The 144,179-nt window shown below is 43.6% G+C and overlaps 2 protein-coding genes across 2 annotated transcripts in view; one reads left to right on the top strand and one right to left on the bottom strand.

Moving 5' to 3' along the window:
* Nucleotides 1-36,024: 36,024 nt before the first annotated feature.
* LOC129346373 (hornerin-like) lies at nucleotides 36,025-83,286 on the bottom strand. Its single transcript, XM_055003721.1, has 9 exons — nucleotides 82,828-83,286; nucleotides 68,503-68,717; nucleotides 56,003-56,063; nucleotides 53,200-53,295; nucleotides 46,446-46,613; nucleotides 44,667-44,792; nucleotides 43,878-44,098; nucleotides 41,964-42,019; nucleotides 36,025-41,432 (listed from the first exon to the last, which is right to left on the bottom strand). The coding sequence occupies exons 1-9, from the start codon at nucleotides 83,164-83,166 to the stop codon at nucleotides 39,496-39,498; spliced, it is 3,219 nt and encodes a 1,072-aa protein (XP_054859696.1). The 5' UTR covers nucleotides 83,167-83,286; the 3' UTR covers nucleotides 36,025-39,495.
* Nucleotides 83,287-120,255: 36,969 nt separating this feature from the next.
* Nucleotides 120,256-144,179, top strand: part of LOC129346054 (keratin, type II cytoskeletal cochleal-like) — a 25,932-nt gene continuing 2,008 nt past the window's right edge. The window contains exons 1-9 of the mRNA XM_055003315.1: nucleotides 120,256-120,786; nucleotides 122,303-122,511; nucleotides 131,794-131,854; nucleotides 134,840-134,935; nucleotides 138,007-138,171; nucleotides 139,563-139,688; nucleotides 141,976-142,196; nucleotides 142,600-142,634; nucleotides 143,764-144,179. The exon at nucleotides 143,764-144,179 is cut by the window's right edge and continues 2,008 nt beyond it. Of these exons, the coding sequence (XP_054859290.1) occupies nucleotides 120,376-120,786; nucleotides 122,303-122,511; nucleotides 131,794-131,854; nucleotides 134,840-134,935; nucleotides 138,007-138,171; nucleotides 139,563-139,688; nucleotides 141,976-142,196; nucleotides 142,600-142,634; nucleotides 143,764-143,930 (1,491 nt within the window). The 5' untranslated portion in view covers nucleotides 120,256-120,375 and the 3' untranslated portion in view covers nucleotides 143,931-144,179. The remainder of the gene's footprint in view (nucleotides 120,787-122,302; nucleotides 122,512-131,793; nucleotides 131,855-134,839; nucleotides 134,936-138,006; nucleotides 138,172-139,562; nucleotides 139,689-141,975; nucleotides 142,197-142,599; nucleotides 142,635-143,763) is intronic.

Raw genomic sequence — 144,179 nt, 5'->3', positions numbered from 1 at the left:
CTCCTGCCAACCCCGTCTGCCACAAATTATCCACCTTTTGGCCTGCTAGTAGTAACCTGGGACACTCCGTATTTCTCCGTTTCCCCTGACCACCAGCAAGTGTCTTCGATGTGTTGCATCCTGCTGACCCACTTGCCAGGGTATAGCCATTGTCTACATTTTTTATGTCCTTAAAACTTACCATAAATGATAAACATAATAACAGAATGCCTGTAAGAAGATAAACGTCCTTCTTGGGCGGAAGTAGGCTTTCTGTTTCTGTCATGATGGGACCTAGATAACTGATAGAACGATTGGTGGGATGTAAGATACAAAAGGTTGTCTACCCAGTCACTGACAATCAGCACCAGCAATAGCCTTAGGTAGCTGGCTTTTGTTCCAAGTTCATGTTTGCTGTAATAAGGACTAGAGGAGTGTTTTTTTTAAAAAATGGTAAAATCCCCAGTTTGCCAATTACCAAATTCTGTACTTAGGCATAATTGCAGAACACCAATATCCCTGAACCGTTTGTTCTGGTGGTGTGAGGCAGACTCCCCCAAGTTCTCAGAGAAGACTTCTTTATCCCTGTTTACATTGGTTTATCCTTAGGAATATTCCAAATTCATCTCCACCGAAACGTTTGAATGGAATCCTTTGTAACCGTTTGGTATTTGCTTTGCATTGAGCAGAACAGGATTCTAGCATCTCGCTAGAAGGCATCTTCACATGTTCATATGGGACCACGGTGATATGGATTGGTCGCATGCAGTTTAATTCTCTAGAAGCCTCTCTTGCATTAACTTTCATACAGTCGGAGGGAAAGCACCTCGACCAATGATCTTTCAAGTTTCTGCCTCCAGGGAGCGTTTTCATATTAATTTATCGGCTGGTGAAACTCTTGAGTGTCTGCTATATGTTGCAAAGTCTGGATTGTTTTCTAGGTTGCACATTGTGCATTTGGGGTCCTGGTTAGGAGGGCTGAATTTCAGGGTCGCCCTATATCACAATCACACCATGCAAGCTCAGAAAAGCAAAGGTATGGTTTTGTAAGCCACCGACCAGGCCCACACTATATCACACGCTGCCTGGCAAGGGAGGAATACAGTTGCCATCTCCTGGGCAGGAGACTGTAAAAGTGCTGAGGTGGGAAAGGTAGGCTAACAGCCTCACAGCCCCCTGGAGTTTGTGCAAAATCTACAGATCAAAGTGGTGAGCTTTCAGAGTTTGTGAGTCCTCTGATCTTCCCCATCATCTCTTCCCTAGTTAATGGCACTCGGATATCTGAGAGCTCTTCCTGTCTCATGCTCAGCGAGCTATCAGTCAGCCCTTTCGGTTGCGATTGTTTGCTCAGGTGCGCTTGATCAAACCTCCTCTGGTTTTATCGCCTTACAATGCTGGAGACAACCTGGTGAATTAGTCTTTTAAGCAGTAGTCTTCATCCTGCTCCAAAGGACGGATTTTTCCTATAAAAGGGGTGGCTTCCTAGCAGCTCAGACTTCGGTCTGAGTTCTCTCCTTCTCCATGCCATCAAGTACGGGTCACTCAAGGCTGCTGTCGTACAGGATGTCTTGCCTTCTCCTCGTCTAGATTGGTAACTTCTTTGGAACTGCTTTCCCACTTCCTTTACTGTCTTCTAGTTAGATCTGTGTGTGAGTGCTGTGTATATTCTGGGCAATTGTTCTTATACTGCTTCTTTAATTAAAAAAACACTCCTGTTGAACATCTTGCCTGTTTATTAAAGTGTGCTCCAGAAACAAGCGATCCCGGCATACATTGGTTAAAAGATCCTGTAGTTACCCTCCCCTTGCAATCTATCCTTGCTGCTAATTCCCAGCCAAACTAGAAAGGAGAGGACAGCACCACTTAGGGTAACAGTTTTCTCTCTGCTGTCTGTGCAGATTAGATCCCATGGGCTTCCAGCTGCTCTTGTATAGTGCTTTGCTCTACAGACATACATATACCTTGCCCTCATACGCAAACTACGTCTACAAGGTGCATAACGCCTCTTGGCACACGCCCCTGGGTGTTCTGTAGTCTGCACGACGTGTCTTCTAACATTTCAGAGGCAGCAATACTTCCTTATAATATACTATGAAGCAAATAAGACCAGATTTACTATTAATAGAAGGATGTCTGATAGTTGTTCTGGAAGAGACCTCTCTCTGACACCTTGAAGAGTTGCTGCCAGAGTAAACAATATTGGGCTAGGTGGACTTAAAAGTTTTGTGTAAGGCAGCTTTGTACGAAGACAAAAAAAGGGGGAAGTGTACTTTAGTTCCTCCTCTGTCAGTCTGATCTCATATTTAATGACATTGACTTACAGTGTCAGATAAAATCCTGTGTTGTATCCAATATCACACCTTTTTTGCTGTCAAATCACAGTCAACTTAGGGCAACTCATAAGGTTTTCCAAGGCAGGAACAGAGGTGGTTTGCCATTGCCTGCCTCTGCGTAGCAACTCTAGACTTCCTTGATGGTCTCCCATCCAAGTACTAAACAGGGTGACCTGCTTAGCCTCCAAGATCTAACAAGAACAGGCTAGCCGGGGCTTTAATAGCTAGTCGCTTAATATTCGTTCCTACCCCAGTTGCCCACTTGGTGGTAGTAGTGTACTACAGAACACAGGCTGACGAGCAAGTTTTCCATTTAATTTTATTTCAAATACAGGCTGCTGCATGTATCTCTGTATTGTCTAAAGCTTTACCGAAGAGGAATTGGACAATCATATCAAAGGATAAGACAGGAGCCATTTCCCTTTCTTCACTTCCTTTTCTGGAAACTACCCAATATGGCTTGCAGTGCGGTGTGATGAGATTCTTGCCCGAGAAGAAATACATAAAGACAGAGTGGAAAGCACCCGAGTTTCTTTTCTTGGTAGGATGGAAGAATCAGTGCTGGGATTTTAAGAGAATGCAAGCAAGATATTCTCAGGGAAGGAGGGGCCACAAACCAAGAATTCTCTCGTGCTGCTGTTCACATTTATTCATTTACATCCGAAGCAGTTTACACCTTTCCCCTCTCCTCCATTTTATCTATTTGAGAGCCAGTTTGGTGTAGTGGTTAAGAGCGCGGGACTCTAATCTGGAGAGCCGGGTTTGATTCCCCACTCCTCCACTTGAAGCCAGCTGGGTGACCTTGGGCCAGTCACAGCTCCCTCAGAGCTCTCTCAGCCCCACCCACCTCACAGGGTGTTTTGTTGTGGGGATAATAATGACATACTTTGTAAAACGCTCTGAGTGGGCGTTAAGTTGCCCTGAAGGGCAGTATATAAATCTATTATTATTATTATCATCATCATCATCCTCACAAAAGGTCTGAAAGGATAGGTTGACAGAGAGTGACTGGCCCAAGGTCACCTAGCAAGCTTCCATGGCAAAGTGGGTGTTTAAACTTGGGTTTCTCAGATACTAATCTGAAACTCTAATCGCTACACCACACTGGCTTTCGTAGGGTGGCAGCTGTTGAACAATAACAAGAATCTGGGCCTTGGTAAGTCAGGGAACCCAGTTGGCCCAACATTACCCATATGGTTACCAGCGGTTGTTTAGGATATTCTGGGATAAGTGCCCACTAGGCACTTATCTTATGCCCCCGACAAAGTATTTCTCTTTACCCAGGAGTTCTGTCTTTTAAACCTGTTTTTATTATCTTATTCCCGCTTGAATGTTGGTTTACACTGTTTTATGCCATTCACTGGTTTTTATGGCTTATTTGATTGCAGTTTTTATGTTTTTTTAATTATATTTTCACTCTTTTACTTATTTTATTTTTACTTTATTTTACTTTACTTTGTGAGCCACCTTGAGCAGGTCTGTGGAGTGGTGGCATAACATTTTTCTAGAGACAAAAATGTGTAATAAATTCCATGGTCACTATAACTGAAAATTTGTAAAGGTGAAAATATCAAAGAGAGCGCTTCGAGATGTTTTGCATTTATGTAGATCTTGTGTTTGCTGCAGATCTACTGCTGATACCCTGCAGTCAATAACTAACAATGTGAAGATTAGACATGGATAGGGTTGCCAACTTCCATGTGGGACTTGGTGATCTCCTGGAATTACAGTTGATCCTCAGACTGCAAAGATAAATTCCCTGGGAGACAATAGTTGTTTAGGAGGGTGAATTTTGTAGCCTGACATCTCTGCACAGCTCTTTCTCCTCTTCACCACATCCCCGAATCTCCACGAATTTTGCAAGTGGGGGGTTGTTAACGCTAGATGTGCAACTTAGGGCGAAGCTACAAGTGACGAATGACACTTGAACGGCAAGTGTATTTCTCCCTGTTCACTTGCTCGCCACTCAATCCACTTGCCGTTCAAGTGTCATTCGTCACTTGTAGCTTGGCCCTTAAACACTCTTGAGATATATGCTACAGAGGTCTGATCAGCTGTCTTTTTTTTGAGATATGCCCACTGTGTGTTTGAGAACATAAGAAGAGCCCTTGCAACCTATCTCATACAGTGGCCAACCATAGATCCAGAGGAGTTAGCCATGTTAGTCTGTTGCTGCAAAATATTAAAAAGTCCAGTAGCACCTTTAAGACTAACCCACTTTATTGTAGCATAAGCTTTCGAGAGCCACAGCTCTCTTCGTCAGATGCATGGAGGGTATGAAGAAACTGGCTAGAGAGATATAGGTGGGGAGGGAAGGGGGAAGAGGGTGCAGGGAGTGAGGGCCATGTAAATGCAAATCAGTTGCAAAAGTCATGAAGGAGGTGGAGTGCGCCATCCAGGCTGGGCGTGACCCCTTCCCTCCATTGCCGAATCTGAATGGAATGCCTGAAAGGCAGTTACTTCTGGTAATGAGAAAACCATCCAGAGTTACTATTCAATCCAAGTCTGACTGAGTCAAGCTACCAGTTACTCTGGAAGACCAACAACAGGTCATAGAGGCTGAGGCCTTCCTCATAAAACAAAGCAAGGATTCCCCCCTCATGAAGATCTTTGGTTCTGTAGACTGGCTATAATGCGATGTTAGGCCTTTGTTTTTTCCATGTCACTGAGAAAAGAAAATTTACATCTGGTTGAGGGTGAGATCTGCCCTGGCCGGAGGCATTTCTGATGTCAGCATTGTTCCCAGAAAAGGCCCCACCCAATGCTTTCCCTTCAGCGTCCGCAGTACCTCAGGATGAGGAATTATCAAAATGGGAGTGGGGTGGATCCAACTAGCCTGCATCTGTGAGCAGAACCACAAGTGACAAAAGGCACAGATTGGACACTTGTCAGCTTCCCTCAAGTTTTGGTGGGAAATGTAGGCAGCTTGGCGGAATGTTGGACAAGTGACAGTTGAAAAGTCCGTTGGGCAGCAGTCGGAGAGCCAGGCTGCAAGACCAGGACGCCTACATTTCCCATCAAAACTTGAGGGAAGCTGACAAGTGTCCAATCTGTGCCTTTTGTCACTTGTGGTTCTGCTCTATATCTCTCACATTTTCCTGAGGGTTTACAGGCCAAACCCTTTCAGGGTTTCCAGAAGAAAGTGGAGGCTATCACCAAGCTGTTTTTCTCTGAATACAAGAGCCCTCTCTGTCCCTGTTTCACAGAGACTATTCGATCCACAACAACCATCGTTCTCTGGCCGTGAAAGCCTTGGACAGGATTGTCAACCTCCAAGTGAAGCCTGCAGAGCTCCAGGAATTATAACTGATCTCCAGACTACAAAGATCAGTTCCCCTGGAGAAAACAGCTGCTTCGGACGGGGGATTCGATGGCAATATCCCCTGCAGATGTCCCTCTCCTTCCCAAACCCTGCCCTCCCCAGCCTCCATCCCCAAATCCCCTGGGATTTCCCAACACAGAGTTGGCAACTCTACTTATTAGAGCAAGCAACTAGGTTTAGGGTTGCTACCTTCAAAGCTCTGAAATAAAGAACGTTCTGCACGTCTAAGAAAAGAACATCTTCCACGTGTCAAAATTAGGTTTGCCAACCTGCAAGGCTGGACTTGGAGATCTCCCGGAATTACAACTGATCTCCGGACAACTGAGATCAGGTCCCCTGGGGAAAATGGCTGCTTTGGAGAGCAGACTCCATTATATACTGCCGAGGACTCTCCCCTCCCCAAAACCTGCCTTCCCCAAGTTGCAGCCCCAAATCTGTACTGCAAAGTTTGCTGAAATAAATAAATAATGTGCCTAGGTTTGGGGGCAATCTTCCTTCACCTCCAAATGGCCACACTTGAAGACAATTTGCAATGACCCAGAAAATGGGCTGAAATTCAATGTGACCTGAGAGCAGGACCACAAGTGACGCCTGACACAGGTTGGACACTTGCCAGCTTCCCTCAAGTTTTGATGGGAAATGTAGGCAGCTTGGCGGAATGTTGGACAAGTGACAGTTGAAAAGTCCGTTGGACAGCCGTCGGAGAGCCAAGCTGCAAGACCAGGACGCCTACATTTCCCATCAGAACTTGAGGGAAGCTGACTAGTGTCCAGCCTGTGTCAGGTGTCACTTGTGGTCCCGCTCTGAGTTTAGTTCCATGATGGAGTCCTGCGGTGGCTGCACTGAGCATCCAACTTGCAGCTTTTCCCAAGGGTTGGAGCTGATCTTTTGGCTAATTCCTGTAAGCCTTTTGCGTTTTGCGGTTAAAGATTCAGCCAGCACGGAAGTGAAAAAATAGATGAAGCAATCACCTTAAAATAATAGCAATTTATGCAATGTGCGAGACCTTTTTCTTCCAAAACCTCTTGCTACATCCCAGGGAGCCCTTTTGACATTTCTCTACCAAAGAATCCTTTAGGAAAGGCTTGCCAACTCTTGTTTGGGAAAATCCGGGTGGTTTGCAGGTGGTGTCTGCGGAGGGCAAGTTTGGGGAAGAGAGGGAGCTTAACAGAGATGTGATACTATAGAGTCTCCCTTCCAAATCTGCCGTTTCCTCCGGGGGAACTGTTCTTGATAGCCTGGAGATCTCTTTTTAACTATGAGACATGGAAACCTTGCTTTTGGATACATTCTAGGGCAAGCTCAGTTTCCGCAGGGCATCAGAAAGGCCCAAGGGGGCTCTGCCATCGCCCCAATCTCTTATGACTGTGCAGTGCAGATGAGATGTGGATGCTGATCTTGCCGACTTTAAGGAAGCTAGCATGTCCTTTAAGGTTGCCAGCCTCCAGGTAGTGGCTGGAGATATCCCAGAATTACAACTGGTTTCCAGGCCACAGAGATCAGTTCACCTGGAGAACATGGCTACTTTTTGGGGTGGACTCTATGTAATTATGCCATGCCAAGGCCCTTTCCCTCCCCAAACCCCACTTTCTCCAGGTTTCCCCAGGTTTCACCCTCCAGATCTCCAGGAATTTCCCACCTTGGAGCTGGCAACCCTACTGCCCTTTCTGATCTCCAAGGCTAGTCCAAAGTATTTTATCACACCCATTGCCTGAATCTGCACTACAACCGGGTATGCTTGGATCTAGCTGGTGGTAGTGCAGGTTCAAGAGGCGATGCCCAGCACCACCCACGCCACCCACATCCCTTAACCAAGTTCACCGCAGAGGTGATGTTGGAGCTGGAGGCCTCCGCAGGCTGCAGCATCTATGTTGTATGATTTGCCATTATGCTCACATTGCCACATCGCTTAAGAAGCTGGTCACGTAACCGATTTTGGCCAGGTCAGCCACAAGGAAAGCCGAGCCTTAGGGCAATTTCGTGGCTGCATCAGACCACAAAGGAGGCAGCATTTTCTTGCACCACATGAGGTTTAGCAATTTTTTGCAAAAAGCTGAGTGCTAGAGATGTGTAGCATCACATCCAGTAACAAGGTCAGCTTTCCCCGCAGTTTCCAAAAACTGCAGTGATCAAATCAGTAGGAATTCGTGGAATCCATCTCGTATTCACTCAGCCCCTATTTCTTCCCCCTTTCAGGCAAGACCTTTTTTCCTCAGAGGGCTTCTTCTGTTCCTTTAAATTCCACACAGACACCAGAAAAGTGTCCGAGGAGGTTTTTCTCAAGACTTTGTTTCTAAGCTGGGAAAAAGTGTATCTTCCTGGCATGCCGCTTTTAAAGAACAAAAGCCCTGTTTAAAAAAAATTCTGGAGCTTATTCTCAGGAGCTTGTGAGTAGATGTTCAAGGGATGAATTGGCACTCTTTTCTTCCTCCAAGGACCTTCAACTGGTGTATATAGTAAACCATTTTATCCTTCCATGAGGTAGGTAGGTTGAGAGTGAGACAGAGTGGCTGGTCCAAGGACAGCCAGTAAGCTTTATGACAGAGTGGGGAATTGACTCTGTATATTTCCAGTCCCAATGCAATGTAAAGGTTTTGTCTTTGTCTTGAAAACAGTGATACTATCGATCCACAATATTAAACAATTATGTTAACCTTCTCCTATAATACTGGAATTTGGGACCACTTGAAACTGGTGGGCAATAGATTCAAGGTGCACAAAAGGAAATGCTTCTTTACACAATGACTAACTAAATTGCAGAATCCACTGCCAGCAGACATAGCAAAGGCCGAAAGCACAAATGGCTTCTAAAAAGGGGACAAGACAGATGCATGGAGGGGAGGCCCATCCGTGGCTCCTAGCTATCGTCACTAAGAGGAACCTCCATGTTCCGAGGCAGTAAGCCTTTGTGCCGGGAGGCAATTTAAGGGGAAGCCTTCAGGGCAATTGGTTGGCCTCTGTATGTGACAGGATGCTGGACTAGATGTCCCCCTGGTGTGATCCAGTAGGGCTCTGTCTTGATATGCTCTCATTTGTTCCCACAATCTTGTGTGCACTGAGACAGACAGAACTTCTCTGAACAGTTCCACCCAAATAAATGCATGGAAGACCTGTCTGGCCTTATTCCCATAACTATTGGATTAAGTAGTTAATTTCCGTAAGCCACGAAAGGCAGCCTGCGTGTTTACACCCATTTTTAACATCACTGGGAGGTGTCTTGTTGCTTTTGGGTCCCCAAAATGCACTGCCTCTTGGCCTAATAGAAGTATCTGAGATAAACTTCACACAAGCTTCTGTCTCTCTTCTCTGCTTCGCCCTTTAAAGCGCATTTACTTTCTGCTTTTTTTTGGTTTTTTTAATCAAGAAGAGTAAGGAGAAATCTTTGCAAAAGTTTCCTTTAGTAACCTCCCGTTTGTCTGCTTGTTAGCCATCTCTCCACCCATCTCTCTGGAGCAGTTGAAGTCAGCATATCTTCCAGACTAGCCAAAGCAAGTCTTTGCCTCTTGGGAAAAAAAAAATCGTGAACATGCACACAAAGCAGGGAGCAGCGACCAGCCAGGGCCTGCCGCCTTGGCATGGAACGTATCACCTTCCCCAGTGACAGCATTGCTCAGATATTCCAAGCAAGAGGGAACAGCCGTGGCTTGCCTTCACCCCAAGGCAAAGCCCGTATGTATCCAGGCCACTCATTTCAGACCTAGGCAGAAAACTGGGCAAGCTCACCCCTTCTAACCTCCTGACCACAGCCCAATGGTTTTTGAAGCAGTACTTTTCAAGAGCAGAATAGCTAGATCAAACCCAAGTTGTTCGCAAGAGCTCAGTTTCTCTGCTGATTAATGAAGACAAGCAGATAAAGCTTTGCAAAGCTTCAGGTGTAAAACAAACCAGTTAACGTTAACTGAGTGCTGCTATTCAAAGTGTCCTCGGATGGCCATGATTTATTCAAAAATCTCCAAATGAGTGTTGGGTGAAGCATTACACACCATGCTCAAAGACACGTGTAATGTACAAGTGTGGAATATTTCTCTCATGCACAATCTTTTTTTAACGATAGTTTCAAGTGGGTAGCTGTGTTGGTCTGTAGTAGAAGAGTAAGATTTGAATTTTGCTAATCTTTTTAATGAGTGACACAAAGGGTTGTTTTTTTAAACCACGTTTGTTTGTATTTAAATTGTGGTACTTCTAAAGGTCTATAAAATTGTTTTATGGGCTTTTAAGCTGCTTGTTGGCTATGTTCTATGGGATTCTTACTGCCTTGCTATTTCCTTCCCAGGCCCCATTGTTTAGTGACAGGGTTTATAGTAAGTGAGAGAAATGGATTCCTCCTTGATCCACACTGACTGTCCCTCCTGGAACCATGTTTCATTCCTGACGTTCATGCATGCCCCCTTGTCTCTGCTCACAGCCTTAATTCTGGTTGGCAGTCAGACATGACAACCCTACTTGTCGGCTGTCTTACATACCTGGTTGCCATTGTTTATATTTGGCTCCGTATTATTCAGCCCTTAGTTAAGACAGACCCTCTTTATTTATTGAATAGGTTGTCAACATGAAATCACACTCTCCTACTGTCCCTGTTTAATAGTGACGATAACTGTTTTCTGGTACCTGTCCCTGAAATATACTGTCCCTATTTTTCCATTTATGAGAAATTGCTGTTGTTTCTCCTTGAATGTGCATTTTGAGTTGGGGAGGCTCTAGTTCAAATCTTACCACTGTTATAAACAAACCCCTATTCTCTCCAGTTTACAGTATGGGAACAATAATAACGGCTTTCCTTTCAGGGGTTTGTATAAAGAATATTCAGATGCAAAAAGCAATGAAGACTTTGGTAATTCTGCACCAATGCTAACATCTGTATTTTACTGTATACCTCTGCTTTACAGAATTCTGCTCTAAATTGCATATGTGAGCATCCCTGATACAAAGGACCAAAGAAATTTATTTTCAAACTTATCCAAACTCTTTCTCACACACTCTTTTCCCTTTCACACCAACCCTACTTTTTAAAAAGGTCAGAAATAACTCCTCTGTCCTTTCAATTAAGAGAGAGGATTTCTTCAGTCCTAGGCATCTTATGTAGTTTTTCATAATTCCTTTCACTCTCTGCAGTTGTGTGTTTGCGTTTCTTAAGCCCTTGCTGTGTTAGACTTACGCTCCCTGATGCTATCAAGAGCGAAAGTCCTTAGAACAGCATTAAAGTATTCGGTGGGGTGAGGACCTCTAAACTGTCTAAGCCGTTGTGTCACAGTTTCCCCACACCCCATTCCTTCCATGACCCGGATAGATGGGAGAAGCACATTCCAGAATGCTCAATATGAAGATTGCACAGTGTGCAATATGTATGCAAACAGCCTTGGCTCCTCACAGTAGCCTTATGAAGCAGGCTTGAGTGGTGTGTGCATTCAAACTTGGGTCTCTTATGGTCTTAAACAACACTTACTCCATTCCATCAACATGAAGCCCAGCTGTGAGTCACTTAAGTGACGCCTGACACAGGTTGGACACTTGTCAGCTTCCCTCAAGTTTTGATGGGAAATGTAGGCATCCTGGTCTTGCAGCTGTAATGGAGAGCCAAGCTGTAAGACCAGGACGCCTACATTTCCCATCAAAACTTGAGGGAAGCTGACAAGTGTCCAACCTGTGTCAGGCGTCACTTGTATCTTGGCTCTTAGGGCCAAACTACAAGTGACGAATGACACTTGAATGGCAAGTGTATTCTTACCTGTTCACTTGCTCTCCACTCAATCCACTTGCCGTTCAAGTGTCATTCGTCACTTGTAGCTTGGCCCTTAGTCTGCAATCCTTAAAAACTTTCCTGTGTTTAAACCCCATTGAATAAAGTAGAACTTACTTTTGAGTAGACCTGCTTAGGGACGCTTTCTCCTTTAGTGTTCCATTGTCATTTGAGGGGTCATGTACGTGAACCAACCCCAGAACTTTTCCAAACTGCTGATAATGGAGACATGCTATTATTTTGAATTAAAACTAGATGTACTTTTTAGTCATCAGAACAGTCTTGGCAAGGCTCAGCCCAGATGGGGCAGAATTAGAGAGCCAGTTTGGTGTAGTGGTTAAGAGCGCGAGACTCTAATCTGGAGAACCGGGTTTGATTCCCCACTCCTCCGCTTGAAGCCAGCTGGGTGACCTTGGGTCAGTCACAGCTCTCTCAGAGCTCTCTCAGCCCCACCCACCTCACAGGGTGTTTTGTTGTGGGGATAATAATAACATACTTTGTAGACCACTGTGAGTGGGTGTTCCTGAAGGGCGGTATATAAATCGAATGTTGTTGTTATTCAGAGGAGGTCTCTTGCATAGTCTCCGGCCATTTCCACATAGGGTACCAGAAACCAAACAGCCTGCAACCGCTTTGCAAAGGGAGACATCTGGAATCCTGGGGAAGAGCCACCAGCATTCTGAGAGGGGACCATCCATATCAGGAAGTGTGGAAATGGCCTATGTACGGATCGTGCCTCAGGGTATATCAGTTGGAGAAAGGATGCCCAGAGCCGCGATTCATGCAGAGATTCATGACTTCCTCCGAGGAAGAGCAGCAATTTATGCAGAGACAAAGCATACGGCTTCCTCCAAGGATGGGTAATTCGAACATACCTCTGCATAGGATGTGATCGGAGCATCCCATTATTCCTGATGCAGAGGTACATGCAGCAGAATTACTATCCCTCTAAGGAGGCAAAATTAGAAGGAAGCATTCTGAGAGTAGGGCTCCATGCAGAGACACAGCAGGCCATTTCTTTTGATGGAAGGTAATTCTGACATACAGGAGACATTAGTTTCTTGTTTTATCCATCACCTCACATTAGCAGTTTTCTTCCAGCAGGCTAGTTTCTCTCTCTGCACATTGTTCGGGGAATGACTGCCTTAGAAGATTTTCCATGCCGTTTGCGTCTAATAGAGTGAACTCTGACTCTCAAATGCTTACGTGGGAATACACTTTGTTAGTCTTTAAGGTTCCATTAGACTTTTGATTTATTTTGCTGCAGTAGACTAATATGGTTCCCCCTCTGGAATTACCTTATTTGAGATGTACCCATGTCCATTTAATTTGGGGACACAGGGCCAAGCTACACATGACGAATGACACTTGAACGGCAAGTGGATTGAGTGGAGGGCAAGTGAACAGGGAGAAATACACTTGCTGTTCAAGTGTCATTCGTCATGTGTAGCTTGGCCCACAGTTTCAAGTTGTCAGCTCAAGACATCTGATTTAGCAACCTAAGCAGGTATGGATTTGATTATCACAGAGATGGGAGATCTCCTGGGAAGTTGATATGGACCAGCATGTAAGAATTAAATGTCAAAACATCTTTGTTCAGGCATATGTTACTATTTGAAGACTCTTTTTAATGGTCTTTTAAATAGCTGGAACTGTATTATTTTGATTTGCTTTTATTGCAAGCTACCTAGAGCTTATCTAGATATATAAAAAGGCAGTTCCCATCACTGGATCCCACACCCTCCCTCCTCCAGTCACACATGACCCAGAAACAGAACCCAGGATGTGGCTATGTAGATGAAGGTGGAGCTATGCAGATAGGGTTCTGTCCCACTTAGGGCTCCCAAGTATACTGAGTTGGTTTAGAGCCATTATATGATGTGAGATCCAAGTTATTTCCAACTGTAACTTTTTACTTTCTGCCCAATATGTGCCAGAAGAATATACTGCATTTGGAAACTCCATTGCAGGTGAAGACAAGTCTTATCCTCCATCTGTGGTCCTGGACCAAACATTAGCAGCAAACACATGTAAAGAGGGGCGTTCTCCCAAGACGTGCACACCCACTCCTTCATTATCATGCATGTATTGCTACTGTTATATTCAGATCGTATATAAACAGACAGGAAATGAGTTGATGGGCAGAAGAGTCAATATAATCTTTACAATACAGTTTCTCTGAGAGCCAAGCTACAAGTGATGCCTTACGCAGGTTGGACACTTGTCAGCTTCCCTCAAGTTTTGATGGGAAATGTAGGCGTCCTGGTCTTACAGCTTGGCTCTCCATTACAGCTGCAAGACCAGGACGCCTACATTTCCCATCAAAACTTGAGGGAAGCTGACACGTGTCCAACCTGTGTCAGGTGTCACTTGTAGCTTGGCTCTGAGCTTCCATGAAAAGGCAAGCTTCTCATTTGCCAGATCCTTACAGGAGTGTGAGCCTGGTAGGGTATTTGGATGCAACTCCACGCAGGTGTCCTACCTAGCTGTCAGAATGTCAGTTCTCAAGCCAAAGCTACGCCATGTTCTCCTGTTATAATCTGTAGTTATTTAGTTCTCTCCCTCCAGGCCCAGGTGCTGCCCAGGCCGCCTATATCCGTGGGAATGAAGAATTCTTATCAGCCCGGCCGACCTTGATGTCCTCGCTTTCCCAGGCCTTCTAGACAGGACTAAGGGGGGAGGCTGGGAAGGGGTGTTTGAAATGTTGTTACTTTCATTTTATGTGTCATTCTCAACAAAGCTTTGGTTCAGCCAAGGGCCTCAAGTCCTTGGATCATGGACCCCTGTATCCTGAGCATAATCTTCCAATAAACCTTTTGAAACCAAGAGACCTTGTGCTTCTTGCAGAAGGGGGGAGACAAACTCTAGATAACTGGGATTCCATAGTCTGACACTAGCTAGCAAAGTTGTGCAACCTGGAATTCAGCTCTATGTGGGAGAGAATTAGAGAATTCTCTCCTCGGGTTCAGACATGCTCCGTAGTGCTTCGATGTCATGAGAGCGCGTGAGGCATGCATAGGCAATTGGTGTTTGTGGCGCTTTCCAGCTCTGGTGTTCCTCTTCCAAGAAAGAAACCCCCACCCACTGGGTGCCTTTTGAAAGGTGACACAGTAAAACGCAAGCAGATAGCAGAAGGCACATGTTGTGAGTTGATGAAAACGTCAGAGCTGATACATTTAAAAACAAGAATGTTAAAGTGGGATGTTAAATCCCATTCCAGTCATTGCAGGCGTCTGTTCAATGGTTAAATTTGGAAAGTTTATAAAGCTGGTTACCGTTATATAAAAAGATCATGGAATAAGGGGAGAGACATAAAAAAGAAACAAGTTTCTGGTTGTAGAATAATTCCTTGCATTTATACTTGCCTTGCACATTCTCTGTGGTAGATAGATAGTCTAGGAACCATTCCACATCTATAATAGGGGAAGAAATGATCCAAATAGTTATCTGGTGATTTGTTTACTCTCTATCTTAAGTCAGCTATATGCTTCATACCTGCACTTTAAATGGGATAAATGAATTTAGGAATCTCAGATTTGGGGCCCAGAGCAGATAAGCTTTAGGAAAAGGAGTTCTACCTTACACCATGCTACCACATCTGGCTGAGAAATATAAGTCACCTAAACATGGGAAACTTTATGCTACGTTTATCCATCTATAGGCAGCTTGTGATTCGTTTTCTAGACCTTGTTTATGGAGGAAGCGCGAATTCACCTCAAAACCAGAGAGATAACTATTTTTAAATTAGAAATTATATATATTCCTTCACAGTTGAAAAGTTGTTATAACTGTCAGGGCAGCTTATCCAATCCATTCACAGTTCCAGTTCCTAACCTCTTGTTGTCACTCCCTGTAGTATGGAGCATGTTGTAAATACATTTTCTGATTACTGTAATTGCAAATCTTTGTGTATCATTTTCTCTAAGACTAAGATAATGGTAGTCTCTAGATCCAAATTAATGCGCTGAACTGACACGCAATGCACCTTGCCCATACACTATTTCTAAGTTTCTCTTTTTTGGTGGTGGTGGGGAGGCATTTGAATTTCACTGCCTTGTAGAAGGAGAGGGAAGTGATGTCTTTGTGCAGGCGTGCGAGGGTGTCGGGTGTCTGCCTTAGCTGGGATTAAGTTTATCAGATATGCAACATCAGCAAATAAGTTTATTAGTGCAGTCTGTCATAATCAGATACGGGAGAGTGTAGGAACATGCCCCGTATTTGTGAAAGGAAAAGACTTTTTGGATTTTCCACTTTAGGTACTAATATATGTCAGCCTCCAGAATAGACTTTTCCCCCCACAAAAGCGCTAGTGCTTCATTTAATGTAAGAACAGAAGGAGTTCATTGCCCTTTGTGTAAACTGGCTTTTCTGGTACTACAGCTAATGATGTTTGCACAAACAAGGGAAGACACCCCATTACCATTGTCTTTGGAATAATACAGAGGATGCATGGTGCTTGTGATCACAGTCTAGGGCTACCAACCTGAAGGTCGGGACCTGGAGTTCTGGAATTACAGAACAGCAGAGATCAGTGCCCTTGGAGGAAATGGCAGCATTCGGGAATGGACTCTGAGAGCCAAGCTACAAGTGACGCCTGACACAGGTTGGACACTTGTCAGCTTCCCTCAAGTTTTGATGGGAAACGTAGGCATCCTGGTCTTGCAGCTTGGCTCTCCGACTGCTGTCCAATAGACTTATCAACTGTCACTTGTCCGACATTCCGCCAAGCTGCCTACATTTCCCATCAAAACTGGAGGGAAGCTGGCAAGTGTCCAACCTGTGTCAGGTGTCACTTGTAGCTTGGCTCTTCAGCATCATATCCCTGTAGGGCCATGGAGTCCCTCCCTCTACAGTTGCCAACTTCCAGGTGAGGCCAGGAGATCTTCTAGAATGTCAACTGATTTCCAGATTTTCCCTTGGAGAAAATAGCTACTTTGGACAGTCAAATGAAATTACACCTTGTTGAGGTCCCTCCCGTCCCCTCCCCAAACTCGACCCTTCCTATGCTCCACACCCAAATCTAAAGAAATTTCTCCCAACTGGATTTGAAAACTCTCTCAAGTCCTCGCTGATTTGGACACGAAACAGCTTCATAGTGTACTGAGTTGAACCACTAGTTCGTCTCTCACAGCATCGCTTTGCCTGATTGACAGAGGCTTTCCCAGACCTCAGGTGGAGGCCTCCTCAGCCTTCCAGCCTATATGCAAAGTGTATGGCCTACCACTGAGCTTTGGCCCCGGAGATCTTTTAAAATGGAGATCTGAAGAATCAAACCTCAAGTATTCAAAGCATGTGCTCTACCTGTGAGATGTAGAGGAGATGAAGGAGCAAATGACTTCAGATAAAACATATACTCTTAATTATAGGATGTTGCTTGGCTGTAGGGCTACCAACCTCCAAGTGGGGCATGGGAGATCTCCCAGAATTACAACTGGTCTCCAGACATCAGAGGTTACTTCCCCTGGAGAAAATGGCTGCTTTGGAGGGGGGGGGGCACTATGTCATACCCTGCTGAGGTCTCTCCCCTCCTCAAACTTCACTGCCCCAGGCTCCACATCCAAATCTCAAGAAATTTCCCCAAACTGGAGGCAACCTTATCACTGGGTGATTTTTGGCCCACTTGAGTGCTCTCTCTCTCTCTCTCTCTCTCTCTCTCTTGTCTCTCTGCCCCTCTCTCTCTCTACCTACCTCATAGGGCTGTTGTGAGAATAAAAACACAGGAATAGGTATGTCAAGTGCTCAGAACTCCTTGGAAGAAGAGCAGGATCAGATTGCTATAGACAGAAGGATCCATGAAGAACAGAAGATGCACCTAGCTGCAAAAAACCCCCAACAGCTTATGAAAGCACTGTTAATATTATAACACTCACAGGACAAGAGTTTTTAAATGGCCTCACAACATATTCCTTATTTCGGAGATCTTCTGGTTACAGCTCAGACTACCATCTTCCCTTTGTACAGGGGTGCAAAAGAGTTCTTATTGGCACGAGAACAAGGGTTGCCAACAAAATATCCTGTTCCTTTAGCAGCAGCTTAATTTGATGTGATTTACCTCCAGGCCATGAAAGGTTCTCAAAAGCTTATGCTACAATAAAGTTGGTTAGTCTTAAAGGTGTTACTGGACTCTTTACTATTTTGCAACTATAGACATCTGGACATTTTTCTCCGGGTCTGTTGGCAACCGAACTGGAACAGGTTCCCTACTCCTCTTTTCCAGTAGTTTTTCGATCCCAGCTCCAGCAGGCAACACCCCGCCCTGAGATTCCTCAGCTCTGAGGTGGTTCCTTTCTTCCTTTTCAAAGTCCTGAATCAAAGGGTGTGTCTGCCAACCTCACACAGGCCCCAGCAGGAAGAGAGGAGAGTCTTTTTTTCTCACTGGCCCACAAGCTGCTTATACCTGGCCTCCCGCCATGTGGGTTCTGCCAGAGAAAACAGCCAACTCTGAAGCACTGAGGCTTTGTTCCACCCGTTTGGGTAGCATTCTTTTAATCCTCTCTCGAAACAACAGTTTCACTCAGTGGCAGCCTTATTTCCCACACCAGTTGCACCAAGGGAGGGAACAGAGACTTTCACGGGTAGCGTCCTGTTTCTCCCCCTGTGATGACTCACTGTTTTAGCTCTCCCTCAGTCCTTAAGAGGCCTCCATCATATGAAATCCTACATCTGTGCTCACAAATGGCCCAATATTTGACAACGGAGAAAGAAAAACATAAGAGCCCCTGTATCCTGTTTCTAGCAATGGCAGGTGCCACAGAGAAACTCACAGGCAGGGCCTGCTGGCAAGAACCCTTTCCTGCTTTCCAGCACCTGACAATCAGAGAAACAACAGCAGCAGCAACAACAACATGCATCCGACGAAGAGAGCTGTGGTTCTCAAAAGCTTATGCTACAATAAAGTTGGTTAGTCTTAAAGGTGCTACTGGAGTCTTTACTATTTAACAACAACAAAGTGTGCTTATATACCACTCTTCTAGACAGATTAGTGCCCCACTCAGTGTGTGTGTGTGTGTGTGTTATGTCAAGTCACCTCTGACCTATGGCAACCGTATGAATGAAAGACCTCCAAAATGTTCTATCATTAGCAGACTTGCTCAGATCCTGCAAACTGAGGACGTGGCTCACTTAGAGTGGTGACCAAAATCAGTGTTATCTATCCTTACAATACAACTGGGGAGCTGGGGCTGAGAGGAGTGGCTTACTCAACGCCACCTGCTGAGTGAGATTTGAACCAGCAGAGTGCTGATTTACAACCCAACCACTTATCCACTATGCTACAACAGGAAGAACTCCAGGGTTTCCTTCCGTTGAATGACTGATAGCCAGCCCAGCAACAAAGCGATCACCCATAAACTGGTCCAACCTCTTTTAAAATCGATCTAAGTCAAGGGCCATCACTACATCTTGAGGGAGCGAGTTCCACATATCTATTCATTTTGTAAAGCAGTACTTTGCTTTGTCTGTCTTGGATCTACTGCCAATCAATTTCATAGGGAGAGCTCAAGTTCTAATATTATGTGAAAGGAAGGAAAATTTCTCCCTACCTACGTTCTCTACACCTTGCATAATTTTGTAGACCCCTGCCATATCACCCCCTCAGATGCCTGGCTTCTAGACTAAAAAACCTTGGACGCTTTACCCTTGCAAGAGGTACTCGAGGAAAAGTGTTGGTCTTGGCTGCCCTTTTCCTAGCTTTTCAGTACCCTTCTGGAGATTCAGCAACCACAACTGTGTACAGTATTCTTTTAGGCAAAGTGAGTCACGGACTCAGTTTCAGAAACAATGTGGGAAGAGTTTTCTGTGTCCTCTCCCCGAACTTGTTTGAAATGTTTAAAACCTCCCTAGGAGAGAAAGAAGCCCAAGCTGTTCTTAGCCTAAAATCCTAGGTACATTCACAGGAATGAGATATTTTTTAAATTAAAGAATTAATACAAGAAACGATAAAACCATAAAATACAAACAAGAAAAGAATTAAAATTAAACCATAAAAGAAATGATCAAAACAACTCTTGGCAAATTGTTAAAAACCCAAGAATTACAATAAACAGGCATTTAAACTTCGTTGCATTGAGGGGATTACATCTTTGGCATTTAAAACATCTAAAACTGGTTTCCATATTTCATCATATTCAAATAAAGGGACTACCTTATGCAAGTTCCCAAAAAACGGATTGTGCATAATCCTACCCATCAAATATTGCTCCCAGATTTTCTGACACCTTTTTTTTTTAGCAATGGGCCTACAAGGGGTTTCCAATTCCTAGCAATGACCAGATGTGCAGAGGCAACATTGGTTGCCACAGGAATGAGATATGGTTATAAATTAGTAGATCCAGAGAAGTTAGCCGTGTTAGTCTGTAGTTGCAACATAGCAAAGAGCACCTTTAAGACTAACCACAGCTCTCTTTGTCAATAAAGTTGTTTAGTCTTAAAGGTGCTACTGGACTCTTTACTAGATTATAAATTAAGCTTCCTGTGTCACCACCAATCATTTCCCAAACCTGATTTCTGAGCATAAAAAAAAAAGTTTTTCTGTCAGAAACCGAATACTTGTGCATTTATGTTTGGCTTTCCTAAAAGCATTACAACAGCCAAAGGGGAAGGGGAATTAAACACACTTTAGATTGCATGTGTGAATTTGGGCTGAATTGCTCATGAAATTGCATGTCTTCAAGCACAGGACAACACTAGTCTTCCGTCCATGTGCTGGAATCTTAAGGTGGCTTTTGGAGTCCCATGTATCTGAAGAAGTGACCTGTGGCTCATGAAAGCTCCTATCCTACCACCAATGTTGTTAGCCTTATAGGTGCTACTAGACTCTTTGCTCTTTTCTAGAGTCCCATGTATTGGCTTTGGAAGTCTCTTTAAAATCACCTTTGGGGGAACTACCTTTTTGATCTTTTGCTGATGACAGCAAGAGCACCAGAGGCACTCCACAATAGAGAGGATTTCGCTATGCCGTTGACCTTTTGCTTACGCTTCACTACACTACAGTTCCTGCTGCTCGGCTCGTGTTTCCTGCCCCTGGCGTTCTTGGTGGGCTACCCACAGTCCTGGCAATTTGCAGCGTTGGCACCTCTCTTCCAGATCTGGAAAGGTTTAACTGCTGCAACTTATGACTAACAAAAACTGGCCAGTTTTGGAGGAGCGCCACAAGGTTCTCATCACACTGTAAACACTTTATGCCTGTTGCTTAGCAGAATGTTGAAAGGTTCAATTTGATTCTGCCCTTTGGTACTCTTCGCTGTGAAGGCAAGTGGCTAGTTCAGCAGGTTAGACACCCGAAGGCACCCTTTAGGTCCAGCCCTTAAATGCAGCAAAATGAGGTGGTGGGATCTGGAAACGGTAAAATGCAGTCTGCAGAGAGGGACTCTTATTTTTATTGCTCCCTTATATAAAAACTTTCTGCAAAGAAAAGAAATAACACATCACGGAGAGGGGTCTGATTTAGCCTTGAACACGCTGTGCTAGCTTCCCTGTGTACAAAGAATTAAATAATATAGGGAAACCTTGAGATTGTAATTCCCCCACCTACAGCCTGAAGTGGTATAGTTCATCCTCATTCTCATTTCATTCTGCATGGCGTAGATTAGAGCTTTCTTGCCTCTCTGGGTGTAGTGGTTCTAATAATAAATTTGGCATGTAGGGGACTAGATTTTCTTGGAGGATAGGGACTGAAAGTGAACTTCTTTTTTTGCTTTGAACGGCCAAAGCTTCTAAGGGCCAAGCTACACATGACGACTTGAACAGCAAGTGTATTTCTCCCTGTTCACTTGCCCTCCACACAATCCACTTGCCGTTCAAGTGTCATTCGTCATGTGTAGCTTGGCCCTTAGTAGACTACCAAAGTTCATTCCTGCTCATACATCTCCCAGCAATGAATGGCTCAAAATAACATTAAGCGACAGATTTTTCTTTCCATTCCAGGCATGTTCAAAGGTATAGGATTCTGCCAATAATATGCCACAAAAGAGTTTCTCTCTGTTTAGGTTGCCCTGACTTGCAGAGGAGACTGTGTACATCCCTCTCTAATAACACTTGAACCTAGGAAGTGTGTGTGTGGGGTGGGGAAGGTCACCATAAACTCAGGACACAGCAAAATTCGTCATATGTCGCAAAATCATCTTCTGGAAACACAATGGTTTGCCCACCAACTTAGACAGCTTTTAAAAAAGCCCCCCCACCCCAGTCATGGAGAGTAATATGTTGTTAGCTGGGCAGTTAGGGTTAAGATGAGACTTCAGCTCTTACCAGTATCAGAAAGTACAACAGGACTTTATTAAACAGACTAGTTTAACTAACTGAACACTTCAGTTTTCCCCTCTTGTCTGCCCTAGAAGCCCTCCAGTCTCCCTTTGTACCAGGAACTTTTTCAACAGGTAGCTGCTTGCCATAGGGTTGCCAGCTCCAAGTTGGGAAATTCCTGGAGATCTGGAGAAACCTGGAGAAAGTGGGGTTTGGGGATGGAAAGGACCTTGGCATGGCATAATTCCATAGAGTCCACTCCTCAAAGTAGCCATTTTCTCCAGGTGAACTAATCTCTGTGGCCTGGAGACCAGTTGTAATTCCAGGAGATCTCCAGCCGCTACTTGGAGGCTGGCAACCCTAGCTTGCCATGATAGCTTAATAGAGCCTCCATGTTCAGTGAATAAATAATAAAGGGCAACTGCAGCCTTCATGCTCTGTTTGTAAGTTTCCCAAAGGCATTTGTGTAGAATCATGTGGCTGAACGAAGTGGACCTGGGCTTGGATCCTGCAAGCCCATTCTTATGTCTGGTACACCCATGCCTTCATGATATTCATTGGTAGTTTTTTGTCTTGTAGACGGTTCCCCTCTACAAAGGCATATTTATTGATGACTGTTTCTCATGGACTCAGTGCACCTTCTGGTTATGGATGCCGCTGAAGTGCTCCAAAATGAAGAACACTCAGTGAGGCTGGTAGGAAAATAGCCTGTTCTGTGTGTCAGAATATTCCTGTAATGTATTGAATTAAATCTGCTTTTTAGAATTCATCTGTATTTCTGAAATAAAGGGACTTGAAATAAGGAACTAGGTGGGAAGCCTGCTTCTTGTGCAGCCTACTTACCCCGCTCCTGTTCTGTTTCCTCCTCTCTCTATTTGGAGCTGTTTTATCTGTTATACCAAACTAAATGCAGTGGGCGCATCAAAAGACCTCGTATTCTGAAATGCCAGCCTTCTGTCCAGAATGGGCAAAGTCGTAAAACAGATGTCAATGAGCTTATTTTGCACAAACCTGCAGAAATTCAAACATGGCTTTATTTGACACCACCTGAACCCTGGATTTTTGAACAGATTAGACATTTTCCTCAAAGGCAGAATGGCACCAGGAAGAGGGAGAGAACAGAAGGTCACGGGAAGCATTTTTGCAGTCACTGTCTCTGTGTTTCTGCAGAGCCCTGAGATGTTGCTCTTAAAGAGCCAAGCCACAAGTGACGCCTGACACAGGTTGGACACTTGTCAGCTTCCCTCAAGTTTTGATGGGAAATGTAGGCATCCTGGTCTTGCAGCTGTAATGGAGAGCCAAGCTGTAAAACCAGGACGCCTACATTTCCCATCAAAACTTGAGGGAAGCTGACAAGTGTCCAACCTGTGTCAGGCGTCACTTGTAGCTTGGCTCAAAGTCTCATGAGTTTGTGGCAATAGAGAAACAGACGGTAGTCAGGCAGTTTTTCTTGGTGCGGATCTTTTTGCTGCCTGTTCTTCAAGAGGCCACTTGGGGGAGCTCTTGTCTTGCTTCATCCCAACTGATAGCACTCCTTAAGTATGCAATAATTTTAAAAAAAAGCCTCCACCCTTTGCGGGAATAGGTTTCCAGCCTATTTTACTGTTGCATGTAGAGAAATGAAACCTATAGTGCAATCCTAAACAGGGTTACACCCTTCTGAGCCCATTGGCTTCAATGGTGCAACTCTTGCTTAGGACTGCATTGTTTGCCACCCACACAAGCATGTTCAAAATTGGGCTGCTGCCGGTGAGCTTTGATTACTAGGAGACGAGCACCATTGATCAGTATAGACTAACCTGATTTTAAAAGGGGGGAGGCAGAAATGTTCCCGGGACTGTAAAGGTTGTATAGAAGTGGGGATTTCAGGAGGTGCGTTTTCTCCTACCCCTGGTCTGCTAAAATCCCTTGTTCTGTTAAAGGAGCTATTTCCACCTTTGCATGTGGACACCCTAAGTAGGACTACTTCCATTTATTGTTGGAGACAAAGTTCTTTATGCCTTTTGGAAATTTGTTGTGCATAAGACAAGACAGCTGCCTTGTGCATGAGAGTCAACATTCTTGTACCACTTTCTTAAAAAAGAAGTCTCTCTCCTTCCTTCCTTCCTTCCTTCCTTCCTTCCTTCCTTCCTTCCTTCCTTCCTTCCTTCCTTCCTTCCTAAGAAAAAAGAAGGCTAGGAATGTTGGGCAGATACTATGGCTGCCCTGAAACCCACCCGAGTTCCAACTAAAGTATTTTGCCATGGATATACCTTGGCGCTACAACAAGGGATGAAATGTTAGGAGCTGCTTGGTAATCTCAAGTCATGTTCAGTCAGGATCTTGACAAGCTCAGTCAAGGCAGTTAATCTCAAATCTTACCACTGCCTGTTCAGAGTTAGATTACAATAAATAGTTTCTCTGGTTGTGGCAAACATCTCCCAGTTCCCGGTCTGTGCAGAGTTGTCAACCTCATTCTCAAATTGGAGATGCCTCTCAATCAAGGCTCCAGGACAGCTGGTGTGAGTCAAGAGGTGGACATAGATTTGGCAGACCTGAGTTCAAATCCCAGTTCTGTCATCTCTGTGGTTTAGTGTCCTCAAAGGTCCTCAGCCAGTAAGACTGGTCAGTGGCTCCTTTTGTTTCCCGTGGCTAAGTACATTGGCAGTGTTTGGGGAAAGTGGTAGAACTGGCGGCTATAACCTCAAAGCATTTGTAAGAGGGCGAACACAGGAAAGACTGCAAAACACCTTTAAAAAAGAGATGCATAAGCAATAAATGTAAAAGGGGATCAATCTCTCTCAAGAATTATATTCTATAAATGACTCTTGGAAAGCATGGAACCTTTGGAAGAGGTAGGGTTGCCAGACCCTGTGAATGTAGGGGATCTATCCCCCCAGTTCCCATTTCCTGCCACTGCTCTGAGTGACAATGAGAGAAAAATAAAATAAAATTAAAAGGGCCACCGCATCTACGGTGTGATGTCATTTCTGGGGAAAACCTGGAAGTAACATCACACAGTGCTAGGAATCAGTGGAAACTCTATGGTAAAACCACAGCAATTCCTCCAGAGGGCCGTCAGTGAAAGCCACTTCCATGCCTCTGCTTCCTCCATTCTCCTGCTGGAAAGCCTAAAGAGAGCAGAAATTAATTGCATGGGTTTATAACTGATTTAGGACAGCCGCCTGTAGGGTTTGCCCCCTACTCCTTGGTCCTTTTCTTCACTGTCTACGCTGTGGATTAGCAGCAACAGCAGGACTATTGAAGCACTCCTCTGGGGTATTTCAAAGGAAGGATCACGTTCCCGTTCTTGCAGTTTAGTATTAAACTGGTCGATGGAGCCCAGAAGTATCTTCCATCTGGAGACATTTATATAATGAATTCCTCTCCCCTGTGTTTCAGTGCTTCACGGACAGCCATTACAGGCCCAATAAGAAAGTCATGTTTTGTGGGGGAGGTGAAAAATTCACAAATTTAAAAGTCCAGCAGGAAAACAAGTTTGTACACAGTCTGTGCTATTTTCTATCGCAGCATGACCCCCCTTGCTTCCAAAATAGCCTTTTGACAATTCTTTTTGCCATCCAGCTTTCTAACTAAACTCTGCTTCTCTTCTCCTGCCCCCATACGTACATCTCAGGAGAACACCATCTGAATCCCTAACTTGGAATATAGACTTGATCATTGTAGGCTTCCCATTTATCTGTTTTGGGTATGGAGTTTCCCACTACCAGCCCTAATTTCTGGCCCCTGAGATATGGAAGAGCTGGAGAAAAAAATGGCCTCCATGTACTGATACTCTAGGAAATTCCCCTACTGTCTGTGTTGAAGACCATAGAGACTAGGGGAGAAGCCTAGAATATCAACCCGAAGTGACATCAGATCCTCCCCAAATTCCTCCCTCCCTAGGTACTGCCCCCCACCCCATTGGAACTCCAGAGGTTTCCTAGCTGAGTTCAATTGTCCACTAATAAGCTTTCATTTGTATTGGCCACATAAATTACTACGCAAATTATGTAGGAAAACATATGCTTAAAAAAGTAAGAAGACAAAAAGCTCAGATTAGTTTATTCTTTTGCATTGGGATCGCCGTATACTCCACACGAGGTTTTTTCTTAGGCGGTGGTGCACACAAGACACGGCTTTCTCAATGCTGCCGTTACATCTAAAAAATCTGGACCGAGCCATCTATGTGATGAGGTGCTACCCACCTTGCAGTTAATATCTGGAGCAATTTAAAAAGCAGCCTTCTTTTGTGGCTGAAATATGAACCCTTCTATGTAAGCGATAGTTTGTCTTGGCCACCAGACAAAGGCGCTCAGTTCTTACACTGCCCAGAGGAAAACTTTAATGTCTGGAATCCCAAAATATGACCTTGAAGGGAACTGAAAATAAGGGAAAGGCCTTCTGGTGACCAAAGCGGAATTTCTATCTTGCTTAAAAGACAGAACAAGACCACATACCGAGTGCCTTTGGCTAACTACACCATTGCTGCCCAGTCTGTACACGGCTGCCAGTACACCTGGTGAGCCAAAAAGCAGGCTTTAAAAAATGCTGGCAGATGTTGAAAGCCTCAGTTCGGGCTGGAATGTTTGCATTCCATTCCTGATAGGCCAGCCCATGCGGCAGAAGAGCTGCAGGTGGCCTTATAAGGTAACACTTGCCTAGCCTTCCACGCCTAGGTAAGAGACTGGACTTGTCTGGAAAGATGTTGATCATTTGCTCAGTTGGGTGGAGTTGCTTTCTCTGCCTTCTCTCAAAGAAGCTTTCTTTCTTTCTTTCTTTCTTTCTTTCTTTCTTTCTTTCTTTCTTTCTTTCTTTCTTTCTTTCTTTCTTTCTTTCTTTCTTTCTTTCTTTCTTTCTTTCTTTCTTTCTTTCTTTCTTTCTTTCTTTCTTTCTGAAACTCTTGAGTCTCTTACCTGTTCATAGAAATTATAAATGAAATGACATGTCAACTTTCTGGGACTCTGAGCCCCTTAACACTGCAGGATATGTCCTTTTTTTGCCTGCTCTGACTGCTACAGTGCTACCCCTCAAAAAGCGTTTATGTCAGAAAATGCATACCATGTGCGAGTAATACGTATGTGAGGAATGAAGAGTGTCCTCAAGTCATAGCTGGGTTATGGCAACCGCTGGTGGAGTTTTCATGGCAGTAGACTAAGAGAGGTGGTTTGCCATTGCCTGCCTTCATAGCTCTGGTCTTCATTGGAGGTCTTCCATCCAATTACTAACCAAGGCTGACCTAGCTTCTGAGATCTAACAAGATCTGGCTCACCTGTCTTTCCAGGTCAGGGCAATACATAAGTGTACCTGGAGATATCTACATATACATATATCCACATATACTTGCCTGGGAAACCTAGCTAGGCCAACTCCCCAGACATACATATGTGAGAATTTAAAAGTGCATGCCATGGGCTTAGAGAACAAGTGTGTTCAAAGGTTTAGAGTGTCGGACTAGGCTTGAGGAGTCGCAACTTCAACTCCTTCCTCAGCTGTGAAACTCACTTGGAGTCCTCGGGCCAGTCACAGAGTGGAACCACAAGTGACAAAATGCACAGGTTGGACACTTGTCAGCTTCCCTCAAGTTTTGATGGGAAATGTAGGCGTCCTGGTCTTGCAGCTTGGCTCTCCGATTGTTGTCCAACGGACTTTTCAACTGTCACTTGTCCAACATTCTGCCAAGCTGCCTACATTTCCCATCAAAACTTGAGGCAAGCTGACAAGTGTCCAACCTGTGCCTTTTGTCACTTGTGGTTCCGCTCACACTCTCTCAATTGAACCCACATCACAGAGCTAGTGTGAGGATAAAATGAGGGAGGGGAAACCCCTGTATGCTAACCTGAGTTCCTTGGAGGAAGGGCGGGATAAAAAAGTAACAACTATCGTGAAAGATTTATTCCCACAATTAATATGTAATACTGCAGGAAAGACCTGTGCATGCCTTCCTAACCTGGGCCACAGGGTTGTTGCTTGTGAAACTATTCTTGCAATGTATATAAGCCACTGATCAGGTACCAAACGGTGGAAAAGAGCAAGAGTCCAGTAGCACCTATCAGAATAACAAAATTAGTGGTAGGGTATGAACTTTCGTGAGCTGTGGCTCACAAAATACACTTGAATTACACTCGAATTACACTCGAATACACTCGGATTACAAAATACACTTGAATTACCTGTATAATTTGAGTGTATTTTGTCTTGTGTGGTGTAGGGTTGCCTGCTCCAAGTTGGGAAATTCCTGGAGATCTTGGGGGGAGGGGGGTGAAACCCAGAGAAACCTGGAGAAGGTGGGGTTTGGGGAAGGAAAGGACCTTGTCATGGCATAATTCCATAGAGTCCACCCCGCAAAGTAGCCATTTTCTCCAGGTGAACTGATCACAGTGGCCTGGAGACCAGCTGTAATTCCAGGAGATCTCCAGCCACTACCTGGAGGCTGGTAACCCTAGTGTGGTGAGACCCATAGAGAGGGAGCCCATTTTTAAGTGTTTGGGATACTTTAATCATTTCTCGAAGACGAGTCCTGTAAAGTAGGTCAGTATTAGTATTCCCCCCATCTCTCATTGCAGAGAAAGAGACTTTAAGACTGAAAGAGAGAGTGGCTTGCCAAAGGCCCCCTGAGGAATTTCTGCCTGGCTGAGGTGAGATTTGACCCCGGGACTTCCCTGCTCTCATAGCTCACCAGAGAACACTAGCTCCTTTGACAGGCAGAGCAAACTGTAGCATAGTAAGGGTAAGGGATGCTATTTCAATATTTTTAAAGTGGTTCTCAGTGCCTGGTGATTCAGCCTCTCCGTCCATTGTGTCCCCAGCTCCTCAAGCTACAAGCTTTTGTCACGTCTGTTTCACCCAGAAAGACCGTTGCCAGAAGAGGGGAAAAAATCCTTATTTACTCATTCAGAAGTACAATCAAGAGCCAACCGCAGCCTCTTGAGTCACCAATCAGTAAAAATCAGCAAAATATTGATGGTAAAGCTTTGCCCTGGATTGTATGACCTCAGTCTGCAGGAGGGGATGTTTGGATATGTCAGTTTGTCTAGCTATTCGTTTTATATTGCCCTTTTTACAAGGAGTTCAGGGTGGCTTATGTGGTTCTCCATTTTATCCTTTCCAAGGGTTATAGGGCTGGAGAAAATGTTCCTTAATGTGGATATGGACAGTTGAAGCTTTTTATGGCATGGAGGTAAATAACATGTCCTAGTAAAGAACATCCTGTTAAGCTTCAGGGAAAGGGACAGGACATTTCCCCCCAGGCCTAGCCTCACAACAGCCATGACAGAGAATGGCTGGTTCCTTCCCCCCACCTTCACTTTTCTCACTGGAAAGAGCTGCCCCTGAGCTGTCTTTGAATATGGGTACCTGTAAATTTTTCCCAACAGGAGAACAGCTCAGGTGTGGCTTTTTACCTGCAAGAAAATGGCAAGGGAGGTAAGTTCCCTTCTTTCCCAGAGTCTCCATTTGCAAAAGGGGGGAAATGTGTAGTTGAGCCCTGACTGAGATTTGAACCTAGAAGTCTCTATATTTAATATAACTAACAAGACAGGGTGCCCTGGCCTGGATAGCCCAGGTGAGCCTGATCTCATCAGATCTCAGAAGCGAAGCAAGGTGGGCCTTGGTCAGTAATTGGATAGGAGACCTCCAATGAAGACCAGGGCTGCTGAGGCAGGCAATGGCAAACCACCTCTGTTAGTCTCCTGCCATGAAAACCATGATGAGGCTATGTATCAGCTACTGATTGTAATTTTTCTCTTTGATCAGAAGCAAACTGATCCCATTATCAGAAGCTACTGATTGCATCTACTCCCCCTCCCCTCTCCACCTATATCTCTGACCAGTTTCTTCTTACCCTCCATGCATCTGAAGAAGAGAGCTGTGATTCTCGAAAGCTTATGCTACAGTAAAATTGGTTAGTCTTAAAGGGGCTACTGGACTCTTTTCTATTTTCCCCACGTAATTGGGTCTCTAGCTGCTCAGGGGATTTCCTAGGTATGTTACTTTGTAAAGTAGCCAAAAGGAAAACCCCTCAAAAGCCAGCCTAGCGAGGGCTGAAAATGCTCCAGAAGGGATCAAGTGTCAAGAATTGGGGGGAAAGAGGGAAGAGGGAACAAGAAATGGGCATTCTTAAATGCCTGAAAGTTCATTGGCATCTGCTTGGGGAAATGTTGACGATGGAGAGGGATTTTCAATTTTTTCTCTCCCCCTGGAGATTCTTTCCAAGTCCCAAGCTTATATACAACAATATGGAAAGACAACTTTTGTCGAAGCCTTAAGTGCGTTTGAATCTTAGAAAAGAGTTAGTGGTATGTTTGTGTATTTGTGTATGAGAGAGAATTGCCAGGCATAGTACGTGAGTATTATCCATGTGCCTTGTTTGCCAGGATGGCAAGCAAACGAAGCGGACACGGAAATTCCACATTCTTGAGAGCTCTTCAACACACTGTAAAAGGGAATCCACTAGAGGGCCTGTAGAATTCATCAAACGTGCTGCACAGATCTTCAGTTTATGGGTTGGAAGGAACCTACAACTTATGAGTTGGAACCTACAACCTAGGAGTAGAACATACAAGTGTATCGCACTGTGATTTAAGCTGTGTTACTCCTACAGAGCACTGTGATTTCTATGTTTGTTTGCAGTTTACAAAGGAGAAATGAGATGTTGCAAATGTTAAAAGAGAGAAGGAGAAAGGCAGTTACTTAGTAAATAAATTAAAATATCTTGTAAAAAATATACAGTGGGTTTCGTATGGCAGATTGAGATAGACGGAGGATACCACTGAATCCTTTAGTGAAGTCTGTAGCAATATCTACATAAAGTGTATGTTTGGGCTTGTTTGTTTGGCTGAAAGCCTTCTCTACTCTTTAGGCAACAGATACTTAATAATGCAGTCGAGACTTCTGTTTCCAGTTAGCCATCTGCAAGCCAAGCTTGCACCCAGTGCAATGACGGTGGCTGGCTCTAGATGGTGCTGGAAGTACATACTTGGAAGCATGAAGAGGCAGCGCATGGCCCAATCTGGAATTTGAGCATATGCAATTAAAATGGCGTGAGGTCCTGTGGTTGCACGATTGCCAAGCCCTGGTTGGGAAATTCCTGGAGATTTTGGGGGTGGAGCCTGGGGAGGGTGGGGTTTGGGGGGGAGGGACCTCAGCAGGGTATAATGCTGTAAAGCCCACCCTCCACTGCAGCCATTTTCTCCAGGGGAAACGAGGGTTGCCAGGTCCCCTTACCCTCCCAGTGGGGAACACGGCTTACCTTTTTGTCATTCCCAGCATGCTCCTTGTGGGTGTGCGCTCTTAGGGCCAGTATTATCACGCAAGGCAGGGGAGCACACACATGCTTTGCAGTGAGCTGATTTGGGCCTCAAACGGGCTCAATTCGGCCTTTTTGCAGCCCAAATCAGCCCGCTGCAAAGCGCAGGAGCACTCTTGGGGTGGCACAATGACATCAGTGATGTTGTTGCACCTCCCTAGGAGCACATCTGGGAGGCCTCTTCCCCACCTTTCCCCCCTGCCAGCCAGGTAAGCGGGTACAGGGTTGCAGACACTCAGATCAGCACTTCCTAGCGCTGTATCTTCATAGCCCCTCTCCCAAGCCACATGTTTAGGTACTGATCAGCAATGATCACTACAATATTAGTGTTGTAGGGTTATCACCAAATTGGGGACCCTGTGGGTGCTTCAGGTTGCAATGTGCCATAAGCACATTTTCCAGAATTGTCGCCCCTTTGGGTGACAAACACAAGATAACAACTGAATCGCAGCTCAGCCCCAAAGGACAAAGGAACAATGAAGGCACATAACCTTGATTCTTTTCCATGTAGTAACGGCTCCAACAACTCATGCAGGCCGGCTAGAATCTGGGCTAAGGGGAACCCACCTAAGCTGTCAGCAATAGGAGTAACTAGCCTGTTGTCCTATACTGTCCAGTATTGCCACATAGAGACCCAGTATAGTTTAACCGTCAAGAGCATTGGACTACGACGAACAAGCCCTGGGTACAAATCCCATTTGCCCATCACACTCAGTGGGTGAACCTGGGCCACTTATCTCTCAGCATAACCTACCTCACAAGATTGTTGTGAGATTCGTGGAGGGGGAGAACCATGCAAGCCACCCTAACCTCCGTGGAGGAAGGGGAGGATAAGAATGTGACATAAAATTTAAATTTCAGATTGATCTGAATTCTGCAGGTTTGAACACGGGGGGCAGAATTAGGACATGCCCCCCTTCCATGCCCTCAGCCAAGCCCTCCCTTCCCAACCAATTCAAAAGCATTCACTGTTCCTTTGAGTGCTGAAAAATGAGTCCTCCCACCCCTTCCCCTCTGCAGTCTACAGACCTTTAATTCAGAGCTTAGTTGCTAATCCTCCGGGTTTCATACACCTTTCTTTCAGCGCACAGCACATAAAGCCTACATTGTTCTCTGCTCATAGACACTGCCCATTCTCTGGGCTAGAGGGCACTGTGTACACAGGAAGAAACTCATAGGTGTCTGTGTGCTTTGGAAGGGGGTGCAGACTGTCACACCTTATGTATTGAGAAGAACATGCCTGTAGTAAATGTGGAGGAAGGCTGTTGCTGGAAAGGAGCGCTGATTTCCCCTCCTGTATATTGTGGATTTGAGTGAGTTGATCTTAACAGAACCGTGGAGCACAATTCTCCGCTCCATGTCCTCTCATCACTATTATGGGTAGGATGAAAGGTGCCTTTGTTAATATGCCTGACTGGTTCACATCTAAAGAAGAAGAGGTACATGTGTGTTTTTGGCCTTGCTTCTAGTACTGACTCGTTTCCGCTATCAGAGCTGGGCTGGTAAGAAAAGGGTTTAAAACAAGAAAATACAGCGAGAGGTCATCTTCTCAATTTCTGGTAGGGTCGCCAACAACTTTGAGGGAGAAAAAAATGTTTTGCCCTTTAAACAGAGGCTTAATGTGTGGAAATGGGCAATTGAAGTTTATTTCGTTATTAGCAGAGGGAAATGGCATCACCTGTTATCTGACAGCCCTTATTAAATCTGGTAAAGGGACAAGACTTTTTTTCCTCAGAAGTGTTGGCCACTCTATTTCCTGGCCATGTCAAAACCAGGCTCTCCCTTTTTTAAAAGTAAACCAAGCACATCTGTGAATAAATACATGTGGCTGCTCTTATCATCATCACTCATTTTGAAGCATAGTGCAAGCGAGGCATCTGAGTAGATTTTGGCCCTCTACAGCAGTGGTCCCCAACGTGGAGCCCATGGGCACCACGATGCCCGCTGGCTCCTTTCTTGGTGCTCATTTCGTGTTTTTAGAAAGTGGGTGGAGCTCCTGCCCAGCATGGCTTCTGATTAGCCATTGGAAATCTGATTGGCTGTGCAGATTTTTAGCAGCAACTGCCATGACAGTATTTGATTTATTCTCTCTCAGTGTATTTTAAAAATTACTCCTCTTGTCCCCTGAGCTTGTGCTTTCTCTCTCACGGTGGCCATTTTGAGGTTGGGCCCACCACCCTGTGTCAGAATTCCAAATGTACCACAGGCTCAAAAAGGTTGGGGACCCCTGCTCTAGGATGATCAGAAGCAAAAGAGAAGAGTTTCCTTTATGGGCTGAGTTGCATAGAAGAGGAAATTTTTTCTAACACTGCTTTTCATACTGGATTGAGAAGAGGCCATAACTACCACAAAAATCTTTAAAAGCCAGGAGCTCCTTTCCCTCTTTGCTTCTGGCACTCGAGGGTCCACGTCAGTTAGGTTTTGAGTGTCAGGGAACCCATGCTAATTTCATGAAGTATTTTGCTCAGACTGGTCCCCAGTCAAATAATGGTCCCATGGATTTATGAGCTCCAGAAGGAAACCATGAAACCACAAGACCACGGAGAAGTAACTAACCCATGGCAGGCTAAATTACTTTTCTGTTAGGAGGTGGTGGACTATGTGAGGAAATAAGAGAATTAGGAACACTGGTGTCATTTTAACATTTTCCTGATACCCTCAGGGTTTGGGGAGGTTTTGCCTTCTGGAGCTCATAAATCCATGAGACCATTCTCTTATGAAGAAGAGAATAAGGGCCACGGGCTGTGTGTGTTTTCTTCATCTGCACATCCAAGCATCCATTTGGGACTATTTTTTTCAGTGACTTTTGAAATACTGTCGCTTTTTCATTGAGAGAAATCTTGATTCTTTAGGTCTATCCACAGTAAGAATTCTGATACTTTCTACAAAAGGAATTTTCACCACAATTTCCCACCTCTGTTCTGTGGGGAAAAGCAGATACCCCAAATTCCAAACAAAAGCTGGAAATGAAAGACCTTGTGTTTTTTCCCCTCCTTTCTATAGTATATATCAATTATCACCCTATGCCTTCTTGAGAAAGAGGGCTTAAAGATCTGTTATCCTTTTGCTTCACACATTCCACAACTTGGAATGCGATCCATCTAGCGCTGGCTGTCCTTATTTGCTCAAGCCGTTCCCAACAGTGGCCAAATATTGAGAGAGATGGAAGCCCATGTTGTTGCAGCAACTGCTTCTTTTGTTTGAATATATTTTGAAATTCCATCAAATAGGATGTCAACCTGAGTACAGCAGCACAAGGTTATTTTGGGTGTGTGTTGGGGGGGGGGGTCAATCACTTGCAGAGAACTTCTTTTGATTGCTGTGTTGATATAAACATTTCTGTCTCCTTGAACTTAATCACATTGTTTCCATTGGGAAATATTCTTGTGTTTGACTACTGGCAGTTTCTTCACTTAATTGTCCTAGGGAAAGCATGGGAGAGGCATGTTTTACTAGTAGCCGTTGTTATTAAATTGAGAATGCATACTGTAGTTGGGCAGCTAAAGCCAGAGTTCCTGATAAGAATGATTGCTTTTTAAAGGCAGGCAAAGAGTCTTTCCCCAGTTCACGTAGTATCAGCCAGAAGTGAAGTACCAAGATGTTTTAGAGCAGTTACCGGGCCTGGAATAACAAATTAAAATTTCAAGTGTTGGCAGGGGTGGTGATCTTCAAATGTAGCACTTTATTTTGTCATAGTGACTGGCATGAGTTTATGTAGATGGGAGGGCATAAGGGACTTAACTTGGAAATGGGGACCTACGGTGACCTCCAGCTACTGAGAATGAAGGTTGCTTCTTAGCTGTATAGTGGATCGATGCGGGTCTGTCTACCTGAATTTATTGAAATTTTGCAGCCTCGTGTTTTTACATAATGCACATTTTACTGTGCATTGTCCTATGCAGTATATGCATCTGTCAGGCATCTGCTTTTTCTTTCCCTCTTAAAAACTGGAAAATAAGATTACATGTGTCAGTTCTATAAATATGGTTTTGCTGCAGTAGCCAATGCTGAAGCGGCTTAGGAAAACAACATAAGACTGTGGGAATTCAGTAAAAGCTTTTGTTATTCAGCACTCTTGCATAATGGGGATTGCCAATACATCAGTTAGTAGAGCTTTTCTCAACTGCTCAGTGTCTATCCTTTACTTGTTGATCATTTATTGCTAGCCTTATTTTGCAAAGCTGCCCAGAGGAGGGTGTGTGTGTTGGAAAGCACCCTTGGTCTGCCTCCCCTCTTTCCCCCTTAGGCTGAAGATGCTGGGGGGGGCAGGGGGGGTTGATCATCTTGTCTGATCTTTGAAGCTTGTCTTGGGCTGGCTGGACTGCTGTCTCAGTGGTCCTGCCATGCTCTGGGGCATCCTAAAAGACACCAGGTTTGCAGTCCCCCTCGCTGCAGGTCAGGGTAACTACAAAAGGACCATCTCTGAGCTCACCTTTGCCACAAGCTGACCGGCACCAGTGAGCTGTGGGTCTTCCTCTCCTTTAGGGTGCAAACACTGTTTGAGAGTGACCTTCGGGCTCATTCTTAGCTGGTTTGGCTGCTTCCCAGCCAGTTATGCCACATTCAGCCAGTGCTGGAGCAAATTAGTAGCAGCGATCAGTAGCAGGTCTTCCTCCCTCTTGCCCATAGTGACTGTTAAGTGCCTTCCATCCTCAGATGTATAGCCATCCATGACAGGTGCCCGTTGACAGAGTTGTCTGCATAACACAGTGCCGGATGACACAACTTTGATTTAGTCACATAATGAGAAGACAAGATTCTCTGAAAAAGTCCATAATGCTTGGAAAAGTGGAAGGCAGTAGGAAAAGAGGAAGACCTAAAACGAGATGGCTGGACTCAATCAAAGAAGCCCCGTCCTCCAGTTTGCAGGATCTGAGCAAGTTTGTTAATGAGAGGACATTTTGGAGGTCTTTCATTCATAGGATTGCCATAAGTCAGAGGCCATTTGACAGCACATAACACACACACTGTAGTTAAAGCTGACTTGCTCCGTGCCAAATGAAATGGTTTAAACCTCCATGGCACTATGACTAGCATAAACTTTTATGCAATTGAATTGTAACAAAAGAAGTGTTTGGCAGGTATTTTCAGAGAAATGAATGGCACACCCGTCATTATCTTTTTCTCATTATATACCTCAACACTTTTATTAATATATCCAATAAAACTGAAGAGGAAAGCATATTTTAGTACAATTCAGTGGAAGTATACAAAGACGTTCTTGCCATAAAATGTGCCGTGCAATCCTGTTGGGGAAGTTTTCTTATGGCACTACCATTTTAACCATACAGAGTCGGCTCTGTGAGAGGACGGGACACAGAATTGTAAAGCTTAGCCTGTCACAGTGAAATCATCCATAGACTGTGATGACTTTTAATCTTTATGAGCCTGAAGACTCAATTAAAAACCTCTATTCAATAAATTTATTGTGAAAATTAAAATCTAGCTGTTGGGTGAAAAACCCAGTGGTTGTAAAATCTGATCTTGCCAACATTTGTCAACAAGAAAATACAAAAAAACAGCCCAAATTGAAGGTTCATCCAATGTGCTTTTCAAAATATTATCAACATTGAGGCCTGCTGTCTTTTAGTAACCTGTTCCATGTCTTCAGTCGAAAAGGCATATCGCATGTATTTTTTTTTACAACACAAGTGAAAATTTCCATTGGGGAAATGGAAATTCAGACATGTGAGCCCATTCTGGGATTTACAAGTAGCCACAAAATATGTTGAACATCTTTGCCCACAGTCCCAATAAGGTTGCACGAATGTAAGCCAATGGCAGAAGTATTTTCATCCTAGTACATAGAACTGCTACCATGTGGTATATATTTTAATTAGAAGAAACTAAGTATTAAGTTAGAAGTTCCAAAATAAGTTACGCAAATATATAGGCAACACTTAACATATTATCTTCGTAAATACCAATAAATATCCTAAAAGAAATAACAACTAAGCTCACAGTGGATGCTTGTCTTATTTACTGTAACGTCTGCCTTTCATATGCAATCTAGTGGTGAAATCCTTAGCTTAAAAATTGTTTAATATTTAAGTCTTCCTTAATTTTTGAGGAAAAGAAACTTCAAACTTCTCCCTCTTTATTTTTTTCTTTGAAGTAGATCTCAGTTGTAATCATTTCACATTCCAGAGTCATCCTCTCTCCTCTCTTCTCTTGTAATTTTCCACAGCATTGCCGGTTTTCTTGATATTCTGGTCTCCTAATGGTGTCTTCTAATGATCTCTTTGAAGCCAGTAATTCCTTTTTAAATATTTTTCCTCCTTCCTATATTTAAAGCATGTCAGTGCATTCTTTGTCCAATTTTCAACCCTATTCGGTCCTACCATCTTCTAGGTCTTTGCTACACGTGTATTTACAGTTTTCCCCCAAAGATATAACAACATATAAGTTATACAGCAGACTGTTAACACATATTGAGACACAGTGCTAATTCACAATGCAAGTATGTACACAACTCATGGAACTGTAACCTTGAGGAACTCTCGAAACTAATTTTTCTATGTGCTCATTATTATTTACTATTTATACTGAGCTAGTGAGAACATAAAGGCCCTAATCCAAACTAAGGTAATTGCCTCATGGTTGAGATGAAAGAACCCACTTTTTCATTCAAATGACCAAACTGTAGGCACTGCTGTTTAACTGCAGTTTAAAACGTTGACCTGCTCACTTGTATTGCCTACTCTTTCACTGACCTCAATTCACTTACCCTCAACAACATCAACAAATATCTAAATCTGACAGGCTTCCTATTGCGATGGATGGAGCCATCCATGTGTCTGATATTGACAAAGAACTGACTTCACTTGCCCTCACTTTCAGTTATCCTCATTTGCCCTCAGTTATATCATCATGTGGTCCAAAGCGGGCATGCAGAATGGAGCTCTCTGCATACATCCAAATGGGTTTGCTTATAGATTCCATCAGGTTTTTTTTTTTCTTTTCTGGGAAAAGAGGTGGTGAAACTCTCAAGAGGGAAATGAGGGAGAAACACACGGGATTCTTTGAAATAATATTATTTTTATGTGCTATTGCCAAGTATTTTCAAGCGGTGCTGGAATTCCGTTCCACCGCATTCCCGCTGAAAAAAGGCCCTGGATTCCATGCTGTTAAAAAGCAGCTGTGAAGCTGCTTTTCAGTGGAGTGTATCTATTCCTGTCAGGGATTTCAGTGGCTGGCTGGGATTTAGGCTGGCGAGCTGCCCCAGACTCAGGCTTCTTCTGACATTGTACGGAATAAGTGTGTGCAATACTTGCTCCTGTAGGCAGTATGAAGTCTGTGGATTGGATGGTCCTTGTATTAATGTAAAGGAGCCTAGACTTCTTGCACTTCAAGCCAGGCTTGGTCCCAGCCCTTGTCCTGGTGCAAACCCTTAGCTCCAGAAACTCATATTAGGTTTCCTGTGTTGGAAAACTCGACTCTAAATAGTGCAATCCAAAGCAGAGCATTGAAGTCAACGGGCTTCAAAGAGGGTAACTCTGCTTAGGACATGACTGTAAGTCTGGCAGTTTATTATCTCTGGCAGTGGCATGGAATGACCTTTGGGGGACATATGCCTGTATGTACCTGAAGCCACTATGTGATACTGGCCCTATAGTTTAAAACAAACAAACAAACATTGGTTTATTACAAACAATCAAACATTGGTTTGGGAGCCAGTTTGGTGTAGTGGTTAAGAGTGTGGGACTTTAATCTGGAGAACTGGGTTTGATTCCCCGCTCCTCCACTTGAAGCCAGCTGGGTGACCTTGGGCTAGTCACAGCTCTCTGGAGCTCTCTCAGCCCCACCCACCTTACAGAGTGTTTTGTTGTGGGGATAATAATGACATACTTTGTAAACCACTCTGAGTGGGCATTAAGTTGTCCTGAAGGGCGATATATAAATCGAATGTTATTATTATTATTATTATACATTTAGTAAAACTGGAAGCATTCAAGAACTAATGATCTTTAAGCTTCTTTAAATTTCAGAGCCCTCTGCCCAAGTGAAAAAGAAATCTCTCTTAAGAATTCAGCAGATAAACTTGGGTCCTTAAAAGCAGCCAGAAAATCAGCAGTGAAAGGACTCCACTGATAAAATTCCTTGTGCAGCATCATGCAACTTGCCTTGAATTATTAAAAAGTTTGAAGAAATTAAACAAGAAAAGGGGGAGAGGAAGGAGAAACTGCAGTGCTTATAATACTGGACAAAAGACTATACTTGTGTATGGTTCCCTGAGGTTATTGCCTGGTTTATAACTGCATCTTGTATATTGCTTTTCCCTCCTAAAGAAGAGACATTATGCTACGATCTTGTCCTCGCAATGTCCTCTTAAGTCCAATTTCTGACTGTTAACCTTGACAATGGAAAACTTAATATGAATTCCCATCTGTGGTCCAATAGATGGAATGGGACTTGGAGGATAAAGTATCTGAATCTTACTCCTGTGCTTGTGGGACACCTATTCTTCGGAGCTGAATTCACTATAATAGCTTATTTCCTTGACTGGAAAGTGGTGGTGGTTATCAGAGCGAACCTCATCAACTAAGTAGGCAGAACTTGGACTTGCTGACTCACTGCTTGGGATTTGGGACAAGACTTACTTGTGCCTGTGGCTTCCACCAAGGCCCCTCTGTGGAATGGTTTCATTCCCATCCCCAGGGCTACTCACTGGAGCTTCTACTCCACCGCTGGGGCTGCTACAAAGGTTATCTTCAGCCTCACTGCTGTAGGTTCTAGAAACTCCAGGGTGTGAAACTGCAGTCAGATAACTATCATTTCTAGAAAGTTTACCCTCTGAAATAGAATCAGTTTCTTTGCTGCAGTTTCTGGAGAGGCCGCTTCGGCTTGCCCCACTGGGGCTTCTATGAGAGTCAGCCGTTCGGAAGCTCCCACTTTCTCCACTGTGGCTTCTAGAGAGGCCACGTTCCATGGCCTCATCGTTTCGGCTGCTGTAGCAGATTGGAGTGGATGTCTCTACAGGACCTTCGCTACCACCGCTCCGACTTCTGGAAAGACCAGCCTCGGGGACATTTTCCGTTGTCCCACTGTGAACTCTCGAAAGCATGTCCTCATGAACATCTTCACCTGCACTGCAGGGAGTTGCAAGAAAGACGCTGTCCGTTAAGGCCGCACTTGTGACGCTTGGAGTTCTAAAACCGCTCGCCCCAGGGGTGCCTCTGGCTCCGTCACTCTGACTTCTAGAAACACCACTTTGATCTCTTAGGCTTCTAGAAAGGCTGCCAGTTCTATAAACAGTAGGCTCAGCATACGCTTCCCTTTTATGGGTACTGCGGGCATCGTCTTCACCACTATGGCATTTAGGAAGGCTACGATCCGGGTTGTACCTGCTTACATCACTCTGACTTCTAGGAATGACACCCACTGGGACCCCGCCATCTTCAGCACTGTTGGTTCTAGAAATGGTGGGCTCAACAGACCCTCCTCTTCTCTTGCTGCTCTGGGATTCGGCTTTTTCGCTCTGGCTTCTAGAAAAGCTATCCTCTGATGTGTATCTGCTTGCCACATTATGACTTCTAGAAATGCCACCCACTGGGACTCCGCCGTCTTCAGCAGAATTAGTTTTGGAAATGGTGGCCTCAGCATAGCTTTCACTTCCATGGCTGTGGGGGCTTTCATTTTTATCACTCTGGCTTCTGGAAAGCCTGCCTTCTGAGCTGCCCCTGCTCGCCCTGCTATGACTTCTAGGAATACCACCCACTGGGACACCACCGTCTTCAGCCGTGTTGGTTCTTAAAACATTCGGCTCAGCAAATTCTTCATTCTTATCACTCTGGCTTCTAGAAAGGCTGCCCTCTGAAACTCCTTTACTTTCACCACTCTGAGTTCTCACAAAACCGCTCTCAGTTCTGTCCCTTTGGCTTCTAAAAGAGGTACCCTCTGGGGTGCTGCTGCTTCCACGGCTGGCATCTCTAGAAAAAGCACTTTCTGGAGTGCCCTCCCCACTTTGGGTTTGGATAAAGCTGGATGGTGAAAATCCTACACTTCTATGACTTTGATTTCTAGAACGGCTGTCCCCTTCAGAACCTTCACTCGCACCGCTGGTGGTTCTAGCAAATACACTATCAGTCAAAGCACCACTTCTGTTGCTTTGGCTCCTAGAAAGGCTGCCTTCCGAAGTGCCTCCGCTGGCGCTTCTAGAAAGACCACCTTCTACATTATCCCTCCTGGAAATGCCAGGCTGTGAAAAGCTCCCACTCCCATGGCTTCTAGATACGCTGCTTTCTGTGGTGTTTTCGATGTCGGCAAGGTTTCCACTTCTGCTGCTAGGACTTCTAGAAAGACTGCTCTCCAAAGTACCTCTGCTTGTACTGCTGTGATTTTTTAAAGCTTTTGGGGCTCCTCCACTCACATTACTGTGGCTTCTAGAGAAGTCACCACCACTAGTACTACCGCTCTGGCTTCTAGAGAGTCCACTTTCCAGAGCGCCTCCCCTATGGCTCATTCTTTCTGCTGAATCTTCTCTTGCTCTGGACGCTGTATTTGACGTGGTCATGACACTGGAGTGTGATGAAGCTGCAAAAACAAAAAGGAGGGTTGTGATTTGGAATGGGTTTTATTGTATGTTTTGTTTATGTATCTATGCTTCTTAAGTGTTCCATCATTTGAAGGTCATAGATCCCAGGGGAGTTAGCCGTGTTACATCTGTAGTTGCAAAATAGTAAAAATTCCAGTAGCGCCTTTGAGACTAACCAACTGTATTGCAGCATAAGCTTTCGAGAACCACAGCTCTCTTCGTCATGATGCAGAGAGCTGTGGTTCTTGAAAGCTTATGCTACAATAAAGTGGGTTAATCTTAAACGGGCTACTGGACTCTTTATCATTTTGAAGGATACTCCAAAAGGAGTATTTAGTTCTGAGAGTTCTCTCCTGCTTTGCCAACTAGACTTGCTTGCTCCGGTGCTCCTGCCTCTCAGCTCATTCACCGGCACCGGGAGAATGTAGGAGGTCAAACTCAGATGTCCTTCAAAATGATGAGTATATGAGAGAAGCTATGAGATGGCAGGAAAGGGAACTTCCATCAAACAATTTAAAAAATAAACTTACAGAATTTTGGGCCAGAGTAGATCCTGCTAATGAAAGCAAATGCCGGGGACTCCATGCTGTGAGAAGGAAAAGAAAAATGTAAACTTTACAAGTCAAAATTAATTGTAAGGAGAAAGATACTTCAATGATTGGGTAGTGGTATAACTGAGAATTGGCTTATGTAAGTATCTGGTGTATAGGTCCTATATGCACTGCGGCACAGGATAATTCCAGATGGGCAGCCAGTATTAGCTGGGTGGCTTATTCCAGGACAAGCTTTTGTGAGTTAGAGCTCACTTCATCAGAGGCACACAGTCTACCTTGGATTTCATGAACCTTCATCCCATCTTGAACACATGTACAGCTCTATGCATGTACAGTTCAAGCCTGCATGTAATATTCTGCCTGTTGTGAGGATGTTTTCGAGGCAGGCTTTTGTGTCATTTGGTCCCAAACTGAACAGACAAAGTGATAAGATCATATCTGATTACCACAGTCAAACACAGTAAGTTTGACTGTTGAACACGTTCACCGCAAAATTCACAGCATCCCTAATAAAAATATTACAATGAACAAATAAAGAACGCATGTACATTTTCTGACATTTGGATAAGAACTTGGTCTATCCTCTGCTACTGCTGAAAATAATATTCATGAAGTGCTGAATTGTACCAGAATTTCAGACCTGGCCTTCAAAATTTTACATGAGACTTTGTATTTAAAATAGCATTTTGAATGTAACCTTGTTCCTCAGAATTTGAAATCTGAGAATTTTTAAGAGCAGTTGGCTTGGAGTCCTTTCATTGTTTTGATACTGACGAACACCAAGTATGGAATGTCATAAACTGTCTCAAGGTCATAGATCCAGAGGAGTCAGCCGTGTTAGTCTGTAGTAGCAAAGATAGAAAAGAGTCCAGTAGCACCTTTAAGACTCGTAGCCAACTTTACTGTGGCATAAGCTTTCGAGAACCACAGCTCTCTTCGTCAGATGCATAGATGCATCTGACGAAGAGAGCTGTGGTTCTTGAAAGTTTATGCTATAATAAAGTTGGTTAGCCGTAATGGTGCTACTGGACTCTTTTCTATAAACTGTCTTATGAACATTCAAGGGATATTCAAAATTCACATTTAAGAGAGTTTTTGGAACCCAATTCGTTTTGGCTCCGCCCTCTTCAGAGGGCCAAGCTACACGTGATGAAAGACACTTGAAGGGCAAGTGGATTGAGTGGAGGGCAAGTGAACAGGGAGAAATACACTTGCCGTTCAAGTGTCATTCGTCATGTGTAGCTCGGCCCTGAGAGAGCTCTGAGAGAGCTCTGAGAGCTCTGAAATGGTCCTATTCACTTGCCATTCCTCACTTGTAGCTTGGCCCTCACTTGCACTCCACTTGATGAAGTGGAGTGCAAGTGAATGGCAAGTGAATAGGGAGGAATATGCTTGAGGGCCAAGCTACACATGACGAAAGACACTTGCCTGGCAAGTGGATTGAGTGGAGGGCAAGTGAACAGGGAGAAATACACTTGCCATTCAAGTGTCATTTGTCACTTGTAGCTTGGCCCTGAGTCTGTTCACTTGCCAGGCAAGTGTCATTCATCACTTGTAGCTTGGCCCTCAGGGCCAAGCTACACATGACGAATGACACTTGAACGGCAAGTGGATTGAGTGGAGGGCAAGTGAACAGGGAGAAATACACTTGCTGTTCAAGTGTCATTCGTCATGTGTAGCTTGGCCCTCAGTCTGCTGGCTCTCTGCTATTCACCATGGTAAGATCTCTCTTTCTATGGGCCAAGCTACACATGACGAATGACACTTGAACGGCAAGTGGATTGAGTGGAGGGCAAGTGAACAGGGAGAAATACACTTGCCGTTCAAGTGTCATTCGTCATGTGTAGCTTGGCCCTTAGTTTGCACCTGTGCCCGCTCTGGACCACTCACCTGATCTCTTCCCCTTCCATCAGCTCCCTGTAGGTAAGAATCTCTATATCTAAGGCCAGCTTAATATTCATCAGCTCTTGGTACTCCTTAACCAGGTGAGCCAGGTCCTGCCTGAGATTCTGAAGGGCTTCCTCCAAGCTAGCCAGTTTGGCTTTGGCATCATTAAGTGCCGCTTCGCCCTGTGATCCAACTTCTTTGATGGTCCCTTCTAGACGGAGGCACTGGAGTGAGGAGACAAATGACAAGAAAGACGACTGAGGGCAGGGTAGAAAAAGGCTTTGATAGTTTCCTACCCTCTGCTGCTCTTTGCTGATTCCTATTTGACTCTGATAATGAGCTAAAGATATTTGAGCTTAAGCAGGTCAGTGTCAACGAACTATTACAGTGTAGCTTGCTTGGATGCATATTTTGGACTACAATGAAGTGCTCAGTGTCCACTGACAATCAAGGTATATTGCATATGTGATAATATCTGACAATCAAGGTATATTGTACATGTGATAATAAAGCAACTAGTGCTTGTTCATTTAAAGTGACAATGCCTCATTACAAGATAGTAAATATTTGAAGTACAAAAATATGCCAAGTACACACATTTTATTAGGAACAATGTCCATAAATCCAGAGGGGATATTACTCCAACTTGTTCTGCTGTGTAACTGCAACGGGTGTGCTAGTGTCCTGTCCAGATTTGCAGTGTGGGCAACACAGAATATTTGCAACATCCTGGTTGCAAATACTGTATCTTTCTCATACTCATTCCCCAGTCTTCCACCAACCACACTTTACCTGGCTTTTCAATGACAGGATGCAAGATCTCATTTTCTGGATCTGTATATTCAGCTCAGCAATAATTCTCCGGTTATGAAGAAGATGATCTCCATATTTGGCAGATTGTAACTCTCCTTCACTCAGCTAGAGGGAACATTTAAGGGGACATTTTAACTCTTCTGTTAGCGAAAGCAGCACGTGGCACCAGGAATGAAAATCAAACCATGCAGGGCCCAAGGGAAAAAAAAATCTCTGAGGTGGCAGTCATGATTGTGCTCAGTAACGTTGTGACTTTACAAAGCTCTTTCTCACTAATACCTCTTGAGCACCAGGGCCGTTTCCACACGGCTTACCTGAAGCCGGGCCATGGCGCAATGGTGCAGATCATGCCGGGGAAAACGCGGTATTTGGAAACGGCCTGGGACTCAGCACAAAGGCCACACAGAAGTAAATTTTTGATTTTTAAAAATAGCACACAACCCAGTTCTTCCCAACTTACTGTTGATCTGTTTCTCCCCACTAACCATTCGTATTCTTTTTTTGCCTTTCCCTCTGTGCATTCTTTGCTAGTTTGGTCTGGGGATACCCTTTTGCACTGAATCGCGGAACTTTAGTACTTTCTTGCTACTTGAATGGATATTAAAAGCTGACCCACAGTCTGAACATATATCTTAGTCATATGCAATTGTTTCAGCATGTAGGAATCGACTTCAAAAATAGGCGCAAGCAAGCCAAATTTCAGCATGTAAGTTAACACGGTCCAGCCTAATTTATTTCAATGGTCTTAAATACCTGTGGGCAGGTAGCTCCTCCACTTCACTGGCTCCTTCAATGGAGGAAAAGGCACTGAAGTTGGAAGAAGGCTTTTTAGTCTCCCATTCCACTTTTCTCAGTGGAACGGGAGGATACAAGGCATGAATTTCAGCCATATATAAATAAAATTGCCTTCTGTCAGTCATTTGGCCTAATTGGTTAAATTTCACAGCATTTTATTGATTAAGGATTCACCTCCAAAAATTGGGAGCAATTTATAACGCACTCAGTGAGCTCTCTCATCTGCAGATTTTCACAGCAATTTGGAATTCTGAAGGAAGAGGACTTTGAAAAAATGCATCTGTCCTTAAGCCATCTGGTATTTCCTCTCAATAATTGCCATGGCATTGTCTTAGAGTGGAAACACACGAGACGAATTTCACATGAAGAGCACTTGATTGGTCCCACAAACTTCCCTGGGAATGGTAGTCTTACCCCCTCCCTTCCTCCGCCAAAGCAACTGGAGGAAAACCGAGCAAAGTGGATTTTCTTCCAAAGAACAGCCACTCGACTGAAGAGATTCTCTTTCAAAGATTCTCTTTCAAAAATCCAATCGGCTGGTTTTCCTTCAGAGATGGGGCGGGGCGAGGTGATGTAACAGGACCCTGCTGGGAGAAGAAGAATGGGAGAGACTGGGTTTCTCTCTTGCTCGCAAAACTCCTCGGCTTTTTTCCTGCCTCTTGTTAAGTCGTTCACAAACTCCCCCCCCCCCCGAGTTCCTGGAGGATTTTTGAAAGAGAGAGAGTGTGTGTGAAAGGCCCTCCGGTTGCCATTCTCCCTGGCTGAGCTGAGATTCTCATTGAGCGAGTGTTTTTTTTTTTAACTACAATTCCCAGGGGATCCTTGCGGGATCTAACACTTGCCCATACGTCTCGTGTGTTTTGACCTTTACAAGTTTACTCCCTTTTTCCTAGCACTCCATAGGACTTGATATTTGCACACAGAGGGTTGGGACAGCTCTCCTGGAGGCATGAAGGTACATACCTTGCTTCTTGTGAGTGCCTCTAACTCCTCCCAGCTCCTGATAGCCAGGGCTTCATACTGAGACCTCACATCCTCTACAATCCTGTGTGGGTCGATATAGATTCTGTTGTTGTCAATCCCCAGAACGACTGAGATATCCTTGATTTGTGACATTGCCTCCTCAAGTTCCTAGAGAATCAGAAAGAAGACAGGGTTTGAGATGCCGTGCATAAACCCAAGGTTACAACGATTTGAAGAAGCGACTAAATAGTGGCAGCAGGGCTGTGTAGCAAAAAATAGGTAACTTCCCCCCAAATGTTTTGCATGCATTATTCCAGTTCTCCCAGGACAAAGTCTCAGATGATGACCTTAGAGAGCAGGCAGTGTTTATAACTTCACCACCTCTGCTACCCACAAGGGACAGCATAGTTATGACTTATGAGATTACACACTGAGGGGGAAGGGACACCCTTAATGATTTAATTCTGTCAATTGGTTAATGCTAGTTCAGGTATTTCTTTTCTGATTAATGCTAGACCATTTCCACACTTCTTACTGGCCTTTGGAACGCTGCGCAGAACACCTGGAAGACAGCATCTTCTCGCGCGAAATTGCGCCAGGAAGATGCAATGTCGCGCAAAACTTGTGGATGATAGCGTCTTTCTCTTCAGCGAGAAGACGCTGTCTTCTGGGTGTTTTGCACAGCGTTCCAGAGGCTGGTAAGAAGTGTGGAAACGGCCCTAATTCTGATTATTTCCCTTCTTGTTAGAGGATTCTAAGATACAATCCAAGTGTTGTTAAATGTCCATTCTCTCTCCTCATTTTTCTCTAAGCTAAACATAACTAGGAAAAGTCACTTGTAAAAGTTGCAAGCGGTAGAAAAAGAGGAAGGCCCAGCATGAGATGGACCAGCTCAGTTACGGAAGCCTCAGCCTGCAGTTTGCAAGACCTGAGCAAGGCTATTTAAGATAGGGTGTTTTGGAGATGGTTAATTCATAGGGTAGCCATAAATCAGTAGCTACTTGATGGCACATAAGACATACAAACATAACCCAGAACCTCTTGAGGCTCATTCCTAAACTTCTGATTCTGTCTGAATGAAATTTAGAGGCATCATTAATTATATTCCTAAAAGTTCACTTTTCAAATGTAAGAATTAGCCATCTGCAGGGAAGCCTATATTTGGATAAGCCACCATCACTAGACATGCCAACTGATTAGGAGGAGGCGCAGCTGGAACAGTGACTCATAAAGAGATGCAACTATTGAGAATCCTACCATGTCTCCACATTCGGTATGACCGAATGATCCGATACAACCTGATGCAGAAATAGGGCAGAATTGATTTGTCCATCCTGGAGGATGATTGAAAGAAGGTAGAACAGTAAATCACAAAGAGATGCAATGGGTAGACTCTCCTGTGGGCTGTGAGCTTGCAGGGGCATTTAATTAATGCGTCTCTCATGGCATGGGTAGTGTGTGCCTTGCTGTAGCCTGTTTCGTCAGCCATCCTGAATCGTTTCTAACCTTTTCTGCCTGCTGCCGAGGTAGATGTGTTGCCTTTTTCTACCGGGCTCAAACTTCCGTTGCCCCTTATTTTCTGCTTTTAGGACCTCTGCCAAGTTCTGAGAAGAACAAACTGAGTTTGCACAGCAGTGGGCTGTTCTTTTCATTATTTGCCCTTCTGTTTTCTGCCCTCATAAATCATATTTTTAAACATTTTTTTGTAACAGGCTACTGTTCTTGACCTCTGGCATATACTTACTGGATGACTGATGTTGTTAAGATACAGAGGAAGGGTTCCCTGGCAGTCTAAAACCAGCTTCAGTTCAGTAACCTTCTAAAGGATCGTAATCCCAGTGAGTAAAACCACACATACTTGTGTGGTTTGGGTGCAGGCAAGATCTAACCTGAAGGAGTCTGAAGTGTTTATTTGGCCCCTCTACTTCTTCCGCGTATGCCCTTCTTCACCCCTGCTCCATTATCTTCACTGGCTTTATTCACTGAAGTTATTTCCACTGGTCTCAGAAAAGGAAGGAATCAGGCTGTTTTATTTCCTGATTTTCATTTATTGGTTTATAGAAAGTTTAAACTTTTTTTGGGGGGGGGGAGTTTTAAAACTATTTCCATAAGAAGCATTACCAATCTCCTTTGTGCTGCCTCCCCCCTCCTGCAGTGGCAAAGAACAAAGGCTGAGGTTTGCGAAAAGTTTCCAAGCAAAGTTTGCTACTTCTTTCCCCATACATACACTTAATTCCTGGGTAAATAGGCAGGGCCACCTCATTTTTAAAAAAAGAAAATAAGAATTGAAGTTCTCAGGGAAAATGCAGAGGGAGCGTGAATAGATTTCATACATTTGCACAATATTGGTTCAAGGGATATGTTAACAGCTATGCAATTTTAGGGTTGCCAGATTTAAATTTTTTAAAAAATTACCGTCTATCAGGGAGTGGCCCAAAGGAGCTGGGGGAAGTATAACCTAGTGGATCAGAAGGAAATCCAGTTTAGGAACTGGAAGGCCATGGCAGGAGTCTGGCAGAATGGTTTCCTAGCTTTTCAGACTGCAATAGCGGTAATTGTGCAATAGAGCAATAGTGTAACTCTTCCATTGTGACCAGTGAAATTCTGGCTAGTTGGCTACTCTTAACAGCAATTTGTTCAGTCGCTCCATTTGCTAAAATTTGGAAAGGGGGGGGGAGTCAGTTCCTGCTTCCCTATATCCCCTGTGAGTGTGCAGCAGAAAAACTGTCGGCTATCTGTGATAAAAGTGATAGACAAATATTTCCAAATTCTGCACTATAGACAACTTTTTGCTCAAAACCCCTCAAATGCTGTGCTGTGCTCAGAGTATATTGGTGTAAATCCATAATGGTTCTGTACAACTCTTCCCATAAAGAAAGGGAACCTCAGGGCCAAGCTACAAGTGACAAATGACACTGGAACAGCAAGTGGATCGAGTGGAGGGCAAGTGAACAGGGCGAAATACACTTGCTGTTCAAGTGTCATTCGTCACATGTAGCTTGGCCCTCAGACAGAATCACAGATGGAGCCATGATTACAGCTGCCAACTTTTGAACTGGTTACTCTGGCTGCCCTTTTAAAAATGTCCATTTTAACTGCAAGGTGAATGTTATTTATCTCCATGCAGTGAAAACCTGCAACTGCCTGTTTGAAACGGCGGTCAAAGGGACAGGATATCTTTTCCCCTGTACAACTGGCAACCTTTGCTATGCTTCCCCCGGATCACATGACCCTTCGGTCTCCCATAACAGGCAGCAGCACCTCACATTCAAATTGCCACAAGCATCACCTGGCAGTTGCAACTAACGCTACTGGTTGTTCTGTTTCAAGCACCAGCTTTTCAAAACAATGGCTGTCAAACCTTTCCTCACTACCCTAATACTTCTTTTAAAATAAGAGCCAAGCTAGACGTGCAGGTTTTTAAAGGGTTCCCCAGAACCAATTCCAGTTCCCTGCAGCTACACAGCAGCTTTGGGAAATAACTGTTAAAAATAAAGGAGACTCTAAATGGCCTCAGAATGCCTCCGCGTGAGGAGGAAGGGTTCCTTTCTCACCCCTTAAGCCATTTCCCTATGTCAAAATAGCAGGGGAGGGAGTTTCCCCCCTGGTTTTTTTGTTCCACATGGAATATTATGTGAACAAGAAGCAGTAAAAACGGGGGGGGGGAATCCCCCCCCATTGTGCTATAGTAACATGGGGAATGCTTTGAGGGTGGAGGGAGGAGCCCCTCCTCATTTTTTAACAGCCATTTAAGTTTTAACTGCTGTATGGCTGCAGAAACCTGACTTGGGTCTGGGGAAGCCAGACCCAGCTCTTTAAAACCCTGCCCATCTAGGTTGGCCCTAAGAAGTTTTAAAACGGCAGAGTAGGGGTTGAAACATGACAGGACAACTGACCCCTTTACAGAAGGAAAATAAACACAGTATGAGGAGGCATAGGGTAGGTAAAATAGAGTTTTTACATATTTTATACTTCCTTGTGATTATTAAACAAAATCAGCCATTCAAGTAGCAATTCTGAAGAAATGACTTCCTAGCAAGTTATTTGACACCAAGTGGGTACAAAATACAATTCTTTGTTTAAGAAATGGTGTACAATGTTTCAAGTAGCAATTCTGAGAAAATGAATAATCTTGCAAGCCCTTGCCCTTGAAACTGTGTGTGCGCACCCCCTCATATTTTTCTAGAGAAGGGCTGCATTTAAAGGCTGGGGGGGAGGGGGGGTCTGCTTTCACATTAGGTTGCCAATCTTTACACTGGTCCCTCTAATTTGAGTTTGATCTGTAATAACAATAATAATGACATTTGATTTATATACTGCCCTTCAGGATGACTTAACAGCCACTCAGAGTGGTTTACAAAGTATGTTATTATTATCCCCACAACAATAATCACCCTGTGAGGTGGGTGGGGCTGAGAGAGCTCTGGAAGAGCTGTGACTGACCCAAGGTCACCCAGCTGGCTTCAAGTGGAGGAGTGGGGAATCAAACCCGGCTCTCCAGATTACAGTCCCGCGCTCTTAACCACTACACCAAACTGCAATCAATTATAAGGTGCCGCTATTGACCTTCATGCCATGAAAATCTTCAACCACCCCCTTTTCACTCTATAAAAGGGATAGGACACCCCTCCTCTTCCTCATCCAGTTAGCAACCTTAACATCACATGTAGTTTGGCCTTTTTTCTTTAAGATTTATGTTTTGCTAAAAATATACTAGATCCTGTACAGAACTCAGGGGTGGTACAGACCCTGCTCAGAGGGATTTACACGGAGAGTAGCAAGGATTGATCATGTTGTAGTGGAGGAACAAGTTGTTAGGAATCAAGACGGATATGGACGGGGCTATGGATCGGGGGGAAGAGAATTATGGCCAGGAAAACTCAAATCCAGGAATGGTCAGGCAAGGGGACTGAGCAGCATTCAAAGCAAAGAATAGGCATGGGGTGCTGCTATGTAGGAATTTTCTCCTTGAACAACAGGACACCCTCCTTGTAGTAAAGTGGAGTGGCCTGGAAGATGTCATACTCAATAGAGGCATGGCTTGTGTGGTTTCTATTTTTTCCTCTTTGGAGAAATCATGGAGCCCATTTTCTGTGAAATAGAGAGGATATTCTGGGATGGTTCCAGGTGGAGCCTCTATCTGAATGTTCTGCATATGCACCGTGGGGGTGGTGGGTAGGGCTGACAACTTGTAGGTGGGGTCTGGAGATCTGCTGGAATTACAGCTGATCCCCAGGCTACAGAGACCAGATCTCCTGGAGAAAATGGAAGCTTCAGATGGTGGATTCTATGGCATGATATCCCTGCTGAGCCCCCTCCCCTAATCTCTGCCCTCTCCAGGTTCCTGTTCACCAGGAGTTGGCTGTTTACGGAGAGAGGATTACAGGCATGGGGAGGCAGGGGAGGGAAAGAGCTGGTGGCTCATCTCTCCGTTGAGATTGCAAGAAAACAATCGCAAAGTTCCTCTCCCCCAGCAATCTCGTGCGGCTCTGTCTTTGAAAACTATCTTTGGAAAGCTCTTCCCTTCCCCTCTCCCCTGGTTCATAATGCTGTTTTTAAGTACAACTCCCAGATAAAATTACCTCCCCAACAAGTCAAAAAACACGTGTCCGGCATCATGTGTAGCTTAGCTCTCAGTAGCCTGTCTAGAAGAGCAGCATATAAACACAGTTATTGTTATCAAAGGGATTGGTAAGATTGGGCAAATCTCTGTAAGTGAAAGGAATGTCATGTTAGTTTCAGCCAATGATTCTGATAACCTGAGGATGGCATATTTTGAATTTCTAAGGAAAGATCACAGTCTGAGTATGTACCTAGACCAAATACCATGAGAGTGATGAGGGTCAAGTGGGTGCTGGGGAATTCCTTCCTGAACCAGGTGGAGAGGTTTGCGTTTCAAAACAGCATGTTTGCAATAGCACCATGGTTGCAGATAAGAGCTGCAGTTACTGGGTCTGATCATCACTACCTGTCTTTTTGGGGCAGGTGGATAATAATACCATGTAACTTCCATTACAGCATTTTATGTAGGGGAACTGGTATGTATTTTGAAATTACCCCCCCCAAAAGAGTATAAAAATGTATATTTTACAATTTCAGATTTAAGCTCTGAATAATTCAGCACCGGCAATTCTTGAAGATAGTCTGCTGTTCTAAAAGAAGAGGTTGACTCTACCTTGCATGGCTGCTCTGAAGGACAGCATATACATTGGATATTATTATTATTATTCTACTATGAACGAATATGGGAAGGAAACAAACAGTCACAAAAAGAACACGTGCAATATGATCAATAAAAAAAACTAATCAAGGTGTTTGAAACAAAAACGAAAGAAAAAAAAAAAGAAATGCTCAGCCATAACTTATAACTATCTCAAGCTCCTTGTGACGTAATGTTGAACCTGAAGGCACAAAAGGATCTGGGAGAACATGTAATATTAGGCATTAGGGAATTGTGCACACCTTCTGCACACCTCTTTTGTGTCACACATCAATCACCCATGAACAGCCAAGTAGTCCCTTCATCTGGTAATACAAATCAACAGTAAATCAATGGAGGCTCTGCATGAATGCTTTGTAACTCAGGCACATTAGACACAGTGAATGAATGCAAGCAAGATCTGTTTCAATATATCCGGATGAGCTCCAAAATAGGACCTTCATTAACTTATAACCTGAATGCTCTTGGAATTTATCCTCGCTGGGAAAGACCGTTTTTCTCCCCTCAGAAATATCCCTCACTTTATTATTTTACCTGCTCGTGGATAGTTTTCATTAACTCTGCCATAGCATGAAGTCCATTCAGTTTCGCTTCCAGTTCAGTTTTGTGCAGGAATCCGTTGTCCAGGTCCTGTGAAGTACAGAGAAAGAAAGGTTTGTGCTTGAAAGTTGTGGTGACCTGTTTCTTAACATCCAGTAAAGAGTTCAGTAGCACCCTTAAGACTAGCCAATTTTATTGTAGCATAAGCTTTCAAGAACCACAGCTCTCTTCGTCAGATGCAAGAGAGCTGTGGTTCTCTAAAGCTTATGCTACAATAAAGTTGGTTAGACTCTTTACTATTTTGCAGCTCCAAACTAACATGGCTAACTCCTCTGGATCTATGTTTCTTGACATGTAAAGAAGGTGGGGAAGCAGTGGAACCTGGTGGAAGCCCTAGCGTGACTGCAGTATTGGGAGAGGTGGCTTCTGCATTGGAATCAGATAACTTTTGAGTTGGTTGCAAGAGTGGCACTCGACCAAGTGCTCAGATTTTATTTATTCATTTAGATAATTTACGCCCTGCCCTTCTTTTCTGCGGCTTACAATAAACATAAATACAACATGCAATCAGGCTAGAACTCATAATCAATACTGAAGCAAACCAAACAAACTCATTACTAAAAAAAGTCAGATCTCTCTCCTAGGCATTTTCACAAAAGTTGATCTCTGGTGCTCAGCTTGCCCCAAGGAGCTCCACAACCACCATGTTTTAGAGGCAAAAATGGTCTGATTCAGATGTACGTCTTCTATGTTCATAGGCACCTTTTTGAAGTGAGAGTTGTTTTAAAAATGTATTGGACTGGGTTCCACTGGAGTGTTTCCATGAACAGAAGGACTTCCGCCTGCGTAGCATGACTTTTAGTCTTTGCCCTTCTGCTCCAGCCCCAAATGCTGTTCTCAGGGACCAGATTTGGGGTGGGTATTTGGGGCTGTAATGGGAGAGGGGGAAGGAATTCCTATTCTGCAGGTGGTATGCAGAAACATGTTGGTGGATCCAAGCCATTATTGCTCAGTGACTTTAAGCCCTGATCTGGATAGCCCAGGCGAGCCTGATCTCCTCAGAAGCTAAGCAGGGTCGGCCTTGGCTAGTAATTGGAGACCTCTAACGAAGCCCAGGGCTGCAGAGGCAAGCAATGGCAACCTATTAGTCTCTTGCCACAAAACCCCCACTAGGGGTTGCCATAAGTCACTTATGACTTGAGGGCACTCTCCACCACCAGTGACTTTGAAATGTTCTGCTTTCAGGAAACTCTTCCCATTGATTTGTTTGCTATTAAACTCCTGCAAATTGGTCATAGAATTCCAACACATTTCAAAGGATTCTGGGCATGTCTTCTAAGGTGCACGATCAGTTCTTTGCAAGCCAGGCCTGTTTGAGATCTGATCAGGAAACACTCCATACAGTTCTACAGCTATGTATTTCTGGGGAGGATCAACAGGACTGATGGCTAATTTGCTTGTCAGGGAAGCTGCTCCAGCATTGCTAATGGTCTCATTGAGAAATCTCTGAGATGTTTCTGAGGAATGCCATAATTCTGAAGAACTATTTGAAAACCATTTCCTTGATGTAGGGAGTGTGTTTTACATGTATCCTTTAGAGGTTCGGGGCACACACCTCCCTTCCCCTCCATTTTGCAATGTATCGGTCTGATTTTATAATAACTTTAATTCTGCTGGGCATTAGGCGGAGTGAAGAAGGAAGTAAACTGGGCTGGCCCACGGAGTCATCTTTTTAATTATAAGAAAAGAGGAATTGCTGGATAACACTAGAAGAGTAAACAGAAAGGCATCTGTAAACAGGTTTCAAAAGGGGGATGAACCCATTTAAACGGAAATTATAATTCATAAGACCAACGAATCATAGAGAAGCTTTCTGTACTGTAATGACACGTGACTTGTTTTGTCCCCAAACAGTCCCCATAGAAATTGCCTTCAACTAACACTCAAGAACCATCCCTCCAGAGGTGGAACAAGGAGATTTCATAGTGGCACAAGAGTGTTGTTATAGCTGTAAGAACAAGAAAAGCAGGAAAAATCTGTTTGCAGATGAAAATCCTGAAGAAATCTTTAATGGGCTCATTATAATTCAACAGATTTAATTCAGACATTGTCACAGAAGTTACTGCCAATTATAGGTTGTCTCGATTCCATTTTGTTGTTCATTGGCCTTTCAGAAAAGAGTTGGTATAACAAAATTCAGAGGCCAAAAGCAGACATTATGGAAGATGTACACTTGCTGCCAAAAACAATAACTCTGTCTCCCTCACAAAAACACTCTGTCCCTGGTAACATCTAGTCATATAAATGGCAGGATGTGATATTTCCCTGCCCCTGACAATGTCAGCCACTGGAGGGGAGGTAAAGGAAGGATTCAATATGTGGAGCTGGACATATAACCCAAATTCTGAAAGCCTGAAATATATATGTCAATGATTAAAAATCCAGTAAATATTTTCCTGTCATACTTTTCAGGGAAGTGAATACATTTTAAAATGATAATTGTCAAGCATATTAATTGTTATGCATATTAAAGTCTGTCTGCCATATAGATATCTATCTGAGGCCTGGCTCCCATTTTATAAGTAAACTTTTTTATTTAAAGATGATGGCATTTAATTATTTATTCCAAAAACCTGAAGGCTCTCACCAAGTCAAAATCTGCCTGAAATTAGCAACCTAATACTTGGAGGGCCTCCTAGTCCATCTTAGATTTGACCTAAAGTGATTGGTGGTTCACCCATCTTGGTGGCTGTCAAGGGAGAGTCATCCCATTGTATGGAAAAGCATGTTTACCTACCTTTTTGAGTGTCGTGAAGGTAAATTCCATTGCACTGCGTTTGTTTATTTCATCCTCGTATCTAAGGGGAAAGATTGATGACTGGTATGAATGAAATGCCAGAACACACGAAATAGTTTCTATAATTTAGTTTCTTTACGGTTATTTCCTTTATCTGCTTAAAGAAACAAAACCAACGCTCGAGTCTCCACCCACTGCAAAAGAGTTGCACGTATCCAACTACTCCTTAATATGTGTCTTAGCATAATGTCTAGAAGCACCAGGTCAATTTATTTCCCCACCGGTACAAAAGCCTGTATCATATATGCCCATCTTCCTGATTTCAGTTTCAGTTTATTCAGCTTAACAGCCCATAGGCCGTACACTCTACAAAAGTTTAAGAATTAAAAATAACAGTTAAAGAAAAGGTCACCACGCCTGCAGTGCAGCTTTTACAAAGGCAGTAATAGCCTTGATTTTGAGAAGTCAGGAATGTTTGAATGCCTCAGTAGTCATTTTTTTAAAACAATCTCTCTCTCTGGCTAGTTCATGCTTTGGGCAGTGAAAGAAGAAGGTATGGGACAGCGAGTCAACTTTCGCCAAAGGGCAGTCACAGGAGCGTTGATCCAATGGTATCCTGAGGAAGTGGCCCTCGATGTGGGCCGTCAGCAATGCATTGCAATGCGCGACCATGTCTGACTGCCTCAGTTTTGGGACTACCAGCATACTGACCTAATGAGGCTGATTGAACTGGGTAGGATATTTAATTCCCACGTAGAGCGGGGAGCATTTTTGTGCCGTGTCCCTCCTGATTTGTCTTTAGGATGATGAGATAAAATGGTGGACTTTGCTTTTAATGGATGTCCGGAAGAGGCAACGTTAGCAGCTGTGTCAAGCCTCACCCTTGCATAAAAACTGCACCTGCTAAGATCCCCCCTTCTGCACAGTTATTAAAAAATACAGGTTCTTTGACCTCCGTTGCACCTGATCATCTTCCTAAGCAAGAAAAACAACAACAACAAAAAGATGGCGATGCCATTACGATAATACTAGGTCCCAAAACACGAACAGTATCTTTAACAGGAGTGAGGAAGAGGAAAAGGGAGTTTCAAGTGGGCAGCCATTTTAGTCTGTAGTAGCAGAACAAAATTCTGAGAGCAATAAATTTCCCAGGGTATAAGCTTTCATGTGCCAAAGCTTACTTCATCACTTTGTAGAAGAGAGAGATTCTCATTTTGGCTTGTATAGCCCTCAAGTCCTCTGAGGTAAGAAATGGTATTTTGCCAAAATCTCCTTTGCTACACAATAGTAAAAGTAGCGTATCAAAGCCATAACTAAAGCAATTCACAACTTTTCAATGGCTGATATTAAAGCAACTCTCCGTCCTTTTTATTTTCCTCCTTAATCTTGTCTTTAAGTGTGACTGTAATCCTGCAGGCAGGGCTTATTTTATTTTGAATTTTTTTTACAGTGTCTAGCGATAATAACTAATAATAACAATGCCACAGCCTTGTCCTCGGTTGCATCACCTCACCCCAAAAAAAGCCTTAGGGAGGCACGATAAAATGAGCCAAACTAGCTGGGAGAAAACGATGCCAGCAATTCCAAGGCTAACGCAACTGGACGGACAAGGCGATGCCCTGTGCATTCCGGTTCCTGGAAAAGGCTAGATCCCTGTGGGTGTTCTCAAACAGGTTTGTTAAGATGCTGATGGGATGGCAGGGAGGCAGCTCCATTTTTTGATGCTGGCAGCCTGCAGTTAGAAGCATGCAGGAGATCTCAGTGGAGAAGAGATAGGGTGTAGCCTTTGGGTGTTATGCAGATCCCACAGGGGCCCCTGAGGCACAGTTAGAACACAACGGAAGGCATTAATTGCCCAGTTCGAGGGCTGTGAATTCTCTTCTGCAGGGCTTTTTTTCAGGGGGAACACAGGGGAACAGAGTTCCGGAACCTCTTGAAAATGGTCACATGGCTGGTGGCCCCGCCCCCTGATCTCCAGACAGAGGGGAGTTTAGATTGACCTCCATGCCGGGCAATCTCAGCTCCCCTCTGTCTGGGGATCAGGGGGCGGGGCCACCAGCCATGTGACCATTTTCTCCGAGGACAACCCACTGAGTTCCACCACCTCTTTCCCCAGAAAAAAAGCCCTGCTCTTCTATAATGCACAATCTTTATAGCGTTGAAGCAACAGCAAGTATGGTGTGTGTGTGTGGTGGTGGTGGGGGTGACCATCTTGATGAATTCAAAGGTTAGTGAAGGCTGTGTGGTGGCTGGATGGCTGCTCTGAAGGTGCTGTTGTTGATGTGTTGATTTTATTATCATTCTAGCAAGGTAGCCAACGACGTTAGTCTGGTTGCAAAAATAAATCGGAGCTTTTTGTATTGACAATATAGTGTTGTTATTTACAATATGAGTTTGATACATTTTACACACACACACACACACTCCTTTGATCCTATGGCATTGTTTATGGAAATATCCTTGCAATTGAGAGTAATGGTCTCACACTGTATAATCCACCTTGGACCTCAGTAGTAAAGGTGGACTATAAATAAATAAATAAATAAATAAATACTGTGTCCACGGTGGGGACAGAAGCAGGAAGCTTCACTCGTTTCTGCTGAAGCTACGAACAAAGTGCCCCAGATTATCTCCGGATGTTGCTTTCAGCGCAAACCTTGTCCTTCCCCAGTGCTCTGCATTGGAGCTGTCAGTCCACAACCCCCAAGTCCTCTTTATGGGTACATTTAAAGGTAAGCCGTTGTTCTCTGACGTGCAACCTGACAGTCTTCCTTGGCTTTGTGGCTTTAAATAGGAATTAGCCCAAATGACTCTGTGATTTTCCCCCTTACTTTTTTTCTCTCGAGTAAGAAATAAGCTTTCCCTCCCAATTCTTTTTTTTCTGTCTCTTTACATAACACATCAAGCTGCCTTATACTGAATCAGAATGTGGGTCCCTCCTGCTTAGCATGGTCTCTTTTGATTAGCAGCTGTTCACCCCTGAGATCTTAAGTAGGGGTCTTTCCCAGCACCTCACCAGCAACCGTTCTCCACACCTGTTGGCACCAGGGGCTTCTGCCTGTCAAGTGAGTGCTCTGCCATTGATATTTGGCTCCTTTTTGTGTTCTGAATTTTGATTGGTGACCAAATTTTAGCCCTAGGTACCTTCTCTGAACTTTGTTGTTGGAGCTGTGGGCAGAGTAGACAAGGCCAGGTACCCAGTACTTTTTTTGCAGGGCTGACCAAACCAGAACTTCTATACTACCTGCCAGTTGTAGACACTGATGTTGCCTCCCTGCTGTTCTTTTCTGTGCCTCGAGAAGGGACAGACCCAGATAGCTCACTAGCCAAAGTCCCAAACGTGGGCCTTGTTCAAGCATTGACTCCCTCTAGAGTTGCCAGGTCCAGGTTGGGAGATTCCTGGAGATTTGGGGTGGGGGCTAGAGAGGGCGGGATTTGGAGAGAGGAGGAGCCTCAGGGCCAAGCTACACATGACGAATGACACTTGAACAGCAAGTGTATTTCTCCCTGTTCACTTGCCCTCCACTCAATCCACTTGCCAGGCAAGTGTCATTCGTCATGTGTAGCTTGGCTCTCAGTGGGGTATAATGCCATAGAGTTCACCCTTGAGAGCAGCCATTTTCTCCAGGGGAAGTGGTCTCTGTTGCCTGGAGCTCCGTTGTAATTCTGGGAGATCTCCAGCTACCACCTGGAGACTGGCAACCCTACTCTCTATACACAGCCCCAAATGGCTATAAGTGAATGAGCATGCACCGACAGAAACAGCCCCGAGGCTTAGAGAAGAGGTGGTTCTTCCAAATGCCAAATGGGTGGTGGCAGAACCTCCTCTCCACCCTGGGAGCTACCTATTTCATAAGCCCCATTACAAGGAGAGTGGCAGAAATGTTGGTTCTTCTGGTTTTTCTGCCCTTTAGCAGCAATATTTGACTTGCCGCCAAGGCACGTATGTCAAGCTTTAATTACACCTTACTTCATCCATCCCCATCCTCTTTTGAACCTCATTCCAATACCAACTGGCTGCTCAGACCACCCAAAGAGAGATGTACTCAGTGCATTGCAAAGTTCTGACATAATTTTTCACGGGGGTGGGGAGGGAGGAGTCGATATCAGGCCTCTCCATTTTGATTGGATTGCAGAGCTCTCTCTGAGCAAAAGATGCCCACACACCCACCTGCTCTTAAGCAGTAGTGGTTGCAGAGAAATCTCAGGTATCCAGGAGTTGTATTTAGGAGGTGACTCACATGGAACATAAACATTCCTGCCAGATCTCAGCAGATGAATCCCCCCCCTTTCTCTGTCTGTGTGTATAGAGAGCAAATTGAGCAGGTGGGAAGAGAGTTAGTAGGTGGAGAGAGAAGGCAATATGCCATCATGTGCCAGTGGGCACATGATAATTGATGAATGTTATTGCAGGAAGCTGTGTGCTGGGCTGAGTTTAAAGGCAAGCAATCCAGGTGAGTACCTGGGGCAGAGGTATTGGGGATTTCCAACCTCAGTGTGCCCCTGTCATGGGCTACATATGCAACAACCCGAACAATATTTGAAGTTGATCACTTGCTCTAATGCTACGGAAGTGTTTTCCATATGGGGATAGGCCTTGTGTAGTTTCCCCACTGCTGCTGCAGCTGCCAATACAGTGTAGCGGCAATGGAGCTTCCACAGGTCGCCATTCCCCGCACCCCGTGCCACCATTTTCCTTTCATTTTTAAAAAATCTACAATTGCATATCATTAGACTGTTATAATCATCTGTTTACCCCATTCTCTGAATTCTCAGTTTTCAGCTTTAAAAAGTTTCTAGGTTGTTTCCTTTTGGGGAATTAAAGGCAAAGGCATATCTCTACAATAAAAGGGGCTAGAGAGTTTTTAAAAATAAAAGCCAGGAAATCAGGGCCAAGCTATATGGTACAACATGTGTGAGTGTGCCGTGGGAATTTGCAACCATAGTGCAGCTGTGATTTCTTGGTGGGGACTCCCTTTATAAGTGCTGAAAGGACGCAATTTGGTTTGACTCCATGTCGTGGAGTGAGGAGGGGCTCCTGCCTCCCCCCTGTTTCATCTTCCTGAGCTGAAACAGCATGGGGGGGGAATGTTTTTTTGCCTCATTGGGTCCCCAGCTGCAATATGGCTGCATGTCCCTGTGGCAGAATCATGTATGTTATGTACGTATACAGCTGCTGTAGTACAGTGGTTAAGTGGTTCGGCTGCGAATCAGCACTCTGCTGGTTCGAATTCCACGACTGCCGTGAGCTCAATAGGTGGCCTTGGCTAAGCCCCTCCTCTCAGCCTCAGCTCCCCCGCTGTATTGTGGGGGTAATAATAACACTAAGTTGTTCACCGCTCTGGGAGAGGCACTAATCTGTCCAGAAGAGCGGTATATAAGCGCAGTTATTATTATTATTATAAAATGTAATTTGGCCCTCAGAGAAGCTGATATACAGTTTATTATAATGTTATACGTTTGCTGATTTTTTAAAAAAACCCTTCCTTTCCCTGTAACTTAACAGTTTACAAGCCATACATCAAAGTATTTTAAAAGTAATGTATAGCTCCATAGATTAATATGGCTAGTTCACATGTACACTTTTTAAAAAAACCTTGCCTCATAGCAAAAGCAAAATTTTTAGTTTCTGTAAGGCCCCTTCCAAATCTATGGTTCTATGAATCTATGGAGCAGGAGCCTGACTTTTCTTTCTCTAAAAAGCGATGGTGTTGTGGTATTGGTAAGAGAGTAAAAATATTAATATTGGAATGTGCATACGGTGATTTTATTTATTTATGGCATTTATAGTCCGCCTTTCTCACTGAGACTCAAGGCGGATTACACAGTGTGAGATTAGCACAGTCGATTTCAAGGATATTTCCGTAAATAATGCCATACAGTAAATAAACACAATTTTACCAAGACATGGCATTAGCAAAAATCCAATACAGAGTTGAAGAAATGCGGAAACAGAACATAAGTAATTCTAGGGCTGACATTAGACCATGTGAAGCACAGGTAGCTCATAGGAGCACATATGTAAGACAACAGGTAGTACGTAAGGCAACATAGTGGTGAAGTCTACGGCCCTTAATATTCTTGCCATGCATGCCATTCCCCCTCGCCTATATTTCAGAACATCTGTGTCTTCGCATCTACATACTGAATTACTATTATTATATACAATTAAATGGGCTTTGTGTGCTGTGTACTAGGTGTCCTACCAAAGACACACATCTCCTTTGCTTCCAGAAAAAAAAGGTTGACACTGAACTACACTGATATCATTACGAGTTATTATGAAATACAAAGAAGAAAAATAATCATAATAAATGTTTCTAAAATGCTGTGCTTTTCCATAGCATAGTTGTCTTCAGACATCACAAAAAACAATGGTTTATAAACCACGGTTTGGACAAACTCTGATTAGGTATGATGCATGAATACAGCCAATCTAGTGACTCTCACCCTGGGGATAGCGCCAAACCTGAATTTCAAACTAGGGCTTATAGATGGTTTGTTAACCGCAATTTGTACTAAATTGTGTTTGTTGTGACATCTGAATTCACAAACTACACTTTGTTGAGTAGCATCACCCTTGCCATTGCCTGGACACAGAGATGGTAGCGTAAGGAGGATGCTATTGGCTGGAAGATGGAAGGGAAGAAGGCAAAGTGAGTTTTATACACAAACTGGAACTTGTTATTTATGTTTGATGAACTAAACAGAGTTTGTTGCATAAACCACAGTTTATCCTGATGACCAAATACAATCTAAATACATACTGAATGTATTTAAGAGTGGCCAGAGACTGAGGAATACTGAAATCTCTTGTCCTCCATTGATAAATTCTAAAATGGTATTCTTACGTATCATACAGATCCAAAATAGAAAACTTTTTTTTAAGTGGCAATTTAAGAAGTTCTTGTGACAGCAATACTTCTTCAGTAAAAGGTCTGGCTTTCAGAGGCAGCCTAGAGTAGTACAAGCCCCTTTAACATTCATAACATTTCTTTAAAACCAAGACTTTCCTTTGAAGCAATTGCATACCATCAGGGAATACACAAGCAATGTGATAACGTCACTTTGCTACACAATCAGTCCAATTTGATTGCATGATGATGTTACAAAGCCAAGTCAAAGTGAGGGCAATGCTATTGCCCTCACTCTAAATGGGTGAACATTTTTACCCCATTTCACACACACCTCAAACACTGATTATAACAAACCTGTTCCATTTCAGCCAGTTGGTCCAGAAAAGCGTGAAATCGGAAACTGATGCCAAATTGGAGGGAAACAATTAACTCATTCATTTTGTGTTCAAGAGCAACAAATGGAAACCAGGAAGTTTCACACATTTTAATTTTGCCGTTAAACTTCTTGCTGGCACCTTCAGCTTTTTCTCCTGAGCTGTTGCTTTGTTTTCCCTTGGGAAAAGTTGTCATTGTGTAATAACAAAAGCCCCATTACCTAGCTTGATGACTGATGTTGTCTAAGACTCCTTTCTAAGGTTCCCAAACTGTCTTCTTAGCATGAGTTAAATTAAAAACAATTTGAACCTCTACAAATTCAATGAATATAAAGCCCAGATCTGGAGCTGCAAATCTAAAGGAAAGGCTCTTATTTTAACCTAGGTTTTTTAAAATCTAGGTATGGCCAGAAACAAATCCCAGTGCCTACGGTCCAGATATTCAGGGTGTTTTCAGCTGGCAGTTTGTCACTCCCAATTCAAACAGGTCTCAGGAATTAGTATGAAACCTGTACAGCCTGCCCAGCTAGTTCATTCTTGTGCCAACAGCAGGGATGTCCCCAAGGGAAGAAGGGTGTCTGCCTGTCCCCAGAATTAGAAAAGACTATAGACTTATATCCCGCCCTCCCCACGAATGGGCTCAGGGCAGCTCACATCATCATTAAAACACAATAAATTAATAGTCAACTTTAAAAACAGATTTAAAAACTTGTATTAAAATACTCCGACTAACTGGAAAGAGGCCAAATCCAGGGGGTATCTGCAACTGAAAAGTAGACAAAGACCCCCTATGTAGAGTTAAACCATAAACCATGGTTTATTGCCATGCAATTGTATTCTGGAACCAAAAAACACAAACAGACTCTAGTCTTAATGGGAAATGCTGTCTATGCGAGGATTGACTGGCTCTTCTTTCAGCCAAGGTTGAAGTGCTTGGAAATTATGGCCATTTCCTCTATTCACTCAACAAAGGCAACAAGAAAAAGTATGATGCAGACTCCTTAAATTTATGCAGCATTGCCCAGTATTGCTATTACTATGAAATTCAGACTGAGTACGGTTCATGGTTTGTCAAATTTCACGAACCACGAACCATGAACTTTCATGAACCTGCCCCTGGTTCACAAACCGGTTCATTTGATTCGTGAAAATGGCACATCCGGGTCAGAAAATAATCACTTCCGGTCCAGCAGAAGGTCACTTCCGGGCCAGGAGAAGCTCACTTCCGGGTCAGCAGAAGGTCTGCAGAAAGTCCATCCCATGTCGCCTAGGAAACGGCTTGATTGGCACCAGGATGTCTGCAGTCATGAACCAAAAAATGAACCAAACGAACCAGCCTAAAGTTCGTGGCGGTTCGTCAGAAATGGGATCTGACGAACCACAGTTCACAAACCACAAACCTGCCTGGTTCGTGCTTAATTTTGGTTCGAATTTCAGTTCATGCCCATCTCTACTCTCAACACAGGCAAGAACTGGGCTCAGGGAAAGACTGAACGCTTACATTCCCCACAACTGCATATAATTTTTTAAACAAGACCTTTTGAGGACCATGGGTCTAAGGGAAATTTGACATATTGGGCAAAGAGAAGCCCAGGTGAGTGTCTAATTTGGATCAACAGCAGCAAAAAACACTGCTATGTTTTTCTGATGCTACATGCAAGGCAAACAAAGATCTCACTTAGAAAAGTACAGACATTTTGGATTAATCCCTGAAGATGCGTGGGTGTCCATAATAGCCCAATGACAGATGAGGGATTTATTTGTCAGCCCTTGTCCTCAATCTGTCACCCATGTGTATGTTTTATACTCAGGGAAAAGAGGACAGCAGTTTTGGGAAAGGGCATTAGTGGTTTTCTGGTAAACGGGATGCACTTTACTGGAGTTAGGGGTGGTGGAAATGTGAATACCAAAAATTATGTTGTAATGAATCTACTTTTTGTCAGAACAGCCCAATGGTATGCTTCCAGAATTCTACTCATCCAAATTTCTCCATGGATTTTGGAAGTCCAAATAATGTCTTCAGTCTTCCAAACATAAATTGATGCATTAGGACTGTTCTATTGTTGTGTTCTTTCTATTTCTGATTTTTCTAGAGAGAGCTTTGTATGCACAATTTTCCAGCGCTTTCATTTCCTTCGGTTTAGTTATTTAAAATATGTATACACTGCTTTTCTGTTATAAACCCAAAGCGGTTTCCACAAACTATGCAAAATGGAATTATTCAGGAGGACTTGTTTACAAGACTGAACTGTAAGGAAATGGTTCACAGAGATGCATTCGTAAAGGGAAAGGGACTTTAGACTATACTACTGTGTACTGTCTGATGTTGTAGTATGTTCCTACTGGATAATTTCTGCATTGCTTAATGTGTCATGTTTAACTGTTTACGATTGTTCCAACATTGTTTTCAGCTCTGTGTTGGATTTCTGCACATGCATAACATATTGTGTTGTTTATTTAATATTCCTACTTTTGATTGTATTGACTTAAACAGTATAATGAGCCTTGAGTCCCAGTGAGAAAGGTGGACTATAAATAACATAAATAATTAAAAAACCCACTTCCTCTTTTATTTAGTTTGTGAACCAAGTCATATATTTCATTGTTACGATACATATGTCTGGCATCTTTGTACCCGTCCCTCTCTTTTATCAGGAATGTTTATAGCTGGGATATCATTATTGCTTATAATATATAAAGTTCCTAAAAACTGCTAGATGCTGTGAAAATGAGGCATGCTCTGTCTTCAGGTTTATACTTCAGTGAAAACAGGACACACAAAATCAAGAAGCAAGAACAAGGAGATGTGTATTAGGAAGCAATTTGAATGTGGCATTAGAGGAGGAAAATCAAATGATACTTGGAAGGGAATTCTAGTGGAAGCAAGCTGCCAAAATGAAGACAACAGAGGAGGAGAATAGAGATGGTAATCTTAGACTTCTCTAGGAGATTGGCATCAGAAGAGAGAAAGGTATGAGGAGGAACATGCAGAAAGATACGGAAGAGCAAGACCGTAGAGGTTGGTATACTATGTTAACACGTAATTACACATTGAATTCCTCTTGCTCCTCATATTTCTCTTCCGTTTGGCTGCACACCCGCAATGCTTTGTGTACTGGCTTTTCAAACAACATGAAGAACCAATTCATTATCCACTAGTCAAGCCCACAGGATGCTAGAACATTATTCACTAGACAAGACTAAAATTAGGAGGGGGTCAATTTGTTTCTCAAAGGTCTTCATACAACTACTTTAATGTCAAAAATGCACGTATTTGCAATCTGATCTCTGCTTGAACAGCTGAATGTTGGATCCAAGAAAAAAAAAATCCCATAACTGGCAGAAGAGTCCCCAACCACTCCTCTAGTGCTGGCACATTAATGACAGCTGGAGCAGCTCAACTTGTACAACCAAATTGTAGAAGAGAGTATTTTGCGGCTGGCTGAAGGTTAGGGTTGGAGCAGGCTGCCCCTCGTCTCTTGTCTAGCAGCCAAGTTCCATTGGAGAATCTCAGCCAGTCTCTGTAAATTCCAGGGTCCCATGTGCATACATATGAATTGCACATAGGCTCCTACATGTACAGTTTGGTACTTTAGAAAATGGAAGGCTTGAGATATAAATATATATCCTATTAAATTTTCTTTCTGTTCAATTTCAAAGTGTCCAAATCCACTGATCTCTTTTATGGCTGTTTTGTTTTTATGTTATGTAAAAAACTGTGGTGGTGCCATCAAGTCACAGCCAAAGAGACAAACGGAGGTGGTTTGCCATTGCCTGCCTCTGTGTAGCAATCCTGGACTTCCTTGGTGGGCTCCCATTCAGGTACTAACCAGGGCTGACCCTGCTTAGCTGAGGTCTGACACCATCAGCCTAGCCTGTACCATCCAGGTCCAGTCAAATTGTATGCATTACAGTGGTCTATTATCTATTTTTATGTCTGCTTTTATGACATGCATGTGTGTGTGTGTTGCATATGTGTGTTTAGGGATGCCTGGTGTCTGGTTTTCACCTGGACAGTTTGGTATTTTCCTGAACTGTCCAGGGGAAATGTAATTAAAAAAAACTCCAGTCATTTGGCAGGCCTCCCCCCACCCCCACTTCGAGCAGCACAGCCAGCTGGAAAGCGCAGGCCCTCGGGCTCATGCTCCGCCTCTGAGCACTGGTCAGATGATGTGAAGCTTGCCCAGTTGAGGATGAGCGGGTGGTTGTAGGTCCAGCCAGCCAGCCCCTTTCTCTTCTCTGCTGCTCCTGCCCCATCAGCTGGAACAGCCTGGTGCCGCTGACAGCAGGCCATCTTGTAGTGGTTGTGCGATGCAAGCAATGGCTCTTGGGACATGTAGTGTGCGGTGCCTCCCCCCGAGTAGAACATGGCAGGCTCATAGCGAGAGCAGAGAGGCCTTTCAGTCCTCCATTTTCCTTGCCTCGCTTCACTGCCTTAGGGCCAAGCTACACATGACGAATGACACTTGAACGGCAAGTGGATTGAGTGGAGGGCAAGTGAACAGGGAGAAATACACTTGCTGTTCAAGAGTCATACGTCATGTGTAGCTTGGCCCTGAGGCAGCGAGGGTGGGGGTGGGGCAGCAGCAGATGACATCACTTCCAGGCCCCCACACACGAAAAACTTTGAGTCTAGTTTTATTTCCCATACAATCAGGCAACCTTGTGTGTGTGTGTGTGTGTGTGTGTGTGTGTGTGTGTGTGTTGGGGGGGAGGTTACAAGATTGTTCTGTAAAGATTGATCTCTTTTTGATTGACAAGCGATGTGAGATTTACCTCTCCATCTGCTCCATTGTTCTTATCCGATTACTTCTTACTACTCGTATTGTTCAAATATCTGAGTCAGTCGGGAGAGGTTACATCTCCACTGGATACTTAACAAAATTATTATGGGGCAATTAGCACTCATTAAGGAAACATCTCCTAAGCCTTCTGAATCATCTACCTAACAAAGGACTGGTCAGATAAACTTATTATTTACTAGTACCAAGTACTATCTGCAGGGGATGAAGATACATAGTTCATAAAATACAAATTGGGAGCCTGTAAGGAATTGGTGGGTGGAGGGACAAATTGGATACTTTGACCCCTATGCCCCAAATCTCCCCCTCCAAGATTTTATAAGTTCACAGGCGTTTTCAGAACAGGAGAGTATATTTGTATGTGTGCGCGCAACTATTTCCAGAGAGATACAGGATAAAGTTTGCAAGGTTAGAGAGGTTTAATCATGTGCCCACCAAGTTTTGAAAGAGACAGAAGAGAGACGTACTTGCTCCGGAAGCTGTCCATGGCATCCAATACTTCATCAAGTTCCAAGTCCAGCTGCTCTTTCTCGACATCAATAGATCGTATCTGCTGCCTCAGTTTGTTCATGTACTGGTCGTAGAGAAGTTTGATATCCAAGTCAGAAAGGGAGTTGTCTTGCTCTCTCAAGAAACTCCACCTCGTAAGCAAGATTTGGTTGTGTTGTTCCAGGCTCTGGACCTGTGGGTGATTAATATTTAATTGTTTAATTCTAATTTTACTTCATTTATATCGCATCTTTCTCCTCAATGGGGACCTAAAACAGTTTACATCATTCTCCTCTCCTCCACTCCCCCCCTTACAACAAACTTATGAGGTAGGTTAGGCTAAGAATATGTGACTGGTCCACTCAGCAAATTTCCATGTTAGAACGGGGCATCGAACCTGGGTCAGCTAGATCCTAGTTCATCACTCCAGCCACTATACCACACTGGCTCCTATGAAGAGTTGAAGAAGCCTCAAGGGTTCTCATTTACCAGTCTGCCTTGACTATCTAAAATATGCCTGCCAGATTGTTATCTAGCCCCCTCCTTAACCTGCCCCAAATTACACCCGAATCATAGACTAAACACTGTCCCAAGCTATATTAACACCAAACTTTAAGAAAATTGCTATCCTTTGTGAGGGTGTGTGAGCATGCTTTAAAAAAACACACGAATGGATGCTGTTATATCATTTAATTCCCACCTGCTTTTGTTTTCCTTTGGGAATTTTCAATGTTGAATGTGACTGTTTCATTTGAGAACCTTGTGTTGTACACTACATTCTAAGGACAGAACGTGCGCGACTACTCCCTCTTAAATAAAGCCATGAGTGTTAAGTAACTTGTGTGTAACTTGTGTTGTTTGTGAAGTGCTCCTACACTTAAGGAAATTCTCCTTATTAGATAGTTTATCGTCTTTTACAAAGGACTATAATTAGACAGGATCGAAAGGACTGTACAACTAGTTCTGTGCGTCAAAGGAGGATCTGGGGTTGAGCTTCTCAAACAGTCGTCTTACACAGCGTGCAGCTTTTGAAACTGAAGAGATTTTCAAAAAGCACTTTGTGATATGCCATGTGGGCCTGCTATTTAAAGGGGGGGGGAGGCAATTAAGCCAACTTGGCCGCACCTAAAATAGTTGCTTGGATTAGTGTTACAAATCTAATTGACTTTTAATTTAACTTTAATTGGTATTTTAATTGAAAAAGGTGTTCCCCAACATCCTGTTTGTCCTTAAACATCCTCCAAAAGTGGATCATTATTATGAATAATAATAAATGAAGATGACAAACGGTGACTGGCTCAAGGCCACGCCAACAGAAGGGATCTCCTCCTGACCATGTACACTGAACATCAGACCCCATGGGACTCCGCTTTTACTATCCTCCTTTTTACTGTTTTAGCATGCCAAAATCCTTTTATCCATTCCTTCTGTCACAAGTTTTCTAAAATCTTCATCATCCAGTCATACAAATATCAGTCACATTCATCTGGAAATAAAATATATTATAATAATATTCATTATAATTTAATTATTTATATATAGCAATATTGCAGCCTGATTCTGTGCCTGTTTAAGTCCTACTGATTCTAATCAGAGTTATTGATTATCTCTTCTTGCTATTTATCTACTACACCTTTCTTCATTAGGGCACCACATATTGTAGGTAGAGTTGCCAACTCTAGGCTAGGAAATTCCTGGTGTATAACAACAACAACAACATTCTATTCAACTTATATACCACCCTTCAGGACAACTTAATGCCCACTCAGAGTTGTTTACAAAGTATGTTATTATTATTCCCACAACAAAACACCCTGTGAGGTGGATGGAGCTGAGAGAGCTCCGAGAGAGCTGTGACTGACCCAAGTTCACTCAGCTGGTTTCAAGCAGAGGAGTGGGGAATCACAAACCTGGTTATCAATATTAGAGTCCTGGTGCTCTTACTACACCAGACTGGCTCTCCCAGTATAGACCGGGGGACAGGGTTTGGGGAAGTGAATAATGCTATAGAGTCCACCCTCTAAAGGAGCCATTTTCTCCAGGGGAACTGATCTTTGTAGGTTGGAGATCAGTTGTAATTCTGTGAGATCCCCAGGTAGCACCTGGATGTTAGTAGCCCTAATTGTAGGGCTTAGTATTCAGAGGAAATTAAAGGACTGATTGGACTCTGGAATATTTGCACTAAAACATTTTTATTATTTCTTAAAGAATGCATTGGAATCTATTGTTATGTTATATGGTAAGGCAGTTGCCCAGGAAATGAATTTGAAATTACAATGGTGTATTGCACATGTTTCTTATGTATTTATATCAAGCTCTTATTATTTTATGAATCAGTTGTATTTTTTCACATTAAAGAACTGACTAGACCTGACTCACATTAATCCTATTTTGTATTTAATAGCTTTGATAAAGGTTATACAGTTTATGTCTTTTTCTATTAAAAAATAATGCTACCATGTAGTATGTTGATGTCGTAAGCATGCACACACTTCTAACTAGTGGTGGAAGTTTCACTCCTCCACGTATTTCCAAACAGCTCCCGCTGAGGTCAATGAAACTTATTCTCAAGTAAGTACATGGAAGACTGCTATCGCAACGACCGCATGGTGCAAATGAGAATCAGCGGCGGACAAGATTCTGTCGTGCCAAGTATTAAGAAAACAAGTAAGCTGCCATCCCAGCCCGTCAAGAACTCCCAGCTTTAGAACCGCAACTGATACAGCATGGGTGGTGAAAAAGTTGATAACTCTGTCTGATGTTTATCATGTGTTTTGTAATTCCATGCCCTTTCTCAAACTTAAAATAGTTCCACTTGATTAAAACTTTTAAATAAATAAGGAACGACTCCAAAGCTGTTAAATCAACACCTGCGAAAAGACAGCTTGGAGTTCACGTTCAGCCAATTTTGTAGAAGCGAATGATATAAATGGAGTCCTCACAAAACTGGGAGGGGGCACAAAAACAGACTGGAGTTAGAAGCCCTCTAAAAGATTTATCATTAGTTATTTTAATCATTTCTGTAGCATGTTCTGTGTAAAGAATGTATACAGTTCTTACTGCGTTTATGCTCATAAAAAGCTGAGAGCCAATTGCTTCTGATGAAAAGCAGCCTCCTTTATCACTGTTCTTCCTGGATAGCCCAGGAGAGCCAAATCTTGTTTGATCTCAGAAGTTAAGCAAGGTCAGCCTTGGTTTGTAATTGGATGGGAGACCTCCAATGAAAACCCGGGTTGCTATGCAGCAGCAGGCAATGGCAAACAATGGCAAACCATCTCTTGCCATGAAAACCCCACATAGGGTAGCCATAAGTCAACTATGGCTTGAGGGCAGGATTTCATTTTCACTACAAGTATGCATGCTCCCTGTTCTCTGCAGATTAGGGATATATGTCCACTCAGTCCTCCCCAGGCTCAACTCCCAAATCGCCAGGAATTTCCCTGGAGTTGACAATCCTACTTTCACCCACTTGCAGCGCTGAGAAGAACAGATCTCTTTTAGCTGGGCTCTTCTCCCATGCACAAACAGAGACAAATTCATAGTTAAAACATGTATGGGATGGGGGAGGAGGACAGAATAATGTCGGCTGGCCCCACAGCATTCAGTATAACTTGTGAATAAATGGAAATGTCTACATGTATAAGCAATGTATGCATGATGAGGATTCTGTAATTTCTAGGGTTTCTGATCACTTATGTAAAGCCTTCATGTAGCTGCTAGGTTTTTGTTCACAGGTTATACCAAAGCATACAGTGAGGCCAGCATTCTCAAGACAACTTTTCCTATGTACTTTCATTTCCACAAGAGCATAATGTGCAAGGTATGTGTTTCCAGCGGTGGAGGATAGATATCCTGTTAATTCTTTCTTCCGTTTTTATGTCTTTTTTTTTTTTGCATCAAAATGACAATTATCCATAATTTAAAATTAGTAGCAATATGCTTTAACATTTTTGAAACATTTGCTAAAAAAAAACCCTTTGAAGCATTCCTGCACCCCACACCAAGACATTTATCTCATCAACTGACCGCACCTCCTTCAATAGATAATGCAAGACAAATAGCTTGTCCATGACTGAGAGGGGCAAAAAGATTCATCGGTAAGGTTTCATGAATGGTGATACAAATCTTACTTCAAAGGGTGATAGTACAAGTGTCTCTGCAAGACTTTGGAATCCAGTATGTTTGAGACTGTGTGGACCTCCTTTTCCATATGACTATAGAATATAGTCATGCCAGTGAACCAATCCTTATTTATTTATTTACTTACATGGTGGTGGTGGAGAGTGCCCTTAAGTCAAAACTGATTTATAGCGACCCCTGGCGGGATGTTCATGGCAAGAGACTAGCAGAGGTGGTTTGCCATTGCCTGCCTCTGCAACCCTGGTCTTCATTGGAGGTCTCCCATCCAATTACTAACCAAGGCCAACCCTGCTTAGCTTCCGAGATCTGACAAGATCAGGCTCACCTGCACTATCCAGGTCAGGGCATTTACTTATGTACTTCATTTATATCCTTCCTTAGTCAACGGTGGGGATCAAAAGTGACGTACATCATTCTTCTTGATTTTATCTGGACAACAACTCTTGTAAAGTAAGCGAGGCTGATAGTTTGTGACTGGTCACCGAGCAACTTGACTCTCCTGGCTGACTCCTAATATTCTAACCACTGCACCACACTGGCATACTGGTGAAGGCTTTGAACAGCTTTTATTAATCTCATCATTGAATTATAGAGATTAAAAACCAAGCAGAAAAGAATATGCACCAAAGGTCAGTTCAGAAAACCATCTGTGAGTGAGAGGCAGTCATCTTTGGCCAAAGCATGATATGAGTATTAGTGCACTGTGCAACCATGGTCATTTTTGCATGTCTTTACCCTCATGCAAAATCATGCAAAACTCATGGAATGAGGGTGTCTTCATGGCACATCATCACGCCACGAAATGGAATCCTGACTGGGTGATGTTCTGTGAGTTTTGTGCAATTTCACGTGAGGGTAAAGACGTGTGAAAATGACCCATATGGAAACGTGTGGCAATTGCGGTTGCATGATAAAGCATGCATCCTGATGCAGATGAGTCTTAGAGATGACCGCAGTCAATATGCAATGAGTTATTATAAGTGGCTGCCCTACCACTAATAACCATCTTCATGAAGCCCAAGTTGCATTATGATATGGAATAATTCTTTCTTGAAATCTGAAACGACAGCTAGTTCAACCAAAACAATTGGGAAAACTCTGTCATTTGAACCTCCTATGATTTTAAACTTTACAAATGGAAGAACCAAGCAGGGGAGCAAGGATTTACACCTGTTACTAATCCACTGGATTCTTCCATTCTTAAAAGCCAACTATATCATTGGTAAATTGACAAACATTGTAGTGAACTGATAAATTTTTATGGACTCTGGTTGTTGTGGATTTTCCGGGCTGTATAGCCGTGGTCTTGGCATTGTAGTTCCTGATGTTTCGCCAGCAGCTGTGACTGGCATCTTCAGAGGGGTAGCGCCAAAAGACAGAGATCTCTCAGTGTCACACACTGAAGATGCCAGTCACAGCTGCTGGCAAAACGTCCGGAACTACGATGCCAAGACCACGGCTATACAGCCCGGAAAATCCACAACAGCCATTGTTCTCCGGCCGTGAAACCCTTCGACAATACATTTTATGGACTTGTTTAAAGATCTTGGATTGGATCTTGGATTGGATCAGATCTTGTGATGTGTGAACAGAAATGCAAACTCATTTAGAGCAGTTCTGTTTACACAACAGTGCTAGATATTGAACTGATAAGAATAGATATTACTACTAGCATATCTATCAATCCCTTTCCTCAAGTAATTGCAGAATGTCTTGCCTGAGTGGAAATGTAATTTCGGATACAATAAATTAGCTTAACAGTGAAAACTGTCAGCGTGGAATTTGTTTTCAGTTGTGCAAGTGTTCTAGCAAATGTGGAAATCTTCTGCTGGATCTAGCCCACTGCTGGAGTCAGGCTTTTTTTGTAATTCCACACTGACTAAGCCTGTGGTGAAGCAGCTGCAAGATGCTTCAATCATATCGTAAATCCAGTCTGGATTTGTTTTTTTAATCAACTACAAACCACATTCGTGGCATGAGAAAAGTGGCACCCATGCTCAATTTAGTATTGTCACTGATTTCTCATAACCATCTCACCACAAGCTTGAAAGACAGGAAACCAGTGTGGCTTGCTTGAAATTAGAGAGGCCATGTTTTCATCATGCAGCCAAACGGAAAAGGTGGCCCTTGTCAAGAGAACTAGGCTTTGGTTACATCAAAACCCATCCACCAAATATGCCCCAAAGGAAATATTATTAGGGTGCAATTCTAATCTACCCCAAATTCTACCTCTATTTTCTCCTAGTTCCTCTAATGCTGCGAAGGATCAGAAATGAACCAAGATACTGAACCGCAAACTTATCAGTATGCATTATTCAGGCCCCCAAAGTTGGTAGCAATACTGCTTTCAGTACAAAGTGCTTCACATACATCGGCTGATTCCGCACACGTTGGATAATGCACTTTCAATGCACTTTAGCTATTGTTTGGAAGTGGATTTTTTGTTTCACACTCGAAAAATTCAGTTCCAAATGATCTCTAAAGAGGATTGGAAGTGCATTAGCCAACGTGTGCGGAATCAGCCAATCATCTTGTTGTAACCCTTACAATAGCCCTGAAAAGTAGGCCAGTATTATTATCCAGCCAGCATGGTGTGGTATCAGACTAGGATCTGGAGATCCAAGTTCAAATTCCCACTTTGTCATGCAAGTTCAGTGGGTGACTTCGATCAGTCAGCCTAACCTATCTCACAGGGTTGTTGTAAGGATAAAACGGAGGACATGAGGACTATGGTGTAAGATGCTTTGGGCATCTGTTAGGGGAAAAAACAGGACACACATATCTAAATAAATAAATATCTCCAGATTATAAACAGGGGCTAAGGCAGAGTGGCTTACTTAAAGCCACCTAGTGATTTCGTGGCAGAGGCAAGATCTGAACAAGTCACAGCTCATTCTCTTAGCCACTATGTTATACCAGATCTCAGTATAGGAAGACTGCTTGTGCCCGAAAGCACACAGACTCACTGAGTAATAAAAAAAACTGGCAATCGCCACCTATACCTTCAATGCAAACTTTGCAAGTTTTCATTAAAGTTCTTTACATTCCTGAGGGTCACCTTATTCAGCATAGCTCCTATGATAACAAGCCTGCTAACCTATATTCAAACTTAAATATTATCTCTGCTGTCTATCCAAAGACTGCACATGAGGGAGAATTCACCCACTCTTTTGGCAACCTTCGCTTAATTACTATAATCAGCTCTTGCTTCCAATGTTTTGCTTGGCTAGGAACTACCACAGAGAGATCTTTTGCTAGGCTCCTTCCTAGTAATCCTATTATATAGCACCTAGAGGGTTCAGGTTTGATCATTATCAGGTTGGGCAAGGTGCTGAACAAGCGCAGAAAGTACACAGGCTTAAAGCATTGCCAGTTAAAGGCAGAAACTTGGAGACAGCCGAGACTGCTCCAAAGCCATGCATGATCAACAGGAAGAAACAGGAGGTTGTAGGCTCCTGGGATTATAACTAGAGGTGGGCATGAACCAGGAAAATGGTGGCTTGTTGCGGTTTGTGGCTCGTTGTGTTTCATGAACCACAAACCGCCATGAACTTGCCCGGTTCGCAAACCGGTTCATTTGGTTTGTCGGTTTGTCACTTTAGGGCTGCAGAAGGTCTGCAGAAAGCCCATCCCACCCACCCCCTGTTGACTAGGTAACAGATTGATCAGCAACAGGCTGCCTGCAGTGATGAATTGAAAAACGAAACATACAAATCACTCCCAAAATCATAGTGGTTCATCATGGTTCATCAGAAATGAGCTCCAACGAACTGCCGGTTCGCAAACCAAAAAATGGCCCAGTTCATAATGAACCGGTTCGTATTTCAGTCCATGCCCACCTCTAATTATAATTCATCTCCACTCTAGGGATACCGGTTTCCCTGAAGAAAATGGCTGCTCTGGAAGATGGATTCTATGGCATTATACCCTACTGAGTCCCCTCCCCTCTTCTTCCCCAACCCCACCCCTTCCAGGCTCTACCCCAAATCTCCAGGAATTTCCAATCCAGAGCTGGCAACCCTATGCCTCTCTTTCAGCACGTCTTCCTCTAACAGACAAAGATATCTGTAGTGTGGCTTGATGCAGGCAAGGAGACTAAACAAGGCAGGATTGCTAATACAAGGTTTTATCCTTCTGTCTTTCAACGGACGATAGTTTTCCTAATGGAACAAACTTCTAAGCATCAACCATGAAACAAATTACAGCTATTAAAACACCACAACTTCCTTTGATAATGATTTTTCTCCATCAAAAAGTCATTCTCCGTTGCAGGAAGAGTTAGAAAAAAACAGTCATAGGATCCAACTAAGGTTGCCAGCAGTGGGGGTACAACTGCAGGGGGAGACTTACCACCTGCTGCATGCTCTCTCTGGTGATATAATGATATCATTTTCAGAAGCGATGTCTTCACGTTGTTGGCCTGCTGGTTTGGGGGCAAAAACTCAGGGGGGGGGGGGTTGCCCTCAAATCATGGCTTCACTGTGATTTGTTGACATCAGTTCTGGGTGCTGAGGAAGTGATGTCAGTGCATCTGTTGCCGATGTCATTACATCACTGGCAAGAGTGCATGCAAAGCTGGCAAGAGTGCATGCAAAGCTTCTCCTGTTTCCCTTGTTATCCCTCCCCATCAGCTAGGGGAGTGCTGGCGAGGGGTGGCAAGTAGTGGCGGGGAATTCCCAGCCTCCGGAGGAGGAATGGAAACCCTAAAACCAACCCCAAAGTTCTCGACTCTCAGATTTCCATATTCATCCATTGTGGCTTCACTGAAGCCAGTGGTATTCTTTCCCTTTCATTGGCACCTCAATAGGACCCTTTTGCCTGCGGGCTTGGGGATTCACGGTGACATATAAAGTGGGGAAAAGGATCAACTTGGACCAAAAACTGAACATGTGATTGAATGGAACTGAACCACTGCCTTTTCTCCTAACATGCTTCAATGCACTTTATTGCTTTAAACATTTTTCTTACAGCTCAGCTCTCTTCCGATATTGGTGATGGGGTAGGAGTAAAATGCTTCAAATAACAGAGCATGGTGAAGCGTATAGTTCCAGCCTGCTTCACACATTTTAGTACGTGATTCAGGCTGGGACTGCGGATTGCATAGAGACGAAACTTCAGCTGCACTGCCTTGTGCGACTTTCCTCGCCTAAAATGATTCCAGGGTGCTATCGGGCCCATTGGAGAAACGCTCATGTATCTCTTCATGAAAAAAGCCCTTCTAGAAAGTTCCATCTTACACCTTCTGGGAGATGACAATCAGGGCTCATTTCAAGGAGGAACACGCAGGAACGCAGTTCCGGCAGTTCCCCAAAGAGGTCACATGTCAGGTGGCCCTGCCCACCTGACTCTCAGCAATTTTAGGCCTGTTTCGTCCTGGATTGGGGCTGAAACAGCCCAGATCGGGCCTCTGACAGGTGTTGAATCACTCTCCTGCTCAGCAGCAGCCCGATCCAGACCACTTTGGGCCCCTTTTCGGCCATTTTCAGCCCCTTTTTGCCATTTTGGGCCCAATTTTGGCCCTGAATGGCCAGGATTGGGTCCAAAACAGCCAGAATAGGTGATGCCAGGGGGTGTGGCATATGTAAATCAGTTATGCCAATGAAACATTTCTGGTGATATCAAGGGGTGAGGCATATGCGGATGAGTTATGCTAATGAGTTATGCTAATGAGTTCCTCCCGCTCTTTTTCTACGAAATGACCTCTGATGACAATAATGTGGGAGCCTTCTCGACCTTATCAGGTAGGTTAATCTGCAAGTGCGAGGCACCAGAGAGTACACATGTATGCGCACCCAGTGATCTTACTGACTTGCAGGGTGGGATCTTCAAAAAGATTGTCAGATTGTGGCACTGGATTGTAGCTGAGGCACTAAACTCTGAGTCTTTCTACATGAGACCTCTTAACACAAGGACACTCAAGTGTAGGGAGATGCAATGTTAGCCGGGATGCATAGTTTTAAAAGACAGAGCTGGCAGAGATTGCTCCTCAGAGGGTTTGTTAATTTCATCTTTGCTTCTCAGAAGGCTCTGTCAATTTCACCTCCCCTTTGGAGAGGGGAAGATGAAATTAACAAAGCTTCTGAGGAACAATCTCAGCAGGCTCCCACCTTCCTGTGGAGAGGTTAAATTGACAGAGCCTTTGCTTCTGTCTTTTTAAACTATGCTTCCTGGCTAACATTGCATCTTCCTACACTTGAGCATTCTCGTGTAAGAGATCTCGTGTAAAGAGATTCGCTGTTTTGCTAGTTTAGCTAGTGCAGACCCTTAAATCGTTGCATTAGGTTTAATAGTTTCTATAGTTTCCTAGGCAATGGGGGATGAGCTTTTTGCAGACCTTCTGCTGACCCAGAAGTGACAATTTGCTGACCCGGAAATGACATTTTCATGAACCAAACAAACCAGTTTACGAACTGGGGCAGGTTCGTGAAAGTTCATGGTTCATGAAATGCGACGAACCACGAACAGCACAGTTCAGTTTTTCCCCAGTTTGTGCCCATCTCTACTTAAGGCTCAAACAATATGTTGTGAGGCATATGTGCCTAACTGCAAGTCTCTTCTCTTCAATTCCTGAGTAACATTTATTTCAATTACCTTTATGACTTATTGTCATAGTGCTCGCTTTTCTCAAATCACCCACAAATGAATTGCAGTGAGGGGACCAGGAAAACTCTAATGGCATATCATGCATTTTCTTTAACCAAATGTTAGCAGAGAAATGAAGAAAGGAGAAGTGGATTGGTGGCACATTCCTTGTTATCATGGACTTTGAGCCTTTCAGTAGGGTTGCCACGTGCCCACTTATGGAGGACAATCTCTCACTGATCATCTCGATTGCCCGCCCTGGAGCAGTGGCTGAAAAAACTAAAACAAAAATGCTAGCATCTTTCATGCTAGCATGCCACTTCCAAGTATAACCTGGAAGTGGCAGTGGGTAGCTCTAGGAAGCACCGGAAACTCTATGGTAAAACTGATCTCCAGACTACAGAGATCAGTTCCGCCTCCAAAACTCCAGGAATTTTTGAACCAGTAGCTGGCAACCTGAAGTCTGTCCTCCATTACTGACTTTGTTAGTGAGGATGGAACCCTTGATAAGTTTCTAGGGATCTGGTGAGCACAGAACACTGCTTGAAAACCACTGAGGAGGCCACCTTGTGGCTCCCCAAATGTGGCATCTGTTCAAATGCATTTGAAAAGTACACTTCCACATTCCCAAAATTAGTATGTCAAAAGATTGACTCAAATATGTATGAATAGCTGGCTTTGTATTCCATGTCTGTGTTGTAATGCACAAACCAGGTAGCAAGCTTGTACATATTCTTATTTGCATGTTATAAACATTGGGAGTAGTATTTGCATAGATGAGGAATAAAAAAATGTCTCTTTAAAATTAAATCAGACTCAGAACAATACAAATGTGAACATGTGTACAATTTCCCCCCTCTTTTTTTAAAGGTTGGCTCACAGCCTACATTAGACACATCAGTGAAGCAATCCTTCAGATTATCATCTGTTTATGGAACACAAGGGCTTTGCAGGAACCTGCCTTAGGTAGTCAAACTGTTTTACTTTGAAAACAACCCTCTGCCTTCCTTGTGGGTTTTTAATACACAAAAAGCTTCCTCACAGGACCTGGAGAGGAAAAAAGTTGTTTACTATGGCATTTCTTCACCAAACTCCTAAATTCTTTCCCTCCATTTGAAACTCAATAGGTCTCTTCTTCACAATCATGAAGTCATTCCTATCTCTCTGTATAAAATATTAAACTCAACAGGAATATAACTTGTCTGTGTGAGACCATGTATGCTGTCTGTCATAAGACCTTTCTACCAAGTGGCCAAGCCTACGCTGAATGCTATGATGCCCTGAGGTGATAGCATTCTGGACTGTACTATGTCAGACTGCAGAGAAACGTCATTTTTTTTATATCTTCCTGGTTAAAAAAGAATATCAGAGAGAGCTAAAAAAATTGTCCATGATGGATTAGTTTACTACATTTAGGATCCTGCTTTTGCATGGGGAAAGTTAAAAATATTAGGTCACCCAACTGCAGTCTTAAGTGATACAGTCCAGAAAGAATTGCATTAACTTGGCCTATCTCCTTTTCTGTATTCTGCGTATAATTACATTTATTTCCTCAGTTACAGTGACGATAAAGGAATGCTGGAACAGGAGGCATCATCTATTCAGAATCCTCCTCTTCCTTCTTTTCGGACCAATATAATCATGTGCAAAAACCAAAAGCCGAGAAGAATCAGCTAAGAGTAATTCAAAAGGAAGACCAGCAATTTAAAATAAGGAAGAAAAAGGCATGCCCTCACAGAACTATTATGCTTTGACATGGCTCATGTTTTGATTGCGGTTTTGTTGTATAGCATCCTTAGCAAAAAAAATTTAAACTAACAGTAGTCCTCCAAAGGGTAGGCCTAGCCAGGTCAGGAGTCAGTAGGAGTCTCATTCCCCTGATGGAGTGAGGAATCCACTACTCCCAGCCTCCACCCCTGCCACCATTTACCAGGCTGGTGTGTGGGGGGGGAAAGGTGTAGGGAACGGGCCCAGGAGCTACGGAACGCACTCCTGCATATTCCAGAGGACTTCGTGGTTATTTTAGAAATGACGTCGTTCCCAGTGTGATAAGGGAATGAAAGCTCCCATGAGGGGCCTATTTAATAAAAATTACCCCCCCCCCCAAACAACTGCTCCTGGTGCAACAAGGAAGTCCTCTGGAGCACATAAGATCCTCCCATGCACCGTGCAGGATGCTTGCCCCCCCACCACAACCCCCCTCAGTTTGGGCCCTGGAGGGGGGCCCTAGGAGTCAGCATTACACAAAACAATAGAAAAAGTACTATTGTTTGAGGGAAGGGCTTAATTCCCTAAATCACCATAATATTTATTCCCTAATATTTAGGGTGTAGCTTCGCTATACAACTTGTTTAACTGTTATTTCCTTCCCTAGGGAACACTGGGATTTGTAGCTTTGTGAGGTAGAAATAAGATCGACAATACTGAGCAGCAACCTCCTCAAACTACAGTTCCCAGAACTCATTGAGGCAAGCTATAAACATGAAACTTGCACACAATTAACATAAATTTGAAGTGTAGATTTGACATTAATGTCAAAGGTCCGCTACTCAGAGGCCTTAACTTGCATTTTATGTCCCTCAAGTCCTTTCCACATGGTAGTAAGTTTACTGTATTAAAAAAAAAAACAAAGACGTCATTTGTCACATAAGACCTAGTTATTTGCCATTAAGGAACAGCTCTGTCCAGGTAATATCCCATTTTCCTTGCATTAAAATCCCAGTAATTTGTCAATGGGAGATGCATTTCTTCTCTCAGCATGTTCACTTGCTTTTGTGAGTACTGTCTGGAATATGGGGGAGGAAGATTAGTTTCACATTTTTTCATCATGTTTCTCTGTCATACCACAACTCTTGACTCTTTCACAAAACTTTTCCTTATTATTTCATAGCTATACACCTCTCTCCAGAGCTAGGAGAATGCACATCTGTTGTAATTTCATTTTTAAAAGGTCTACCCCCCCCTTCCCACAATACAGAGCAAAACTGCTGATTATGTGATGGCCGGATATTACACTGTTTTCATTGAAATGGGACTAATATGAGCACAGCACTAATTCAAATAAAATACAGGATGAATATTTCAGTAAAGTGTTACAAAGCAAGCCCCTGGCCCATCATCATCATCATCATCATCATCATCATCATCATCATCATCATCATCAACTGACTACTCCTGCGCTGCTTTTTTGTACCTTTTAAAATATTTATTTTGCATTGGTTTATATGGTTGTTTTAAAATTGTAAAATGTGCGTTTTTAGTGTGTTGTTTGCAGAGTGTAATCCGCCCTGAGCCTGCTAGTCAGGGAGGGCGGAATAGAAATCAAAAGTAAATAAGTAAGTAAATAAATAAATCATCATCATCATAATCAGTCTGTTTTTCTCACTGAGATCCAAGGCTTGAACATCACAAATGGCACATGCAGCCTAATCTCTAAAAAAATAGTAATAAAATACATTAATGACAGTTTGGCATCCTTTTCTGGAAGAAATTTGCCACCTGAAGCGGCTGCCTCCCACTTCTGCCTAACAACGCAGGCCCCTGGCCTGCACTTTGGTCCAGAGAGGGGAGCGTTGTCTTACCTTTCCAATTAAGGCAGCAAACTGGTTATTGAGCGTCTTGATTTCATCTTTCTCTTTGGCCCGTATCGCCTGCAAGGAGGGGTCGATATCCAGGTTCAGGGGAGTCAACAGCCGCTTGTTGTAGGAGACCTTGGGATAAGCAGAACTTCCATATCCAGTGAGGCTCGAGGAGCTGAAACTGTTCCTGCCGGCGGTGACACCTCTAGTAGGGCTGCTGCAGGCCCCATATCTTGAAGATGGGGAGTACGACCGTTCTCTCCTCCTGCTGAAAGAGGCTCCCGGTGTAGTAGGGGAGCTGCTACTGAGGCTACTGAACTCCCTGGAACGGTAGCTAGTCATAGTGGCTGTGAGGGAGCCAAAAGAAACACTTGGCCAGCTGGCTGCTGCTCCTGACTGAGACAGACAGACAGACAGACAAGACGCACGTTGGAGAGAAGCGTAGATTTAATTCCTGCCTGTGCTGAGCTCAGTTTAGCTAATGAATTACAAACACCTGTTCAGCTATGTTCATAAAGTAGAGAGGGTGTGACTGTTGAGGTAATCCAGATCAACCTGTTGGCTTTCTCTCTCTCTCTCTCTCTCTCTCCCTTCCTCCTTCCCTCCTGCCTTTTGTAGTTTGTTTGTGAGGTAAACGCACAGGCTTAGGCATTTGCAGAGGAAGCGAGGGGGGGCGGAGGAGGCGATGGAACCGAAAAATTATTACTCACCGGCATCCATCTACACTGTACCCTTGGAGGGGGGAAAAAGGGCTATCTCAGCCTTAAATGTCAAAACAAAGGTTTGAAAAGAGAAATGAATTGACGCTGTGTCGGTAAACACAAAATCACACCAGAGCAGGCAGCGTAGCGTAAAACCTGTTGGGAAAGCTTGGCTCAGTGCCCCGCTTCTTCAGTAGTGACCAGTCCTAAATAATCCAAAAGAAATGTATGATATAAACCCTATGACAATTCATTTTCTTGTTGAGTACACCAGGATACCACAAACGCCTTCTGTAAGCCTTGGTGAACAGCTGAACAAGGTAGTTGTGGTTCATGATTATAGCCATAGTATAAAAGATATGGAAGGTCACCTTGTTTGTTTTATGGATATACTTTATTGTGTGGGTGGTCCAACAGCTGGTGGCTTGGCAGTGGTTGAAAACTACTCTTGGAGTTTAGTGGTTTATTTGACTACTGTCTATCATTAATGGTTGATTTTATGGTAGGACAGAGTAAAAATGTTTTAAATTTGCAGCATGGGTTGAGTGCCATGAGGCTCTTGAAGAAATATGCCGAGGATTTACTGTACTTAGTGGTATATTCTGGTCTTAAACTGCACTGCTCTGATACCTGCTCTCAGAGGCAAAACTTTGCGAAAGCACACCAAGGCATGAAGAGCTGTCTAACTTTTGTAGCACCTTTTAGACTAACCAGCTTTATTGTAGCATTTTGAGAACCTCAGCTCTCTTCATCAGATGCATCTGACAAAGAGACCTGTGATTCTCGAAAGCTTATGCTACAATAAAGTTGGTTAGTCTTAAAGGTGCTACTGGACTCTTTACTATTTTGCAGCTACAGACTAACATGGCTATTTCTTCTGAATCTAGTTTTGTAGGGCACACTTACAGCCACAGAACTGCGCAAAAGACTTGCCACCACCAGTGGCAGAGAGTGCTAGTTTTTCTGGATTAAAAGGGGTCACCATGAGTATTCACATGTAATCAATTGGCCTTAAATAGGCATAACTCTGGTGCCTTATCTACAGATGGGGAAGCTAAATGGTGTTACATTGTAAGGAACTACAATGGAAAGAGAAGTGCCGGTATTGTTAAAGGGAACACTTGATTGCATGGAAGTAAAACTGAATTTAAAGTGTATGTTGTAAGAGAACATAAATATTGGCATGCCCCCTTTTAAATAATACCCCCCTCTCTGTTTTCATCATCATAAATATCATCATTCCTCTACTGTGGAATGAATAATTTGGAGAAGAATGTCGGCCAAGGATTCTGAACTGTCTAACAAGTATTCAAAAGTCATTCGATTTCCCATTTGCCCCCCCATTCGGAATGAAGAGATAGACACAAGGCTTGGGTATAAATTTGGGCCATTTATTGACCAACATTAAACTTAATAACGGCAAGGGTATAACTAGCGGTACAGGTCAAGACAAGGGGTCAATTGGACCAACTCCTCGACCTGCTTGGGCGAGCACCCCCTGCCCCAGGTGCGAGCCTGCCACCCCAAACCACCCCAAAAGACTGCAGAATCAAATCAGCCCTTTGCAGTTCCACCCATATAACTAGCTGGCCTGCCTGCCATTACAGCATCCAGTGGGCACTCTCAGAATACTGCAGAAAGAAATCCTCGGCACAGAGTGGAAAACAGTCCCCTTCCAGGTTGAGCCCCCCCCCCAATCAATGTCATATTTTAGTGAAAAACCATTTTTTTAAAATAATGATTTAAAAAGTGTGTTTTCCTGTCTTTCACTGTTGGCAATACCGAGGAAGAGGAGCAACCAACAGATGCATGTACACGATGGTAACTGCAGGCATGCCATTGAGTCAGGCTCAGGCTTGTTTACTAGGGAAGGAAAAACATGGATGACTGGAGAGAGGGGCGGGCAAAGAAAGCAGAGCCTGCGGCTGGAGAAGCAGCAGCAGGGGCTGACCAACGGTTTGAGGTTGCAGCTGCTGCAAGACCTTTCCTCCCAGGGGAGCTTGCAAGGACCAGATTGGCAGAGAGACTTGTGTGCATTGTGCACATACTCTCTTCCCACCAATGGAGTTAATTAGGTGGTAGAACGTAACTTAAGGGCTCTCTGTCCTTGGGATCTGATTGGTAGACAATACTGATAAGGAAAACAAGATGCTGCGAGCCCAGTGCCTATCTTCCTTCTTCTTCTTCTTCTTCTTCTTCTTCTTCTTCTTCTTCTTCTTCTTCTTCTTCTAACAACAACAACAACAACAACAACAATAACAATTCAATTTATATACCGCCCTTCAGGACAACTTAACGCCCACTCAGCACGGTTTACAAAGTATGTTGTTATTATCCTTACAACAATAATCACCCTGTGAGATGGGTGGGGCTGAGAGAGCTCTGGGAGAGCTGTGACTGAGGGCCAAGCTACACATGACGAATGACACTTGAACGGCAAGTGGATTGAGTGGAGGGCAAGTGAACAGGGAGAAATACACTTGCCATTCAAGTGTCATTCGTCATGTGTAGCTTGGCCCTGACCCAAGGTCACCCAGCTGGCTTCAACTAGAGGAGTGGGGAATCAAACCTGGTACTCCAGATTAGAGTCCCATGCTCTTAACCACTATACCAAACTGGATCTTCAGTGGGTGTTGCGATAGCTTCATTCTCTGGATTTGGTTCATTGTTCCAGAAGCTGCTTTAATGAAATGAAACAGGAATTTCCATGTGTATTTCCAGTTCATTTGTTTTGTTTTGCACACCCCTAATGGTGACCCCCCACACACACACACACTGGACTTTTCAAGGCAAAGAGTTAACAGACGTGGTTTGCCATTGCCTGCTTCTGATAGCAACCTTGGTTTTCCCTGGAAGTCTCTCATCCAATCATTAATCAAAGCCGACCCTTCTCAGCTTCCAAGATCAGAAGAGATCTGGCTTGCCTGGGCTATCCAGGGCAGGGCACGATGTTACTTACCTCCAAATAATTGATCTTATTTATAGTGGTGTTATCTTAATTCTCTTCTCAAAACTGACCAGAAACTATTTGTACAAGGCAGTAACATGCCACTTTGACACCAGTCTGTCTTTTCTTCTCAAGTATCTGAAGAAGGGATCTCTGACTCTTCCCCCAAATTCTCTTTCCTCTTTAGCTTCCTTTGGCTTCTTCCCTCCAAGAGTCTTTCTTGTGGAACCACCAGGGGCTATATTTACAAGGTTCACTTCTCTGTCTTTCATCTTCTGCCAAAAAACTTTCTAGTTTTCCCTTTTGCTTTATTTACTGTCAAGTATATCGCTTTGCTCCACCCTTCCCCTGCTACACAGATTTCATCAATGTTGTACAGTAGGGTTTTCTCCCAGTCTCCCTCTCTGAGGGGGCAGTGAATATACTCTGCCTGCCCCTATTCATTCCAAGTAGGCTCAAATATTCTCCTCTTGGCCATAATGCATACCACTCTGAGCTTATTGGAGAAATGGCAGAAGAAAAATGTGATAAATATATAATGTGGAGAGAGGGCTGTTACTCTCTGTGTATACTTTTCCAATAATAATGCTAGGATCTCAGAATAGTAATCAAATGATAATGGACCTGCTTCATTCATGCCAAACTTTGCATTATTGTAGAGTTGCTAACAATGGGCTGGGAAATTCCTAGAGATTTGATGATAGTTTGGAGAGGGTGAAGTGTGGAGAGGGGACGGTCCTCAATAGGGTAGAATGCCATCCTACCCACACTTCTGTACACTGGTCATCTTCTGACTTGCTTCTGAGTAGACATGCATAGAATTTTGTTGAAGTCCCAGATGTTGATCATATGGTCTTATACTGTGTAATCGGCCTTCCATCTCACTGAGAAAGGTGGACTATAATAAGTAAATAAATAAGTAAATAAATAAATGAATTCTTAGCTTTATAGAACTGCCACTGCATTAACTTAAATTCCCTTCCAATCTTCTGACCTTTTTTCCCTCTAAGGCTTTCTGTCACACTATATTCAGAATTTCACAACTTTCCATACGTCGACAGAAAGATTTTGACACATAGTTCAGGGGGAACCTAGTTTGCACTATGCCTAGCAAGGTATTTGTTTGGCAGGTGAAAGGTCATATTAGGTGGTAGTAATGTCCTTCATTGGGGGACTCCCTCAGGCCCTAGCAGCATGGGAGTGTTAAGATGTTAGAAGGGTGTTTTCCTAGCCTTTCCTGTTTATGCTGCTACCCCACGGTATGTATGCCAAATATTTAGGGCAATTTAGAAAAGCATAAATCTCATCCTTGATTGTCTATATTTAGTGAAAGGGTGGGAGAGCCACAGGACAGGAAGAAACAGCACATTATGGTGCTATTGTGAGGAAATTCACTTTGACAGTTTCTGAGCTGTTCCTCAGCCCTGTCTTATTATTTTTTTTTAACATTTTTTATTCTTTTTATTAACTACATTAACTAACAATACAAAGGAAAAGAAGGGAAACAAGGGAAGGAAAGAGAAAAAAAACCCAAACAACAACATATAACATCTACACTACACAGAATGCTTTCCCTTCATACTGCCATTATTAAAAACTAAAGCTTTGTATAATATTGATGGAGTGGTCGACCTTACATAATGGAAATTACAATTCAAATTCAAATTAAGTTTTCCTCCCCTCCTGGGTCCCGGACGCAGTTCTCTCTGAGCAACTGCAGCCGCAGTGCTCATTTCCTCCCCCCGCCCCTCAGACTTCTCGTTTTCTTCTTGCTTGGTGTCTCGCTGGAATTCCAGATTTTTATCCTCAAAATCCCTTAGTTGATCTTCTGATAATATCTTGTAAGCTTGATCTTTGTAACTAAACCAGATGCCTTCAGGAAATAACCATTTGTACTTTATTCCACGTTCCCTCAGAAGAGCTGCAAGCTTTTTATACTTAAAACGTCTTTTCCGAACTAAAAATGGGACGTCTTTCAGTATCTTGACCTTGTTACCCAAAAAGTCCAGATCCGCATTGTATGAGTTGTATAGGATGATGTCTCGGATCCTTTTAGATGAGAAATCGATGATGATCTCGCGAGGCAGCTGACGTTTCAGCCCTGTCTTATTAAATAACAATTCTATTCCATGGCTCAATCATCAACCAAAAGGGAGACTGCAACCAAAAAATCAGAAAGAGATTGAGACTTGGAAGAGCAGCCGTGAACATGAAAAAATCCTTAAGGATAAGGAGGATGTCTCAAGATAATCTACACTATGTTATTCCCCATTAATACATATGGATGCAAGAGTTGGACAGTGGACACTGAAGAAAGCTGACCAGAAGAAAATTGATTCATTTGAAAAGTGGTGCTGGAGGAGAGTTAAATGGATACCACGGACAGCCAAAAGGACAAATAAGTGGGTTCTAGAATAAATCAAGCCTGAATTCTCCCTAGAAGCTAAAATTTAAGGGTTGGTACATGTCCATATTACTCAAAATTGTGATGAATTGATACTGAAACCATATATAACCTGAGGTGTTTGTTTAGTTTCCTGAAGCAGAGGTGGTTTGCAGTTGCCTTCCTCTTCAGAGTCTTCCTTGGTGGTTGCCCATCCAAGCACTGATTTTGCTTAGCTTCCAAGATCTGACTAGACTGGGCTATACCATGCCGCCTTCCCTCCTTGACTAGCCTTTAAGAAACAGATACTTAGAAGCATTTTGCCAAAAAGTGAACATGCATGGCAGAAGCATATTTTTATAAAACCAGATTCCCCAGAGAATGTGCATGAATTTTCACAGCAATTTATTGCTTTTAAAAAAATTGAATCCAAAATGTTCACATTTCAATTTTAAAATTCATTTTTGAGGGACAGTATTTCAAACCATAAATGAGAAGTCTTGTTTATTCCCACCTGTCATTGCAGACCTTGAAATTATGTGTGTGTGTTATGTGCCATCAAGTCGCCTCTGACCCTATGAAGGTTGACCCATGGCAACCCTATGAAGGAAAGACCTTCAAAACATCCTATCATTAAGAGACATGCTCAGATCTTGCAAACTGGAGGACGTGGATTCTTTTATTGATCAGATTACACCTGATCTCATTTTAGGTCTTCCTCTTTTCCCACTGCCTTCCACTTTTCCTAGCATTATTGACTTTTCCAGAGAATCTTGTCTTCTCATGATGTGACCAAAGTATGATAGCTTTTTTGTCATTTTAGCTTCTAAGGAGAATTCAGGCTTGATTTGATCTAGTACCCACTTCTTTGTCTTTTTGGCCATCCATGGTATCCGCAAAACTCTCCTCCAGCACCGCATTTCAAATGAATCAATTTTCCTCCTGTCAGCTTTCTTCACCGTCCAACTTTCACATCTATACATAGTAGTGGAGAATACCACTGTTTAGATTATCTTGATCTCGGTCCCCAGAGAGACATCTTTATGTTTAAGGATCTTCTCTAGCTCCCTCACAGCTGTTCTTCCTTGAAATCACCTCCATTCTATTCCAGGGGAGGCGGTCTCCTCTACCCCAGGAACAGCATTTTGTGAGACTCAGGGCCAAGCTACAAATGACGCCTGACACAGGTTGGACACTTGTCAGCTTCCCTCAAGTTTTATGGGAAATGTAGGCATCCTGGTCTTGCAGCTCGGCTCTCCAACTGCTGTCCAACAGACTTTTCAACTGTCACTTGTCCAACATTCCACTAAGCTGCCTACATTTCCCATCAAAACTTGAGGGAAGCTGACAAGTGTCCAACCTGTGTCAGGCGTCACTTGTCGTTTGGCCCTCAGTGGGCTGCAGTGAAAGGGGGTAGGTAAGAATGTTCTCTTGCCTTGACAGAAGTATCTTCCATTAGCAGAAGTTGAAGACCGGATCCAACCCATTGTAACAATTTACGTCCCTCAATCGCTGCCACATTTGGGAATGAGAATGAGGGCAAGAGAGAAAGAGAGGGAAAAATACCTGACACTACTTTTCAAGAATGTGAGGAAATAGTCTTTAAAGACAGGCCAGGATGGGCTTCCCTTTTATCTTTCACATTCTGGGAGGATTTCAGCTGCTTGTGGCAGTCTCACCCACATAATCTCCAGGAAATTTCAGTCATGAGAGGGAAGCAATAATAACACTAATTAGACAGGAATGAAATACCTCCCCTTCTTATTCTCTGGCTTATTTTTCCTTCAGACAGTTGTATTTCCACAGATCTGTGATCTATCCCTGTGTAATACCAATTATTTCAAAATAACACGGTACCACAGAACACGAAGATTTCTCCTTACTTCCAAACACTTTGTCCAATTAATAGAGGACTTGTCTGCACGCTTACTTGGGAGAAAATCCCATTTAATTCAGGGCTTGCTCCCAAGTAAACTTGCATTGGATTGGGCTGCATAACTTCTTTTGATTCTCTTCCCTTTGACTGTAACTAGACATTGAGGAAGACACATGGCTGCTATGGAAAAAAGCTGGACTACAAATCCTATCTAAGGATGTTTTTCAATTTCTCATCCCTTCTGCTCCTACCTACATACCCACATTTTGATTTCACTTCTCCCCTGTGAAAACTGAACCTGTGATTATTCTGGCATCTCTTTACTGTTTCCTTCTACAATTTTTTTCTTGTGAAATGTATGTATATTTCAATATTATTTGTGCATCAAGAAATCCGTATTGTATGTATGTCCAGTGTTTACAGATAAACACTGTATAAATTGTACATAAAACCCATGCAATGTGCATATACAGTACATCTGAAACCAGAGAACCATCGGCAAAATTTGGAGAACTGAAACAGTTGACGAAAGTATAAGCGAATAGAAAAACAAATGAAATAGGGAATGCTCACTCTTCCTCCTAATGCATAGTAAAACAGATTGCAAGGTGTGATGACATCACACTACCAAGATTCCCTGCCTTGGTTCTGGAGGTGGAGAAACTTGAAGCATTGTGATGTCATGTCACGTTTCTTGTTTTACTGCATGTTATCTGACGGAAGGAGACTGGGAGGTTTTATTTTATTTTTTTTAGTAAGCAGAGGCGTCATTTCTGTCCAGCTCTGGCATTAGTCCCATGTCATTCAGCAGGATGTATTTCTGAGTAAACCTGCATATGCTCAGACTTCACGGCTTCTTTTAATTCCATTTTTCTTTGGTTTCTAAAAACATCAGAGCTGAACTGCACACGTTGACTCACCCACAGCTCGTGAATCACAGCTCCCACGCCCCACCTGCCCTCTGCCTGGCTTGGCATCTTGAACTTATTCAGACGCCAGGACTTCAATACGCTCCAGCACTCCCTGGTTTTACATGCTGTAGCTGAAGGAAGAATCCTTCTTGCCAGCGTTACATCACCTCCTTTGAGAGTGATATATTTCATTGTGGCCTTTTCTGTCATTGTGTCTCAATTTATAGCAAGAATAATGAAAGGTTGTGCTGCTACGGTGGACAGCGTTCTGGAAAAGTGACTGGTTTATGAGAGAACTTTGATATTTATGAGGCTGTATGCATACTTGTTGGCAGGTCATGCGTTCCAAGACACCTGAAAACACACCATAGCCTTTTACATACACACATTAGTGAATTGCCAGCAGACCAAAAATTTTACCTCCTAATTTGATAAGGCAGCTGACCTGGATGGCCCAAGCTAGCCTAGTCTAGTTAGATCTTGGAAGCTAAGCAGGGCAGCCCAGACCACCAAGGAAGTCCAGGGTCGCTATACAGAATCACACATTGGCAAACCACCCCTGTTCACCTCTTGCCTTGAAAACCCTATGGGGTCGACATATCAGCTACATCTTGAGGGCACTATACACACAATTAGATGAGCATTACTGGTGGCCAGTCTCACCAAAATGTCTTAGTTCCTCCGAATGAAGTGATTAATTCAGGGAGTAGCAGGCCTGTACGGTGATTTTATGGAGCCTAAAAAGAAAGGCGTAAATCAATACAAAACAGCAAAAACAGTAAGTACTGTACTGGTATGTTTTCATTAAAATTAGCCAATTTATTAAATAAGTATCATAAAATATTAATAAGCACGTAGAAGAGTAGTAGTGTATAAAAATATTAAAATGTGTCTCGTGCCAAATGTGTCTTGCGCCCAAGCGCTTGTCAAAAATTCCCCATGTTGCTACGTTCATTAGCCATAGCCAATACCTTGGGTCAGACATGTGGGAGATCCTTATTAGAGATGGGCACAAACCGGGGGAAAAATGAACCATGTGGTTCGTGGTTCGTTGCATTTCATGAACCCCAAACTTTCACAAACCTGCCCCGGTTCACGAATCGGTTCATTTGGTTTGTGAAAATGTCACATTCAGGTCAGCAAATAATCACTTCCAGGTCAACAGAAGGCCACTTCTGGGCCAGCAGAAGGCCACTTCCAGGTCAACAGAAGGTCTGCAGGAAGTCTATCCCCTGTTGCCTAGGAAACTGATTGATCGGCACCAGGATGTCTGCAGTGACAAACCAAAAAATGAACCAAACAACCCAGCCTAAAGTTCATGGCGGTTCATCAGAAATGGGCTCTGAGGAACCACCAATTCGTAAACCCTGAACTGGCCTGGTTTGTCATGAGCTTTTGTTCATATTTCAATTTGTGCCCATCTCTAATCCTTATATCAGATGTGCAATAGGAGTTTGTGCCTCCAAGATGCACAGTAGCCCTTTTCTGCTGGAGATCACGGTGGTGATGAGCAAAAAAAGATTCCAGAGGCACAAAAATCACATTTGCACATCTTATGCAAAGCTCTTGTGTTGTTCCCCAATGAACACGAGGACTTTGTAATGTGTAGTTTGGCCTCTCAGTCTGTGACAAGACTGGTTTATTTTGGACTATATGCACTCCCTTTCTCCTTCCCTCTTGCACCATAGTGCACTTGAAGAAAGCCACAGACCACACAACTGGCATAACACAGGCAAGGAATTAAGCGTATAGAAAACATTTACCCACTACATCCCCCCCACTACACATCTCATTCTGTCATCTCATTCATTTACACATACACACCCCTCTTGTTCCTTCTTTTATTCTCTCTCTCACACACACCCTTGTTCTTTCTCCCTCGTTAATTCTCATACATACACACACCCCTCATTCTCTCACACACCAATGTCGCACGCCTCATTCATGCTGCTGGCAGCTGTCTCTGTTTCTTTCTGGGCTGTTCAGTGCTGGGGTCACCATCACCTGGAGCCACTGTTATAATGAACCAGGCAGGCAGAATAGTTGGGGCAAGAAGCCCCAGGGGCTGCCTCCCTTTGGATCAAGTGGGTGGGCTGGGCAAGCAAGTTACACTGTTACTTTAAGCAGCTCTATTAATTGCAGACAAATGCAGTTTGTTCCACTTGAGTCCTTGTGACCTCACTTCCACTGACACTTGCCTCCTCCTCTTCTCTCTGTTTCCAAATTCTATTTAAAATATCTCACACAAAGCTCAACACCTCATGGACACTATAGGAACCAGGGACCACATTCTGCATGTGTGCACAACAAACATATGCAAAACCCACCCACCAGAAACTAATCAATGAATTGGGGGATCTATATTGTAGAGAATAAGTATAACCAATAATATAACCAAAATGCCAAATATAAATACAACCAATGTCAGGATATTCGGGCAAGTGTCCTCAAAACAAAAAGTCAGGCCTGTGAAAAAAAACTGTCAAATCGTAATCCTAGTGGAGGCCTGAAAATTTACTGTGCTTCTCCTGTCTGAGATTGCCTCTTCTCCCACTAGTTCATCTTTTTAGCCCTTTTCAAAATGTAGCCATTTCATACTTACTACAACCAAACAGGATAGTATCACGAAGTAAAGCAGCTGCCATGAGGATGTGTGCGTTGGGGTGTGTGAGTTTGTATGTATGAATGGAGGCTTGTATTATTTTGCTAAATGGAGAATTTTATCATATGTCAAGTCCAGATGTGAGATAAAATTTGCATTAAAATGGGGGCATCTATTTTCTGTTTCTTTCACCCTTTTCTTTCCACCAACAAACATGGCTAGACAGACATTCTGCCACCCACGTGAAGCTCTGACTAGGGATACCAGTTCCCTGGTGGGGGCGGGGGATTCCCCCATGCCGAAAATCTGGCCCCCCCGCAACCACTCACCTGGTCGGTGGGAGGGAAAACACGGGGAATGGGCCCAGGAGCTCTGGAGTGTTCAAAGTTCCCCTTATTTGCCCACTGCGCTTCCCTCATCCCCCAGGTTGGGCTCCAGGGGAGCTGGCAACCCTCTGCAGATTGTGCAAAAATTCATTGTCCAATTTTATTTATTTATTTATTGGACTTCTATACCACCTTCCTCACAAGTGGGCTCAGGGTGGGTTACAGCAATACAATATAATTTACATTGAAAACACTGATAAAACAGCAAAATTCCCATTAATACTACCCCCAGATAGCAGCCTTGCGACCCACCCCTGCCAGTAAAACACACAGAGGTAGGTGAAAAGAGGAGGGGGCAGGCCTTTTCAATCAGCTATAGCACATATGGGGGCCAGATGATCACACTGTAACTCATACGATGGGGCAGATGTCCACATGCTCCCCCCAGCCAGGAGGCCAGTTGGGAGGCTTTCAGATGGTTGCTGGTCTGGCCTCAACCATATGCCTGGTGGAACATCTCCATCATGCCTCTTAGAGCCAGGGATGCCATTGTAGCAGTCTCTTGTTGAAATGAGGCACAAGAGGCCATAGGTAGGAGGAATTCCAGCCAAATGGGAGGCTAGAATGAGTTCCTTATAAAGTTGAACCTGCCTTTCCCATGCAAGCATTTTGCTGTGTTCTGCTGCTCTGCCCACCACAGGATTAGCTGGACACTTTTTGGAGCCAAATGGGATTTTTTTTTTTGTCATCCTATGATTGGCTGATGATAAATAGGCAGCACAGTCTTGGCGCTTGTTAGGCCGTAACTAAGGATAACAGGAATAGGGCGGGTTGCTCATGATGGGTAGGGAAAATTAGTACACACCCTGAGGCATAGAAGGAGGAAGGGACATACCTAAAATATCCTATCATTTGCTGGAGTAGCAGGGTGCATTGGGAAGCGGATGCCTTTGGGGCTGAGCACCATCAACCAAACCCTTAGTCAGCTGCATGGCATGTTGGGGGGAAAGGGGGAGGGTATGTGTGTGAAGTTTGTCGCCTCACCAGAAAGTTAATTTACAAGTGAGAATTTTAAAATGTGAGCAATATTGCTGACTATTGGCTAAGTTTGGAGTGGAGTTGCCCAAATATATGAGTAACTTCAGTTACAAGCCATCCTAAAATTTACCATATTTATCCTAAATATGAGACAACTATCCTTAAAAAAGGTGTTTTATTACTGTACACAACTGTATGGGAATTTGCATCTTTTTCTTGATGGCACGTTAAGAAAACCTAGACTTTCTTTCAGGTAAATAAGGTTTAGTGGAATTTGATGACATCTCAATCAATTATTTAATAAATTCTAGTTTAACTCATATGGGGCTGTCTGTCTCATTATTTGTGGGGTACTGGTACAATCAGGTCAATGAGTATAATTCACTGATGTCTGAGTTCTTAAGTACAACTGCAGGGAGAAGATGCCAAATCTGTTTCTCTGGCCATTCTGTTATCCCCTTCCCCTTTACAATTCAGCCCCTTCCACATTCAGTTTCAGGGAGGGGGGGTAAGTATGAGAGAAAGCAGCAAAGAAGATAGTGATGTGGGTACAGGCAATTTGAAGGGGATTGTCGCTGTTTGCGCTGACTGAAACCTTGCTCATATCTGAGGAGACTGGTGTCGGACACAAAGAAGGGGAAGGGAAGTATTTATAGATTGCAGATCTATAAGCTTATGCTACAATAAAGTTGGTTAGTCTTAAAGGTGCTTAAAAATATACTTGCTAAATATACTATCTGCCTCTCTGAATTTCCAACTTTCATTTTAAAAAATAATAAGAGCAGAACTACAGGTTATTCGTTATATCTTTAAAGTACAATACAGGAGCTGCTATTTAGAGACTCGCTGGTGTAACATTGCAGCAGTGTTGTGGGCAGACAGTTACCTGATGTTACCAAGCATACCCCTGCCTCTGACCCACATCTGATGGCTCTCAGATCTACAACAGCATGGCACCGACACAACGCACAGTTGGTATCTCCAGATATGCTGGCGCTGGGCTCAGTCACCATCCTAAACCTTTTAGGGTCAGGGTTTAGTACTATAAGATTCTCAGAACACTGAAAGTCACAACACACTACCGCTTTCTGAGCTTGTGCTGTGTTATTAATGAAGACACAAAAAAACACAGACCTGACTGATGCTGGCCTTGTCCACTGCCACCTACTGGCCATTTTGTTCTAAATTTTAAAAGCTGTGTGATGAAACACCGAGAGGCTGCATACTATGTATAGAGAGGCATCTGCCAAAGTTAAGAAGCAGAACCCCAAGAGATCTGAACTGGCTCATTTTGTCCAATTATGAAAGTGTATGGCTTAATATAATCTGAGGGCCAAGCTACACATGACGAATGACACTTGAACGGCAAGTGGATTGAGTGGAGGGCAAGCGAACAGGGAGAAATACACTTGCTGTTCAAGTGTCATTCGTCACTTGTAGCTTGGCCCTAAGTTTAGGCTAATAGCAGGAATTGCTGTACAGAAAAAATACCTGGTGTTCTATTTGATGTTCTCCAAAAAATCATAATCAACAAAACAAACCATAATTTTCCAATCTAGGTAAGCAAAGTTATGTGGCTGGAATACATTATACATATTATACACCACAATATATTATAATACAAAACAGCACATTTGCAAATATTTGGTTCACTTTGTCCTACTTTTTTTTTAGTTCTTTATTTTAATTTTAAGTTTTTTAACAATATAACAACAACACATAACAATATAAACAAATGCCCGAAACAGCATATATAAAGCATTTAACAGGAACAAGATATACATTTGTACCACATAGTTAAGAGAGATTCTTAATAAATGCCAATAACAGATTGTCTGTGATCGATTTTGGATATTTACTTTGACTTTCCATAAAATCCAAAAAAGGCCACCATGTTGGTAGAAAAGTTCTTATTTTCAGCGACTGAGATGCAGTCTGTGATCTTTTCCATACTTTGTCCTACTCAAGTTATACTTTCTCAAATAATTTTGGTTTCGGGGGGGGGGGTAAATATGAGAGAAAGCAGCAAAGAGGATAGTGATGTGGGTACAGGCAATTTGAAGGGGATTGTCGCTGTTTGCGCTGACTGAAACCTTGCTCATATCTGAGAAGACTGGTGTCGGACACAAAGAAGGGGAAGGGAAGTATTTATAGATTGCAGATACCCTCCCTACAAAACACCTTTCTCATTTCCTCTTAAAAAAGAAGTCAGACATTTCCATTTTATTTGATAAAAGTTGGCAGCCCTACACTTGCCACCAGTGCATTTCCTGTCTCACACTTTACTTGCTCAAAACATCTAATACCTCAAGCTTGCCAACTCCAGCTTGGGAAATTCCTGGAGATTTGGGAACAGTGCCGGGGTAGGATGAAGTTTGGAGAGGAGACGGAGCTCACCAGGGATATTATTCGTTAGAATTTAGCCTCTTCAGGTCCCAATTGGAGGTTGGCATTGGCAACCCTACCCCATATATGAAGTAAAATTTAATTTTATAGTACCTATGAGAAGTTCAGGGCAATGCAAACAGCCCCCCCTTTTATTTTCACTACAACCCTGTGAGGTAGATTAGGATAATATACTCCTAAATTGTCATAATATTTCAATGAAAGAGAATTTGGAGACAAATTTAGTGATTCCTCATTGCTTGCAACAACTCAAGAATTTGAAGGAAAGTCGTGTTCTGTGAAATCTTGAGATGGGGGTTTCTACATTTCTAACTATCATGGACAAAGTGTAGGGGAGGGGGAGCAGTACGTTTTTCTGGGTTGGGGCTGCAAGGCCTTTGTCATGATATGATCAATTTATGCCATTCGGAAACAAAATAGATTTTTTAAACTGTATAAATCATTAGATTGTGTGTATGAGATTGACTCAAAGGGGAGCATTTTACCTGTCTATACTAGCCTCAGAAAAATTAATCTGGCTGGCACCCAGTTAACAACCACTTCCTCAAAGGCTTTACAGTATAAAAGTCGAATTAAAAAAATCAAGTTCTTTTCATTGGGGAACACTTGGAGGATTTACCATGAATCTTGTTTAGTCACTGTTTGCCTAGCTACTTCATCAGTAGAAGTAAAGGAAAGCCATCATAAGATTATCTAATCCATTTTGATCCACATCTATAATCAGATTCATTGCCTTCATGCGTTTTTTCAACCCCCGGGGCCAAATTAGTTCCCTGTCGACAATTCAAGCCTTCAGCAATGCTACTTAATGCAAAGCCTCTAAGTCATCATTTCAGATTTGGGGAAAGGCGGGCCAGTCAAGTTTAGAATTCATTTCTGTATAAATTTAAGTACCATTGCTGAAGCTACTTTTTAATATCCCCGAGTGGCAATAGAAGCGTTATCAAAGCAGGTTAAACAGTTGATCTTTTTAAAAAAAATCTACGTCTAGTATAAGAAACAGTAGCAAAGGCCTATACAACTGCTTATAATAATACTCACATAGTCCATTGAACAGTGAATAAACATGTTGCTGAGGAATAACTGCATGCAGTCTGAAACACCGGGGCTGGAGGAGAGACTACCTAAATAAGGCCCCTGTCAACTCTTTAATTAAAACTATGTCCTCTTACCGAAAATGAGCTGTCAAGGAGCTCAGAATCGGGTACATGGATTGGGGCGTCCCATTTCTCCCCTCACAATAACTCTGTAGGCTGTAGGTTAGGCTGAGATCACTCGATGCGACCCTAAACAGAATTACGCCTTCCCTAAGCCCAATGAAGTTAAGTTTATGACCCAAGAGGGACTCAAAAGCAGATCCCCCCAGTTTAAATCTCTATTCCCAACACTACTTTGGCTCATAAAATAGTGTCCTCCCATGGTGGTATAAATTTTACCTGAAGCTAGAAATTAGAAACAGCATTTTAAAGTCTATTTCCGTATGAGTCCCATGATGCAGTGTGACTGCTCCAGCAGGAGTGCTGGTGGTTTGGGACAAGAGTGTGTGTGTTTGACATTGCTGAGATCAAGTACAACTGGGAAGTGACAATGGCAGCTCTAGGAATCACTACAAAGCTATGGTAAAACTCTATGGCTATACCATAGAGTTTTCAGCAGTTCCTAGAGCTACCATTGTCACTTCTGGATTGTACTCAGGAGTAGGGTTGCCAGCTCCAAGGTGGGAAATTCCTGGAGATCTAGGGCGTGAAACCTGGAGAAACCTGAAGAAAGATGGGTTTGGGGAGGGAAAGGACCTTGGCATGGCATAATTCCATAGAGTCCACCCCCAAAAGTTGCCATTTTCTTCAGGTGAACTGATCTCTGTGGCCTTGAGACCAGTTATAATTCTGGGGGAACTCCAACTACTACCTGGAGGCTGGCAACTCTACCCAGGATTGACATGCTAGTGACTAGGCTGAAGCCTTTTTTCTCTCGCGATGGCGAGACTCCCTGAGAGTTTTCCCTCCACAAGTGGTAAGCCTACCCAGCTCTCTATTGATTCAAGATCCACTGCACCTCTGATTTTAAGCTATTTTAACCCCTTTTCCCCAACAGAAATGGCATTACATAATGTGTCATCACATGCAGGTGAAGACCATAGAGTTTTGGTGATGTTCCAGAGTGTCACCTGACATCACTCCTATGTTTTTACCTAGAAGTGACACAATCACTTCTGCCCCACCACATTCCTCCCATTGCCCTGGATCAAGGACGGGTGGGTGACCAGACCACTAGGAGATTGTCTGCCCGAAGCAAGTAAATGCTCAACATACCTTAGAGGGCCCCTTGGGCTGAATAGTGCTATATACATAGGCATGGTACAAAAATGATTCAGACCCACATATATTAAAGGGCCAATCAACCCCTGTAAGCATGATTTTTTGCAAAGGGGTTTGCTGATATGTATCTGAGTATAGTGCAGAGATGTTTCTTTGCTCTGCTGTTGCAAGTGTTATGATTGCAAAATCTAATGCTGGACTGGACAGGTGGGAACAGCAGGGTAATGCAGGATGTTGCTCTTCTTGTTTTTCATCCACTCTCTGTACCTATCTATACAGAACGATCTTCAGCTGGTAGAAACTGGTATAGCTCTGCTCTATTCAAGATCGCAACGTGGATTTGATGTAAAATAACAAAATGGCTATGTTCATTCACATTCTTCCTCTGTGTTACACGAGAATTAGTTGTGCTCGGTCACCCACTAGTTTGGCTCACATCCTGTTCATCAGTTACAAGCAGGGAATAAACTGTTTGGAGAGATGTTTGGATGTGTCGGAACAAATTCCAATGTATCCAATTTGTGCCATTACACTATCACACAATTTTTTTAACTGTTGTTGTTACTTCCTCTGCTATCTGTGGCTGACTCGATTTTTAAAAGGCATATAACAAAATGAGGAGAAATATCTGAGGTTTTTCTGTCGACTTATTACTTAGGTGTCTCTGGGTGCCCTTGTTGACTGCCCTTGAACCAAGCTTATCTTGCAGTCAGTTTTTATACTCACTTCTTGAATAGACATCACTAACTGCAAAGGTGCAAAAAAGGAGGCAATGCAACCTGTCCAAACCTGAGGCCCTTTCCACACACCCTTAAAGGGACGGGCCGCTCACGGAATGCTGGCAACTGTCTTCCGTTTTTTCGGCACCTTTTCTGTGACTGTGAAAAGTGCGTTCCCTGAGAAGGTGCTGGAAAAAAAGGAAGCCAAATGGCCCACAACCATTTTGCAAATGGAGACGTCTGGATTCCTGGGGAAAAGCCACCAGCATTCGGTGAGTGGGCCGTCCCTCTAAGGCCGTGTGGAAACAGCCTGACTGCACGGGCAACAAAGAGGGTCAAACTGTAAGTGAATCCATGTTTTCCACAAGTCAATGGAAGAAACCTGAACAACCAAGACTGGAGGGGGATACTGCCTGCCCTCTGGTAGATCAGATAATTTCATTCTTGGATTACAGAAAGATAATGATTCTGTGTGGGCGCAAAGCTGCTCGGCACAGTGCTATGCTTGAGATGAACATGGAGCGGATCCAATAAGGTGCTCTTCACAACTAATCAATGAAGTTGGAGCAAGATGTATTCAGCTGGTGATTGTCCATTCTCTGCATGTCTAAGAAAAACTGTCTTGTTGGATCAGACAAAGGGCCTGTCCAGTCCAGCATTCTGTCTGCCAGAGCTATATTCGGCACACAGCCTCTGGAGCAGGTCTCCTCTGTTAAATAGCAGCACCAGGTATCACTGATATACTGTCTCCAAAAATGGAGATGGGAGATAGCCACTGATGGATCTTCTATTCATGCATTCACTTTGCCCCTTTAAAAAGCTCTAGTTATGAGAGTGGCCATCCTAACATTACAGCCACGTTGTTCTGCTGTGCAAAACACAGCTCTTTCTAGGGTTGGTGCATAGAATTGCCACCCAAAGGTTATCTTAAACACAATTCAAATCAATTGGGGGTGTTCTTCCTAAAGCAAAAACATCTGACCAAAGTTGAGGTAAGCCATAAAGAGTGTCAATAATACAATGAATAAAATAGCAAAGAGTCCAGTAGCACCTTTAAGACTAACCAACTTTAAGCTTTCGAGAACCACAGCTCTCTTTGTCAGATGCATCTTCCCTCCCTCATGCATCTGACGAAGAGATCTGTGGATCTCGAAAGCTTATGCTACAATAAAGTTGGTTAGTATTAAAGGTGCTACTGGACTTGCTATTTTGCTACTGCAGACTAACGTGGTTAACTCCTCTGGATCTAATACAATGAGTGAAGTTTCTTAGTGGAAGAGATATCCCCAACACTTTTAGGCATTCTTGATCCTTGACTGCACCAACAGCCTTTGTATAGGAACACTGGGATTGCAATCCCCTAGTCTATTTTAACCTTTTATCTGTAATGTCTAGATTGGAACTTTTGTGGGTTTGGGGGATGGCGAGATGGAAGCACCACTGTGGTACTGCCAGCTATGTACTGCAGTCTCCAGTTGCACATCTTAGAATCCAAATCTTATAATACAAATTTAACATCTTATTACAAAACCCACTTACATCTCCAATGCCCTTTCTTCAAGATGAACTGACCGTCTAAAGATTGCCAAGAATTTCCCTCACTGGGGGAAGTGGAACTGTGAAACCTCAACATCCGGTAGCAATTAATTCCATCGTTTACTGCTCAACTCATCACATTCTCAGTCTCACCAAACAAGTACATGCAAATTGCAATCCTCTGCAATTATGGGACTTGCATGAGGACTATGTATGAGGTTGGAAAGACAAGAATGAACTTCCCCAGCTGAGATTTCCTCTTGCGTTGTTCTTTTAGGGGAAAGATGCAAAGCCTTTCCCCAAAGTTCAGAACTTAACAGAGGGGAAGAGGGAGAGAGGACCAAAGACTGATAATATGAGTAGTTGAGATAGGGAATATCAAGCAGGGATATACGTGTGGATATTATTTAAACCCTGAACAGAAAATCTTCCATTCATTACTTAACACAGTCTTTATTTTTCTGTTTGCTATGATCCAACCAAATCGAAAATTTTAGCGTATCTATTTTAGAGCATATGTATAACTGACAGGGACACATTATCCAGTTAGCCAAGTTACACATATCATGCCATCCACAAGGTCTGTGCTCATAGGCCTGTCTTTCTAAAGGAATGGTGGAATGGTATTGAATTTGATTCTACACAAGCACAGGCTCTTGCTTCGTCAAGCGATTCCGTTCTTCAGTGCTGGCCTACTAGGCATGGCAAACATTTTGCTTGTACACCCTGGCATACAGAGGGAGATACAGATGATAGTCTTCCCTATCCGCCCCCCCTTGATAGGCAATGTTGCCACTGTGGCTCACAGAAGCTCATAGACTACCACAAATTTTGTCAGTCTTATAGGTGCTACTGGAGTCTTGCTCTTTTCTACTGCTACAGACAGACTAACTGAAGAAGTGAGCTGTGGCTCACAGAAGCTCATACCCTACCACAAATTTTGTTAGTCTTATAGGTGCTACTGGACTCTTGCTCTTTTCCACAACTAAAAAGCAGTCATTCACATTAAGAGATAATTGTTGCATTGATGTATTGTCGAAGGCTTTCACGGCCGGAGAACGATGGTTGTTGGGGGTTTTCCGGGCTGTATTGCCGTGGTCTTGGCATTGTAGTTCCTGACGTTTCGCCAGCAGCTGTGGCTGGCATCTTCAGAGGTGTAGCACCAAAAGACAGAGATCTCTCAGTGTCACAGTGTGGAAAAGATGTAGGTCATTTCAAATGACCTACATCTTTTCCACACTGTGACACTGAGAGATCTCTGTCTTTTGGTGCTACACCTCTGAAGATGCCAGCCACAGCTGCTGGCGAAACGTCAGGAACTACAATGCCAAGACCACGGCAATACAGCCCGGAAAACCCCCAACAACAATTGTTGCATTTCTCTTTTATTGTCAAACTATATTAGGATGGACAGGCAAGATACATGCAAGAGAAAAACAGGCTGCTATTCACTGTCTAGGAAAATAGTGGAAGTTTTACCATTTCAACTGATACCAACTTGTCACCATGTCTAAGACAACAGACGATAGCAGGCACAATGTGACTCAAAAATGCCTCCGGTCTCATTCGGCTGGGAAGGAATACAACCGATCCAAGGTCAAATGGCAAAAATGGAGCCAGGCTGTCAACAGAACCCAGCTCTTCTGGTTTATCACATTCCAAAGCCTCTCCCTAGCCTGAACCACACACTGTGTTTGCTGTGAAACTACAATTCTTGGGAAAACATCTTGAGATCCAAACACCCTGGATCCACCCTTTCGCACAGGAAATCCACAGCATCCACTTGAAACCCCTAATCATGCCTCCAACTCGAAGGAAATGAAGAAAAAAAACAAGCACAGAATTAAGTATACAGGTAAGATTGCATTTATAGCAAAGCAACATCCTATTTTTTGGTCCTTAAATAAAAAAGTATTCTGCATACAGGAAACACATGTGACATTATGGCATTCTGTTTACTAATCTGGATAAAATGGAACTCGGCAACTGGTTGGCCACTATGTGAAACAGAATTTTATTTATTTATTGTTTTATTTATGTCATTTATAGTCCACCTTTCTCACTGAGGGCCAAGCTACACATGACGAATGACACTTGAATGGCAAGTGTATTTCTCCCTGTTCACTTGCCCTCCACTCAATCCACTTGCCGTTCAAGTGTCATTCGTCATGTGTAGCTTGGCCCTGAGTCTCAAGACGGATTACACAGTGTGAGATTAGTACAGTCAATTTCAAGTACATTTCCATAAGCAATGCCATAGGGTAAATAAACACATTTTTACAAAGACAGAGCATTAGTAAGAATCCAATACAGAGTTGAAGAAATGTGGTAACAGAACATAAACAATTCTAGGGCTGACATTAGACCACATGAAGCACAGGTAGCTCATAGGAGCACATACGTAAGGCAACATAGTGGTGAAGTCCAGGGTTTTTTGTTTCTGGGAAAGGAGTTGGCGGAACTCTCAAGAGGGAAACGAGGAAGAAACACAAGGGTTTCTTTGAAATAATATTATTTTCAAGCACTATCGTGGAGTATTTTCAAGAGGTGCCAGAACTCCGTTCCACCGCATTCCCCCTGAAAAAAAGCCCTGGTGAAGTCTAAGGTCCTTAACTCATTAGTGAAGCATTTGAGAGCCCCTCCCTACAATACAAAACCCCTTTTGAATAATTCGGCATTGCATCCTTTGGAGGAGTAGATGGGCCCTTGATCTAATCCATCAGGGCTCTTCTTATGTTCTTGTGTAGAGGAAGGCCTTTTAAGATTCTGAGTTCAGATACTTTGGTCTTTTCTGCCATGGGTAATTAGGGTCTTCCACACTAACCTCCACCCCCACCCCCGCTCCGCCCCCACCCTTCTGCAAACAGAAAAGGAAAATGGGCTGTTGGGGAAATCATACTTGCTTCTGTTTACAGTGAAAACATGGCTTGCTCGTGGCTTTTCATTCTTTAAGACAGGAAGGGGGAAATTGCTATGTCCCTGAAACCCACATTATTTACTTGCTGGCTTTACTGACCTACTTACCCGCTTGGCTTCCTCATTATTTGAACTCAGTACTCACTTGCTCAGCTTACATATGCGTCTGACTTATTTTCATATTTAGTACCTTGCTATTTGGCCAAGGGAAGTGGAATTTTTTCTCCCAGGGTTTTCCATAGGAGTGCATATGGAATTATCTTCGTCTGTATATATATTCTTCGTCTGTAATTATATATCCTGCCTTTCTCTCCAAAGCAACTCACATTGTCCTCCTGTCTTCCATTTTATTCTCTCAACAATTCTGTGACATACTTTGGCTAGGAGTGGGTGACTGACCCAAGGTCACCGAATGAGATGCCGCAGCAGAGTGGGGATTCAAACCTGGGACTTCCAGATCATAGTCTGAAACTTTAACCATGATGTTGCCAGCCTCCAGGTCGTAGCTGTAGATCTCCCAGAATTACAGCCGATCTCCAGGCAACAAAGAACAATTCCCTTGGAGAAAATGGCTGCTCTGAAGGGTGAACTCTATGGCATTATACCCCACTGAGGCCCCTCTTCTCCTCAAAATCTGCCCTCCTCTGGCCCCAGCCCCCAAATCTCCAGGCATTTCCCAATATGGACCTGGCAACTGGCATTTGCGAGGTGGCTGCTGTTGAAGAGTAGCTAGCAGCCATGCCTGCTAGTGGTTGTTTCTGTGCTGGCCCCAATGAGTCTTCCCTCAAAGGCCAGAACAACAACCCTGTAAAGTGTCCTACCCCTTCCCCCTGCCTTTTCCTGACAGAAACCAAAGTGGAAAGGTTGGCAATACTGTTGTGGTTGCCTAGCAACCGCCATAATGACCATTGCAGATAGCATCAATTCCTTAAAGGTACAGGTGCTGCTTCTATTATTTTGGGTTTTTCAACCCTGACCCCTCCTTTTAGATTTCATATTTTTCTGCAAACTGGGGGAATTTCTCAAATTACTAGAAAGATCTGTCTTGTCTGTTCATGGCTCTGATCTCTGGATTTAAGTATCCACAGATGCAGCCCTGTTGGAAATTAGACATATTGACTCAATGTTTCTTAATTTAAAACATGCACTGAAATGAAAATCTTGCTGTTGCTACAATCACGATTCTTCTGAATATCAACTTCTATTTCTGAAAAATTGTGGACAATTTGTGGCCAAGATGGTGGCTGAACAAAAGGTGTAAAATTTGGCAACTTAGATTTTTTTTTTAGGTGGGTATCTGTGTTGGTCTCCGGTAGAACAACAGGATTTAAGTCCAGTGGCACCAGAGACCAGTAAGGTTTCCAGGGCATGAGCTTTTGAGAGTCAGGTGTATCTGAATAAGGGAGCTCTGATTCTTGGACGCTCATACCCTGAATATCTTGTTGGTCTCTAAGGTGCCACTGGACTCAAATTGTAGATTTTTTTAGTTTAAAGCATTCCCCCCCCCCATTAAGAGATGCCTGGTTGCCTTTGATTCCCCCCCTTCAAAGTAAAAAGGTAAAGGTAGTCCTCTGTGCAAACGCTGAGACACTACTGACCCATGGGGGGGATGTCGCATCATGATGTTTTCTTGGCAGACTTTTTGTTATGGGGTGGTTTGCCATTGCCTTTCCCCAGTCATCTACACTTTACCCTCAGGAAACTGGGTACTCATTTTACTGACCTCGGAAGGATGGAAGGCTGAGTCAACCATGAGTCGGCTATTTGTACCCGGCTTCTGCCAGGATCGAACTCAGGTCATGAGCAGAGCTTGGGCTGCAGTACTGCAGTTTACCACTCTGCGCCATGCCCCCCTTCAAAACCTTCCCAATATTCGAAAGCCGTTTTCTAGATTTCTGACTAATCTATAAAAACGAATTGATTTTTGTCATGAACAGAAAACTTTGTTAAACTGTTCACGAGCCAATTCTAAAATTAATTTTAGAAATTCTGCAAGTTAAATGAGAAGGCAGGAACAGTAGGGTGCATGATATGGGGAACTCATGAAACAGTGGAAAAGAATGAGGAAATTCTAGATCCACTCATCCTTAGTTTGCAGTTCTGCAATTCAGGCAAATAGAAAACATCTGCACACCTTTTCTTCCCAAGCTAGAGATGATTTTGGATTTCAAATCTGTGCTGTTTTAACCCCAAACTCTCCTTTTCTAAGTTTTTTATAACTAGCATAAATCAAACCACTTGCTCTTTACTTTCGCATTCTCCTTTCATTATCTCACTCCTAATTTCTCCTGTAAAAATGTATGAAATTTTCAACATTACTTGTCCATCGGTAGATCAGCCCTGTAACTGATGCATTTTATACACATGCATGGTAATTAAACGGTGTATAAAACCTGCATAGCTTGTGCACACAAGATAAACGAATCTACAAAAACCAATAGCCAAAAGCACAGAAGAACCAAAACTGTTGATCAAAGATATCAACGCAATAGGGAACATCCCCTATTATAATCAAGCTGCCTTGATTATTCAGTTATGTGTGATGGTTCCTACTCTACTCCCACAATTTATTGCTACTTGGTCCTTTGTCCTTGGCAGAGGCGAAGAAATAATTTTTTAGAGATTTGCGCTTTAAATCCTACAGGATAAGCATACAGAAAATGCTAGAATTTGGTTCAAAATTAAGCCCTAAGAACCGGCTTTGTTCTCCTGCATGGGAGGCAACGAAACCTCTTTATAGCTATTCAAAGTGGTACGATGGTACCACACATATTCTTGTCTGGCTAGATTCCTTCTCTCAGCCCATCGGTGGTTACCTTCCAGGCAAGAAAGACTCATCCTGTTTTGTTGGTCTTTGAGTTGTTTGTGGTATACCAGGAGAAGGTGTGCTTTGGGAGGGGAATTCCTCATGTATACTGTTCTGAAGGTGTCATTAGCTGCTGTTCAGTTGTACAGCTAATGATAGTTTATGCCCTGGCTTTGTAATTAGTTAAGGCATCTTGAGGCCCTCAAGCTTGGGTGTCTCCATGCTCACATCCATTATCTGTTATTACTCCCTTTGTTACCTTATAGGTAAATGCTTCTTAAGTATTTGTACAGTGTGGAGGCATTGCGATGGAGACTCAACAATGGACCAGTCTGGTTTCCCAAATCATCTATGATACCGGGCCAAACACTTATGTGGAATTCACTCCACAAGATGTGGTGATGCTCAAACAGCTTTTTTAAAAGATTAGACAAATTCCTAGAGCGGATAGGTCTATAAATGGCTGTTGGTTGTGGTACCTACATGGAATTTCCATGTTCAGAGTACACCACTGAGGGCCAAGCTACATATGACGAATGACACTTGAATGGCAAGTGGATTGAGTGGAGGGCAAGTGAACAGGGAGAAATACACTTGCCGTTCAAGTGTCATTCGTCATGTGTAGCTTGGCCCTCAGTTCTGGGTTCGAAAAAACCCACAAACAGGCAAAGGCTATCAGCATTGTGTCTCACCAGGGAGCGCCTTACCAGAGGTGTCTGATGAGCCGCGGTTGGAAACCGAATATTCCACCTGATGAACCTTTTGTCTAATCCAGCAAGACTGTTCATCTGTCTTATTCCCACACACCAGTCTAACACTGTTATTTTTAAGCAAATAGGATCGGTGCATTGCTATGCTGTATGAACTCTCCAAGAGGGGTCCACTGACATTTTTTCCATAGCTGCATCACCTGTTTTCACCTGCAAACTCTTCCTGCCATGATATCACAGAAATGCAGCTCCCTCTGCTGACATCAGAAGACTTCAGGTGCAACTGGATATCAGTGATGGGACATTGAACAGGGCAATGAAATTATATACGTATATATAATGGGCCTGAAATTTGTGGCACACGTTAAAAGAGAAGTGCAGATCTCATGCCTCTTTAGCCACCACTTGGAAGGTCTTTCCTGCTGCAGTTCCATATGTGTGTGGGGCCAGCTGTAATGCTGGTGGCGAACATTCTCAGAGGCACGCTGTGTGGGAAGGCACATAGTTAACTTTAGCATAATTTTCTGTTCGGGAAATGCCCGCGCCACTTTTTAGGCACATGCAGGGCCTTCTCCTCCAGGCTGAGCCGAGCCAAAAGAAACCCGTTCTTCTGGTTTTCAGATGAAGCTGGATTTGCGCTGGCCCTTTTGTCAATCACAAAGTCCCTTTCCTCCTCAGAATAGGCCGCAGCTCTGTGCCGACTGGCTTCTTCGACCACCTTCTCTCAGAGCAGTTTTTAAAATGTAACAGATTGTGAAAAATTAAAGCACCGAATAAGCATTGGAAAGCACTTGAAAACAAAACAAAGGAAAAATAAAGTTCTCCATCTTTCGTAGAACAGATGAACAAGAAATGGAGCTCAAAATTATGAGGTGTAATTGGGCTGACTGAGGTGTGTGCAGGGGGGGGGATGAGTTCGCTCTGTAGTAGAACAGCTCACACCCACCCATTTCCAGTTACATCCGCCTGTGTCTTATTATGATCTCTCACAAACAGGTGAGCACTGGCAGTGGAATTCCGTTCGGAACTTCTTTCAAATTAATAGCTTCCCTTTATGCATATTGGTTTGGATAAATGTGTTTACATCCAAAATAAGCAATTGTCTAACTCTGAGGTATGGTCTTTATTTTAAAAAAATGTAACTTAGAGAGGTAATTTGATAACTGATAAGAGGTAAATTCATTCCTGTTCTTTGACAGCATGCATCAGCCGGCGGTTCGTGATGACATGTACTTAGGCTCCAGAAAGGGGATTAAAAATAAGTAAGAGGAGCTGATGCAAAACAGAAAACGTCTATTCAGTAAGAATCCCAGGCAGCTCAGGTTTATGAGTCATAAATGAAAATGGCAAAGATGAGTGTTTTGCAATTTTCTACCTTCAGGGAACATTTCCCACATCAGTTCGATTGTTTTGAAAATCAGCATCTGCTATACATTGTCCCCTAGGGTTGCCAACCTCCATGTCAGTTCCCCTGGAGATAATGGGTAGACTCTATGCTGCAGGGTACAATCCACTGACATTATACAACCCACCGAGGTCCCTCTTCTCCCCAAATCCCCACCCTTCCTAGGTTCCACCCCCAAATCTCCAGAAATTCCCAAAATGGAGTTGGCAGACCCAGATTAGAACCGGAGACTACCAGGAGCTATCCAACACTCTCACTGCTACATCACACTAGTATATTGATACATCTGTACTATTTATTTATGATTTATACCCTGCCTTTCTCTCCAGCAGGGACCCAAAGTGGCTTATGTCATTCTCCTCTTCCATTTTTTCCCTCACAACAACCTTATGAAGTAGGTTAAGTGGAAGGTGTGCGACTGGCCCAAAGTCACCCAGCAAGCTTCCACAGCTCAGTGGGGATCCGAACCCGGGTCTCCTAGAACCCAACGCAACACTCTTAACTCCTAAATTATATTGGAATCCAGCTTTCAAACTGGCCCCTCTAGCTGTCCCTTTAATATTAGAATGGGTTGCATACACTTATCAGGACTTCATGCCATGAAAATCTTATGCTGCTCATTTCTACTCATCAAACCTCTGTTGAAGGGACAGGACATCCCTTTCCCATGGACAACCTGCAGTACGGGGCGCCATCAGCCCTTCATTGGTTTAATTAGCGTACCTATATTCTTCTCCCAAGAGCTGTTGCAGGGCATGAGGCTGGGAGGTAAGATTCAAAAGGGTGTCAGGAAGGCTGAGAGGGTGGGAAGGATCAGCCTTTTAATTACTAAAATGGCAGTCACATGTGCCTGCAAGTAACTCCCTCTAACCTAGAAATTATCACTTAATACCAGGTAGGTAGATGCAAGTGGCTGCTGTGAAGTGAAGGGGAAGCATTCTTCAAATGGGCACAGCAATGACAGGACCTGCGGTTTCGGCGTTCGGAGAAAGAATTCATCAGACTGATTTAGATTCTCTCAAAAACATTATTTTTTTCTGCAGAGCGATGTGGTTATTTATTTACTTACTTCACTAAAACTCTGCCTTTCTCCCCAATGAAGCCAAAGCAGTTTATATCATTCCTCTTGCCTCCACTTTAGCCTCACAACAACCCTGTATGGTAGGTTAGGCTGAGACTATGAGTCTCTCTATACGAGGCGCCTTGGCGCGTGTTCATCAAGTGTAGGGAGATGCACTGTTATCTGGGAAGGGTAGTTTAAGAAGACAGAGCCAGCGGAGATCGCTCCTCAGAGGGTTTGTTAATTTCATCACATCCCCGAAGGCTCTGTCAGTTTCACCTCTCCAGTCTAAAACTGCAACCAGAGGGCAGTGAGGAATGGAAATGGGCTGGAGCTGCCTTCCAGAGCTGGACTTGGACCTGGAGAGGCTATAATAGGCTGCAGTTTCTCTTCTGGCATTTCACAGCCCCTTCACACAGCTCCAGTACATAGCAAAGCCTTTACCTTGCCGTTGGCTCTTTCTTTTTAAACTACCCTTCCTGGCTAAAATTGCATCTCCTGACACAAATTCTTCACATGTCAGATGTCTTGTGTGGAGAGACTCTAACTGACTGGCCCAAGGTTACCCAGCAAGCTTCCATAGCACAGTAGAGATCTGTACCTGGGTCTTCTACTTTTTAGTCTGACAGTCTCATCTCTACATCACACTGGTTTAAGATTGCCTAGATATTATTCCCCCCTTTGGCCTTATATACTGAAGCATTTTTGTTCCTGAAGTTGGAGTTTCTGAAGAGAATGATGCTTCTTGAGTCCTTTAGATTTCTGCTTCTTTTCTAATTTCTGAAATCCTTACACGGTTGTATTGTTATTGGAGGTCCCAGCTGTTGATTGTATTGGCCTACACTATGTAATTCGCTTTGAGTCTCAGTGAGAAAGGTAGACTATTAATAGCATCACCAAATAAATTTAGCTAATCCCAGATTTTGGGTAAGGTGACGTTGGAAGCTTGATAGTGGTTATTCACTGGTGAGTAAAAGACATTCTGCACATGCTCAGGAACACACTCTTTCACTCTGACATGTTACAGCACAGTGGCTTGCAATTAATGAATAAAAACAGACTATTACTAGATGTTCATTTTTTTTATTCCTGCTCCCCTGTTCTGCCAATTCCTGAGACGAATTTCCCATGACAAACAGAGAAGGCAACCTTAAAATAGTATAAATCTTCAGTTTTCTGTCCAATGTTCTTACTTGTCTCTGTGGACATTAACAAAAAAGAAAAGGGCTGAGGAAGAAACAATTATGAGAATGAGTTTAGCCAGTAACAGGTGAACTGACTCAGCTCTCGCTAATTTGCAGCTTCTCCTTCACCATTCCTACAAAGGCAATCCAGAAAAAACTGCTGCACAGTTTCCTTTATAACTCCACAATGAACACAGCTAGAGACCTAGTTTTTAAAAACGAGAGCGAGGTCTTCAAGAAGCGTGCATGGTATATTTCTGAGGGAGCAATGCCTCCAAAGCAGAGGGACTGTCCCTGGAATATAGAAAGAAATTGACTGTATATTACTATGGGCCAGTTTGAGAGCTGGTTTGGTGTAGAGGTTAAAAGTGCGGGACTCTAATCTGGAAAACCAGGTTTGATTCCCCACTCCTCCACTTGAAGCCAGCTGGGTGACCATGGGTCAATCACAGCTCTCTCAGAGCTCTCTCAGCTCCACCCACCTCACAGGGTGATTGTTGTGGGGATAATAATGGCATACTTTGTAAACTGCTCTGAGTGGGCATTAAGTTGTCCTGAAGGGCGGTATATAAACCGAATGATGATTATTATTATTTAGCCAATATATGGCAAGAGGAAGGAAGAAGGATTGTCAGTCCTGGAGAAAGAAATGCCCTGTTCCTTTAACCAGGACATAATAAGATGTTATTTACCAAGTGATGTTATTGACCTCAGTGCCAAAAAGCTTCAACTGCTCATTTACATGCCTTAAACCTGGAGTAAAGAGACAGGGCATTTTCCTTCAGGCCTGTTGGCAACTCTAGAGTGGAATGCATTCCCTCACCATCCGCCTGGCACACCTGCCCATGTCAGACACCTCTGCCTGTCTGTCCAGCACTGGAACATACAAATATGGCCCAGTTCAGAGCTTGAGAACTTGGATGAAATTCACGAATCAGGCACATGATCAAAGCCTACTTGTGTTGGATCTGAATCCATCTGCATGTTATACCACTGCAGAGATGCTGACGCTGAGTTCCAAAGATGGCTTTGAGGTTCCTGGAAGAATTTGGATGCACAATGTGGGAACAGAAATAACAGAGACACCCCCACCCCAGTTTTCAGTTTAATTTGGGGAAGCCCATTGATTTCCACCTGACATGCCTGCTCAGCAGGGACGGTCTTGCCCTACAGCAAAACAATGAAAAAGCAGCATCATATGATAGATGGGGCCAATTCTGATTGGTGGTGCACTCTGCAAACTTAGTGGTGCAAAGGCATTGTTGTGCTAAACCTATGAAATCAGGGGCAGGGAGGGGGCATTTGCTGGGGAAAGTGGTGGGTGGGAGAGGGGGTACTTGCTCCTCATGTTTTTCCCTTGCACTCACCCTCACCCTCCCACACTTCATCACAAAATACAGTCTGGGAGTGGTGGTGCTTGAGGGAGAGGGTCTGCAGAGGAAGTGCAGAGGTCTGAGAAAAATTGAAGTTGCCTTACATTTACTTATTGTCATCTTGTACATCTGAAGCGCTCTGACCTGGATAGCCCAAGTGAGCCTGATCTCATCAGATCTCAGAAGCTAAACAGGGTCAGCCTTGATTAGTAACTGGATGGGAGACCTCCAGCGAAGACCAGGGTTGCAGAGGCAAGCAAAAGCAAACCCACTCTGTTAGTCTCTTGCCATGAAAACCCCACCAGGGGTTGCCATAAGTCAACTCTGACTTGAGTGCACTTTCCATCACCACATCTGAAAAAAATGTGGGAATAGAACTACATTGTTTGATTCCAGTGACTAGTTCCTCTATGACTGTCACACCCCCACCCCCACCAGCTTTGTAACTCCAGCTCAGAGTCCTGGGGGAGGAGCCCAGGTGGGTGGCTGAGGAGGGACCAGGGAGGGACCAGCACTGCAGAGGCACCTGGGGATAATGTCCCATCAGCTCCAGAGACCACCTTGCCATTGCCTGCTTAAGAAACCTCGCCACTGGCCACTGAGATAGCTACTAGTAGAGATGGGCATGAATCGAAATATGAACCAAAATTAAGCACGAACCAGGCCGGTTCATGGTTCGCAAACCACAGTTTGTCAGATCCCATTTCTGACAAACCGCCATGAACTTTTAGGCTGGTTCATTTGCTTTGTTTTTTGGGTTCGTAACTGCAGACAGCCTGGTGCCACAATCAATCAGTTTCCTAGGCAACAGGGGATGGACTTCCTGCAGATCTTCTGCTGGCCCAGAGTTGACCTTCTGCTGACCCAGAAGTGCTGATTTGGATGTGATGTTTTCACAAACGAAACAAAGCAGTTCGCCAACCAGGGGCAGGTTCGTGAAAGTTCGTAGTTCATGGTTCGTGAAATTTGACGAACCATGAACGATATGGTTCGGTTTCCCCCCGATTTCGTGCCCATCTCTAGCTACTAGGCCTCCTCTGGGCAGGACTTGAACTCGGGCCCGTAGCCTCCCCAGGACACTTTCCCATTCTACAGGAATGGTGGCAAGGTTGCACCGAGGAGACAAAGTGCCAGACTGGCTGCACACAGCCTCTCTATAGAACCAGGGCTACCATCCGCTGGCTGGTAGGGGGAAAGTGGATGGGAAACTCCAGGGGACCTGAAACACCGTCTGATGCACTGATGTCACTCCCTATGTGCCAATGAGGACATAACTCTGGCTCGCTAGGGTTGCCAGCCTCCAGGTGGTAGCTGGGGATCTCCCGGAATTACAACTGATCTCCAGCCAACACACATCAGTTCCCCTGGAGAAAATGGACTCTATGGTATTATACCCTGCTGAGTCCCTCCCCTCCCTAAACCCCACCCTCTCCAGCCCCCTCCCCCCAAATCTCCAGGAATTTCCTAACATGGAACTGGCAACCCTACTAGCTCCTGTTCTTCCCATCACATGATCATGATGTTACATGTGTGTAGCTTTGTGGGTTTCATGCTGCCCCCTAAGGGCAAAAGGTCTGTGATCCAGAAAGTCCTTCTGTGAACCTATAGGCAATGACCACCTTAAATAGTTTTCTTCTCTAGGAGTAGATCAAAAATCCCCCCACAGGCAACAACAATGCTCTGTTTCTAGAAGCTTGTTACTTTAAGCACTTTTAAGAATCCCATTTGATTGTTTCATTGTTATTTAACGTTGACGTCCTGCCAACAGTTCCTGCTCAGAGACTCTCCATACTTCTCTCTCCCTGCCCCCCCTTTCAAAAACAATACTGCAACACAGGTGTGCAAAAGGGCTTAAGACTTGATGCATACCATAATTCTGTGCCTTCCTGATTTTGTCCCCAGATAAAACTCCTTTTTTCCCCCGCATTGAAGTAGAGCACATCCTTGTAATTGCTAGATAATAGAAAACCCTGCAGTGCTGAACCGTCAACATGCACGCCCTGATGTTTGCTTGAACGACAGGCTTTGTTCTTTCAGAATTTTCCATTTTGTGACTCACAGCTAAATGGTCATCCCGTGTGGAAATAAAGGCAGGGTGGGTCATATAGTCTTGTACACCCAGCCTTAGCCCCCCAAATCCTTATGCACACAGAGAGAGCTACAGTTACCCTTACTGGTGTTTATTAAATCTCCACACAATGGTGAAATGCAGAACTTTACAAAGAGTATCCAGAGCTTTTCATATCTTATTAGAAGCATGGTTCTCTTGAGGGAGGAAGAGTTGGCAAGGGCCAGATCTGTAGGCGGGAAGGTTGTTCGTCTAATCACTCACTGGTTACCATGGTATCGAAAACAACACACAGAAACTTTATTTGTGATAACAGACATTCCCAGGGCAAATTCCTGTCTGATCTCTCTGTCCACGAAATGAGACTGTTTGTGCTTGACCTGGTCATCAAATTCTGCTTAAGGTCGGCCCACGCAGCTGCTGACCTGCCCAGCTGAATGCAACCCATAATCTATTTGCTGTGCCCTGCCAAATGTCTGTAGAGTGGTCAACTGTCCTGCAGAAACTGTAGGCAAGGCTTTGCATAACATGCAAATAAATAGTATTGCCTGCTAGCATCTGCATATGAAGCTACAGAAAAGACAGAGGAGCAAATGTCACTAAAAAGATCTGGCAATGTGGGGTGCCTTACCCTCTTTTGCAGTCCCAGGCTGGTAGCAAAAATGTGACATTTACCAAGCCTTTAGCGGGACATTACTTTCATTTGTGCATCACCTTTCTCCCCAATTGTAAAAAGTCCAGTAGCACCTTTAGGATTAACCAATTTTATTTTAGCATAAGCTTTCAAGAACCACAGCTCTCTTCGTCAGATGCATGAGAATAGCTAACACACCTTATCTTCCATTTCTCCCTTGCAAATTCTCTGCTCCATTCATGTCCATGCTACAAGAGGAAACCCTGTTCTTCATGTGTGGTCTCCTTTGGCCATGACTTAGCTAAAACAAAGGAAACCATTTGAGCACATGCTGGCTCTGAGGACTGTTATTTGCATAGCGAGAGCAGAATGTAGCCAATAATCCTTTGGAGCATTCTGCTCCAAACATAATTCCATTAATAAAGCTCATCGGTACTGTGGTTTTTATTTTACAAATGGGGAATTTGGAACGCACTGCAGGGTCATTCGTCCCAGAATGGCTCCTTCAAGGTGGAACTGCAGACATGAAAATAACCTTGGCCGTCAGTTCCGGTGGCTGGTTTTGTGGGCTACAAAGAGTTCCATTGTCCAGCTTGGCTACTTGATAGCTGGTGCAATACAGCTGATGACATTCGGAGCAGGGACGAGCAGGTAACCTCTGCTGCGTTCCTTTATTATTCTGAAATATCACTCTGTGCTGCATTTCACTCCTCCTTAGTTCCTTTAACTAGGAGAATTTCTAAAAATAATTTTAGAATTGAATCATGCATAGTTAGTATGTTCTATTCAATATTTTATTTACTTCATTTATCTCCCACCTTTCTCCCCAATGGGCATCTAAGGCAGGTTACATTATTCTCCTCTCCTTTATTGTATCCTCTCAACAACCCTGCGAGGTAGGTTAGGCCAAGGTCACCCAGCAATCTTACATGGTCCAGTGAGAATGTCAGTCTGTTCCCCAGATCCTAGTCCGACACTCTAGCCAGTACACAACACTGGCATCGTGTTGTCCTCTCTCCTGTACTGTTTCACAGAAAAGCGTGGATAAAACACTGCAGTGTTTTACAGATTTTCATTTCATTTTATTCATTTATGTCATTTATAGTCCGCCTTTCTCACTGAGACTCAAGGCGGATTACACAATGTGAGACCAGTATAGTCAATTTCAAGGGTATTTCCATAAACAGTGCCGTAGGGTAAATAAACACAAGTTTACAAAGACATAGCATTAGTAAGAATCCAATACAGAGTTGTAGAAATGCTGAAACAGAACAGAAGCAATTCTAGGGCTGACATTAGACCACGTGAAGCACAAATAGCTCACTGGAGCACACAATTAAGACAACAGATAGTACGTAAGGTAACACAGTGGTGAAGTCTCTGGTCCTTAACTCTGTCCCTACAATACAAAAGCCTTTTTGAATAATTTCAGTTTTGGATCGTTTGTGGAAAGCTAGGAGAGTGGAAGCACTCTTGACCTGACCTCCTCTGGCAGGCCGTTCCCCAGGGTAGGGGCCACCACAGAGAAAGAGAGACACACTTGTGTTCTCCTGTGCATTGATAAACCACCTTGCAAAAAGAATGTTGATGTGATCATGCATACAATTACATCAATGTTGCTTATTTTGCAGTACAAGTGTGCACAACCGTACTGGCAACATAGAGGAGAAAAAAAGATGCTTATAAAATGATGGTGGCAACAGTTGGAAAGTTGGATTTTTTAAAAAAAACAACAGAACATTGAGAATTCGTAATGCATGGGCTTCATTTTTGGAAACAAGGCAATTGACCTTCAGAATTTCAGAAATTGGGATAAAGAAAAAATTCAAAAGCAATGCTAGCTTGGTGGCCCAAATTCCCATGTGACTAGTTAAAATCTCTCAGTTTAGCTGTAATGAAATTCATTTATTCATTTAAAACTTTTTAAAGCTCCCTTATAGCCAAAATACACCCCCCACCCAACAAGACGGCCAACATTAAAACCAGATTTAAAAAATAAAATAAAAACAATTACAAATATATTAAAACAACTGAAAAAAATAAAACAGAACACATTTTTAAAAAGCACATGAAGAGGAGGAATGACTAATGAGAATCAGTAAGGGATTAAAAAAAAGATTTTAAAAAAGATTTTTTTAAAAAATTCACCCTTTCGCTGCTGAAAGACAATGACAGAAGGGGATGGACAAATCTTCCCGGGGAAGGAATTTCATAATTTTGGTGCCACAACCAAGAAGGACCTTTCAAGGTGCCACCTATCCAGGCTTAGATGGGTCATGTGGGATTAGATGGTCCTTAAAGTACGCTGGCCGTAAACTGTTTACGGCTTTAAAGGTCAATGCCAGCACACTGAATTGGGCCCCAGCACGGAGATGGGTGATGCATATGGAAGATGAGTATTTGGCGCAACTCAGCAAAGCAGAGACAAAAAGCACCAAAAAAAAAAAGCAGGAACAACAGGCTGTGAGGAAATGGCCATCTAACCAACTGTGTTGCTTTCCCTCTGTTCATCTCCTGACACAGATCATCCACCAGGGCAATCAAGGCTGTTACATTATCAGGCAAACTGATAAACCAACTTCAAACCATGGTGTTAGATCGTAGTTTGATATCCCCTGGCTGACTATAGTCAGTACAGTGGCCTCTATTCAGATGATCGGTAGTGGAGAGTGCAGTCAAGTCATAGCTGACTTATGGCGACCCCTGGTGGGGTTTTCATGGCAAGACTAACAGAGGTGGTTGGCCATTGCCTGCTTCTGCAACCTTGGTCTTCATTGAAGGTCTCCCATCCAATTACTAACTAAGGCCAACCCGGCTAAGTTTCTGAGATGTGATGAGATTGGGCTCACCTGGGCTATCCAGGTCAGGGAGTCAGATGATTTGATGGGAACAAAATTCAAATTATTAAGAGGTAAGCTGAGGCAGCCCAGTTGTTCAGCTTGGCCTATGGTGCGCTGCTCACTCCTTGGAAATGATGCATAGGACAATAGCCCTAAAGTGAACTTTGTAAGCGAGCCGAATCCTTCCTGGAGCCTTTAACACTATCAGCAGTACATACCATGGCAAAAGTCAAATGCAGGGAGTGCATAACACAATCCTGCATGCTTTTTTACCTCTCCCCAGCCCCAAAGTTTGTTCTGTTTCTTCAACTTGATGTGCCCTTCATTTGCTTACTATAGGAGGGGACAGGCAATTTTTCTTGATTCATATATAAACAAGAAGAAATAAAAAGGTGTGTATGTGTGAAGCTGAATGTCTTAAGGCTATAAAAAAAAGAACTCACACTACACAGCTACAAAAGAGAGGTGAAAGGCTGTCAGAGAGAGCGCAAGGTGCAGGGAGTGGAGCGATAGTGTTACCGTGGCTGTGGGGTGTTTTTTTTTTTTCTATACTCTGTGCTCAGCAGGTTGAAAGCAGTGGGACGGCTGCTAGACACACCCAGTCCTTCCAGGCAGTAAAATGATCCCTTCTCTGCCCCCGAGCCAAGCCCCGCTCTTTCTAACGGATAAAAGGGGAGGAAGTGCAGGCTTTGCAGGTTCAGAGGGACTCTCTCTCTTTCACTCCACCAGACCTTGTTTGATATTTTCCCTCCCTCCCGTCCATATCTTCAAAAAAACCCTGCTTGGATAACCATGGCACAGTTCAGTTATAGCACCCGCTCAGCAGCTGCCCCAGGGGGTTTTAGCCAGGTCCGAGTCAGCTCTGTTTCTTCCTCTCGTGGCGTTGGAGGGGGCTCCAGCTTTAGGAAACCCGGTGGCTTTGGCAGTTCCAGCCTCTACAGTCTTGGATCCAGCAAGAAGATTTCCACTGGTGGTGGAGGAAGCTTCTATGGTGGCTTCTCCTCAAATGCTCGCCTGGGGGGTGGTTATGGAGGAGGTTTCGGTGGTGGGCTTCCATCTCCAGGGATTCAAGAGGTCACCATCAACCAGAGCCTCTTGTCCCCCCTCAACCTGGAAATTGACCCAACCATACAGAAGGTACGCAAAGAGGAGAAGGAGCAGATCAAGACCCTCAACAACAAGTTTGCATCATTCATCGACAAGGTAAGATACTTACCCAGGTATTTGTCTAACATCACTAAAAAGTTAACAGGAGTTTCTTTGAGGGCCTCAGTAAGTTGTAACGACATAGCCAGGGACTGCACTGTTGAAAACAATCAATCACTTGGGCCTTTGTGATATGCTTTGTTGGCGATGGAATCTGTCCTTTAGTCTCTCAAACCCCACCGTAGGCTGAGGACCAAGCTATACATGACGAATGACACTTGAACGGCAAGTGGATTGAGTGGAGGGCAAGTGAACAGGGAGAAATACACTTGCTGTTCAAGTGTCATTCGTCATGTGTAGCTTGGCCCTCAGAATGTATTGGCCAATGTGATCTGGTCAGTATTGGCTTCCCTATTCATTGCTTGATTAATGGAAGTTTTGTCAGCATCACACCTTCTAGTCTGGGAAGGGGGATCCACATTTCAGTGAATCTATCCCTTCTGAAGCTTCTGAACCCACTTCAGAAACCAAGAAGACCACTGTGGTTGTCAGTTTCTATCCTAGTTTTTAGGCACGTTGTAAGTCAAAACTGGCCTGCTTTTAAATAACTGTACTTGCACAGCCCCTGAACCAGCATCTTGGGTTTCTTAAATGCTTCCAAGTATCTGTCTGCTTTTTATCCTGTCCTTCCTCTGGGATCTCACACGTAATTCTCCCTTCCTCCATTTTATGCTCAAAATAAGCCTGGAAAGTTGGACTCAGAGAGGCTGGCTGGCCCAAGATCACTCAATGAACTGGGAATTTGAACTCAGGATTCCTCACTCCTCTCTTAACCTGCCACATGTTGCAATTAAAGCTTACTCTGTTATGGTGTAATTTGTTATTGCTTACTCAAGAGAAACTGAAGGAGTCGGGGTTTCAGTAGTTACAAACTGACCTATCTGCAAATATTGGTTCAATGTGCAACTTGTCAAATGGCATGCATTTTGATATCCACATTCCTAACCCACCTAATCTGTTGTTTTAGTGTTAGTTTAGACATGGGATCCACAGAATAAATACCCCCCCCCCACATCACCCCCTGGGTCAGCCCTGAAATTAACTGTCCTCTCCTGCTTGGAGTTGTTGCTAAAGAAAAATGCAGTCAAATATAATTTAATGGACCCTTAGGGCAGAGCTCAAATGAAATGCCAGCAAATATCTAGGATCTAAAGGGTTTGTGTTTGCAAAATAGGTACCTGAACCCAGGCTTCAGTTCTTCACTTCTTGACCTGGATTTGCATTTGATGGTGAAGTCAATGGATGATTGACAGCGGGTTATTAAATGCTGTGTCTGAGCCCAGTTTCATCCAGGATGCTGTATCTTGAACTCCCTTCCCCTTACTCTGCGAGCCTTGAGTGAATCTCCCTCCATAACCCCGAGCTATAATCCCCCAGATGCTTTTACATCTTTCACCGTATCAAGTTCTGGCTCCAGCTCTTAATTTTCTCAGGTTTTCATGGTGTTTAAGGATGGGTTGGAAGCATGACAGGTGCTTGAAAATTTGCCCACGGGCTTCCTTCCCCTCCCCAGGTCCGATTCCTGGAGCAGCAAAACAAGATGCTGGAGACCAAATGGAGCCTCATGCAAGATCAGAAGACCACCCGGAGCAACGTCCCCTCCCTCTTTGAAGCCTACATCAGCAACCTGCGGAGGCAGCTCGACACCCTGATGAATGACAAGGGACGCCTGGAGGGAGAGCTGAAAAACATGCAGGATCTTGTAGAGGATTTCAAGAACAAGTAATGTCTTTCTAACGGTTTTTGCAGAGCTCGGGAGAGGGAGAGAGCCAGTTTGGTGTACTGGTTAAGAGCGCGGGACTCTAATCTGGAGAGCCGGGTTTGATTCCCCACTCCTCCGCTTGAAGCCCGCTGGGTGACCTGGGGTCAGTTGCAGCTCCTGGGAGCTCTCTCAGCTCCACCTTACAGGGTGATTGTTGTGGGGATAATAATGACATACTCTGTAAACCGCTCTGAGTGGGTGTTAAGTTGTCCTGAAGGGCGATATATAAACCAAATATTATTATTATCTTTGCACAGGACAGCAGAATTGTGCCCTTTCCTGATGCATAGGGAGTAAGTCCCATTGGTTTCAGTGGGTCCTATTGCCCGTATGAATTAGCATTTATTGAGCACTTCCATTGTCCAAAGTGCTTTGTGCACAGTGGATGGATCCAACCATCTATGCTCTAACTTAAAAAGGTAAAGGTAGTCCACTGTGCAAGCACCGAGTCATTACTAACCCATGGGGGGGACGTCGCGTCACAACATTTTCTTGCCAGACTTTTTGTTCCGGTGTGGCTTGCCATTGCCTTCCCCAGTCATGTACACTTTACCCCCAGGAAACTGGGTACTCATTTTACTGACCTCAGAAGGATGGAAGGCTGAATCAACCTTGAGCCGGCTACCTGAACCTGGCTTCTGCTGGGATTGAACTCAGGTTGTGAGCAGAGCTTGGGCTGGAGTACTGCAGTTTACCACTCTGCACCATGGGACTCTGTCCTGACAGGAGTTGCTGACAGCAATATCCATGACTGACTGCTTCATGTTTTACCTTTTTGTCCACAAGCACTCGCGAGTAAGGATGGGCAGGGATTGTGAAAAGTTTTGTGAAAACTGGCCCCAGGTCTAGTGGATTTTAGCAATGCATTTGGTACGCATTGGGAATTGTGTAAAGAGGGGGAAATGGGATGGGCTCACAAAGTGTCCCCAAAGTAATGAGTTATTCAAATGGAAGAATATGTTGCAGTTTTGTTCTTTTAATGGAAAGAACAATAGCTGGTCTGGAGATCTTCTGAAACTGGTCAGTGTGGGGTGGGGTGTAAGACAAAGATGAAATAAAATCTGGCCCTCAAGTCAGAGTTGACTTATGGCGACTCCTGGTGGGGTTTTCATGGCAAGAGACTAACAGAGGTAGTTGCCTGCCTCTGCAACCTTGGTCTTTGTTGGAGGTCTCCCATCCAATTACTAACCAAGGCTGACCCTGCTTAGCTTCTGAGATCTGATGAGGTCAGGCTCTCCTGGGCTAGCCAGGCCAGGGCTAGGATTCTTCTATTCAGTAGTTTTGCAGCTGAACTTACTTGGGAGTGGTTGTAGCATGATGCAATGTGAAAAATTGATTGTGTCATCAAATGAGGAGGCACTTTAATAAATATCAGCGAATGTGACTGCAATGTTTAATTGTTCCAGGAAGGGATTGTAGCCTAGCAAAGAGGAAGGTTTTATTTTGGTTCAGGAATGTGCAACTGCTAACAGTGAAACACTGAATACTGTCAAATTCAGGCTAGTAGAGAGGAAGTTCTAAACATTTAGAAATAGCAAATAGGACTGACTTGCAGCAACTGTGCACCATTTTTGGCTGTGCACATCCTAAGATATGACACTCTAGACTTTAGCTGACTCAGATATACTGATATGTAGCATAGTCCTTTTGGCCCAATGCTACTTCTGACTGCTGGGGTGGGAGCTGCATGTTTGAGCCCATGCAAACAATTCAATCCATGTGAAAAGATACTGGACAAACCCCTTCTCTATAACCTGCAAATGTAGAAGAGAGAGTTTTAGCAGGCTGTGCACAGGGTTTTTTAAAAAAGCTTCACTGGCCAAGAATTCCATACTATCCACAAAAAGTAGAGGTGTTAACAGACTTAATGCCGAAAGGTTGATTGTCTCTATTCTAGCATGCTTCTAAAAATAATTAAAAGACTATTGAGTGGTTTCTTTCTGATGTGGTCTACAGAGCGGGATTGAGAGGGTGTTGTTTGTGTAGTGATTCTTAGCAACATGTATTGATTCGATTGCATGAGCCTTCTGGATCTCTGATCAGCCCAAGTACCTATCAGCCATGTATATGTTCTCTTTGTTACAGTGTGACCTGGATACATCTGACCTAGTGATTACAGTTGCATGCCACCCTTCCTCTAGGGCTGTAGAGGAACACTTCCCTTCCTCTTTATAAGCTGGTAACATAAGTTATACTTAAGGTTGTCAGCCTTCAGGTGGTGGCTGGCGATCTCCCGGAATTACAACTGATCTCCAGGTGACAGAGATCAGTTCCCCTGGAGAAAATGGCTACCTTGGAAGATGGACTTTATGGCATTATAGCTAGATGAAGTCCCTCCCCTCCCCAAACCCCACCCTTTCCAGGCTCCACGCCCAAATCTCCAGGAATTTTCCAATAAGGAGCTGGCAACTCTAGTTATACTGGAAGAAAGTGACTGGCCCAGGGTCGCTTGATAAGCTTCTCAGGGGTATGAATTCAGGTGTTCTTAGGACCGGAGTCTGCAACTTTGTGGTGGCTTTCGAGAATACTTAGGGCCAAGCTACATGTGACAAATGACACTTGAACAGCAAGTGGATCGAGTGGAGAGCAAGTGGAGGGCAAGGGAACAGAGAGGAATACACTTGCTGTTCAAGTGTCATTCGTCACTTGTAGTTTGGCCCTGAGTGGGTTCCACCACAAAAAGGCTGCCACGGGGTCTGGGCCAGTCATAAGATAAAATGTTGAGGGATTGCAGGCCAATCAGCCCGCTGTAACAGAGGCAGCTATTTCCAAATGGATGCTCTCTGAAGATAGAAATGCCTCCAACATGCTTGCTTCAGTGGGGTGGGGGAAAGCCACAATTTGTATTCTGCTTTGGATATATCAATGGGCACCACAGCACCTCCCCGATACCACACTGGGAATCACTGTCCTAGGACAAGTTTGGAACTCAGCCTAGTCCACCACACAATTCTACAGGCCTGGGGCTATTTTACATGGAGTGAACGAAAGGGGCACTAAGTCACATTTCATCCATCGGGCGTTTCTCGTATGCCCATTCACCCTGTTATGCATGCCAAGTTATGTGTGCACGTTTGCCTGCCATTGAAAACTACTCTGTTGTGCAATCAAGTCAAAGAATGAAGTGCTAACATGTAAAAGGTTATCCCCCCCCCGTCTTTTCTTGGCAAAGGATTGCTAAGAGAGAGAAAAAAGTGAAGGCGTATCTATCGACAGTCACAAAGGAGCACACCTGCTCCTGTTAAAAAGAGTTCCATGGAAACAAGGGGAGCAAAGGTTGGCGGTTGATCTTATACAAAAGGGCCCTCTGTTTTCCTTGGGAAACTCTAACGGGGACCAGTTCCCCTCACCCAGCCACACCCTTAAGCGTTTAAAAAATATATATGAGTTGGCAAGCCGGTGCAGACAGGAACAGAAAGCAAACAATACTGATAAGCCCCGAAGGTGTGGCCTCCCCAGAGGAGAAAAGTCAACAGCCAGTAATGCTTCTCTTCTGCAAGTGTAGCCAACAGAACCTAGCTGGGGTGGGGGAGGAGGAAGAGGGAAGAGGTCGAGGCGGGTAGGGCTGCCACATTAATACATTAAATTTCCCTTTTAAAAGTCATATGTCATGCTCAAAAGTTCATTTTCCTGACATCCTGGACAAATCCATATTGCAGATTTAAGCTGGTTTTCAAACGTTTATTTAGTATGGTTTATTATCCTGCTGGTTTTCTCACAGCTTGGCAGTCTACATTGGTTTCCCTCACAACAATCCTGTGGGGTAGGTTAGGCTGAGAGAGTGTTCTTGGCTCAACAGCATCCAGCTTCATGACAGATGAGATTAGACTTAGGGTCTCCCAGAGCTTAGTCCAGTGCTCTAACCACTACACTCTTCTCTTTCCTGGAAGAAGTTTAGGAATTGTAGTTCAGGGGGTGATTATGCATCTCTGGTTGAGAAGATTGTTGGCACTGCCAGCCAGCTGCAATCCCCAGGATTTGTTCGAAGAGACAGTTATAAGTTAATGCTATATAAAGCTGATAAGAGAGCTGTAGATTTTCCTTAAGAAACTAATTTGAACCTCGGTCATGTTTCTCCCATCATCAATGTACAGTTATGCAAATCAAGGCAATAGCTTTTGGCTTTCATCATCAGCTATGGAAAGGCAAGATACTCTCAGCTATTCAGCCCATAATGACTTAGGGCCAAGCTACACATGACGAATGACACTTGAATGGCACTGTTCACTTGCCCTCCACTCAATCCACTTGCCGTTCAAGTGTCATTTGTCATGTGTAGCTTGGCCCTCATTCACCAGAATTCCATCCAGAGTACGATAGAAGCCAAAGTACTAACATCAAAGATCGATTGGGAGTTGTTACCAGGGCTCATTTCGAGGGGGAACGCGCAGGAACGCCGTTCCAGCAGTTCCCCAAAGAGGTCACATGTCAGGTGGCCCTGCCCACCTGACTCTTGGCCATTTTGGGCCCGTTTCAGCCTGGATTGGGGCCGAAACGGCCTGGATTGGGCCTCTGACAGGTGGTGGATCACTCTCCTGTTCAGCAGCGGTCCAATCCTGACCATTCTGGGCACCTTTTCAGCCATTTTCAGCCCACTTTTGTCATTTTGGGCCCAATTTTGGCCCTCAATGGCCAGAATTGGGTCCAAAACAGCCAGAATAGGTGATGTCAGCGTGTGTGGCATATGCAAATCAGTTATGCTAATGACACTTTTCTGGTGACGTCAAGGGGCGTGGCATATGCTAATGAGTTGTGCTAATGAGTTATGCTAATGAGTTCCTCCAGCTCTTTTTCTACGAAATGACCTCTGGTTGTAACTGTTTGGAGTCAGCCGCTCTGAACATATAACTCTAGTTCTGCGTCAACTGCACTGATTAGCTATTTGTTTCAGGGCTCAATTCATGGCATGGGTGAGCTGGCCATTTAACTTAGGAAATTTCCTGACAGACCATTGCACTGGAAGGCCACTAGTGGCCAGGTAGAAGCAGGCCGAAGCCTCAGGTAACTACCAGTTCCTCAGAGGCCCCTCGGCTCATATCCATTGGCAATGATAATTGGCATCAGCTTGTTGCCACTTTGCAGGAGGAAGCAATGGCTAACGAATGCCCATTGGAAGTGATAATGAATGCATGGCCTGTTGCAGGGCTTGTGTGTACTGCTGCAGTGCCATTTCTGCTTCCCAGTACACAGCCGAGGGACCTTGTTAGGACTGCCAGGTCTCCCGTTACAGCGAGTGCCACTGCTCAGTAGGGTGGTGATGGGGAAATGAGGCAAAAACCACTGTCGCTTTGATGGCATGATGTCACTTCCAGGGTGAACCTGGAAGTGACATCTTTGTGTTGGCATGAGGCTGTAGGATTCACTGGTGTCATGCCTATGCAATGATGTCACTTCAGGGTTCACCTGGAAGTGACATCACACCATCAAAGTGATGGCACCTCCATGTTCCTATTCCTCTGGCTTCCTGTTGGGTGCCAGCTGCTGGCCGGCGACCCTAGACTTCTGACTGAGCAAACAGCATCTCCTAGAATACCCTCATGTGCCAATTACGCTTGTTAGACAACCTCCTCCTTGTTTCAGATAGGTAGCAGTTTTGGTCTGTGGTACGAGAACAAGACTTGAGTCCAGTAGCACCTTAAAGTCCAACAAGATTTCCAGGGTGTGAGCTTTCGAGAGTCAAAGCTCCCCTTGCCATATAGTCTGATGGACATTTTAATCTTGAAAATTTATATCCTGGACATCTTGTTGATCTTAAGGTGCTACTGGACTCGAATTTTGCCCTTCTCTTGGTAGTATTCTCAGGACTGTCCATTGGGAAATAGGTTGTGGACTCTTTGTGGCCTTTGGCATGTCTTAACAGAGTGGGTTAAGATGGCTGGACTCAATCAAAGAAGCCGCATCCTCTGGTTTGCAGGATCTAAGCAAGTCTGTTAATGAGAGGAGGTTTGGGAGGTCTTTCCTTCATAGAGTTGCTATAGGTCAGAGGCAACTTGAAGGCACATAACACACACACACAAGAGTGGGTGTAGAGGATGCCCTCACTTTCTGCATTCAGGAAATTGTGTGTAGCAGTTTTATTTCAAAGTGCGGGGGGGGGCATTTTTGGCTGATCTGGGTGTGTTTTTGTGCTGTGTATCATTTTTATTGTTGATGGATCATTCTCTTGTTTTCATGTGTTTGTAACTTGATGCTGCTTTGTTGGCTGCATTGAACCTAAGAGATGGTGGGCTGTAAAAAAATCAAAGAAAGAAAGAATGGCTGTAATTAGGGCAAAATCCAAGAGCTGGAAATACTGCAGAGCAGGTCTTGCACTCGGCTGCCTTATCTTTCACTCCTGCCCTTTGAACTCTTGTTCAAGGGATCGGGCAGGCTGAGTCAGAATTCCGAAAGTGGGCGCAGCCCAGAAAAAGAGGCTCGGGAGGGAGGCAAGCAAAGAGCAAGGAGGATTTCTCCCCTCCTTTTTGATTTTCAGTACATTGGTTAATACTTAAACTGAGATCCATTCCTGTCAGGGTTGCCATGTTTGGTTTGGGGAATTCCTGTAAATTTGGGAGGGTAGATTTTGGGGAGGGGAAGGAGCTCATTGTGGATGTAGAGTCTGTCTGCCTAAGCTATGTATACCACCTTTCTGCCTAATCAGGAGGACCCAAGACAGCTAACTGTTAGAACATTATGAAAACATATCCTAAAACAATTCAAACCAAAACAGTTTGGTGTAGTGGTTAAGAGCGGCAGGACTCTAATATGGAGAACCAGGTTTGATTCTCCACTCCGCTTAAAGACAGCTGGATGACCTTGGGTCTGTCACCGTTCTTTCAGAGCTCTCTCAGCCTCACCCACCTCACAAGGTGATTGTTGTGAGGATAATAATAACACACTTTGTAAACTCCTCTGAGTGAGAATTATGTTGTCCTGAAGGGCAGTATATAAATCAAATGTTGTTGTTGTTGTTAACAGATATTTAAAAACACATAAAACAGTAATTATACCAAAGGCAAGAACAAGGGCTCATTGAGGGAATGAGGGATGAAAAAAAAGTCTTCATCCACTGGGGAAGTCAGTGACGGAAGGGGACAGATGAATATGCCTGAGGAGAGAGTTCCATAGTTTTGAGGTCATGGCCAAGGAGGCTCTCTCTCAGGTTGTGTCCAGGGGAACTGATGTCTCCAGTCTGGAGATCATTTGTAATTCCAGGAGAACTTTAACACCCCCCCCCCAAAGCTTGATAACCCTAAATCCAGTCCTAAGGGCTTTCTGGTTGTGGCCCCTGTCTGAACCTTGATCTGTTGTCAAGAGGGCAATTATTTCTTCCCATTTCTCCTCAGCAGGAGCACATTCTTAGTTCTCCTATAGCTTTACATCCACAATGAGCTGATTGATTCCGAGTGAGATCGTTGGTCCATCTCGCTCAGCATTATATTATTCTGAGGGCCAAGCTACACATGACGAATGACACTTGAACGGCAAGTGGATTGAGTGGAGGGCAAGTGAACAGGGAGAAATACACTTGCCGTTCAAGTGTCATTCGTCATGTGTAGCTTGGCCCTCTGTGGCAGCAGCTATTCACAGTCTTGGGCCAAGAAAAAGCTTTCTCAACTTCTGTTCCCTGAGATTCTTTTAAATAAGAGATGGCAAGATTCAAATGGGGGTCCCTTGATGAACCAAGTTATGTGCAGCTGCAGCCAGCCTCAGGTTCTTCTAAGCACAGTGATTCCCTAACTGGTTATTATCATCCATTTTATATCTGTTTTTTTTTCAGTGAAGGTTTTGGGTAGCTGAGGTATTCGGGTTTCCCCACATGGCTATCACTCTTCAGTAATTGCTGCTTCAAATGGTGCTGACCTACTGTGTATCTTTTTTTGTTTTACACTGGATGGCCTATCTGTTCCAAAATTTGGACTACTTGTTTAGCTTCCATGTTCATATTCCATATGCTTTTCTGCTAGTGAGATTGGGCAAACATTGCTCCTGAAAATGAAAAAGCACAGGTGTTGGCAGTATCCGTGGAACCCCATGTGGTATGAAAACATGGTGGGAAGTGGTGCTGGCCATTCATAAAGTGTTCATCTAAGGGTCACAAAAACGGAACCACTTTAACTACTTCTTCCTGCTGAGTTCAAATAGTTCAGATGGAACCTTCTGATTTTTAAAATAATGCCTCCATGTGGTGGGGGCAGGACGAGACAATAATCAATACTTGGCGATTTCCTCATCATTAATATGTGTGGATTAATACTAGACTACTTTATAGATCTGTCTTAAGAACTATGTAGCTCATTCATGGGAAATGTTTGAATGCTTAGATTGTTCTGTCATCCATCCATCCATCCATCCATCCATCCATCCATCCATCCATCCATCCATCCATCCATCCATCCATCCATCCATCCATCCATCCATCCATCCATCCATTGTTTCCAAAGAGACCCAAAGCAGCTTAACAACAACAACATTCAATTTATATACCACCCTCCAGAACAACTTAATGCCACACTCAGAGCAGATTATAAAGTGTGCTATTATTATCCTCATGACAATCACCCTGTGAGGGGGATGGGGCTGAGAGAGCTGTAACTGACCCAAGGTCCCCTAGCTGGCTTCAAGCAGAGGAGTGGGGAATCAAAACCAGTTCTAATCTGGTTCTCCAGGTTAGAGTCCTGCCGTTCTTAACCACTACACCAAACTGGCTTAGCCTTATGTATCACAAACACACCATCACAAATGCCTACCATGTTACAACACAGACGATGTTTAATGGACTTTGCATTGAGCCAAATGGCCATAACCAGATCACAACTAGAAATAGTATATTCCACCTTGATATGGTGGAAGACGTCAGTAACTAGCTCATTTATTAAGGGTTTAAGATAGGCGGCTGTAGCTGAATGATTGGTTTCTAAGTCCTGAGCATCTAGTGTTATGATTCCTTATAAAAGGGTCCAATGTCTCATTTATTTTTCTACAAATGGAGGGAAGTGTGGAGGAACTGGATGGTTTTAAAAGGTAAAACAGCAGTCTTCCACCACAATACTGTGTATTTTTACTCAGAAGCAAGTCCCCTTGTATTGAATGGGACTTCTTCCCAGCTAAATATGTGCATAGGATTATAGCTTTAAACTGCCATAAACCTGTTGATTTCCTTGGGAACATATTTTTCGGTTGAAGGAAGGGGAGGTTGCGCTGTGATTTCATAAGCACCTGACAAGTAAATCTAAACAAACCATTTTATTCCCTTCCAACAGATATGAAGATGAAATCAACAGGCGCACAAGTGCAGAGAATGAATTTGTGATACTCAAGAAGGTGAGAAGCACTAACCATTTTCTAAGGAACGTCACACACTATCACCAAAATCGTTTTGGTTGGCAGTCTAGTTGCATCTATTGCCATACAAGATTGAGCGCAGGAATGCCGCATTTATATGGATGAAGGCCAACACAAGTAGAATTTTGCTATTACATTTCATTCTGGAGATGATAGTTCTGATAACTAATAACCTATGGTAGTTGTAAGAGCTCACATGCAGGATTTGGTGTATGAGGCATGATCCATCCAAACAGCAAATGAGATGCTGAAGGTGTTCCTAAGCTGTACCATTTCAGATAGCAGCTCAGGGACTGTATGATTCAATGGCCATCTGCATAAAAGAACTCCCTGTTCATAGAAAACCAGATGCTCAGGACTGGTTCTAGCCTATTCTTTGTTTGGTTGGAGCTCCAGCCAAAGAAGCCCAGTTGGGTGGGTACACAGGAGAGGACCTTTTTGGTGCCAGATGCATGCCTGTCCCCTGGGCGAATCCACATGCCCTCAGAGCATCCTGGCAGTGCGCTAAATGTTCGCTAAACACCCGGAAGTATAGCATCCTTCCAGCGAGAAATCAGACTAGAAAGACGCTATACTTCTGGGTGTTTAGCAAACATTTAGTGCAACGCCGAGGGTGTGTGGATTCGCCCATTGTTTTATTTAGGACAGCATTTTAATGTATTTTCATGTGTTTTAATTCTGTCTTTAACTGCTGCTTTTTGATATTTTACATTGTAAGCTGCCTTGACCACCTTTGGAGGAAAGGCAGCTAATAAACATTTTCAATAAATAAATAAAATTATGAGCAGGTAATTTTTTTTTTTATTGGGATACATGATCTGTGCTGTCTGAAGTTTTCCTGCCATGTGTCGTATTTGTGTGATAAATAAAATATTTAGAAAATATTAGAAACATTTTTTTTTAATGGAGAGGAAATAGGGAGATCAGAAGATGTCTTTGCAAAGACTTCCCCTAGAAGATTGTAAATATTTCAGAGTGATTTAAGCTCAACAACATGCTTTACTGCCAACCAGAACAGACAGACATTCAGCAGAAGAGAACCCCTCAATATATACATACAAACCCCGCCCCTGGCTTAACCATCAACCAATAATAATGAACATTCCAGGATACCATCATTTGCATGAACTATGTACAATATAACATATTACAAGAATGTGATTGGCCTTTATTAAGAGCGGGCCATTGGCTGCTTGCCAACTGAAACCTCCAATGAGAACCAGAGTCAGGGAAGCATAACTTTTATTCAAGCTAGGGCCAATACATAACAGATGTATCTTCTAAAATATGGTTGGGCATCCTCAGGTGCAGTTAGCCATGCTGAATAGCATACTTCCTTGATCTTTGGGTTGGGCACCAAAGCAGTGTTTCCATGATGCATAAAGATCGTCTCTCTTTCCTTGTTTACAAACTAAACAGACAGGACAGTAAAGGAGAAGGGCCAAAGATGCATAGACAAGAAAAGTTCATTTGTCCAAGGTCAAAGCCGCCAGTGACATTGCTGGGAACAATTCCAGTGGAGTAGCCACGTTTGTCTGTTGCAGCAAAAGAAACAGGAGTCTTGTGGTATTTTAGAGGCCTACATAATTTTATTCCGGCATAAGCTCATGTGGACTTTGACTGATGCAAGCAATGGCTCCTTAGTCCTTACTAGGCTTGCACAAACTCACACGCTTAGGAAGAAGAAAGAGTTGTAGACAGCAGAAGCTAAAGGGTCAGGAAATGTAGGAAGTACAGGTAATTACGTAACTGTGTAAAATTCAAATGACATCAAGAGAAGTACAGAGATCATTCACAATAGCAACAATTAATGATAATGCAATTTTAATTAGCTAAGCTAGATAATGCCAGTAACAACTGAGGAACCTTCCCACGTCCTCAATAGGATGGTGTCAAACTTCCTGATACATTCTAATTTAGCAATTTAATTCCCTTTGAAGCTCTTTTGCTGGAAAATGGTGGCTTTGTGTCCTGGTAGACTGCAAAGTTCCCCAATGGCTTCTGAATGTTGTCATGTTTATTGCTTGACCTTTTGTGTAGGAAGTGACCTGTTTGTAGGGGGTATTGACCATCTGTAGACAGTGACCTGTCTGTAGGGCGTATTGACCATCTACCCCCCATATATGAGTGACCACGCATGGTTAAGCTGCACCTCCACTTCCGTCAGATGCTATATGGTTTTTATATGGTGAGCAGGTATTTTATTAGAAAGCTGTGTTAATTTATTGTGATTTTATCTTTGTATATTTTATCTTCTGTTGTGACCCACCCTGAGCCCGCTTGCGGGGAGGGTGGGATATAAATAGTAACAACAACAACAACAACAATTTCTTCTCTGTAAAGAGCAGAAGGGAAGAACAATTTAATTTTGGGGAAATTGTTTCCATAGTAGTGAAATAAAACAAGAGTTCAGTGGCTCCTTTTGAAGACCCACACTGCAATCCCAACCAGAGACGATTTCAATGGTCTTACACTGGAGTAACTCTGATTAAGATTGCATTCTAAGGGCCAAGCTACACATGACGAATGACACTTGAATGGCAAGTGTATTTCTCCCTGTCCACTTGCCCTCCACTCAATCCACTTGCCGTTCAAGTGTCATTCGTCATGTGTAGCTTGGCCCTAAGATGGTTTAAATCAACAGGCTTAGAAAAAGTATGATTTAGGATTGCACTTTAACAAAGGATAAAAAGGACAACAGGGAAATAAAGTACACCAGGCGAGGTCTAGTAAATAAGTAAAACGAGTAAAATGGATCAGGGCTGCAGTCCAAAGAACACTTTCTTGGAAGTAAACCCCACTGAATAAAATGGGACTGACTTCTGAGTAAAGCTGTTTGGGATTGCACTATAACACTGGGATCGCAGAGATGGGAATTGTCGTCACCATTTGCACAGGGTGGCAATGTTTCTTCTCTTCTGTTCCTCATTAAAATCTCACCCTGTCCTCTTTTCACGTTTCCAGGATGTTGATGCTTCCTACATGAACAGAGTGGAACTGGAGGGCAAGGTGGATGCGCTGACTGATGAAATAAACTTCCTGAGGACTCTCTATGAAACAGTAAGTAACATCTCAGGGCCATCTCTGCTCCTTAGAGTAAGGGAGTAAGCGAGGTACCAATTTTTTAAAAAAACTGATTGGAGATCTTATCTCCTCCTTATAAAAGCCATGTGAATATCGAGATCATAGAATCACAGGGTTGGAAGGGATCTTTAGGGTCATCTAGTCCAACCCCCTGAAAATACAGGAAATTCCCAAATACTTCCCACCTCCTCTCACACACAGTGACCCCTGCTCCATGCCCAGAAGATGGCAAAACTCCATCGGGATCCTTAGCCAAACTGGTTTGGAGAAAATTGCTACCAGACTCCAAGCCTTATCCTGGGCATGTAAGAAGAGGCCATGAGAACTAAGCACTGATGTAACCCTTCCTGCCCTCCCTCTCATGATCTGCCTAGGTTCACAGAATAAGCATGGAGTTGGAAGGGACCTCTAGGGTCATCCAGTCCAACCCACTGCACAATGCAGGAAATTCACAACTACCGACCCTCCCCACACCCCTGTATCGTATCATTCTATTGAAAATCGAGATACATTTACTTGGTAAAACAGCAGAAATACTTATAAATGCAAAACCAGCATGTTTCTCTTATGGGCCCATCTTGCAAAGATATCATGGGAGCCAACCTGTAGCAACAGCGAGCTGGGGCAGGGGCGGGGGGAGGATTTTCTTAATACACTTTCTGAAACAATATAAAGCGTGGGAAGGGAGGTGGGAAGAGAGTCAGAGCAGAACCAAAGTGGAGCAGGGTGGGAAAGAGCCAAGGAGCGGTTCTGGGAAGGGCTAACAGTGATAAAAGCTATTCATTAAGAAAAAATATATGGGGAAACAAACAAGGAAGATAAGCATACAGAGATAAGAGACTTGACTGTCTGAGAATTTGTATTTCCCCCTCAGTTTCCCAGACAGGTTACACCAATTGAATACAAGATAAATGGCTTGTTGCTCCCCTGCAGAGATCAGGATCCCCCTCTGGGAAAAGGAATTCAGACTTCTCTCCTCAGTGTCACTTCCCTCCAGGAAACCATATTGCCTTTTATTTGACAGCTCTCACTTCCCTTTACACTTCAAAAAGCTTCTTTTCCTTTGGCCAAAAGAAAACATAACACTTAACCCTGGTTAATGCTAACCCTGGGTTGTTGGTTTAAACCTGGTCGAAAAGATCTCAAGTGTCCATACAGTTTAGTGGGTTCTAACCATGGCTCTAGATCCCCATTTGTGGTTGGTGCTTAACAATGGTTTACATATTCAGATATAACATTTAGCCTGGGTTAAGGAAAATAGACCACAGTCAGGCATGATGTCTGCACAGGTCATTTAAGGACATTTCTCCGCCATTACCAAATGTAAGAATTACCCCAAAACTTGAGATTTATTTAGTAAAATATTTATATGCTCTCTTTCTCTGCAGCCGTGGTGGCTTGATGAATTAAGATGCTTTTTATAAATGTATATATTTACTTGCTAATTTTTTCAGCAGTCTTTTCTGGTTTAATAATAATAATGATGATAATAATAATGATAACAACAACAACAACATTTGATTTATATACCACCCTTCAGGACAACTTAATGCCCATTCAGAGCGGTTTACAAAGTATGTTATTATTATCCCCACAACAAAACACCCTGTGAGGTGAGTGGGGCTGAGAGAGCACCGAGAAGCTGTGACTGACCCACGGTCACCCAGCTGGCTTCGAGCAGAGGAGTGAGGAATCAAACCTGGTTCTCCAGATTAGAGTCCTGCAGCTCTTAACCACTACACCAAACTGGCTCTTAGTTTACATAGCAAAAAGCAGACCTTTATTGTGGGGTAGTTTCAATGTGACATTCATCTGGTATACTTAAAAACAATAATTAATTCCATCCAGGGAACCACTGCATAATTAACATGAGGGGCATGGGAGAAGACATATGGATACTGATGATAACTTTTATAAGAACCAGCATTTGAATTGAGGAATCTTTCCTGGATACAGTTTTTTTTAAAAAAAAAAAATCTTGTTTCTTTATATACTGCCTCAAATACTGCGTATTTCATTAGTCCCATTTATAGTCAGTTTTTTTCACGTGACGCTCAAGTCTGATTACAACCAAAGTGTTGATTCTTGAATTCTATAGATGGGAGTCAATGGGAGTTTACCGATGCTGAAGGCTTCATGAGATTGCATTGATTTTTTAATGTGATCAGTATTCTCTATCTGGAATATTTTATCACTTAGCTGAAGCGTGTGCAGTAAATGAATGCAGCTGATGATTGCTATTGACAAAAGCTAGAAATATTCAAGATACAGAATTCAGATTACATTTAATTACATTTTTGTTGCGCTGATTCATAGCTGCAGCCGTTTGCCAAGCTTGGCTTTGGCACTATAAATAGGGCAAACATGTTCTCAGCTGAGTGAGGTTTTGTAAGGCAGACCCTAAACTCTTGCTTAGCAAATCCGGTTCCCGTCTCGTGGGATTCTTGGGTTCCATAGATGGGAGTCAAAGGGAGCTTACAAAGGCAACAAGATAGTAAAAAGAGTCCAGTTAGCACCTTAAAGACTAACCAACTTTACTGTAGCATAAGCTTTCGAGAACCACAGTTCTCTGCTACTACAGACTATCACGGCTAACTCCTCTGGATCAAAGGCAGCATGCTTAGTGTGTTCACATAGATTTTCTTGTGGTATGATGATCTCAGTATTGGCCACATTGCAAGAGCTGGTGAAGAGTCTTATCATACAGGGCCAGTTTTTCAACAAAGCCTGTCAAATGACAGAGGCAGAAGGATTAGCTTGGGTACCAATTCGCCACAGGGGGTTGGTTTGTTCCAGGTTACTGGCAGAGCAGGGGGTGATGGCTCCTGGCAGTGGTGTGAGAGTGGTATGGGAATGGCAGTGGTATGGGAGAAGGCCATCGTGTTCCTTGCTTGAGGAGAAAAACATTCCCTTGAACTGGCCCTTCTCCTGTACTTGTCACATCACCTCCAAACTGTTGTGTCCTCGTGTCCCTAAGCTAAAAAAAAAAGGGAAGATGCTAAGAAGGGTAGGAAACAGCCAATGCACACTCTCTCTTTCCTTTTCAGGAGCTGCGTGAGCTACAGACACAAATCTCTGACACTTCTGTGGTCCTTCAAATGGACAACAACCGAAACTTGGACTTGGACAGCATCATTGCTGAGGTCAAAGCTCAGTATGAGGAAATCGCCAACAAGAGCAGGCTTGAGGCAGAATCCTGGTACCAAAGCAAGGTGGGCAACAGTACAGGAGGCGGATCCAGATGTGAGCCACGAGCTACGAGATAATGGCATGGATGCTACCTCTCCACTGAGCAAAACTGAAGGCTTTCTCCAGCCTAAGAAGGGTCAAGAAGAACAGCTCTTCCTCCAATGGAGGAGCCACTTAAGCTGGAGAAAGTCTCTTTAGATTGCAGGAATCACCACCAACCTAAGCAGGATATGTACTTTTGTTTCTATCCCTTCCTTCTTTTCCATATTGCATTCTTAGTCGGTGCATACTGGTCAGAGTGTTTTAGGAAACTTTGCACATACAAGCACAATAACAGATGAACGATTACATGCTATCCCACATACCTTCTCTGTATTCCCCATATGAGTATAACTGAGCAGAATATTGCCCCCTCCTTCCCCTCTCCCCTCTCTTTCCTCCTCTGTCTTATAGGTGGGGGAGTGTAAAAGATTAGGACCACCATCTTGGGGAGTGAAATTAGTTAAATTTTATAATTATATGTTTGGTATTGCGGTTTTAAATTGTATCTAATGTTTGATGTAACCTGCCCTGCGCCCGCTTGCGGGGAGGGTAGGATAGAAGTTGAATAAATAATAATAATATTCATTACGCCGTTCCACAAACAATGATGTACACAAATCCTTACATCACTCATCTCTTCCCCTCTTGTCCACAAACACACCCTATTCCATTCTGGAAACTTTTCCCAGGGAAAGAATGAGAGCTAAGCTACAAGTGATGCCTGACACAGGTTGGACACTTGTCAGCTTCCCTCAAGTTTTGATGGGAAATGTAGGCATCCTGGTCTTGCAGCTGTAATGGAGAGCCAAGCTGTAAAACCAGGATGCCTACATTTCCCATCAAAACTTGAGGGAAGCTGACAAGTGTCCAACCTGTGTCAGGCATCACTTGTAGCTTGGCTCTCAGACAGCTGGACACTTCAGCCTGAGGTCACTGATAGCTTTTTGGATTTAGGTTTTGTGGCAGAAGCCAGCAGGGAGAGAGCAGACACAAAGAAAAGAAGCAACTCATAATACAGCAGGTTGACATAGAGCTCTTGTTCTACGCATTGCAAGTTCAGTTCCATCAGATACTTTCTGAATTCTTGCTAGACTTTAGGATCTCCTATCCCAAATGATGCCCCACCTCCAAGTCCATCCCTTACTTTCTCTTCTGCAATTGTACGGCTGCCATTCACTCCTCTGGGGAAAAGTAAAACACTTTGAGATCTTGGTTGCAAGGTGTCTGTAGCTTGCAAGACACCCCTGGCCATGGTGGACTGTGTTTCCAGCAACAGGAGCCCTATGGTCCTGAAGGAGGATGTCTTGCCACACCCTTCCCATACACATCTTCATCACTGTCTTTTCTTTTCTTTGTGTTGTGTTCATTTCAGTTTGAGGCCCTGCAAGCCAGCGCTGGGAAGCACGGAGACGACCTGCGTAGCTCCAAAGCTGAAATTGCTGAAACTAACCGTGCCATCCAGAGGTTGCAGGCTGAGATTGATAGCATGAAAAATCAGGTGAGGAGAAAGAAATGGTTCCTGGAAGTTTGCTTGCAGAGGGCCCCAAGTTCAGTCTGGGGCATCTCCAGATGAAAGAATCAGGTAGTAGGTGGTCTGAAAGACCTTTGCCTGAGACCCTACAAGATATAGAGGACAGTCCTGACCCTGCTAGTCCAATGGCCCAACTCAGTATAAAGCAGCTTCATGGAGCCATGTGTATTCCGGCTTGTGAGTTCCATCCATTGGCCATTCTGCCCCAGTATTGGATGAACTGCAGACTCAGTCAAGATTCCCACCAGAATGTTCTGTATTCTGGCAAGCTCTTACAATTTGCTGGTTGAAGCTGTGCAGGAACCAGTGCTGTTGATGGTGCCCTCAAGGACTGGATATTTCATGATGAATAACTGGAGCTTGAACAAAGGCAAAGAGAGATACGCTATTGTGAATCACTCCCCATAGTGTTTGTTTGGCTTTAGGGCAGGGTGGCTACAGCAAACATCCTTAAGCAAATAGTGTGATCCAGGGAAACTCGCCTCTGAATAATGAATGGGAGCTTTGCAATAGATGTTCAGCAATACGCCCTTCCTCTATAGGATTTGCATTGCACATATTTGCATTGCACTATAGGAGAGCATAGTGCTGATAACACATGGATGATAGGAGCACCGGGAACATAGGCTGAGCATCGACATCTATGGCAAATGGCTGGTTACTTTAGTCCCATATGCACTAAGTATGTGCAACATGGCAGAACACAAAGGAGAGACTGAACACACAAATACAGCAAGTTGTCTTGTACTGAGTCAGAGCTAAATTACAAGAGACAAATTCCACGAGGACGTGCACGTGAAGGGAGTTGCAATGCCAGCTGGGAAACTGAGTTTTAAAAGACAGATCAGAATGCCGTGTCAATTTCTCGTCTCTACAGAGCCAGCCAAGATTGCTCCTAGGAGAGTTTTTTAATCACCTCCCAAAGGCTCTGTCAGTTTCACCTCCCCTTCTAGGAGACCAAGAGGAAATAAACAACCCCTCTGAGGAGCCATTTTTGTGGCTCTGTAGAGAGGGGAAATTGACAAAGCCTTCCAATCTATCTTTTAAAACTCAGCTTCCTGGCTAACACTGCAACTCCCTTTACATGCACGTCCTCGTGGAATTTGTCTCTTGTAGTTTAGCTCTCAGATTATTGGTCTGTCAAGGTCTTCATGGAAGAAAAGTCCATCAATGGTTACCAGCCATGGTGTCTGAAGGCAGCCTCCATATACAGAGGTGGTAAAACTCTGAATGCTGGTGCTAAGAGGTAGCATCAGGGGAAGGCCTCAGCCTCTGTGCCTCTTTGTTTGTTTGGCCCTCTGGGGCAACTGGTTGGCTGCTGTGTGAAACATGCTGCTGGAATAGATGAAACACTGGTTTGATCCAGCAGGCTCGACTTAAGTTCTTATGGTCTCTTCTGACTGGCCGTGGCTCCTTGGGGTCTCAGGCAGAGGTCGTTCACATCACCCAATAATAAATTATCCTTTTAACTGGAGATGCTGGGCATTAAACCTGGGACCTTCTGCATGTAAAGCAGAGGCTCTTCCACTGAGCCTACAGCCCCTCCCTTAAGATGGATGGTGGGAGTTTTCTTTCCCTAAAATTTGCCTATCTAATTTTGTCCCACGTTTCCTTTAAGGAACTCAAGGCAGTAGACATGATTGTAGGAGCTAGCAACATACATGTTCTGCTGAGCTGTTTTTTAAAAAAGAGGTACAGCTCCCTGTCAACTCTTGGACTAAAGAAGGAGTGCAGGTTGCACCATCATGTAATGTTTGTAACTTCCGCTTCTCACTGGAGCTCTACTCCAAAACATTCCATGTATGGTGACAGATCAAGATGGGTAGCCATGTTAGTCTGTCTGTAGCAGCAGAAAAGAGCAAGAGTCCAGTAGCACCTGTAAGAGTAACAAAATTTGTAGTAGGGTATGAGCTTTCGTGAGCCACAGCTCACTTCTTCAGATATCAGTAGAAAAGAGCAAGAGTGCAGTAGCACCTGTAAGACTAACATTTGTGATAGGTTATGAGCTTTCATGAGCCACAGCTCACTTCTTCTGATACTTCTTCAGGTTTATGGTGAAAGCCTTTTGTGGACTGCACCATTTCGCACTATGAGAGGGACATCACATAATCAAATGTTTCCTGTATTTATATAAAAATTCTCTGCAGTGAGCACAGTGGACTTCTCCTTGACATGCTCTTTTTCTAGGTGCAGGGATTCTCTTCAGGGGTCGAAAGAAGTCTAGTTTGAACAATCCTGTGCTTTGTGTCTCTAGCGTGCCAAGCTGGAAGCAGCCATTACTGAGGCAGAGGAACGTGGGGAAATGGCTGTCAAAGATGCCAAGGCGAAGCTGGAGGAGCTGGAAGCTGCCCTCAACAAAGCCAAGCAAGACATGGCCCACCAGCTGAGAGAGTACCAGGAGCTGATGAATGTCAAGCTGGCCCTGGATATTGAGATCGCCACCTACAGGAAGCTGCTGGAAGGAGAGGAGAGCCGGTGAGTACCTGGAATCAACATACACTCCGTGCTTAGCCATTGTACACCATCCTCAATCGACATAAGCAGGAAAATAACATTTCTGGAGGTATGTTAGAGTTTAGCCTTGTGGCTCCACCAACCACAGCTTGTGGGATGGGGAGAAGAGAACATCCCATCTCTACCTCCGAGCACTGTTGAAGGGGAAGAGACACAATGCCCTTACTGGTGGGCATGTGTAGACTTTTATAGAGCTTCTAGGGACATGACTGCAGCCCCACTGCAGACACGCCGCTGTCTCCTCTGAATATTTCATATTGAGAATAATTTCTTTTATGTAACATTCTCTGTTACCTAGAGCCAAAAACCTCTGGGTGCTGTCAGAGAAATGAAAACTAACACTCTTTCCCATTTTTCTTGGCAGGCTGTCTGGAGACGGAGTTGGTTCTGTGAACATCTGTGAGTTGGCTTATTATTTATTGAATTCTCCCCTTTCAGTTACAACTATAGGCTCACAATACATTCAAAGCTGACAAAGGCTGCCTTTCACGGCACAGAACACACACGCCCTTGGGTTGTGCACTTTCTGTTCACCTAAAGTTATTGTCTTGCATGAGTACAAATGTCTAATTCTGGAGGAACATGTACCATAGCAAAGAACTGCCTATACAGTGGACGACAGTGCAGCATAACTTAGAGGAAGCAAGATGTAGGATTCAATCCAATGCGTGGTGAGATATATAATCTGATAATTCATACATCACCATTTTATATATATCTTCACAAATATAGGAGTAGGGAAAGCCAGGTTCTGCCTTCTTAGGGGCCATTCTCTTCTCCAGATGGTGGCCTGAGATTTGGAAGTATATGTTGCAGCACAAGGCTTAGAGCCAAACTACAAGTGACGTCTTACACAGGTTGGACACTAGTCGGCTTCCCTCAAGTTTTGATGGGAAATGTAGGCGTCCTGGTCTTGCAGCTGTAATGGAGAGCCAAGCTGTAAAACCAGGGTGCCTACATTTCCCATCAAAACTTGAGGGAAGCCGACTAGTGTCCAACCTGTGTAAGACGTCACTTGTAGTTTGACTCTTAGATACGCTAGAGTGTTTCTGCAGATGGAAGGATTTCTGCCCATGGAGCATTCCCTCCTGAACATGTATCCTGGCCCAAAGGCTTTTATGATTGGGAGATGGTGGCAAAATTGCCTAATGAGTGGGTATTACAGTTTAGATTGGAGCCAACTACTACTACTACTACTACTACGTTTGATTTATATACCACTACATATATTAGAGACCACTACAGAATGGTCGCACGAAGATCGATATCCAGCTACTTTTGAATGACAGCAAGTGAAGACAATTAATGACGAGAACAGGAGAGGGCAATGTTTAGGTGAATGTTTTCCGCAAGGAATGCCTTTTTGTTCCTCTTGATCAAGGATTAATCCATTTCAGCACAGCCCCTGATTATTATTATTTTTTTGAAGAAGCAATGTCTTGCTTTTCCTAGAAATTTGCTTTTCTCATAAACAATACCCAACACAGACAACGTCACAGATAACGGTGCCTTTTCTTTTGTGCTACAGCTGTGGTCAACTCCAGCGCTGGTGGTGGTTATGGCTATGGAGGAGGGCTCAGCTTGGGAAGTGGAATGGGCAGCGGAGGCCTCAGCTTTTCTCCTGGTGGTGGTTCCGGCAGCACAAAAACGTACAGTATGACGACCAGCACAACTAGGCGGAGCATCAGAAACTAAGCTCTGAAAACCATGGTCATCACTGCCTGAGCAGAAGAAACGGCATCTCCACTCCCTTCCCCTTTCCCCACAACAAAGAAAGGGAAAAAAATCTATTCATGGTCTCCCCAAAGCCACTGGCTGTAAAATTCATCTAGTCATATATTCTGCAGACACATAGTTCTCCAGCTGAGGGCCAAGCTACACATGACGAATGACACTTGAACGGCAAGTGTATTTCTCCCTGTTCACTTGCCCTCCACTCAATCC

The sequence above is a fragment of the Eublepharis macularius genome, chromosome 19 (genome assembly GCF_028583425.1).
Source record: "Eublepharis macularius isolate TG4126 chromosome 19, MPM_Emac_v1.0, whole genome shotgun sequence".
Classification (NCBI taxonomy): Eukaryota; Metazoa; Chordata; class Lepidosauria; order Squamata; family Eublepharidae; genus Eublepharis; species Eublepharis macularius.
Note: the sequence above shows the minus strand (reverse complement) of the source record. Positions and strands in the feature narration are given on the sequence as shown.

Bases quoted from the DNA above. Each gene is read 5' to 3' on its own strand.
- LOC129346373 (XM_055003721.1), bottom strand. From the start codon at position 83,166: ATGACTAGCTACCGTTCCAGGGAGTTCAGTAGCCTCAGTAGCAGCTCC. The intron at 44,099-44,666 runs GTAAAGTGTGGT...TCCTCACTCCAG, and splicing joins TCCTGTCATTGAAAAGCCAG to TGCCTCCGTCTAGAAGGGAC. The intron at 41,433-41,963 runs GTAAGTTTATTT...TTGTTTTTGCAG, and splicing joins CTACTCTGGCCCAAAATTCT to CTTCATCACACTCCAGTGTC.